Source organism: Lutra lutra, chromosome 4, assembly GCF_902655055.1.
Source record: "Lutra lutra chromosome 4, mLutLut1.2, whole genome shotgun sequence".
In the NCBI taxonomy this organism is placed as follows: domain Eukaryota; kingdom Metazoa; phylum Chordata; class Mammalia; order Carnivora; family Mustelidae; genus Lutra; species Lutra lutra.
This window is the reverse complement of record NC_062281.1, coordinates 39,707,552-39,851,730: the sequence shown is the minus strand read 5'-3', so window position 1 is coordinate 39,851,730 and position 144,179 is coordinate 39,707,552. Positions and strand designations below refer to the sequence as shown.

Here is a 144,179-nt window from a genome sequence, read left to right as displayed (position 1 = left end):
TTCTTTATCCATTCATCTGTTGATGGGCATCTAGGTTCTTTCCACAGTTTGGCTATTGAGGACATTGCTGCTATAAACATTCGGGTGCACGTGCCCCTTCGGATCACTACATTTGTATCTTTAGGGTAAATACCCAGTAGTGAGGTTGCTGGGGGTATCTCTATTTTCAACTTTTTGAGGAAGCTCCATGCTGTTTTCCAGAGTGGTTGCGCCAGCTTGCATTCCCACCAACAATGTAGGAGGGTTCCCCTTTCTCCGCATCCTCGCCAGCATCTGTCATTTCCTGACTTGTTAATTTTAGTCATTCTGACTGGTGTGAGGTGGTATCTCATTGTGGTTTTGATTTGTATTTCCCTGATGCCGAGTAATGTGGAGCACTTTTTCATGTGTCTGTTGGCCATCTGGATGTCTTCTTTGCAGAAATGTCTGTTTATTTCCTCTGCCCATTTCTTGATTGGAAAGAATTTATTTATTTTACTTAAATCCAATTAACGTATAATGTATAATTGGCTTCAGAGGTGAAGTTCAGTGATTCATCGGTCTTATAGAACACCCAGTGCTCACTATATCACGTGCCCTCCTTAATGTCCATCACCCAATGACCCCATCCCACCACCCTTCTCCCTTCCAGCAACCCTCAGTTTGCGTCCTATGCTTAAGAGTCTCTTACGGTTTGGTGATACTTTTCACATATACATTTTAAAGGCAAAAGACCAAAAGTTGATTGTCTCTATTCTCCTTCCTTGTTTTTCAAAGCCTGGAATGTGTGATAAGCTTTAAAGTTTGAAAGGAAGGGATTCATAAGATCTCTTCCACCACTTCCCTGTTTCCCTCACCTCCTGCATCTTGCCTCCTCCCGACCCCTACTGGCTCTCTTTCCTTCTTATTCTTTTTTTTTTTTTAAGAGAGAGAGAGTGCCAGTGAGCTGGGCAGGGGAAGGGGTGTGGCTGTGGAGGAGAGGAAGAGGAAGAAGGAGAGAAAGAATCTTAACCAGGCTCCATGCCCACCATGGAGCCCAATGCAAGGCTCGATCTCATGACCCTAAGATCCTGACCTGAGCCAAAATCAAGAATCAGATGCTTAACTGACTGAGCCACTCAGGTACTCCTCCTTTTTATTCTTAAGTGGCTGGTGTCCTGAGATTACCAAGTCGTCCTGTTTTCCCTTGACTTCTGTGGTTTTAGCATCAAAAATCCCACATCCCTGGGTGCCTGGGTGGCTCAGTGGGTTGGGCCTCTGCCTTCGGCTCAGGTCATGATCCCAGGACCCTGGGATCGAGCCCCGCATTGGGCTCTCCACTCCGTGGGGAGCCGGCTTCCCCCTCTCCCTCTGCCTGCCTCTCTGCCTACTTGTGCTCTCTATCTCTCTGTTGAATGAATAATAAAAATCTTTAAAAAAAAAAAATCCCACATCCCTTGACACCTTTTTCCTACAACCCAGTCCCAGGCAAACTGGGACAATTTGTCATCCTTCTAATAAGAATTCCCCTTTAGGCTGGGAACATTCTGAAGACAATGGAACACTTCGCTCACTTTCATGGTAGTTATTAGTGGAGTTATTAGTTGGAGGAGAATTTCCAAAGCCTTGATTTGAGTCTAGAAAGAAGAGCACAAATGTGCCAGATGAAGAAGGCAGGAAAAGGGCATTCTAAGAAGGAACATCATATACAAAGGCATGGAGTTCACTCCCTCTGAGTGAAATGGAAGGCCAAAGAGCAGCAGGAGGACAGAAGTAGGGAAACAGAGAGATTTCTAATTCTGGAGACAGATTTTTTTTTTTTTCAGTAACAAAATAGCAGATCACAGTCATATTCATCTACAGCTCACAGTTGCTGAAAAAGAACCCTTTTGCCTGCCAATTTAGATTAGCTGTGCTCTTGCTCCCATTCATTGCTGTGAATGATCAAGAGTTTGCAGAATTTCTGTTATTCCCAAAGGAGAATATGGTCTGGATCCAGTCCTACCTATTATACTCATCCTGTGAGTCCCTACTGTTAACACAGATACATAGGAAATCTGATGTGACTAAACCCCACCATGGGCTGCTTAACATAGCAAAAGGCTAATTTATTCTTGACCTACTACTTGCGTGTAAACATCTGACTCAGAGCATCTTGCCTTCTCTCCAGGGACTCAAGCAGCTAAGTCGATGAAACACCTGAATATTATGCAGCAGAACTTGGATCCGTTTCTTCTCTCTTCCAACTCTTTGCTCTAAACAGCTGTTTTCCCTGCGGAAGCCTGACTTCATCAGCAGAACAACAACAGAGCCATCTATATATAACTGTGTTCTTGACTATGAAACTTCAGCGCGTATGAAGTGTGCTCCTACTCACCATGGCTTCCATAACCATCCTGATAGTCAAGTAACGAACACAAGGGTTTCTTTGTGTTACCACAGTTCACCAAAATAACTACCTACCATCTGCCCCATAGTGAATCGAGCTGGTTTTATGCGGTGGGCACCATTGGTTGCCTACCAAACACCCATCCTCCCCTCTTTTTTCTACTAGAACCATAAAACCATAATTCTGCTCAGGTGTAACATAGCCAAGCGTCTCAGGGAAGGTGACAGCACCCCCACACCCACACCCTGCACACCCACACCCCCACTAGCAGCAATCTCACTGAGGGGGCTGCCTCTCCTTTGCAGTGATTGGCCAGTGATAGCTGAGGAGAAGCAAGTCAGCTAGGGACTGTCTCTATTCTCTTTTTTTTAAAGTTTTTATTTAAATTCCAGTTAGTTGGGGGCACCTGGGTGGCTCAGTGGGTTAAGCCTCTGCCTTCAGCTCAGGTCATGATCCCAGGGTCCTGGGATCAAGCCCCACATTGGGCTCTCTGCTCAGCAGGGAGCCTACTTCCCCCCATCTCTCTCTGCCTGCCTACTTGTGATCTCTGTCGGTCAAATAAATAAATAAAATCTTAAAAAAATAAATAAAAAATAAATAAATTCCAGTTAGTTAACTGGGTCTTAACAAAGAGCCACTGAAGGACTGTAGATTGCCCTTTTTAGAAGGCTCTGTGCAGCCATTTTGCTGACAGCTTGAAGCTGTGGCCAGTGCTGATAGTGGAGAGACAAAGATGGAAGGAACCAGACACCAGATAGTGAGTTTCTGGCCAGTGCTCTTACTCTTTTTTTTTTTTTAAGATTTTATTTATTTATTTGATAGACAGAGATTACAAGTAGGCAGAGAGGCAGGCAGAGAGAGAGGAGGAAGCAGGTTCCCCGCTGAGCAGAGAGCCCAATGCGGGGCTCGATCCCAGGACCCTGAGACCATGACCTGAGCTGAAGGCAGAGGCTTCAACCTACTGAGCCACCCAGGCACCCCCAGTGCTCTTATTCTAAAGTACACTACTCCTAGACGCTTTCATGATGGGTGATTTTTGGGGGTGTTGGTAGTAGGAGGCAAATGTCTTAGACATTTTTTCCTGGAATGAATTTTTCCCAGAAATTTTCACAGGATTCACTCCTTCACTCACTTAGGTTTCTGCTGAAATGTTACCGCTTCACAGAAACCACATTCCCTGAAAGAGAGACACCTGCCTCCCCGACATTCTCCATCTCCTTATTCTGCTCTTCTGATTCATGGCAAGACTGATGTCTTACACTGTTTTACACTTTTATTTGTTTAATATCACTCTTTCCCTGGAAAGAAACTGGAATTTCAGTTCCATGGAGGCGTTTTGTTCACTAAAAAGATCTTCAGTAAAAGAAGCTGGCACATACTAGGTACCCCCCGCCATATATTTGTTTAATAAGTCAGGCTTGAATCCTAAGGTCAAGAAATACTCAAATGGCAATATTATTTTTAGCCAAAAAGGAACTTAATCCATGGGCTTACCAGAAACTGAAAACAGGAATGTCATGGTCCTTGCTACAGGTGACCCTTGGTTTTGAAGATGATGCATCGCCCATCCCTGACACCTTTGTCTAGGATCCAGTCCTAGGCCACTGACACACTCAGAATCCAGCGACCCTGAAAAGACAGAAAGTGATCTAGGAAAACCAAAACTCACTACTTCTCGAAGTGAGTGGCTTTGGCCATATGTTGTCAGTTTGAAGAGCTTCCCTGACTCCTAGCCATCCTGCAGGGTAATTATAGCAACAAACGCAGTTACAAAGCAATAAAAGGGGGGTGCCTGGGTGGTTCAGTTGGTTAAGTCTCTGCCTTCAGCTCAGGTCATGATCTCAGGGTCCTGGGATAGAGCCCCGCATCGGGCTGTCTGCTCAGCAGGGAGCCTGCTTCCCTTCTTCTCTCTCTGCCTGCTTCTCTGCCTACTTGTGATCTCTGTCTGTCAAAAAAATAAATAAAACCTTTTTTAAAAAAAAGCAATAAAAGGCTCTATCGAGAGATCCAATTCCTTTAAGTCATTCATTCTCTTACTCATGTATCCCGTTCACTCAGAAAATTTCCATGGAGGAAATACAAGATACCAGACACTCCTAAACTAAAATCCTTTCTGGAATAAATAGTGTTTGCCTGGGAACCGAAAGAAAGTTATCCCCATTCTGCTGACTTATTTTTCCTACTGTGGGGAGAGAGACAGTGACGTTTATCAAACAGTCTCACCTCTACCTCCCAGCAAATGGTTTTATTTTAAGAATTGATCTATCTTGGGGCCAGAGCATCTAAGTTACCCGAGTTGTGGGGGTGAGGGTAGGGGACATTTAGGCTTATTTCAGAAATGCAACTCCATTCCCCTACTTTGGCAACATTTTCCCAGTTACAATTTAATCCTCAGAATCTTATAAGAACCTTCTAAGTGGTTTCTGTCACATCATGATATATTTGGGAAGATGATGTGAAAAGTTAAGAACTGGTGGCCTCCCAGATCATGCTTTTAGAAGACATATGAGGATTTAATGCACTGTAGCCATTCACTTAGGACCTAACAAGACACCAACCACGGATCCATGCATTTAGAAAGAGAACATTGATGACACCAGAGAAATTAAATGGTTAACTTTTGCAGTATTTTCTAAAGACCTTCAAGGAGGACTAATACTTTGAAAGATAAATGAGGGGAAAAAAAGAAGGATTTGCCTGTGCTAAAATTTTGGCAAAGAAACAACTAGGATCTATCTCTGAACTCATTCAACCAGCCCGTTCTGTCTCATCCTCACCAAGGACTTCCTATATCTCCTTGTCATCTTGACCTCTTTCCAAGTATCTGTAGGACTTCCCTTCTTTCCCCAAGTGGGCCTGTTGTCACTAGGAAGTTGTCAACATGATGCATTGGTTTCCTTGGGCTGTTGTAACAAATTACAGCAAACCGGATGGCTTAAAACAGCAGAAATTTATTCTCTCAAGTCTTAAAGACCAGAGTACGAAATGAAGGTGTCAGTAGGGCCGCGTTCTCTTTGGAGCCTTGAGGGGAGAATCCTTCCTTGCTTTTCTAGCTTCTGGGGATTGCCAGCAATCCTGGGCCTTCCTTGGCTCAGAGCTGCATCTCTCCCATTTCTTCCTGGTTTTCACATGGTCGTCCTTCCTCTGTGTATCTCTGTGTCCAAACCTCCTCCCCCTTGTGAGGACCAGTCTTTAAAGTTAGGCCCATTCCAGTCTAGTGTGTGGCCTCATCTTAACTTGACTACATCTGTGAAGACCCTATTTCCAAATAAGGTCACATTCACAGGTACCAGGGCTTAGGACTCCAACATATCATTTTGGAGAACACAGGTCAACCCACAAAAGTACCCCAAATCTGAATCTTTTAATCTGAGAAAATTCTACCAAATGGCATTATAACTTGAGCCAACACTTAGACTCTCTGCCCCCCCCACCGTGAAACTAGAAGAATTCCTGTTTTCCTCAAAAAACCTGTTGCAAATTATAATGAAACAATTTTCTTCCATCTTTCCCCCTTACTTCCTTCAATACTTCCTTCCTTTTCTTCCCCTTCCTTCTCTCCCTCCTTTTTCTTTCCTTCATTTCTTCCCTTCCTTACTCTTTATAAATACTTACGAGTACTTACCATGGGATACACCAATGTTGGTGCTATGGAAGATAGAAAGATAAAGTGAGATCCCCACATTCAAAAAATCTGGACTTCGTAGGGAGATTCAACTGTACATAAGAATCGTAATGTAAGTAATCGCTGTAACAAGTCATAGACACACTGATGTAAAAAATACGGAGAAACTAGATCAACTCCTGTTGGGGAGAATCAAGCAAAACGTAAGAGCTTGATCTTGAAAAATATCTAGGATTTGGATTTTCAGAGATCAGAAAAAGAATTTCCAGTCGAGCTGGGTGAGCAAAGCTCCAGAGACAAGAAAACACAGGGTGTACATACATTTCTCAGTGTGTCAAGGACCCTTCGTGTGTCATTGTAGCTACCAACACAATTCAGAAGTTTTCATGGAACAGAGATTGGAAGGAAAAGCACCAAAGAGCCAATTACCAGTGATAATCTCTGGGAGGCAAAAATTTCCTTTGTCCTTTTATACCTTTTTCTAATGTCCTTCAAGCTCATGAGTTATTTTTAATAAAGAAAAAATGTACTTTTTTCAAGAAAGATTTTCAGATCACATCAAAATAGTCATCAACAGAAAAAAAAAAATCATTCCAGATACAGAATAATTGACTGAGCCGACTTCAATGACTCAGCCATGGCAGGTAGGAGGAGAATGACCAGGAAAAGCAGTTGATCAATCACTTGGTCCCTGCAGACCCCGGCATTTCAGTCTGCACTTGAACGTAGAGTGAACTAGGGTTTTTCCTTTAGGTAAGCAATGTCTGCCCTCTGCTGGTAATTTAAAAGTTACCAAAGGCAAGCGTGTTCCTTTCCCATCTTTGTGAGACAAAGTGATACGAGATACGTAAAAATCATCATTTGGATCTCAGAGGCATTCATCTTGCACCTTTGGCCAGGTTTTCAACTGATTTAAGCATGCTTCCTCATTAGAGAGAAAAATCTACTTGTTCACTTCCCCTTTGGGGCCAGTAGCAAAGCCTGACTTCAGGATGACTCCAAAGCATCTTGTCCCCAAGTCAGAGGAATCAATTGGCGGGAAGGCGGGTTTGGTCCAGGCTGCAGGGTAGGTGAGAGCAGTCCCTGGACAGTGTCTAGAGGTGGGGTTTGCACAAAGTGCATGCCCTAAAGGAATCAGAGGCGTCTCCTAATTCAAGAGAGCAGATGGTGGTGTTTTTTTTCTGAATTAGGCTGAACTGAGTGATAACTTTAAACCACAGTTTCTCGGCTTCAGCGGTATATAAACTTTCCAGACTAATTCCTGGTTATGGGACTGTGCTGTGTGTCGTAGGATGCTTAGCAACCGTCCCTCGCCTCTGCCCACTAGATGCCAATAGCAACCCCGGGCAGATTGTGACAACCTAAATTATTTCTAGACATTGAAGTGTCCCCCAGGCACCCTGCAAAGAGAGGGAGCAAAGTTTTCCCCTGCTGAGAACAACTACCTCAGATTAGACCCAGCTTCTTTTCAAAACCTGGGCGTATGACCATCATTCATATTGCATATAAACAATAAGGATGGTGAGGACAAAGCATCCGGAATTCAAGAATGTCTGTGTCATCTTCGGCCCAGCCCCTTACCTCCTAGGACTGGGTTTTATCAATGTAATATACTGTTACCATCAACTTTTAATTTGCCGGACTGTTACTTGGTTTGCTAATAGAAACTCACTAAGTTAGGCTAGCTGGCCTGTAGTGAGGACAGCAGGACAGACAAGTCAGAACTTGACCTTACTGTGCCAAGCATAAAGCCCTAGACGGTGTGCTTCTGGGACCAAGTGAATGCGGACTCTTTGGAAAACAGCACTTTAAATAAGACCGAATAGAGGCCTACTACCCGATACACCTGGCTGAGATTTTTTAAAAAACTCTGAAAACTTTTTTTTCTTTTTCTTTTTTTCCCTTTTTCTTCCTTCCTTCCTTCCTTCCTTCCTTCCTTCCTTCCTTCCTTCCTTTCTTCCTTTCTTTCTCTCTTTTTCTTCCTTCCTTCCTACTTTCTTTCTTTCCTTCCTTCCTTCTTTCTTTCTTTGTAATGCATTTGACATCAAAATCTTTTTGGTGGTAAAACCTTCCGTGACATGAGTGAGGTTACTTATAATCTTCATTGGTCCTACTGAGTGTGAATATTCACATTTTTCTGCACAAATTTTAATGTGTTTGGTCAAGAAGTACTTCCCCAGACTGTGCTGGGGGCATTAAATTATATATGACATCACTTTACCTTTCTATACCCCAGAACAATCTGAAAGCCAAAATACATATGGCCCCAGGGAGTTTGGATAAGGGACTGTGGACCTTGTATACACAAATTAGCAGGGAAATAAGCAACACAGAAGCTAACAGTTTCCCACCAGAAGCATGAATTCTCATTTGTATCTTGTACTGTGCCCAGGAAAGCGTGAACTTCTCCTATGAGATCAATGGGGAAAGATGGCTGTGTGAGATTGCACATGGGGTATGGGAGTTTTGCCCCTGAATCAGCAGAAGTTGCCCCGTCCAGAAACACTGTGCACTATTTTCATCCATCATCCAGGGAGGGAAGGGACAAAGTCTTTTCTCCAATGGGCTCCTGGTCCAGAGGTAGCCCAGTGTCCCTCTGAGGCCACCCGCCACTCGAGTCTGTAAAAATCATCATTCAGATGATGCTGTTGTGCAACAACAACTCACCCCCTGCTGAAAATGGTGTTTGCCTCAGGTTCCGTGTAGCAGGGACTCACTTCAGCTCACCAAGGTGGCCAGCCCTGGAACATACTGTCTTCGTACCCTTCGCACCCAGCAACCTCCTCCTGCGTCCTTGGGACCTAGGCTCTCTCCAAGTGTGTGTGGGCATTGAAAGGGATGCTTTCATCTGTGGACCTTACTGTGTCACCTTACTGTTGATCAATGTGCAAAAGATTTTATAGGAGACACAGATTAATCTGCTCAGAAAAGAAGAAGAGAAATTTATGGTTAATTCAGGATTCAAAACCCCTAAAGGGCTTTCACTTTAAAAAAATGTTTAGTTGAGGGACACCTGGGTGGCTCAGTGGGTTAAAGCCTCTGCCTTCGGCTCAGGTCATGATCCCAGGGTCCTGGGATGGAGCCCCGCATCGGGCTCTCTGCTCAGCAGGGAGCCTGCTTTCCTTCTCTCTCTGCCTGCCTCTCTGTCTACTTGTAATCTCTGTCAAATAAATAAATAAAATCTTTTTTTTTTTTAAAGTGTTTAGTTGAGGAGCACCTGAGTGGCTCAGTCACTTAAGCTTCTGCCTTCAGCTCAGGTCATGATCCTGGGGTCCTGAGATGGAGCCCCAGGGCAGGCTCCCTGCTCCTCAGGGAGAAGCAGGCTGCTGAGCAGGGAGCCTGCTTCTGCCTCTTCCCCTCCCCTCTGCTTGTGCTGTCTCTCAAATAAATAAATAAAACCTTAAAAAAATTTTTTTGTTGTTTAGTTGAAACCAGAACTCACTCTCTCACTACCACCAGCTTCAATCTCTCAGTCTTCAAAAGACTCATTGCCTCCTTGACTCGTGCTTTCCACTCATTTATTTGAAAATATATGCTGAATCCCTATTGTGTGCTAAATGCTATGCGGGGTGATGGGAATACACATGCCTAAAACATGGCCCCTGCCTCAGAAAACTCACAGACCAAGAAGGGAGACATCCTTGGACAATGGGGTTAACCCCAAACACTTTGTGAACAAAAGTTATTTTTCATTTCCCCTGTTTGTGAACTAAAAGTGTGTGGTCAGCAGCCTAGGGCCTGCAGGCAGCTGCACAGGCTTATAAATAAAGTTTTACTGGAACATCACCACACCCCTTTGCTGATGAGGGGCTTGTCGCTGCTTGCTCACTAAAGCTGCAGATGGAGTTTGCTCTCAGCAGGCAACAGGCAGTGGATGACTCGCACAGCTTACACCATTGGCCATACGGCCCTTAAAGCAAATAGTTTCTCAATGCCTGACGTTGGGATAGGTGGAGGGTAGCCCGGAGGAAAGCTGTGAGAGGAGATAAAAGGCAATTCCTGGCTCAAGGCCCTGAGAAGCACAGCAAAATGGTGGTGTTTAAGTAGGCGTTTGGTTCAGCTGTGTTTCACAGAAAACCCGATTTTAGGCTTAAACAGAATAAAGGTTTCACTTCTCCCACATAAAAGAAGTCAAGAGCCTGACAGTCCAAGGCTGGCTTGATGGCTCCATGATCATCTGGGACCTGGTTTCCTTTTCCTTCCGCTCCGTGTCTTCCTTAGCGGGAGATTCCCTTCCTCCATGTTGTCTCATGATTCAGCATGGCTCCTGGAGCTCCAGCAAGTCCATCTAGGTCTCAGACAAACAAAGAGTAGGAAAAGGAGTCTACCCCCGTCTAATTCAACTCCGTATCCTTCCATTTCCAACTCACTGGCCGCCCGTAGCTACAAGGAGGATGGAAATGGAGTCTTCATAGTTTCCCCACTCAATCATCACAGAAAGGTATATAGAGGTTAACACGTTCGTAGCCTGAATGCAAGAGCAAAATGGACATTCTGAACAATGCTCACATAAGAAATAGGAAAATCCCTCCCCTCTTCTTGCTATTCATATATTTGTTCATTTCTCAAATATTCTTGAGCCTTTACTATGTGCTAGACATTGTGCTTGCTACCGAAGTCTTCTGGTTTTCTTCTCTTCTTTCTTTTTTTTATATTTGTCAAGGTTCTTTTTTATCTCAGAAAACACTGGGATAGATTTAAGGTATCCTCTAAAGCAGTAAATTTTTCCATGATTAATAGAGGTAGGTCATTTTCTTTCATGTAATATAAATGTGTAACTGCTACCAAATGATCGATGTCTTTAAATAGTATGTCTAAATCGTATGGGTGAAAGTGGCTTTGTGTTATTGTGAATATAAAGGGAATTTAAGGCTTATAAAAGCCCTCATATGCTGTAACTGTTTGTTTATGTTCTTCTCTCCCCCACTAGACTATCTACTCCTGACTGCAGGTGCTTACTAAATGTTTGATGAGGGAATGAAAGAATGATCTTTCAACCTTCTGGTTGAGGATTCTCTGCCTTTATAACTGAATTTAGTGACAGTTTCCTGTTCTCTTGAGACAGACAACAGAGATGCAGATAATACTTAGGTATGTGCAGGGTTTTACAATTTTTTAAGCCTCTCACATACATTAAAAAGTAATTTTAGGGCACCTGGGTGGCTTAGTGGGTTAAGCCTCTGCCTTCGACTCAGGTCATGATCCGGGAGTCCTAGGATCAAGGCCCGCATCGGGATCTCTGCTCAGCGGGGAGCCTGCTTCCCCCTCTCTCTCTGCCTGCTTCTCTGCCTACTTGTGATCTCTCTCTGTCTGTCAAACAAATAAATAAATAAAAATCTTTTTTTTTTTTAAGTAATTTTAAAGTTAGATCAATCCAAAAAATACACTTTGGTGTGTTAGGGAAGTCCCCCTTTTACACTGAGTGAAATTAGAAGAAACTGTCTCCTTCCTTCTAACTGTTCCACTAGATATTAGTCTTTAAATGCAGGGTTTGAAAGTATACATTTTGGGCGGTAGATTTAGCATCACTACCTGCTAAAACTGAAGAAAAATCAAGAGTTTAAACAGTGTCAAAGGAAATGCAAGTTGTGACTTAGTAAAATTTTGTTGAACATAAAATATGTGAAGCAGTAGAATGCTCTCCTAAAAGAGGGACAAAATCACTACAAAAACAGTGGTTCCAAAGTTATTTCACTTGTGAAGTGTGAGTTCCGTATTCCTGCAGAAACACCTGCAGGAAAAATTTTGGGCCACCTGAGGGTGCTCCACCAAAATCCAGAGGAACTGCCTCAATGAGCTCTCTAGAGATCACTCAGATTTTTTAAGACTACTGTGGGCCAGTCTCAAAGCTCTCATGGTTTTTTGCCCCAACCAATTCTCTGTAAATTGTGCTCCAGGGAAAAGCACTGTATCTTCAGCTCTAGATTTCCAGGTCAGATCACCATTTCTTACAGACAGAGTTGCGTGAGTTCAGTATGGCCTCAGACTGGAGTTCTATGTCAGCTATAATCTTTTTGCAGTAGTGGGACCTGTCCTATTCTTGCATCTGCTCATGAATATAGAAATTTACATATGGTTAATTTATGTTTTCCACTTCTCTTAAGTACACTGATGATGAATAAATCAGAACAATATGAGAATATATGAGGCTGTAGCATTTAATTTAGCAATTAATAATTAAGATTAAGAGAACTGTTGTCATTTAGAAACACCAGGATTAATTCTTTTAATTACCATCTGGATTTCTTTTAAATTATCTGATTTGTTTAATCCTTGTTTACTTTCATTTAAAGCCCTCACATTTCCCTAATTTAGCACACCAGATACTCAGCTAATCGCCTTAGTAGAAAACAAAGCAAAAAATGAAGGAATTTAGCCCTGGAAGTGGTCTAGTGGAAAAAGCATGGAGGGTGGGAGAGACCTACCTTTCAATCCACATTAGCCCCCCATTACCTGTAGGATCCCGGGCAAATCAGTTCCTGTCCTCCCTCAATTTCATTCCCTTCCTTTGTAAAATGAGAGAGTGTTGGAATGCAGCAGCAGATTTAACTTTTTATTTTTAAGGGAACCCATTCTTCTGTAATGAAGGAGAATATTCTATCGATATCCTGGCTCTGGAGAGATGGCAAATGGGTTCCATTTGGTTTCACCCAAGCTCTGGAGGTTCCCCTTCCTCACTGCACCCCCTCCTCAGGTCTCCAAAAACTTGTCCCCCAACAATCTTGGGGATTGGACTCATGCATGTGAGACAAGTGTTCTGATCTAAGTCGTCCACGTGGAGTAAGAGTCATGGGACCTGTCCCAGGTGTGCTCAGCTACCTGTTTCAGAAGCTAAATAGTGGACTAAGTGAGGGATTTATTTCTTTCATTTAACAAGAAAACTGAGTAGCAGGTAAGCCAGCCTGAGTGTGGCTGCCAAAGGACTGAGCTCTTACATCCCTGCTCTGCCATCCTTAGCAAGGAGTCAGAGTGTTTGGGGCATCTCCAGGCATCCTCTCTCCATTTCAGGCAGGAAGGAGAAGGAAGGAGAGGGCAAAGTGTTCATGCCAGCTGATTTTCTCCATTTTTATGAGTAAAGCAGTGGTTTTCCTCGAAGCCACATCCAGTGGAACATGGAAGCCTTTCATTCACATCTCATTGACCAGAAACTGTCCACATGACCTTGAAGGAAGCCTAGGAATTCTTTACGAACACGTGATCACCTGAACCAAACTGGAGATATAAAAGCAAGGGGAAAGAAGCAAATGGAAACTAAGGAGGCTACTAGCTATATGTGCCACAGGAATGAGAAGGTACTAGAACAGAGATGGAGGTTCTCGTGCTAGTCATTAGATGATACACAGATGGCTGTCTAAGAGGGAGTCTTCACCACACACCAAGAAATCCATTGCCAAACTCCTCCTTGTGGGGGACAGAGTGCTCACTCCAATGAATACTCGGCTTCCTCTGACATCCAACATAGGGGAGCCATTCATCAATGGCTTAGATGTTAGGGAGATTAGCAGGCTCTAGATGCTGACTCTGGTCCCTCACCCACACCCCACTGGCCTCCTTTCCTTTTCACTTCCCCCCTATCTTTCCCTCTCTCCCATCTCAGAGTCTTTCCCAAGACAGGAGCCTTTGCCTTTCCTCACTTCCCAAATCTCTATCCTACACACAGAAATTTGCCCCCCTCAGGAACCCAGGTTTTTGACATTTACAACCCAAGAAAGCCTTCCCATTTTTTGTCCCTCTGGGTCATCTTTCTCCTAAGGGACATAAAATGCCATGATCACTGAATGGGTCAAGGATCCAAGGTACAATGAAATATCAGAAACAAAAACAATTTAAATTTTAAAATATCATTCCTCTGCTCTTCTTGTGAAATCTTACCCCAAAACCCAAAGTGTAAAATGGATAAAAACTAGAGCTAATATGATTAAGGAGTGGATGGGACATGGGAGGGCCTCAAGGCCCTCCTCATGAGGCCTGAGAGAAGTCAGTCAAGGAAGTTTGAAATTTTACCAAATTGTAAAATCTCTTCCATCTTGAATGTTCCACAGCTCAATTTTAAAGAGCAAACTTTCAGTCTCTTTCCCCAGAACTTGGTAGTTCTGTGTGACAGATGGAGTAAACAATGATCTAGATGGATGTGGTTCCAGCCTTTCCTTTACCCTGACCCTACTTCTTGGCCCATTTCTGGCTTTCCAACTTCCCCAAGCGGGGATTTGTGATGAAGAATGAACATGGAAGAATGAGAAGCAAGAGATGACAGCTCAAAAAGTTAAACATAGAAATAATATATGACCCCCCCCCAAAAAAAGAAAGAAGAAATAATATATGAGCCAGCAAGTCCATACCTAGCAATATACCCAAAAGAATTGAAAAGAGATACTCAGATGCACTTGTACATTCATGTTCACAGCAACACTATTCACATTAGGTTATAAAAAATGTCCATCAACAGACAAATGGATAAACAAATTGTGGTGTAGACATACAATGGTATAGACATATAATTCAGGCATCAAAAGGAATAAAGTACTGATACATGCTGGATGAACCTTGTTTTCAAGGTTTCATGATCATTGGTAGAAACCAAACATGAAAGGTCACATATTGTGTGATATCATTGACGTGAAATGTCAGAGCCAGTGAATCCAATGATACAGAAAGCAGGTGGATCAGTGGTGGCCAGGGGCTGGGGGAAAGGAAAAGGGGGAGTGACTGCTTCATAGACACAGGCTTTTATGGTGGGGTGGGGAGGAAATGTTTTAGAACTAGAAGCCATGGCTGCATCACATTATGAAGTTATTAAATGCCACTAAGTTTTCTCTTTCGAGTGGTTAATTTTAGGTTTTGTAAACTTCACCTCAATTTTTTTAAAAGGAAAGAAGTAGCACCAGGGAGTATTCGCAGGGAGAGTGTTTGTGGGCAGTAGCTGACAGGAAGGAACACTTCTGGTGACTTATGTCCCCTCCCCTCCCCTAAGGGCCAAGGAGAGGACTCCAGCACTGTCGCAGTGAAGAACACAGGCTCTGGAACGAGGCTGCCTGCTTTTAAATCCCAGCCCTGTGATACACTCACCGTGACCCTGAGCTGTATCACTGTTTCCTCATCTGTAACAAGGAGACAATAATACCTAACTCCCAGGAGGTGTTAAAGGGGTGAATGAATTAATCCATATAGAGAACCTAGAAGGGTGTGGGCCACCACAAGCCTTATGTGAATATGACCCCATGTTCTTCATCATTTTGGACTGATGGACCTGCTCCTTTGGCCAGACCATTTCAGAAATGAGCCATGTCATGTTGTGCTTTCTATTCTGTGATTTTTTTCTTAAATGCAAACTGTAAATAACATCACCTTCCAAATAGCTGTTTAGATTCCTAGGGCTAAAGTAACAAAGTAGCACAATCAGGTTGGCTTAGAACAACAGAAATTGATTCTCTCAGAGTTCTGGAGGCTGGAAGTTAGAATCAAGGTGTCGGCAGGGCCGTGTTCCCTCCAAAGTCTCTAGGGAATGATCTTTTCTCACTTCTTGCAGCTTCTGGTAGTCCCAGGCATCCAGTCTCCACCTGCCTCTTCTTATGGCCAATTTCCTGTGTGTCTTCCCATAGACATCCCTCTCTATGTGAGTCTGTGTCCAAATTCTCCTCTTCTTATAAGGCCCTCAGTAGGGTGAGCCTTACTCTAGTATGACTTCATCTTAACTAATTATGTCTGCAATGACACTATCTCCAAATAAGGTCATTCTGATGTTCTGACAGTTAGAACTTCAATGTTTCTTGAGGTACACAATTCAACCCCTAACTCATCATTATTGCTCTTCTATTGTGATCATAAACTCCACTGCCACCCTTCTGTGATCCCTCCCAGGCCAGTGAGCTGCTGGAACAATCTTGAGGGAACAAAAAGCTTTCCTCCTGTGACATATCTTGCATTTGATACGCTGCCTTTTGTCCACTCTGTATAATAATTGGTCACATTTGATTCCTCCACTAGTCTATGAACTCCCTAAGTGTTGGGACTAGATCATATTCAACTCTGAAGAGTACTAGAAGAGCATGTAGTACTTGCATGGAGACTTCAACAGTTGAGGAAAGAAAGGAAGAAAGTAAAGCAGGAAAGCAAGATTCAAATGTCTAGGGCTCCGCAGCCTCCACCTGTGACTGACACCAGGCCCTCAGGTCTCCATTCTCTGTTCCACCTCTTGTTTCTCCCACATGGGCCCCCTTCTTTGCCTCCATCCAGGCTCTACTCTGAAATGTCAGGAGCTACTCCAACTGCAGGCTGGAGATAAGAATTCTCTGCGGTTCCTAAATGACATGAACCCTCTGACCACTAAACCAAATCTGCAATGGCCTTCGGGTCTCAGTACCCTCCCTGACAAGGCCAGGACATGGAGGACACTAACCCTTTCCATGATCACCAACAGTTCAGCCTAATGCCCACATAAATCATAGTTGCCAAGCTTTATGGAGAACTATGCCAGGTGATCATATTCCATTATGTTCTCCTCGAACAGGTCAGCTCATTGTAAACTCATAGTAATCCAATGTGGAAGAAACTATTGCTAACTCTACTTTACAGATGAGGAAACTGAGACTTCAAGAAGTTAAATAACTTGGCCACAGTGACTGTTAGTGTGGGGACCAGAATTTGACTCTAAGCAACCTAATGGAAGTTAAGACAAAAGTATCCCAAACGTGAAGTAGCTGCCTTTTCTGTATCATACTGGAACATGCTATAGACCCACGCCAGAATTCTCCTGTCCTCCAGGGTGTTGACCCTAATGACTTAGTCTTTACTTTTGATTAGGGTCTTCTTCAACTTCACAAGGGTGAATGTTAACTTGTCCCAAGCTGAGAGTGACTCGAATGATCCCTGGTCTGCAGCAATGCAAGGGGGTTCCTCTCCAGTGGAAAAGCTCACTCCAAATGTGACTGTTCTATTGTCTCCTAGGAGATTAGCCAGTTTCAAGCCAATGCAGCAATCTTCTTCCAGCATTCTTCTTCCAGCATTCTTGCTTTCAGTGACTAAAAATCCTCTCTTCTCCACTGTAATCCTTTGAACCAGGCTTACCATCCCTCCAGTTCCCTCATTAATGAGTTAATTAAATCTGTGATGTGTTCATTCAATACTAATATGAAAGTTCCATTTTTAATTTATTGAAATTTTTATCTGGCATACCAAAACCGATAAGCTTAACCACTAAACTAGAATGAATGAATGAATGAATGAGTTAAATTAGAAGATATATGTTGAACCTTAAAAAATTAAAAACAAATAATAATTTTAAAAATAAATTTTTTAAAAAGAGGATATATGTTGATGATGTTTACGAAGGGAGTACAAATCACAATGAGAATCCACCAGTCCCTGAAAGAGTAATGAGTAAACTGGTACAAGAGAGTATTGTTACTCTACATGCTAATTCCTTGCAAAAACCGAATCTAGCATAGAACCACAGACGCTGCCCCGGGATTCCTAGCTGTTGGTTGCTTTGGGAATTACGTGAAACTGAGAAAGACCTTTGAGACCAAGATTGGAACTTAACAAAGCCAGCCACTCCCCCAAGAGACTGAACTGGGTATCTCTCAAAGGGTGTAACCTCGGGACGCCTGGGTGGCTCAGTCGGTTAAGCGGCTGCCTTCAGCTCAGGTCACAATCCCAGCATCCTGGGATCGAGTCCCGCATCATTGGGCTCCTTGCTCCGCGGGGAGCCTGCTTCTCCCTCTGACTCTGCCTGCCACTCTGCCTGCCTGTACTCTATCTCTCTGACAAATAAATAAAATTAAAAAAAAAAAAAAAAGGGTGTAACCTCCTGGAGATTCTGGAAAGGGAAAACAATTAATGTTTTTACCAGTAGCCTGGCTCAGCAAAAACTAAGAACCCCAATTCAAAACTGCTAACAGAAGTTAATAAATGAAATAACTGCAATACGGTGCATGATGTTGTTGCTTGGAATATAGAAGGCGCTTAATAAACATTTAGCAAGTCAAAAATTTGATCCCCAATGTAGAGAAATCACTTCTGTGAAAAATAAAACCAAGTTGAACTAATTCCATTGAAGATATCTTTCAGAGCTATTAAAGTTATTTTCTTTATTTGGGGAAGGATTATGACACACATACTTAGTTCCAAGTCACTGCTAATAACTTGCTAATAGTGCTAATGGAGTTCTTAATTATATGGGAAAGACCATGAATGACCTATTTTTCAAGTGTTCAAAAATGGAAGGATACATTAAAAACCCATTGCATCTTCCTGTATTTCTTTTCTTGGGTGGTTATGGGTATTTATGGTTTCGATTTATGGAAGGATTCCACCAGTACACCTCTGGATAAGGGAGGCTCGAGGCAATTTATAGGGATGACATGATAAAATATCGATAGGCTTCCTGAAATGAGCCATGGATTAGGAACATGCTAATTGATTCAAGGCATTCTTCCAAGTGGTAGGGATACAGCAATAAGCAAAATGCACAACATGTCTTGTCATCTTGGAGTTCAGATGCCAGTAGGGAAAAACAAGACATGAAAAAATAAAACAGAAATATAACTTGGAAGACAGAGGGTGATGCATGCTATGGAGAAAAGTAGGGAAGAGGGAATTCCAGGTGGGAACTGGGGAAGGAGCTTGGGATTTAAAATAGGATGGTCAAGGATGGCCTCACCAAATGCGGTTAAGGACCTGAGAGAGAACATGATAACATATCGGGGGAAAGAGCATTCTAAGAAAATAGCAGGGACAACAAGCATCTCGAGACAGGAACATGCCTGGTGTGTCTGAGGGACAGTAAGGAAGTCCCTGGGGCAAACGGCCTGAGTGAGGCCAAAGTAGCAGGAGTTGGGGACTGAGTGGGAGGGTAGATTGGGTAGAGTTTGGGGTAGAGGACTGATCTGACCCACTGAGGTCTTCCCAGGATCACCTGGCCACTGGACGGAGAACAGATTGAAAGGGGTCAGGGAGAAACAGGAAAACGAATTAAGAGCTGCTGCCTTGTGGTTGGAAGCTACTCTTCCCAATACCTTCACCTCCAAAGCTCAGGCCACTTGAAAATGCATCCAGCCTGCCTTACAATGTCACCTTGCAGTGATCAGTTTTAATCCCTGCTGTGTGAGAAAATCAAAAAGGAGAGATGAGGAAATGGAGCTGGACATGAGAGTATAGTTTTCCAGGAAATAAGAAAAAAATACAATTGCAATCTGCTTTTTTGACAGGGAAATTGAGTGGACTTAACTCGTCTTAGGAAGAAAAAAAGCTAATGTTAGTAAGTTAAAAATAACAATGCAATACAGAGTGTGCTGGAATAATTAGCTTTGAAAAAGGGTTGCCCCAGTGATCTCATTACATTTCCTCAGATGACTTTCCCAAGCAGTGGCAGGTGAGTAATAGGAAACTGCTGGGTGGCCAGGCACTATGGTCTTCTTTTAAAAACCTATAATTTAATGTTGAAATAAATGGCAGAGCCCCAAAACATCAAGATCAATTAGACGATAGTTAAAGAAAATGACTAGTGTCCTGTAAACAGCTCTCCTGGGATGTACCATCACTCTGTCTTTTGCTATAAGTCAAGACTACGAGCCGCTGGTATCCTTGGACACCTGCCAAATGCATATGGGGGGGAGTTTCCTGTACACTAAAATTGTACAACACTGTTGAGATTATTTCTTTTTTTGCTGTTCAGTTTAGATGCAGAAGGTTTGTAGAGTGGTTTCCTGAACTGCACTTATGGAAGCCAAGACCCATGCTGGGAAGGCTAAAGCTTTGTTGCAGGTCAGTGCTTTTTCCACCCTGCCTGCTGACTTCTATGAACTGAAACAAAAACCAATTATTCAAACTCTTCAGATGCCTCAAGACCAGTTTTAATTTAGTTTTAGAATTATGGGCTGGCTTTATCCCTTGCTTGTTAGTGTCAGGTACAACCAAATTAAAAACATTGCCAAGCAATGGAAAGTTACTTAAATCCTTCTCTTATGACTGTTGCCTCTCTCCAACCATTATGATCATTTTCTGGCTGGCCACAAACATTTCTTTTTAAATGGAATTCCCCGTGGCTCATTTTGAGCTATTTTTCTAAACCCCCCCCCTTTATTGACCTCTATCCTTTTCTCTCATTCCCTTGGAAGGCTGAACCTCAATTCCACAAATACATTAGAAATAAAAACTGATCCCATTTGGAATGAGATCATGTCATTGAATTTATTCTCATATCCCATCATGACTTAAACAATTCTTGTTTGCTCTATAATATGATTAGAATTCAGATGTGTCCATCTTCAACTTCTTGGCAGTCATAGTGATCAGAAGGGAGCACTCAAGTTGTACTATTCCCTCCTCATCCCAGCTGATCTGAACTTTGGCCCTGCCTGTGTCTCAGGATAAACCATCCTGCCATCTCTTAGGAGGTGGGCTGAACACTACCCAGCTAGTGGCTACAAGGAGTCACCAAATAGGATACTCCTCCCTGCCCATAACATCATATAACTCAACATCTCAACCTCAACTGACACTTCAGTGTTACTCAAGAATCTTCCTAATGTGTCCATTCATTAATTCAACTTATTTTACTGAGCACCTACTATATACAAAGCATTGGGCCAGACACAAGAGAGTCAATGTCTACTGACAGTTCCATCTTCTGTTCCTCCTGCAGCTATTTCTAATCTAGGCTGTTCTCCTGGAGCCTCTAGCCGCAACACCTCACTCATTCCTTTTAGCACTGACCTAGCCAATTTTAGAGAAGGACTCCCTCAACTTTCCACACCATCCTGATCTCTAAATGCATATCAGTCCCTTATCTATCCTTCCTTCCCTTCTTCCCACCTCAGTGGAAAAGGTATGACATGGTTCCACCAGTTTCTATTTCCTTAGGGGTCTTGCTTCATCAACTTTCCCTTCTCTCATCTTCATTTTTTTTCTTATTTTATTTTTTTATTAACATATAATGTATTATTGGCTTCAGGGGTACAGGTCTGTGAATCATCAGTCTTACACATTTCACAGCACTTACCATAGCACATACCCTCCCCAGTGTCCATCACCCAGCCACCCTATCCCTCCCTTGACCCCCCAGCAACCCTCAGTTTGTTTCCTGAGATTAAGAGTCTCTTGCAGTTTGTCTCCCTCCCCAGCCCCATCTTGTTTCATTTTTTTCCCTCCCCACCCCACACACCACAGCCCTGCCTCTCAGATTCCTCATATCAGGGAGATCATATGATAATTGTCTTTCTCTGATTGACTTATTTTGCTTAGCATAATACCCTCTAGTTCCATCCATGTCGTTGCAAATAGCAAGATTTCATTTCTTTTGATGGCTGCATAGTATTCCGGTGTGTGTGTGTGTGTGTGTGTGTGTGTGTGTGTGTGTGTATCACATCTTCTTTATCCATTCATCTGTTGATGGACATCTAGGTTCTTTCCATAGTTTGGCTATTGTGGATATTCAGATCACTACATTTGTATCTTTAGGGTAAATATCCAGGAGTGCAATTGCTGGGTCATTAGGGTAGCTCTATTTTCAACTTTTTGAGGAATCTCCATGCTGTTTTCCAGAGTGACTGTACCAGCTTGCAATCCCACCAACAGTGTAGGAGGGTTCCCCTTTCTCCGCATCCTCGCCAAATCTGTTGTTTCATGACTTGTTAATTTTAGCCATTCTGACTGGTGTGTGGTGGTATCTCACTGTGGTTTTGATTTGTGTTTCCCTGATGCTGAGTGATGTGGAGCACTTTTTCATGTGTCTGTTGGCCATCTGGATGTCTTCTTTGCAGAAATGTCTGTCCATGTCCTCTGCCCATTTCTTGATTGGATTATTTGTTCTTTGGGTGTTGAGTTTGATAAGTTCTTTAGAGATTTTTGGATGCTAGCTCTTTATCTGATATGTCATTTGCTAATATCTTCTCCCATTCTGTCAGTTGTCTTTCGGTTTTGTTAACGGTTTCCTTTGCTGTGCAAAAGCTTTTGATCTTGGTGAAATCCTAATAGTTCACTTTTGCCTTTGTTTCCCTTGTCTTTGGCAATGTTTCTAGGAAGAAGTTGCTACAGCTGAGGTTGAAGAGGTTGCTGCCTGTGTTCTCCTCAAAGACTTTGATGGATTCCTGTCTCACATTGAGGTCTTTCATCCATTTTGAGTCTATTTTTGTGTGTGATGTAAGGAAATGGTCCAATTCCTTCCTTTCATTCTTCTGCATGTGGCTGTCCAATTTTCCCAACACTATTTGTTGAAGAGACTGTCTTTTTTCCATTGGACATTCTTTCCTGCTTAGTTGAAGATGAGTTGGCCATAGAGTTGAGGGTCCAGTTCTGGGCCCTCTATTCTGTTCCACTGATCTATGTGTCTGTTTTTGTGCCAGTACCATACTGTCTTGATGATTGTAATAGAGCTTAAAGTCTGGAATAGTGATGCCACCAACTTTGGTTTTCCTTTTCAACATTCCTCTGGCTATTTGGGGTCTTTTCTCATTCCATATAGATTTTAGGATTATTTGTTCCATTTCTTTGAAAAAACATCGATGGTATTTTGATAGGGATTGCATTAAATGTGTAGATTGCTTTAGGTAGCCTAAACATTTTCACAATATTTGTTGTACCAATCCATGAGCATGGAATGTTTTTCCATTTCTTTGTGTCTTCCTTAATTTCTTTCATGAGTACTTTATAGTTTTCTGAGTACAGATTCTTTGCCTCTTTGGTTAGGTTTATTCCTAGGTATCTTATGGTTTTGGGTGCAATTGTAAATGGGATTGACTCATTAATTTCTCTTTCTTCTGTCTTGCTGTTGGTGTATAGAAATGCAACTGATTTCTGTGCATTGATTTTATAATCCTGACACTTTACTGAATTCTTATATGAGTTCTAGCAGTTTTGGGGTGGAGTCTTCTGGGTTTTCTACATAAAGTATCATATCATATGCAAAGAGTGAGAGTTTGACTTCTTCTTTGTCAGTTCAGATGCCTTTTTTTTTTTTTTTTTTTGCTGTCTAATTGCTGAGGCTAGGACATCCAGTATTATGTTGAATAGCAGTGGTGATTAGTGGACATCCATGTGGTGTTCCTGACTTTAGGGGGAAAGCTCTCAGTTTTTCCCCATTCAGAATGATATTCGCTGTAGGTTTTTCATAGGTGGCTTTGATGATATTGAGGTATGTACCCTGTATCCCTAAATAAAGAGTTTTGATCAAGAAATGATATTGTACTTTGTCAAATGCTTTTTCAGCATCTACTGAGAGTATTATATGGTTCTTGTGTTTTCTTTTATTAATGTATTGTATCATATTGATTGACTTGCAGATGTCATACCAAACTTGGTCGTGGTGAATAATCCTTTTAATGTACTGTTGGATCCTATTGGCTAGTATTTTGGTGAGAATTTTTGCATCCATGTTCATCAAGGATATTGGTCTAGAATTCTCCTTTTTGATGAGGTCTTTGTCTAGTTTTAGGATCAAGGTAATGCTGGCCTCATAATATGAGTTGGGAAGTTTTCCTTCCATTTCTATTTTTTGGAACAGTTTCAGGACAATTGGAATTAATTCTTCTTTAAATATTTGGTAGAATTCCCCTGGGAAGCTGTCTGGCCGTGGGCTCTTGTTTTTTTGGGAGATTTTTGATGACTGCTTCAATCTCCTTACTGGTTATGGTTCTGTTCAGGTTTTCCATTTCTTTCTGGTTCATTTTTAGTAGTTTATATGTCTCTAGGAATGCATCCATTTCTTCCAGATTGTCAAATTTGCTGGTGTATAGTTGTTCATAATATGTTCTTGTAATCGTTTGTATTTCTTTGGTGTTGGTTGTGATCTCTCCTCTTTCATTCATGATTTTAATAATTTGGGTCCTTTCTTTTTTCTTTTTGATAAGTCTGGCCAGGGGTTTATCAATCTTATTAATTCTTTCAAAGAACCAGCTCCTAGTTTCATTGATTTGTTCTACTGTTCTTTTGGTTTCTATTTCATTGATTTTTGCTCTGATCTTTATCATTTCTCTTCTCCTGCTGGGTTTAGGTTTTCTTTGCTGTTCTTTCTCCAGCTCTTAGGTGTAGGGTTAGGTTGTGTACTTGAGATCTTGCTTGTTCCTTGAGAAAGGCTTGTATCGCTATATATTTTCCTCTTAGGACTGCCTTTGCTGTGTCACACAGATTTTGAACAGTTGTGTTTTTGTTTTCATATGTTTCCATGAATTCTATTAATTCTTCTTTAATTTCCTGGTTGACCCATTCATTCTTTAGTAGAATGCTGTTTAGCTTCCACGTATTTGAGTTCTTTCCAACTTTCCTCTTATGATTTGAGTTCTGGCTTCCAGAACATTGTGGTCTGAAAATATGCAGGGAATGATCCGAATCTTTTGGTACTGTTTGAGACCTGATTTGTGACCCAGGATGTGATCTATTCTGGAGACTGTTCATGTGCACTAGAGAAGAATACGCATTCTGTTGATTTGGGATGGAATGTTCTGAATATATCTGTGATGTCCATCTGGTCCAGTGTGTCATTTAAAGTCTTTATTTCCTTGTTGATCTTTTGCTTAGATGATCTGTCCATTTTGGTGAGAAGGATGTTAAAGTCCCCTACTATTATTGTACTATTGTTGATGTGTTTCTTTGATTTTGTTATTAATTGGTTTATGTAATTTGCTGCTCCCATGTTAGGGGCCTAGATATTTAAAATTGTTAGATCTTCTTGTTGGACAGACCCTTTAAGTATGATATGGCATCCTTCCTCATCTCTTATTATAGTTTTTGGCTTAAAATCTAATTTATCTGATATAAGAATTGCCACCCCAGGTTTCTTTTGATGTCCATTAGCATGGTAAAGTGTTCTCCAGCCCCTCACTTTAAATCTGGAGGTGTCTTTGGGTCTAAAATGGGTTTCTTACATACAGCATATTGATGGGTCTTGTTTATTTATCCATTATAATGCCCTGTGTCTTTTGATTGGGACATTTAACCCATTTACATTCAGGGTAACTATTGAAAGATATGAATTTAGTGCATTGTGTTCCCTGTAAGGTTGTAAGGTGACTGTTACTGTATATTGTCTCTGTTCCTTTTGAGTCTGTTACTTTCAGGCTCTCTCTTTGCTTAGAGGACCCTTTTCAACATTTCCTGTAGGGCTGGTTTGGTGTTTGCAAATTCCTTTAGTTTTTGTTTGTCCTGGAAGCTTTTTATCTCTCCTTCTATTTTCAATGACAGCCTAGCTGGAGATAATATTCTTGGCTGCATATTTTTCTCGTTTAGTGCTCTGAATATATCATGCCAGTCCTTTCTAGCCTGTCAGGTCTCTGTGGACAGGTCTACTGTCAATCTAATATTTCTATCATTGTATGTTACACACTTCCTGTCCCAAGCTGCTTTCAGGATTTTCTGTTTGTCACTGAGACTTGTAAGTTTTACTATTAGATGACAAGGTGTGGACCTATTTTTATTGATTTTGAGGGGGCTTCTCTGTGCTTCCTGGATTTTGATGCTTGTTCCCTTTCCAAATTAGGGAAATTCTCTACTATAATTTGCTCCAATATACCTTCTGCCCCTCTCTCTTTCTTCTTCTTCTGGGATCCCAATTATTCTAATATTGTTTCACCTTGTGTTATCACTTATTTCTCGAATTCTCCCCTCGTGGTCCAGTAGTTATTTGTCTCTCTTTTGCTCAGTTTCTTTATTCTCTGTCATTTGGTCTTCTATATCACTAATTCTCTCTTCTGTCTCATTTATCCTAGCAGTAAGAGTCTCTCTTTTTTTTTTTATTGCACCTCATTGATAGCTTTTTTTATTTCAACTTGTTTAGATTTTGGTTCTTTTGTTTCTCCAAAGAGAGATTTTATTTCTCCAGAAAGGGATTCTCTAGTATCATCCAGCTAGCACTTTGATAATCGTCATTCTGAACTCTAGTTCTGATGTATTACTGATTCCATATTGATTAGGTCCCTAACCACTGGTACTGCCTCTTATTCTTCTTTTCTGTGGTGAGTTTTTCCACCTTGTCATTTTATCCAGATAAGAATAGATAAATGAAAGAACAAAATACTAAAAGGGTAGCAATGACCCCAGAAAAAATATACACTAACCAAATCAAAAGAGACCTGAAACTGGGGGGGAAAGAAGGGGAGAGAAAAACATATACATATATATATATATATATTAGACTGGTAAATAGAACAAAGCCACACACTTGATTTTGGGTGTATTTTGGTCTGTTAGAAGAAACTACATCCCAAAATTTTAAAGAAAGAAAAAAAAAAAAAATATATATATATATATATATATATATATATATATACACACACACACAAAAATAAGGGTAAACATGATGAAGGGATGGAATATGACTGTAAAGATGAAAATTTAAAAAAAAAGGAATTGATAAGAAGTTGGTTGAAAAAAGGAAAAAAAAAGAGGAAAGAATGTGATCAGACTGGAGACTAGAACAAAGCCATGCACTAGATTTAGTGTATATTTTGATCTATTAGAAGAAATTGTATCCCAAATTTTTAAAGAAAAAAATACCTATATGTATACAAAAAATAATAAATACAATGAAGGAATAGAATATGACTATAACAATGAAAATTTTAAACGATTTTTAAAAAGGTGTTGATAAGATAAAATGTTTAAAAAACATTAAAATAGGAAAGAGGGAAAAATTTTAAAATAGAATACAAAAAAATAAAATTTAAAATATTTAACTCTGAGGGGCACCTGTGTGACTCAGTGGATTAAATCCTCTGCCTTCAGCTCTGGTCAGGATCCCGGGATCCTGGGATTAAGCCCCACATCGGGCTCTCTGCTCAGCAGGGAGCCTGCTCCCCCTCCTCCGACTGCCTCTCTGTCTACTTGTGATCTCTGTCTGTCAAATTAATAAATGAAATACTTTTAAAAAATTTAACTTTGAAAGACTAAAGATTCATAGGGGGAAAGCCATGAATTCTATATGCTGTATTCCCATAGCTCTAAAGTTCTGCATCTCATTGATCAGTAAACTTGGTCTTGGCTGGATGTTCTTGCTGATCTTCTGGGGAAGAGGCCTGTTGCAGTTATTCTCAAATGTCTGCCCAAGGTGGAACTGCACCGCCCTTGCTGGGGCCAGGCTAAGCAATCTGCTGGAGTTTGCTCTCAGTACCTTTTGTTCCCTGAACACTTTCTGTACAGTTTTGGAGGGTGGGAATGAAAATTGCAGCCTCCCAAGCTTCAGCCTGGAGGAGCCAAGAGCTCAGGGCCCCACTGCCCAGTGCACCCTCAGAGAAAAGCAGCCAATCCCTCCTGACTCCCTGTTCTCCAGCCATGCTCCCAGCTCACCTGGCCTGTGACCAAGCATTTCTCTCTCTGGTGCTCAGCCCCATTTGGAGCCTCCAAACCCAGCAGATTCCTGCTGCATGCTCCAGCGCTGTTCCTCCCAGAGAAGGAAGGAGAGCGTCTCCCCAGATCTGCCACCTATGGCGTCCCAGCTCAAAGAGCCGTGGCCCAACTGTGCCTCAGATCACAGTTTAAGGTAACCCTGAGCTGAGAGCGCACTTCTCAGCTCCATCTCTGCAGCCAGCTTCCCTGCTCCAATACCTGGCAGCTCTGCTGCACTCAGACACCCCCGATCCTTCTGTGACCCCACAGGACCTGAGACCACACTGTCCCACTGAGGGCTCCACTATCCCCCCACCCCACCCCACTTAGCCTCTGGGGCGATGTCCTTCAATGGAGCAGACTTCTAGACGTTCCAATTTTGTGCTCTGCTGCTCCACTGCTTATTGGGAGCCTGCCTCTCCCCGCGTGGTCTCTCTCCCCGTATATCGCCTCAGATTCACTTCTCCGCACTTCCTACCTTCCAGAAAGTGGTCGATTTTCTGTTCCTAGAATTGCTGCTCCTCTTCTCTTCAATCTCCTGTTGAGTTTGTAGGTGTTCAGAATGGTTTGATAACTACCTAGCTGAACTCCTGGGACCTGATGATATTTAGGTCTCCTCCTCCCCTGCCATCTTGCTCCTCCCCTTGCAGGTGTCTGTGGGTCTGTCCATAGGAATGTGGGCAGCAGGGGAGGGGGAGGGCATGTGGGGAGTGTAGGGGTGGCCTGCAGGAGCCAGGCAGCCCAGGCTAGATGGGGCAGGACCCAGGGGAGGGAGGAAAAGCAGCCAGAGGCCGGGGAGCAAAGGTAAGAAGAGCAGGAAAGGCACCGGGCAGGCAGCAGACCTCTCTTCTTCATCTTTATTCTCATCCTTGCTAGTGGTTCTTTGTCTCTGTCTCTCCACAGCCATGCCTCTAGAATGAGGAATCTACATATTCTATTATCACTTCATCATCTCAGCAACAACACTAACATCATTGGTTACCAAATATGAATATATGCCCTAGGTTCCTTCATATGTGATCAAAGACCTACTGTATATATTACCAAGACACCTCAAACCTCATATGCCTAAAACTGAACTCATGGACTTGTCTAGACTATAATAGAGTTTGGGTCCCACTTCCAGCACTTACCGGCCAAATGACTCTGAGCAAGTTACTGAGCCATTTTGTCTTTTCATTTACTTGCTCATGAGCCTCAAGAAGTTTGAAAAGTCTGAGATGTTATCTACTAACTTGCAAACAAGCAAGCTCATCTGCTTTCATTCCACGGATACTGGTAGAAGATACAAAAACCCTGGGTCAGAGATGAAGGACAGTTTATTACTGACAACAATCACAGTAGCCAGAGTATCAGCATATATTGCTCTGATCCCTGGAATCCTGTTTCCTACAGGGAGATGCAGAAAGGGCCAGATGGCATCCGCACATGCAGTTGGTTACAGGAAAGCAACTCTGAGTTTAGGGAAACTGCTTTTTGTTCCAAAGGGAGACGATACATCTCCCAAGGTCCTTTGCTTATATGTTCAATAAAATGCAGTGTATGTTGGTTATAGTAGCTAACCTACGAGGTGGTCATGAATATTGTGTTTAAAAAAAAAAAAAAGAAAGCTTTTAGGATAAGGCTAGGCACAGAGTAAGCCCTATTATTATTTCATAGCCCTATCTTGAAGTAGTGAAGTGGTTGAGGGTGTGCTTTTCCCCTCTGTAAGCCCATGCCAAGCACAATAGGTCCCATACAGTAGTCGTAAGATGTTTGCTAATATTGGCTGTCAGATAACTGAAGATCTTGAAATATCACGGGACTATTTTATTATTTTATTATTCAGGCTAGATTAAGTGCTGTGATGGTAGAAATCTTAAATACTGACTCATCTTAGGTTTAACAAGTAAATTATGATATTAATGCTAATTGTGGAAGCTGTCAAGTTAATGTGAGTTGTGTAGAACAAAATTCACCTAATATCTTGCTCCTTAGAGATTTAATAATGTCTAAAGGGTTGTTTTATGTTCCATGGAAACTACCGTTACTCCTTTAAATAAGGCGTAGGTTAATGGGCAACTTCAACACCAACAATAACAAAAGTGCATTTGCTCTTATCATTTGTTTGACCTACAGCACAGTGAATCTCTGAGGAATCCCCTCAGAGTTCACTGGCCATTGATTACATGAAAATTATCTAGTAAATAAAGATTTACTGGGTCTATTTTTGTGCCAAGCCCTACCGGAGGTGATAGGGATATCGTATGCAGAGAAAAAGGCCAACACCTTTCTAATCCTGGAGGATTCACATTCAGAAGGGAAAAGAAGCACCAAAAACTCAAACACAGTAATGTTGAAGGAGTTGATACCAATAAATAGCATTCTGAGCCAGTTAAGAAATAAGAAGAGCATCAGGATGTAGAGACCAAAATAACACTTTTAATACTGACACAACTGACACAGAGAGCTTGGCATTGGATGCAGGAGCCATGCGAACTTTCAATGCCCAGTGCCCCTGGAGACTTATCCACAGAAGTCACAGAAGTGCTGGGCGACCACAGGCAGAACTCCCCACACCATAAGCCCTTACTGTTTCTACAGGGCTGAACATGGGAATAAGTACTCTCAGCAGTCAGGCAGATCCCCAAAAGAGAAGGCAGTAGAAGGGTCCCTGTTACTCCTGTCCTGTTCCTCCTCAGATTTACTCCTCAGACAACTGCTTCCCATTTGTAGGGAGGAGAAAGGAGTGAAGCAAAAACCCAGGAGTGTTGGGGGAAATGGCTTCCACCTGAAAATCAGAAGAGCAGAGAAAAAGTGTTCCCCTTTAGCAATGAGTCAGATGCTTTTGGGAACAAGTAAAACTATGGAGAACATAACATAGGGCAATATAAGAAAGGGCAGTAGGGGAAGAACCTTCTTTACCTGGGATGTTCAGGGAAGGCCTCTCCAAGAACTGAGTTGGACTCAGCGAACTGGGAGGACATCTAAGCAGAGGGAGTGGCAAGAGCAAAGGCCCTGAGATAGGCATAAATTGGGTGGAACCAGGGACAGAAGGAAGGCCAGGGAGCGGCGCCTGGGTGGCTCAGTCATCTGAAGGTCTGACTCTTGGTTTCAGCTCAGGTCATGATCTCACGGTCCTGGGATCAAGCCCCAAGTTGGGCTCTGCACTCAGCTCAGAATCTGCTTGAGAATCTTGCTCTTCCCCTCTGCCATTCCCTCTGCTCACATGTGAGCTCTCTGGCTCTCAATAAGAGAAGAAAAGGGAAAGGAAGGGAAAAGGAAGGGAGAGGAGGAGAAAAGAAGAAAAAAGAAAAGAAAGCCAGTGAGTTCAGAGTTGTGAGGTAAGATGAATAATGAATAATGAATAATGCCTTCCGCCAGAGATGCCCATATCCTAATCCCTGGAATCTGTGGACATATTACCTTAATGGCAATAGGGACTTTGTAGGTGTGATTAATTGAAGGCTCTTGAACTAGGGAGAGTATCCTGAATGATCCAGCTGGGCCCAGTGTAATTACAGGAGTTCTTAGAAGAGGGAGGCAGAAGGGTGAGAGAGTCAGACAATGTAAAATGCTGCCACACTGCTCACTTTGAAGATGGAATCATGGCCCAAGGAATATAAATGGCCTCTGGAAACTAGACAAGGCAGAGAAACAGATTCTTACTTGGAGCTGCTTCCAGCAAGAACATGGCCCTTCCAGCACCTGGACTTTAGGACTTCTGACCTCCAGAACTGTAAAAGAATAGATGTGTATTGTTTGGGCCTCGAAACCTCATGGTAATTTGTTCCAGCAGCAACAGGAAACTAATACAGGCCACATGAACAAAAGCATTGTGTTAAGGGCCCAATTATGTACGCCCTTTTAGGTCAGAATAGAGCTGGCTTTTATTCTGGTTGCTGTGGGAAGTCTTAGGAATGTTAAGTAGAGGAATGATATTTTCTAGCTTATGTGCTGGCCACTGTGTACACAAAGATGGCAGGCCAGAAGACCAGTTGAGAGGGTGTTACAATAGTCTAGAGGTCTTGAACCAGGGTTGTGACATTGGAGAGCAAGAATGACTCTGAACAGACTGACTGAATTGTGAGGGAGAAAAAGAGAATCAAGCTGGCCTGCTTCCTGGCATGCACACCCACCTTAACTTCTTCAGGTTCCCCTCCTTCGGTCATGGACACCTCCTCCTGAGACGAGATCACTGGCCTGCCCAGCCACGCCTCATGGCTTTTGGTTTGCTTCTGAAAATGCTCAATAATGTTTCAATGTTGTTTCTAAAAATATTCTGTGGGAAAGTAGGTGTCCTTTTTAAGAAGTGTCATTTTACAAGCTGTAGATGAGTGGAGACAGCTCAAATATTAAGCGAAAGGCTCTCCTATGAAAACTTAGCAATATGTGAGAAGCTCGAGATGCAGTAGTGGCTGAGAACAGAAATGTTTCCCTCTTTTTAAAGAAAGTGGAAATTGAGTTCTTGTTGTTCAGGAAAATGAGCTTTTGTCATTGTCATAGTGAACGTGAGGTTCATTGTCTACTGTCTCCTTTTCTGCTTTAAAGAGATGTAGGAGAATCAGGGGGCAGGGAGTGCAGCAAACTTCCAAGGCAATAAGGAAGCTAGAAGGATAAACTGAGGCTCACCTTTAATTACCTGAGTAATGCCACATCCAGGTGGGAACGTGGGTGACTGGGAAAAGCAGAGGAGTCCCCAACTGGCCTGAGTCCCAGAAGTGTGAACCTTTCTCAGGAGGGCTCTGACTCCAAGATAAACCTTCAGAGTGAATAATAAAGATAAAAACTGGCTATGTTACCAGGTTTACTTGGAGTTGGGGTGCAGGGGGGGGCTTGCCTTCCAAGGAGATATTGCATTTTATTTTTTTATTTTTTTATTTAAATTAAATTAATATATAGTATATTATTAGTTTCAGAGTTACTTTAAATCAGAACTCCTAGATTAAAGACTGAACTCAACTATTAGGAAAATTACCCAATTGTACATAGGCATTTTCTGTTTTATGATGGATATATGATGTGTAAATAGAAGATCAGTAAGCATTTCTGCTTTCAGCCATGATGGATTAGGTTATACTCAACCAACTCTTTTACCAAAAACAACTAGAAAAGTTGGATAGAATTCACCATGCAGGGGCACCTGGGTGGTTCAGTCATTAATCATCTGCCTCAGGGCATGATCCTGGGGTCCGGGGATCCAGCCCTGCATCTGGCTTCCTGCTCAATGGGAAGCCTGCTCCTCCCTCTCCCACTCCCTCCACTTGTGTTCCCTCTCTCACTGTGAATCTCTCTGTCAAATAAATAAAATCTTAAAAAAAAAAAGAAAGAAAGAATTCACCACGCATTTGTTTTAAGGCATTCAAAAGCTTCCAAAACAGTCAGGAATTAAGAGCCCACAATCCTTAGTTTATGTTTCTTCTAGAGGCAGAATTGAAGAGAATGATTTGAGTCTAAGGAGGTGATTAGAGGAAACATTAGTAGAATAGTGGGGAAGTGAGACAAGGAAGGGAAGGCAGCCAAAAAAGAGCTCATTATAACACAATTTGCCATTGTGGTTACCCAAAGCCTGAGTCCACAGCAGAAATCTGGTCTACCTCATGTCTCCGAGATCTCTCACCCAAACAGCAAGAGCACTGGGGTATGTATACTCCAACTGGACTTTTTCAGGCCTCCATGACCATAATACCCACAGCAGACAACAATATTACAAGAAAGAAAAATTATAGACCAACCTTTCTTATGAACATAGACACCAAAATCCAAAACAAAATATTAGTAACCATATCTAGCTCTAAGAGGATAATATATCACATCCAAGTTAGGTTTATTCCAAGAATACAAGACTGGTTTATATTTGAAAACCAATCCATGTAATTCATCCCACAGAACAGAGTAAAGGAGAAAATTATATAACCATTTATAAAAAATGTTATTTAATATTCAGTTTGGATATTTATTAAACATATTTTTATTTTGTAAAAGTGCAAAGAGTGTGCAATACATATTAATTTCCATTCGGCTAATTACTTGGCTTATTTAAAATCTTATACTTAGGCCAAATAACCAGGGCAGAAGAGAGGCTTACAGTAATTATAAGATCATGTTTAAAGGGCCTGGAGGAACCTCTTAAATGGGCATAGCTATATCAAGAGTAATGATAATGATCATTAAAGAAAATATGTATATCTTATAAATCAGTGAGGAAAAACCAATTCTTCAGAGGTGGCAGGTTGGAAAAGATTGAGAGAAGGCAAGACTCAGGCCAGATGTAGGTACACTTTCAATATAGGTTAAAATAGTGCTGTATATACATGAAGTCAGATATAACTATAAAGGTCAGCATATAGAAGCATGAGCCAGAAGATAAACCAACATATCAGCCCAAAGACAGAGAGATGGCTACCTTAAGTATTGGTCCAAGTTAAGCCTTAGATGTGAATCTAGGGAGAGATAGGAAAGTGGAAAGTGAGTGGCTATTCCAGAAAAGCCAACTACATCAGTAGAAATTCAACAGGAATGAAGTGAGTCTAGAAGAACCCCAACTCTAGTTGGGTGTCTGCAGGTAAAGGGCCATTCAAGCAGCCAAGCCTCCAGGGAGAGGGCTAAGAGGCAGACACTGGTGCTGGAAAGATCCAGCATCTTCACACATTCAATGGTGTTTATTGAGGTCTGCCATGTTGCAAGCCTGTTCCTTTCCTTCAGTAAGGGCAACATCTAGTGGGGAGAGGCAGGCAAAGAAAAACAACAAATGTGACATAACAGGGTAAATGAAAAGTTAGAGCAATACGAAATATACTGAATGAACACAAAAAGAGGCACCCACAACAATATTGAGTTGCACCACCCAATATGGTAGCCATTAACCACATATGGCTACTTAAATTTATATTAATTAAAATTAACTAAAGTTTAAAATTCACTCCCTTAACCACATTTCCAGTGCTCTAAAGCCATATGTGGTTAATGGCTACCATATGAGACAGTATAAATACAGAATACTTCCACTGTTGCAGAATATTCTACTGGACAGCGCTAAGTTCTAAGAATTCAGAGAAGGTTCTAGTGTTCTTTTTAAGTGACTTATACTTAAGTATATTCCCAGCTAAAGGTTTAATATTTATATTTTTGGTTTATTGGACTTAAAGAGATCTAAGGTTCAAAGTGATGCTTTGGTCCCAAGATCTGTGTGAGGAATTCTGTAGATGTGAAATGCCACAGAATATAGAGAACCCAGAAGAAAAGAAGGTCACCACTAGGACCACTGAGGAGAAGGCCTTGCAAATGGGGGGAAGGTATGATTTACAAACCCTCGGAGTGTGCTTAGCTACTCCTCCCTCCACCCCCGGCACTGGGGGGTTTCTGATTACACTTTGGGGAGGGAGTCCCAGCAGAGGAGCAAGCTAATGCCAGAGCAAGAGGCCACACTGTTCTATGTCCTTCTCCAACAATTTCCAACCATAAGTCTATAGGAAGAGAGGAGGCCGATTGGTTTAGGGTTTGAATTATGTGGGTGAATGATGGAGGGGTCAGTGGGCAGAGGAACTGGTAGAGCAGTTCAGGGGAAGATGCATGAAATGGCCAGTAGTGAATGAAGCATCAAGTGTCAGAAAAGTGGAGAAGAGGGGGAGACAGAGGCTGAATGGGAGGGAGGCCATGGGAAAGAGAAAATGACAGAGGTTTTTTTTTGGGGGCGGGAGGGTAGAAAACCAAGGCTAAATATAGGAGCTGTTTCCAGCAACAAACAATTGAAGATATGACCCAGGGAGCAGGTGGCTACAAAGGACTAGAAGGGAAAGTCAGGGGAAGTTCAGGAGCAAGGCCAAGTTTGGGACAGGAAAGCTACAAGACCTCAAAATATCCCTGATTGTGCTGGGCTGCTTCTTTAGCAGGAGGAGTAAGCTCCATTTCAGTCTCCAGTGAGTAGGGCGGGTGGGCTCCAGCTGACCAGTGAGTGGGTCACTCTGGGAAGAAGAGGGAGGCTCATCTAGATACCTGAGCCTCAAAGGAAAACGTCCTTTTACATGACAACAGGGAAGGTGGAGTCAGGAGGAAGCCAGCAGTCCTCCCACCCCTCCCCCACCAGTGGTCCTCAGGTGGGAGACTGCTCAGGTGGGACTGCTCAGGGAGACTGCTCAGGTGGGAGACTGCTCAGGTGGCAGCCTCTTTGGGCACTGAACCAGATTTTCTGAGGACCAGGATTCAGAACAACAAGTCTGAAAACACATGAGATGTCGAGGAGTATGCAAACGACCTATTAAACCCTGTGAAGTGTGTGCCAGGAAGGAGGACCAGTGCGGGAGGACCCAGGGCTGAGCAGGCACAGAACAAGGAGATCCGGCAGGGAAGTCAAGAGAGCAGAGGTGCACCGCAGTGAGGGGAGGTGGTGGGTTTGGCTTTGATGGCGATAAAGGACCACAGAGAAGAGAGGCCCGGCTGCAAGTGATGGACAGGGCTGGGAATAGGACAAAAGCGACTGAAGCATCAGCCTGAAGCGCAAAATTTAAGGGGGTGCCCAAAACCCTCATTAACCAAAAATAAAATTTCAATGCAAATTTTTTAAATTTGAAATTTGAAATTTTTTTTTAATTTTTAGAAACGCCCCAGATCCAGATAGACTAAACGCAGACCAATAACAAAGAGGGTGGGCGGCTAACAAGAGAGGAACTCAACTGCTCAAAATCAGGGTTCCCAGCCTGGGTTACCTAGGACAGAAACATGCCCTCAAGATGGGGCCACCAGGGTCAGGGCCATGCCAACAGCAAGGTGACTTGATGCCGAGGTCAGGAGCTCAGGGCCTGAGAGTCCTTGTCCCGACTTCCCCAAGTGGCATCTGGATTCAGGTGACGCAGAGAAGCTGCGGCTCTGGGCGTGGGGCGAGAGCAGCCAGAGGCTCCTGGAGAGAAGAGAAGATTTGGGCTGACCTGACCTGACCTCCTTTGGGAAGCCACCACGTGCTCTGTTAAGACTGTCTCCATTGGGTTGGAATCTCAGAATCCAAGTGTTGCTGTCCCCATTTCATAAAATCACTCTGCAGTGCTGGCAGAGAATCCCATGAGGACTCAAGGACTCGCCACTTTCTCAAAGTTTGATGTTGGGCAGGTGACCGGATTTCAGATGCCTTTTCTGTCAAATGACATTGAGGATACCCATCGGGCCATCTGTTGTACCGGTGTCAGGATTGGCAGCATGTGATGTCCGTGAAAGAACCTGGCAAAAAGGAAGCTGCTCCGAAATTCCCAGAGGTCCTTATTTTTCTGTAAAGTCTATTTATATCTGTCCCTGCCTAAGTCAGCCCTCAAACTCACTCTGTCACTCATCCAGGAAGCAATTAAGAGCAGACCCTGTGCAAACAAAACCACACCAGCTGCTCTATTTGTTGGCTGATCTTTGGGTTTATAGAGGAAATGAGGAGTTTTGCAGCTCCGGGCCTCTGGTAGGAAATCCTTTCTCATTTCCCTCCCTTATTTCTTCAGTAGCTCCATGAGGAGCTGCCAGGCTGCGGGCAGATTCTATCTGGGGTACACAGCTATGTCTTTCAAAGATGGTAATAGAACAATCGAATGTCCCTTATGAGCTTTATTTATCTAAATTAATATTTACAAATCCAACTCCTCTTTACCAAAGAACTCAACAGATAATTTACTCATTTATTGAATCCAGAAGTTTGAACCCTATGAAATAACACCACGAAAGAGCCCCAAGGAGAAGAGGTGGAAGGGAATACTGTGTGGCATGAATTCATTTTTAACTGATTGTATACATTGCACGGTTTTTTTCCCACTGCCCTTCCATTCCTCATATTTGCTTGAGTCACAAGGAAAATACAAATCAGTTCTCATTTCTGAAGCTGCTTCTATTTTACCATATTGACATCCATTGACGGGCAACAAAATTCCTGTTCAACTGATAAAATCCCAACCAAAAAATTAAGAAATATGGTTGCCCTTTTTGCACCAAATAAAATGTATACCAGAGGTTGCTAATGTACAATGGTGATGAATGTTGGCTAACATTAACTGAGCACTTACTATGTCCCAAGCACTGTGCTAAGTGCTTTGCATGCTTTATTTTGTTTATTCAGTAGGGAAACACATTATAAAGATTTATTTGTTTATTTATTCATTCATTCATTTGACAGACAGAGATCACAAATAGGCAGAAAGGCAGGTAGAGAGAGGCAGTAGGGGGTGGGGGGAGCAGGTTCCCTGCTGAGCAGAGAGCCCGATGCGGTGCTCGATCCCAGGACCCTGAGATCATGACCTGAGCCGAAGGCAGAGGCTTTAACCCACTGAGCCATCCAGGAGCCCTGGAAACCCATTATAAGTACTATTATGACCTACATTTTACAGATGAGGACAAAGGCTGTAGGGACACCCAGTACCTTGTTGAGATGGTACAGGGAGACCCTCCCAGGCTTCTGGTGTTTCTGCCTTCGCCCCTGCCACCTGGTCCCCTGGACTTGAACCTACTTAAATGCAGGGACTGTGCTCCATTCACTGTTGTCCCTTGAAGTTTAACCCTGGCCTACCATAAAGGAGACACCCACCAAATAACTCCCTCCATTTTTCATGTCACTCAAGTTAAAAACCTTGGAATCCTCCTTTGTTCCTCTCTTCTTATCACATCCCACATCCCATCCATTATTAGCAAAATCCCATCAGTTTGACCTTTAAACATATGCAGAATCTGACTACTTCTTGCCCCTTCCTCCATCACCACCCTGCTCTGAGCCACCGTTGCCTCTCCTGAATGATGGCAACAGCCTCTGCCGGTCTCTGCACTTTCAGGCCTTGTCCTCCCACTGATCCTGTAAAAACTTGCAGCAGATGTTTTTATTAGCTACTCAAAACAGTCCAATAGCATCTTTTCTCAAAGGAAAAGCCCAGTGCCCAGAAGGACCCTCCAGGTTCCTATAACCAGTCTGTCATCTCCACTTCACACCTCTGCTCCAGCCACACTGGCCTCTTTGGTGTTTCTTAAACATGCCATGTGTGCTTCTGCCTCAGGACCTTTGCACTACTCCTTTGCCTGGCATATCCAGCTTCAAATGTCTGCACTGCTCACTCTCTAAACCTCATTCAAGCCTTTAACCAAATGTCACCTTCTCAGTAATGCCCTCCTTAGACTCGGTAGCAATTATTACAACCAGCCCACATCCTGCCTTTCCCAGAGCATTCTCTCTACTATTTCCCAAAATTTGTCATCACCATATGCTATATAATGTACTTTTAAATTTTGGTTATGTCTGTGCCTTCATTCCTCTAGAGTGTAAGCTCCAACAGGGCAAAAGCTTGTGTGTGTGTTTTTCATGGCAGTAATCCTGGCACAGAAGTAGGCACTCAGTAAAAACGTATGACATCGCTGAACAAATGAATAAAATGAATGAACGGATACTTTCCCAACTATACCCAATGTCTGATAGCACTTGGTGGCTGAGCCTACTCTCCAGCTAACAGGATCTGTCTTAAGAGCACCCCCCCCCACGCCCCAGGGGAATCAGGCTGCCTACTGGTCTCTGGTTCCCCGGCCTGATACTAAGCCCCAGAAGGAAGCAATGTCCCCTTGCTGAGAGTGGCTCCTCACAGAGGCGCTCAGAAGGAGGGCCCCAGCCCATCCCCCATGATCTCAGGACCTGGGTCTCCGGAGAGTCTTGGACATGCCGAAGTCTTGCCAAGAACATTCATGCTGTAGTGAGGGAAACCCTCAGCGCCTGCCTGCCCCCTTTGGTGTTCCATAATACTTCAAGGAAGCTCTTTTTTTTTTTAAGATTTTTATTTATTTATTTGACAGAGATCACAAGTAGGCAGAGACGCAGGCAGAGAGAGAGGGAGGAGGAAGCAGGCTCCCCGCTGAGCAGAGAGACCGATGCGGGGCTTTATCCCACAACACCGGGATCATGACCTGAGCAGAAGGCAGAGGCTTTAACCCACTGAGCAACCCAGGCGCCTCTCAAGGAAGCTCATTAAGTGGTCATTCCCTAGGTTAGATCTCTCCAGCAGAGAAATGTTATAATCCCCATTTATTAATAGAAAGTTTGATTGGCTTAGAATTATATAATCACAGAGTATTAAAAGTGGACCTTATAAATCAAGGGCTCTTAATCTTTATGTGTCCCGGAGCACTTTAGAAGTCTGATGACGCATAAAAACCCCTTCTGAGACTCGTGCTTTTAAAGGTATAATCGAAAAAAGCAGAATCAAAGGGAAACCTAGGACATTAGTATATAGCTATCAAGCTATTTCTAAAACTCGGTGACGGGTGTGAAACACTGTAAACGTAATTAACGCCACTAAATTGTACACTTAAAAATGGTTAAAAATGGCAACTTCTGTGTTCTATATTTTTAGCATGATAACAAAATACTGTGAATTCTGTGATGTAGTAATATGCATTAAATAACAAGATCTAGCCATGAGTCTCTTTACTATTATTTCAAAGCAGTAAAGGGGATAAGTGGTATTTGAAAATATCTACAATTCCCATCATGTGAAATGAAAATACCTGCGATTTCTGTTGATAAGAAAGCCACAGATAGGGGTGCCTGGGTGGCTCAGTGGGTTAACGCCTCTGCCTTAGGCTCAGGTCGTGATCCCAGGGTCCTGGGATCGAGCCCCACATCGGGCTCTCTACTCAGCAGGGAGCCTGCTTCCCCCTCTTTCTGTCTCTCTGCCTACCTCTCTGCCTACTTGTGATCTCTGTCTGTCAAATAAATAAATAAAATCTTTTAAAAAAAAAGAAAGAAAGTCACAGATACTGCAAACAAGATTGTGGTTTATTGCTTCTGTTTATAATTGAGGGAAATACTAAATTTCAGTTAGAGGTTAATGAAAAGAAAAACAGAATGAAAAATTCCTGTTGCATAGACCCTGTTGCTCTGCCTGTTCCCTTTCGAGATGAGAAGTCTACGATGAGAACCCTCAGAAGTTTAAGTCCCAGGCCCCCAACTCCAGACAGGACGCTTAGTGTCGCGGGGCAGCTCTGGATAGAGGAGGACCTTGAAGTCTCAAGTCATTTTGTTTACGTCCAGGAAGGAGTCAAGTAAGGGGACGTTAGCTGTCTCTCTGTGCCCCTAAGGACCACCCTCAAAAACCTCTCTGCGTATTGATTCCAGTACCAAAACCTAAGACATATTTTTCAGTCTTCGTATTTGAGTTTCCTCATGTGTAAACTGAGACCAGTAATCTGCGTTTACCACCCTGGGTTGTCGTGGGTGTTACATGAAACAGTACATTAAAGCTCCTCTCGGGGCACCTGGCATGCTGTTTAAGATGGATAAATCCGTATTAAATTCCCTCCTGGTACCTTGGCCCTCCGTTCTTTCTCATGCTAACAGGTAAGCTGTCCATTCAGCTAGGAGGGTTCAAGGTCTGGGATTCTGGTAGAGGCAACTGCCTACACTTAGCAATTATATTGTATTTCACTAGAGGCCTGCTTTTACTACCGTGGCCTGACCTCCATGGCCTCCCTCCCCATCAAAGGAGGGGCTGCCGCAAACTCTGGAAAGAATGCCTTTGGAGGGGCGCCTGGATGGCTCAGCTGGCTGAGTGTGGGGCTCTTGGTTTCAGCTAGGGTCATGATCTCAGGGTCCTGGGATTGAGCCCACATCCGGCTCCAGGATGAGCGTGGAGTCTGCCTCTCTCCCTCTCTTTCTGCCCCTCTCCCCACCCACGCATGCGCTCTCTCTGAAATAAATGAATTTTTTTTTAAAAATGTATTTGGATTCTCATGGCTTTTTTTGTCGGGGAAGACAGAGGAAAACCCGAGTTGGGTGAGGGTGGCCACTCACGACCCTCGCCCAAGGTGCACATCCTGGACAGATGATCTCTGTCATTCTGTCTTATTCTGCCGATCACTGCAGAAGGGCCAGGCAAATTAGACATGAGCCTGACTCTGGAAATACTCAGTGTATTAAGGTGAAACTTTTACTGAATTCACAGAAAAAAACAAAACTAAGCCGACTAGATAAATTATCTGTAAAGGGGGAGAGCAGTAGATACCGGAAGTGTGTCCATTTTGCACCTGTGAGATAAGTGAAGGAGGCTCTGATGGGGACCCCGTCACTCAGGTAGTGGGTGGAGCATTCAATGGGGACTTGGGGGCCCAACAGCACGAGGTAAGAGAGGGACGGAGCCCCCTTCTCTTCACAGTCTGCTCTTTCTTCCATCTGTGCCACTTCTGTCCTCCCACCTCCATCCTATTCCCGATCCAGGACCACTGAATCCTGTGGCAACCAGGGCAAAGTGAAAATGTGAGATCAGAAATTGTTCAACAAAAATTATTGAAAATGTTCAAGATGGCAAAAGCAGAGCACTGAACCAAGCGCAGGGCCTTCGTGAGACCCGTGGGACCAGGTGCCACTTCATGGGGTTCCCCATGCACACAGCGACCCCGTCTCTCCCTCTCTGCTGGTGCTTCATTTCTCATGCATCTGCCTCTCTCTTGGAGGTGACACTTCCCCCGATCTCCCCCATACAGACATTAAGACTCTAAACTCCAGGATGATTGGAGCTGCAGAAGACCCTAGAGGCCAGGCACTCCCGTTTTCCACACCAAGAAACCAAGGGGTTGGCTAAGGGATGACCACAGGGACATAAGGATTGCACCTTGTTTTTCTGCCCACCAGCCCCTTACTCCTCTCTTTCAGCAAGTTTTCTAATTAAACCCATCTAGGGGTTTTTTTTTTTTGTCTCACTGCACCAGACTACACAAAGAACTAAGGGAAAAGAAGACAAAGCCCAGAGATAAAAATAGTCTTAAACAATCAGCAAATTACCGTATTGAAACTATTTCCCCTTAAGGTAGAATCAGGAGTTGCATAGTCCAGGAGACATCACCTTGTAGAAACGGAGAGAGGAACGATTGAAAGAAAAAAAAAAAAAAAAAGCATGCAATTGCAATTCAGCTCTTGCAAAATTTTGCTTGGTCAACCGGTATTTGTCAGACACTGTTGGGTATGTTAATGATACAGCAATAAATAAGGCAAAGCTTCTGATCTTAAGGGCCCCTTGAGAAAGTCAGATTGTAGAACAGAACAACAAAAAAGTATTTTTTTAAGAAAGCAGGCTATTAAACTGCATATACCTGTGCCATTAATTTTGTTTTTAAAAATATTGCAATGAGGGGCGCCTGGGTGGCTCAGTGGGTTAAGCCGCTGCCTTCGGCTCAGGTCATGATCTCAGGGTCCTGGGATCGAGCCCCGAGTCGGGCTCTCTGCTCAGCAGGGAGCCTGCTTCCTCCTCTCTCTGCCTGCCTCTCTGCCTGCTTGTGATCTCTCTCTGTCAAATAAATAAATAAAATCTTAAAAAAAAAAATATTGCAATGAAATTCACCTAAGTCATCCCTAAAAAGTGATTTCGCTGGCTAATAAAATTATAGGTCCCTCTATTTTTCTCAGATTTTAATGTAATTTTCATTCTTTATTACATTTGTAATACATATTATATTTATGAGACAAAGTTTTTTTGTTTTAAACTTTCTTATTTACATCACTAACAAACCATTCTCTGATTTTTGGCCATACCTTTGTTTATTTATTTATTTTATTCATTCATTCATTTATATAATCGAGAAACATTATTATTTTCAAGCATACAACACAGTGATTCAACCTTCGTATACATTGCAAAATGATCACCTCAGTAAGTCTAGTTGCCATCTATCCCTGTGCAAAGTTAATACAATATTATTGACCATGTTCTCCCAGCTGCACGTTATATCCCCATGACTTGTTTTAAAACTGAAAGTTTGTACTTCTTGATCCCCTTCGTCCATTTTGCCCAGACACCCCAAAGGCCCCTCCTCTCTGGCAAACACCAATCTATTTCCTGTATTATGAGTCTGGTTTTGTTCTGTTTGATTTGTTTTTTAGATTCCACATATAAGTGAAATTGTATGTTAGTGAGACCAAAAAAATTAATGTTTATACCTTTTGACAATGTATAGAGAGTTTTTATGACCACATTCCCTAAAGAAGTGATCTTAAATATGAATAAATTTTGATAATTACAGTATTATTATAATAGTGGAAAATGGGCAACATTTGTTTAAAATCCTTCCTGGAGTGCTCCTGAATGATCTCAAAATGCAGCTGCTACAATTTAGAGATAGAACCACTAGGTGGCACTAGGGAATCTCTGACTTGTGAGTTCAACTCTAAGATTACTAGGCAAGTCTTCAGAGACCAGTGCTGGTGGAAGGGTCACTGAGAATCTTCCTCACAGTGAAGTCACAATGTTACTCCTCCCCGGCCCTGTAAAAAAACAAAAACAAAAACAAACAAAAATCCCACTTCTAGAAATAAATCATTTTTTTTAAAGATTTTATTTATTTGACAGAGAGAGAGATCACAAGTAGACAGAGAGGCAGGCAAAGAGAGAGGGGGGAAGCAGGCTCCCCGTTGAGCAGAGAGCCTGATGCGGGGCTCTGTCCCAGGACCCTGAGATCATGACCCGGGCTGAAGGCAGAGGCTTAAGCCACTGAGCCACCCAGGTGCCCTGAAATAAATCATTTTAAAAAGTAAATGAGCAAAGATGTATGTACACAGTAGCAAAAAAATGTGAAACAACCCAAAAGCCCATCTGAAGGGGGTTTGATTAATATTTTGATATTAATTAATATTTTGATATATGGGGGTTTGATTTGATTAATATCAAATGTATTAATGGTGAAGATCTGCATTGACATGGAGAGATGTTCATTATAGATCATTTTTAAATGAAAAGAAAGCAGACTGCAGAGCACTAATATGAATGATAATTTGTTATAAAAACACATCTAGAGGGGTGCCTGGGTGGCTCAGTTGGTTGGGCATCTGCCTTTGGCTGGGGTCATGCTCTTGTGGTCCTGGAATGGAGCCCCATTGGGTTCCCTGCTCAGTGGGGAGTCTGCTTCCTCTTCCTCTGTCCCTCCACCCCCACTCATGCTCTCTTGTTCTCTTTCTCAAATAAATACATAAATTATCTTTAAAAAAATTTTTTTAAATAGAAGCACATCTAGAGTCAGATGGTCTGGGGTCGAATCCCAGCTATTAGCTGTGTGATCCTGAGCAAGTTTCTCAACCTCCTGGACTTCATTTGTCAAGTGGGAATGATAGTACTACTCACTGAGTTTTTGTGAGGATTAAATTCAGCAGGACAGGGAAAGCCCTGAGAACAGGGCCTGGCATATACTAGCTCCTGGCAGGTGTTTGTGACTATAATGACAGTGGTCCCACTGCCTTTTTACATGTCCATTATATCTTTTTTTTTTTTTAAGATTTTATTTATTTATTTGACAGACAGAGATCACAAGTAGGCAGAGAGGTAGGCAGAGAGACAGAAAGAGGGGGAAGCAGGCTCCCTGCTGAGTAGAGAGCCCGATGTGGGGCTCGATTCCAGGACCCTGGGAACATGACCTGAGCCGAAGGCAGAGGCTTTAACCCACTGAGCCACCCAGGTGCCCCCATGTCCATTATATCTGCATGTGGACACAGGTATTTTCCAGAAGGATAAGTATCAAAATGTTACAATGGCTCTAATATCTGGGTAGTGAAATTACAGGTGATATTTTAATTAAAGCGCTCAGTAGCTTGGGGGAAAAATTCTGATTGTGGCTCTCTATGCTCAAATACAAGAGATCTCAAATGACAACCTCCCATACCATATTTCTAAAACAAACTGAAAGGTTTTTTAAATTTTTTTTCATTTAGTAACAAGTAAATCACTGTTTTAAAATAGATGCTACAGGGTCACCTGGGTGGCTCAGTGGGTTAAAACCTCTGCCTTCGGCTCAGGTCATGATCCCAGGGTCCGGAGATCAAGCCCCGAATCAGGCTCTCTGCTCGGCGGGAAGCCTGCTTCCCTTCCTTTCTCTCTGCCTGCCTCTCTGCCTACTTGTGATCTCTGTCTGTCAAATAAATAAATAAAATCTTTTAAAAAAATAAAATAGATGCTACAATGTAACCCTCTAAAAATTTCCCTTTCTTCTTTTACTAAAATTTGATTCCACCTTTCCTCTTATCAGAGCTTTTGTTGACAGTTTCTTCATACCCACTCTTTTTTTTTTTTAGATTTTTTTGGGAGGGGGGCGCCTGGGTGGCTCAGTGGGTTAAAGCCTCTGCCTTCGGCTCAGGTCATGATCCCAGGGTCCGGAGATCAAGCCCCTGGAATCAGGCTCTCTGCTCGGCGGGAAGCCTGCTTCCCTTCCTCTCTCTCTGCCTGCCTCTCTGCCTACTTGTGATCTCTGTCTGTCAAATAAATAAATAAAATCTTTAAAAAAAAAAAAAGTTGTTTTTTGTTTTTGTTTTTTTTAATTTGACAGACCAAGCTCACAAGTAGGCAGAGAGGCAGGCAGAGAGAGAGAAGAAGGGAAGCAGGGTCCTGGGATCATAACCTAAGCCCAAGGCAAAGGCTTTAACCCACTGAGCCACCCAGGCGCCCTATATACCTACTCTTAATTCTAGCTTGCCACTGTTGGGCCCTCCCTTCCAGCCAGGATGACTCCAGAACCAGCAGCTACACTTCTTTCTTCTCCGCACCCCTTCCAGCCCTCCAGCTGGGCTACGCAGGGTTCCTCCAGCTCTGTTCCTACTGCCTTTCTTCCTACCACAGGCCCCAAGCTACTCCTCATTTGAGAAGTCCCCTGATTAGGTTCCCGCCAGTCACACCATTTCTCCCCCCTTTTACCACCACTTCCCTTTTGGCTCCTTTTAGATAAAAAGAATAGCTCCTCCTCTTCCTCCTTTGCCCGCCCATTCTTCAAACCACCTTCTTTTTTTTTTTTTTTTTTTTTTTTTTTTTTTGGTCTCTTTGCCTAGTGTCCTCATCCCAAGGACGAAGCCCTTCTCAATCCCTTGCCCCTTAGGGTTTTTTCTTGGCAACCTTGCCAATTCCTTCAAAACCCAAGATGAAAATGTCAAAACCCGGACGTACATCAGAACATTTTGTTTGAAGAATTAAGAGCAAATTAAACTGCTTTCATAACCACAATTTGTGGTACTGGCTTTCATTGCACACCACTCCATTGTTAACGTAACACCTGATACTGGTGATTGAATTCGTTAGCGTCTTACCTCTAAGCCCACATCGTCTGTACTAAGAACAAATAAATGGCCTTCAGAGAGTAGCGTCTCCATCTGAACCTTTAGAAGTCAGCTCATTCTTAGCCGCAGAGAGAAGTCCAAACTGAAGTTGGCTCCCTCTGATGATTCGAAAGGGCCCACATTTTGCTGACACAGAATATGACGCAGCAGATGGTGATTCTGGCATAAGGCAATTGTCTGCCGTGGCTTTGTGATTAAAGTGACCGAGGGGCGCCTGGGTGGCTCAGTCAGTTAAGCTTCTCCCTTCAGCTCAGGTCATGATCCCAGGGCCCTGGGATCGAGCCCCACATCAGGCTCCCTGCTTGGTGGGGAGTCTGCTTCTCTCTCTGCCTCTTCCCCCCTCCCCTGGCTTGTGTGCGCTCTCTCTCTCTCTCTCAAGTAAATAAATAAAACCCTTAAAAATAAAATAAAATCTTTAAAAAAAAAAAAAAAAAGTGACCGGAAGCAACTACTAAACAATTTTTTTTATGTGACGCAAAAAGTGGCTACAAAATTTAATTAATAATCGGGGCGCCTGGGTGGCTCAGTGGGTTAAAGCCTCTGCCTTCGGCTCAGGTCATGATCCCAGGGTCCTGGGATCGAGCCCCGCATTGGGCTCTCTGCTCCTCAGGGAGCCTGCTTCCTCCTCTCTCTCTGCCTGCCTCTCTGCCTACTTCTGATCTCTCTCTGTGTCAAATAAATAAAATCTTTAAAAAAAATTTAATTAATAAAAATGTATATTGCAGGTCAGATTATGGTACAATTTTTTTTTAATATTTTATTTATTTATTTGACAGAGAGAGATCACAAGTAGACAGAGAGGCAGGCAGAGAGACAGAGAGAGGGGAGCAGGCTCCCTGCTGAGCAGAGAGCCCGATGCGGGACTCAATCCCAGGACCCTGAGATCATGACCTGAGCCGAAGGCAGAGGCTTAACCCACTGAGCCACCCAGGCGCCCTATGGTACAATTTTGTAAGAAGAAAATTCAGTAAATAACTTCTGATTATACTCTAATCAGCCTTAACAGTTGTGATTGGTTTTATAAAATGATTTCAGAATCAGCTCTTTTTTTTTTAGATTTTATTTATTTATTTGATAGACAGAGATCACAAGTAGGCAGAGAGGCAGGCAGAGAGAGAGGAGCAGAGAGCTGAGCAGAGAGCCTGATGCGGGGCTCAAACCCAATACCCTGGGATCCTGACCTGAGCTGAAGGCAGAGACTTTAACCAACTGAGCCACCCAGGTGCCCCTAAAATCAGCTTTATTGTGTTTCATGTTTAAATCAAAAATTTGTCTCAAGGGTCGAGGTTGCTTTCTCCTTAACTCAAAGCTCGCTGGGTGTATTCATTCATCAAACATCAGCTCAGAACTGATGGTCACTGGGGTGCCTAGGTGGCTCAGTGTGTCTTCGTTGGCCTTCAGCTCAGGTCATGCATGATCCCGGGGTCCTGGAATCAAGCCAAGATATCACATAGGGCTCCCTGCTTAGTGGAAAGCCTGCTTCTCTTTCTCCCACTCCCCCTGCTTGTGTTCCCTCTCGCTGGTCTCTCTGTCAAATAAATAAATAAAATATTTTTAAAATTAAAAAAAAAAAAAAAGAACGAATGACCAGCATAGTGGGGGGAGCAGGGCAGGGAGAGGGAAGAGGAGGCTACAAAAGCAGAAGACACAGTTTCCACTCTCAAGGACTTTATAATTTACTTAGAGAGCAAACTATACACATAAAATAACTCATGGAAAAATTTGAAAGCGACACAATTAAGTGTAACGATGTTGGGGAGGTTTTTTTTTTCCAAGACCTTTAAACGTGAGTCACCAGATAAAATACAAGACCCCCAGTAAAATTTGAATTTCACAAACAACAGATAATTTTTAGTTAAACATGGCCCATGCTAAAAAGAAGAGGAAAAGTCGTCTGTTATTTGTCTGAAATTCAAGTTAAGTGGGCATCCTTAACTTGATGCCCACTTGGGCAAGTCTGGCAACACTGAACCTGAGGTATGTGGGCTACAGAGAGGATCCTAACAGAGTGCAGTTGGTCAGATAAGCTTCCTACAGAATGTGAGTTTTTAGCCAACTGCTGACGGAAGCAGTGGATGGAAACAGAAGACATTCCAAATGTGGGAAGTGCGTGCTCATGGCACTGAATAGAGATGAGCAAGTAACTCCTGGTTAGGATGGTAACCAGATTAGCTTAGCAGAAAAGATAGTTTCAAGATGAACGAGAGGACTGAAAACCACTGGTGCGAGTGGGTCCATTCTTTTTTTTTTTTTAAAGACTTTATTTATTTGACAAACAGAGATCACAAGTAGGCAGAAAGGCAGGCAGAGAGGGAGGTGGGGGAAGCAGGCTCCCTGCTGAGCAGAGAGCCCGATGCGGGACTCGATCCCAGGACCCTGAGATCATGACCTGAGCTGAAGGCAGAGGCTTAAACCCACTGAGCCACCCAGGTGCCCCAAGTGGGTCCATTCTTAACTGGATTTCTTTCTATAAAGTTTGTTTAAAGAACAGTATTTATACTTCCAAATCAATGAGACTTTTATTTTTTTAAAGACTTTATTTGTTTACTGGACAGACAGAGATCACAAGTAGGCAGAGAGGCAAGCAGAAAGAGAGGAGGAAGCAGGCTCTCTGCTGATTAGAGAGCCCAATGCGGGGCTCGATCCCAGGACCCTGGGATCATGACCTGAGCCGAAGGCAGAGGCTTTAACCCACTAAGCCACCCAGGCGCCCTGACCTTTTTTTTTTAACAGGGGTGTTACAATTTGCATTTTGCAGTTACATATCTCAAAGATCAAAAATGTCTTTGAATTACATACATACATATAACATGTATATTACATATTGTATATACATATTGCATATATTTATATATATATATTTATATATATATGTGTATATATATATATATGGTCTGTTAAAACAAAACTCAATTGAGTAAATTTTAAAGATTAATGAACCACGAATCAGGCAGCATCCAATCTAGCAGATGGAAAGGCCCTCGAGGATTCTATACAAAACGAGAAAGACTTGTATGACCAGAAAGAAGCAACAAGGAATCTATACCAAGTGGAAAAAGCATGTGTGGTTCTTCAAGATTACTTTCCCTTAGGAAATGGCAGGGATTTATCTATTGGGCAGATTACCTAACTAGCACTGATCAGGCCATTCCTGAATGACTGGTTCAAGATTCCATTTCTGGGACAACCGAAACTATAATTAAGTCTCAGTTTGGTGACATGGAGCTTAGCATATATCATTCCATTTTGGACCTGTTTCCTTTTTTTAAACAGATCCCAGTGGCTTCCAAAAGTATGGTTTGGGGGTGGGGGGAGTTGTTGTGTGAGGGTTAGCAGGGTAGAGGGAGGAGAGGGATGAGTCCTAAAGAGATCTGTATAATAAAAAGAGCAAGCTAGGGAGTAGAAAGACTGGAGCCTGCAGTGTACTCATTGGTGTAGGGAAACAAGTCTGGGGAGAAGAGAAATATTGGAAAAAACCTCTTGTCCTTCCACTTTCAAACATAAATTTCTTGTACCTATCAATTCCTTTTCTAAAAATCTATTAAAAGCTCTAGAATGGGGGCACCTGGGTGGCTCAGTCAGTTAAGCATCTGCCTTCAGCTCAGGTCATGATCCCAAGGTTCTGGGATCAAGCCCCACATTGGGCTCCCTGCTCAACGGGAAGCCTGCTTCTCCCTCTCCCACTCCCCCTGCTTGTGTTCCCTCTCTCGCTGTGTCCTTCTGTCAAATAAATAAATAAAATCTTTGGGGGGAAAAAAAAAAAAAAACAAGCTCCAGAATGTATGGTTAAGTGAAGAAAGCAAAATTTAGAAAAGTTGTATACCATTCCGCAGCTTATATGAGAACAAAGGATACAAATAAATTTGCTTTTACTAAATAAATATATATGAATATATTTTCAAACAACAGAAGAACAACCACAAAGTAAAAATAACAATACCTACCTGGGGAAGTGGAAGACGAAATAAGGAGGAGAAGAAACAAACAGAAACTAGACTTCTTTTTTTTTTTTTTAAAGGTTTTTATTTATTTATGACAGAGAGGTAGCGAGAGAGGGAATACAAGCACAGGGGAGCTGGAGAGGGAGAAGCAGGCTCCCTGCTGAGCACGAAGCCCACATGGGGCTTGATCCCAGGACCCCGGGATCATGACCCCAGCCAAAGGCAGACGCTTTAACTGACTGAGTCACCCAGATGCCCCGAAACTAGACTTCTTAAGATGGACCTTGTTTGGTAGATTTAACTTTGGGATCGTGTAAATGTTTAAATAACTCATAAGGCAAAGCAATCCTTAAAATCAAAAAAATGAAAGGAAACAAATCAAAGTAAATGTGTATCCAGTTGGTGGCAAAACCACCGGAGAGAAGCCATTCTAAGTGACTTAAAAACAAGTGATTTCCTTGACATCCTCTGTGAGATACAGCCTCTGGATAAGGATGAAAGAAGCTAGTGAAAAACAAAAGAAAAACAAAAACAAAAAAACTAATAAGGAACTCTTTGAAATTTTGAAGTTTATACTGTTGGTATCTGAGACTGTCATGTGTATAACCTGGGATAAAGCAAATGAGTGATTTTCTAACTCCCTCATTCCCAGCGTTGTTGAAAAATGAGATACTTAGTATAGAAAGAAGGAAGAAAATGAATTTAATAGAAGAGGTTAAGTAAAAATCCTGTAGTCATGAATTTGAAAATGGTGCATTTTAGCTATAAAACCAAAATAAAAACTGTATTTCTTAGTTTTGTCTGATGGAATGTTCTAGAAACAATGGCCAAAAACGTAGCAATGAGCACTGTAGTGCCCAAGTTGTGATCTTGAAATACTAGATCAGGTAGTTGAAATACTACTTCCCTAAAAGAGATAAGGGGTTCTTATAAAGAACTAATTCTAGGGGCAGGAGAAATACAAGATGAGCTTGAACATCTTGTCATATCAGATGACAGAGAAGCTATCAAAGACTACAGAATCATATCAGAAGGACTCTAGAGACAATTTAAAGGGGCTCCCACTGACCAAAGATGAGCATCTATATGAACATACCATATAATTAATATTAATGATATAATTCATCAATATGAATTAGAACAGCAAAAAATTTAAATACATCAACTACATTTATTTCATAAGTTTATAAAGATAGTAAAGCAAAATTAAACTATTAATCACTATTGAAGGATATTAGTGAGAAACTTATTATTTGGAAAATTGATAAAGGGAGATAATCAAACATTTATCCTGCCTTTCCTATATAAACTGTACACTGTGTAATCAAATAGTAGTCCCGCTAAGAAATGAAGAGTGAATAACAGAATTAGAAGATCACCATTCTGCAACCCCGAATGAATTAATGGATCTAGGCATGCACTGTCAATGGCTGCTGACATTACGTAGAGAGACAACTAGACATCAGGTACCTCCAGATGGAAGGACGTGACCCGCAAAGGGGTCCTGCTGAAAACTCAAAGCTGCTTCGGAGAAAGATCCAGCTACCTGTTCCCAAGAACCATAGGAGATGAAGGAAAAATGCTACATAGTCTCAGTGAACGACTAGCAAAATTCAGATGACCATTTTTTCCCATATTGGCAAAAGGAAAAAAACAAAGGTAGAGTGAAAATAACTGGATTAAAAAGGATTTAAGACACATACTAATAATCACAATTATGGACTTTATTTGGATCTAGATTCAAACAAGTAAATGGATTTTTTAAAAATTGTGATCTTTATGAGAAAATTAGGAAATTGAACGGTGGTTTGATAGTTGACATTACCATATTTTCATTAAGTTTAATACGTGATGGTGGTATTATAGTTATTTAAAAACATGAGGCTTCTCTTTATCTTTTAGGTACATATACCAAGATATTTATGCTCAGAAGATACAAAATCTGAGATTTGCTTCAAATGAAATCTGGGGAGAGATGTAAGAAATAAAATTACTTCAGATTGGCCGTAAAGTGATCATCAGTGAAGCTGGGAAATGAGCACAGGAGGGGTTCATGCACTTTTCTCTCTGTATTTTTACATGTTTGAAATATTCTTTAATAAAAAGTTTTTTAAATCTATATTGCCCACCAATAAACAACTCTTATTTATTGAACACTTAATATGAGTTTTTTTATTTGACCCAGGGAACAACTTTGTGAGGTAGGTACTATTATTATCATGTCCATTTTAGAGATAAGGAAACTGAGGTAGAGAGGTTAACAAAGATATTGAAGATTCCACAGCCAAGACAAAGATTCAAATTCACCACATTCACCACCATCCTGTAAGTGGGTTTTCTGCTTCATAAAGGTGCTGAGTCCTGGGTCTGGGTTTACATGAACCGAAAACAGAGGCTGTCCTTGGGGACAGCTGATATCTGGGTATCAGTCATTAAAAAAAATGTTAAATCTCCGAAATACATAACCAGAGTCATTAGGGATAACAACAGCTTGTCTAAGCCATGTCAAGGAAAAATGCATCCCCACCTTTGTTTGTAATCAAAAGCCTATTTAAACCAATACATTATCCCCAGAAAAGTATTTACTGAGCTTTCAAGGAATGAAAAAGCAGGCATAACACTTATAGACAGGCATACTCCTTAAGGGAGTATGAATTTGAATATAAAAATCTGAATGATGGAGAGCAGTAGCCTGTCCCTTAGATCCCCCAGTGTCTGACGGTTGGTCCGTTTCCAGTAGCAATCAGAAGATGCCAGCTGGCCCACCTGGAAGACCATCTGGAGGACAGGGACGTGCTGGCCACACACTGCCCAGGCTGATCCCAGCCCTGGCTTGTCTGTTCATTTTTACAGGACCTGATGAACCGTGACATGAGGTTAAAGAGGAGCGACACCACTCCAACTCACCCACAACTTCAAAGAAATTTAAGGGTCTCATTGAGATAGTAAAGAGGACTTTTCAGCAACAGAATGAGTCCAACTTAGAGTGACTTATTACCAAGTTTTTAAAAATTCGCCTGGAGAGCATCCCTGGTCTAATTTAAGGCCAGTATTATCTTTTCCCCCCGAATGTAACTCAGGAATGCTATCTTTATCATTCTGCTTGTATCTAACAACCCAGACATTAAGTCTTTGACGTGAATATATAGCTTTGAGGTTGAGAACCATTATCTCCCCTAAACCTTCTGTCCTGGGAGGAAATCGCTTTTTATACAGCAAGAGACCAGCCTAATGCTTTACTCTTTTCTGAGAAACAATGATTTTTGTGAAGGATTCACAAGGATCCTTCAGACACCAAAGATAAAATACTTGATCATTTAAAAAAAAGGGGAGTTTTAAATCTTACGAGATCCGAGGGAGAAGTGAGTGTGGAATAGATTTTCAATAGCCTTTTCCCCATCTTGAAAGATATACAACCAGAGTTGTTTTATCACACTGTTACTGAATTTCCAGGCTGTCACATGGTAATAAGAGGTTTAAAAGAGAGAGAGAGAGTATAGAAAATTCAGAATCAATCACTGTTTAATGCAAATCCTCTGGTTAAAGAATAAAAACCTTAGGGGGGAAAAAAAACCCACATAGATTCTCTTATAAGAGGCACCTGGGTGGCTCAGTCGTTAAGCATCTGCTTTCGGCTGGGTCATGATCCTAGGTTCCTGGGATCGAGCCCCCCGCATTGGGCTCCCTGCTCCACGGGAATCCTGGCTTCTCCCTCTCCCACTCCCCCTACTTGTGTTCCCTCTTTCACTCCTCTTATGTCTCTCGCTGTCAAATAAATAAATTAAATCTTTAAAAAAAATACAAAACAAACCTAAATTAAAAATGAAAAAAATTTTTTTAAATATATTCTCTTATAATACCCAAAAGGGTTTTAAAAAGAAAGAACAATAAAAATTGAGATAATATGGAGTAATATAAATGTAGGTAAATTAGGAAATCTAAAATTGTTGCAGTAGATTTTCCATTTTAATCATTTTTTCCACTACAGAGAATATGTCAGTACCCTGTATGCAGTCCGAGGAATAATAGCTGTTGGAATGCTCGAAGGAAAAAAACAAAATTCATAGATACTGAGAACAGGCTGGTGCTTGTCAGAGGTGAGGGGTGGATGGTGGACAAAATGGGTGAAGAGAGTCAAAAGGTACAAACTTCCGGTTATAAAATAAGTCCTAGGGATGTAATATACAGCATGGTGACTACAGCTAATAATACTGTATTGCATATTTGAAAGTTTCTGAGAGAGTAAATCTTAAAAGTTCTCATCACAAGAAAAAATATCGTAACTGTGTGGTGTGGGATGTGAACTGGGCTTACAGTGGTAATCATTTTGCAATACGTACAAATGCCGAGTCATTATGTTGTCACCTGAAACTAACATAACATTATGGCAATTGTACGTCATGAAGGAAAAGACTAAAAATGCATAAAAGTAACACGGTGATGGAAACAGTCCACAATAGGGATAAGCATGCAGGGCATCAATAAACGTTTAAGTGACATTCCTGATCCTTTCCCTCTTTGATGAGTGGAAAAGAACCCTGGGAAACATGAAGGCTGCTGAGGAGGGGCAGTAGGTCAACCTCAAAGGGCTAGAGTTGGCCCTTTGTTTATTACCTCACCTGGACTAATAGATGTTATGAGGGTGTTTTTGGTGCCGATAGCCGTTCACGCTTACACCATGGCTTGAGATAACACTGTGACAATGTTGTACAACATGCGCCTTTATTTATTAACGTAATCCATAATAAAAGAGTTTTGTCTCAGAAGATCTGTGAAGTACCAAGAGGGTTATTTATGTTATGTAGTTATGACGAATTACCACCTCACTAAAATGTATGTGCCCAGATTTTTGTTACATTTTTCTCACATTACGTTGTAATTATTTGTATACCTGTTGGCTTCACCAAGAGAAGAGATGCTATTTTATGTTTCTCTATGTGACACACAGAAGTACCTACACAGAGATGGGACTTGAAAAAAGGGTCTTGGGATAATGGGGAAATGTACATTATATCCTTTTTGTGAGATGCTCAGACCCTCACTCCAGCTTGACTCCCCTTTCTGTAGCTCCAATGGTCCTCTATTCCCCTGTTCACAGTAATCTGTCGCGCCTGGCAAACAACTCAAGACGAATGTCCAAGAGGCTTTCCGAACTGCCCTCCTTTACTCAGTACTTTGATAGCTGCCATCCACCAGATTCACTGTTTCCTGATCCGTAGCTTTTCTAAAGCAGGTATAGTCCATCCGGTGGTGTACTGGGAAATTGTTAACAGCCAGTTCTCAGGGCAGGAAAGGAGGGGAGAGACCTGATGTGTAGCATTTGCCAATTTCTGTGGTGTAAATACTCTCACTGTGGCTGATTTCAAGCCACCAATGTGACTTCACTGAGCTCAGAGTTGAGAAGAGATGTACATAATGGGCTCTCACCACCAACTTCAGCTCACCGTTGGTTTTAGGACTCATCAATAGGCCACCGTCATCAGCATGACCTTGGTGTTGGACAGAGCTGGAATCTCTCCCCAGCTCTAGCACTGGGTGACTTTGGACAACTTATTTAACCTCTCTAAGCTTCCACTTCTTTTTCCATAAGCTGGAGAGAATAACAGTAGCTACCTTGTTGTTCTTGAGTGTTGGAAAGTAGGTAATGTGTATAAAGTGCTCACCATAGTGACTAGCACATAGTAGGTGCTTGTATATCACAGACTAGTGTATTAGCTACTGGAGTGTCTGGGTGGTTCTGTCAGTTAAGGGTCAGACTCCTGTTTTGGCTCAGGTCATGATCTCAGTGTGGTGAGATCAAGCCCCGAGTTGGGCTCTGCTGGGTGTGGATCTGCTTAAGATTCTCTCCCTCCCTGTACCCCTCCCCCCCTCCAAAAAAAATTATTAGCTACTATCATCATCATCTTTGTTAATCTCCCTTCAGTGTCACCATTCAATGTTTGGGTAGATGATCAGCACAGCACCTTTCCCACCCACTCCTCCTGCCAGTTGTCCCAGGCAACCCCTTACCTACCTGGCTTATTGTACAATAAACGGCCTCGGCATCAGCATACCAAAATCCTGTTCTATCTTTGTTATTCCACTTCAGACTAGTGGGAGATGGGTCTGAAATAGTTGCCATTGAGAATGAAAAGAACCAATTTTCTTCAGTAACAGGGAAAGAGAAAGGGAGCCTGTATTTGTTGAAGATGTACTTTGACTCCCATGCCATGTTTTAGTTTCAAGTCAATGGATGAGAACACTAAGGCTCAAAGAGATTAAGGAACCTGCCCAAGGTCACATAGCTAGTGATACAAAGCTAGCATTCTCTGCATTATACCATGTGTTAACCTCGTCAAGAATGCCCAGGTGGTAGGATGACAGACCCATGTACTGGCTAGCTGAGATTAAATTTAGTCTGCATGTAACTCAATTATATTGGCCTATAGAAGGATTCTTTTTCTCGGGTACCAGGAAGTCCAGAAGGAGGCGGATCATTCATTCATTCCGTATATTTTGCTTGCATCTCATTCCATATATTCCATTCTGATTCTCTGGATCATTTGCAGCTGGGGGTCTCCAGGTCACGAGGCCATCCCTGGTTGCAAAGAATCCAGAAAATTATGTCTCTCCAACTGGACACAGTCATGCTCTAACACCGCTGAGTCTTCACAATGAAGCCAAGAGGAGAGACTCAACATGAAATAAGCAAGCAAGATCGTGACCTCCAGGGAGCCTCAGAGCAGCCCCGTTTTTCATGGTTGCAAGGGGAAAGCAGAAGTCTCGGGGAATCTTCAAATGGAAAGAACTTTGAGATCATGGATCTAGTCTGATTTCCTGCCTAATGAAGGAGCCACGTCTACAACTTCCCTCACAAATGGTCATCCAGCTTCTGTGAACACAGACAACGTAAGCAGTGTCCAGATGCTTCACTCTTACACGCACAGAAACTGGGCCAGGAGCCCTAGCAACAAATTGCCTAGAGAACTATGGTCAAGAGCCAGAAATGAAAAATGTAAAAAACAACGCACGGTCCAAGCGGACAACGAAGGTGAATATTATGACCTAGGTGAGAAAGTGTAGAGCTGAGTGAGTCCCAATCATGCAGTAAAAAGATTTCCATCTTCCTAAATCAGATGATTAAAAAGTTGAAAAAAATTAAGGAAGGATGAAATCTAAAAGTTGTACGGGGGGACACATGATGAAAGACATTGACCTCCCCCCACCATTGACACAGGTGACAGTCAGCTGTGAGAGGAAGTTCAGCAAGTTAACCTGTGGCTGTGGTAGAATCATCCTGGTGTGTAGCACTCAGGTCCTGACCTGATTCTCTAACTCATTATTATCCAACACAGTGGTTTTCAAAATGTGGTCCAGGGACTCCTGGGAGCATCTCAGACCCTTTCAACAGTCAACCTATTTTCATACTAATACTAACAAATTATTGGCCTTTTTCTTTCCCATTCTCTCACTAATATAAGGTGGAATTTGCCAGGAAGGGATCTGCAACATTGTAAAATAATACCATCTTAATTTTTTTTTCTTTTTTTTTTTTTTTTAAAGTGTTTGCTGTTGGGTTTTCGTTTGGCTGGTTGTGTGTCCATCTTAATTTTTTAAAGTTTCTTTTGTTTTAGAGAAAATAAGGTTTTCTCCCATAAAAATGTATTATTTATGTTAAAATGTAATGGGTTTAATATTGTTATTTTTAAATGAATCAATGAAAATATTTTTTAAATTTCTCAGATTTAACTTCTGTTACAGTAAATGTCAATTGGTATAAGGGCATTAGCAAAAGCTTTCTGTGGTTCTCCATAATTTTTAGAAGTATAAAAGGATCCCTGACACCAGTAAATTTGAGAACCACTGATCTTAATGCATAATCCAATTACGGGTTGAGGGTTGAGAACCAGTAACCCCAGCCCAAATGAGGTGGTAAATCTGCTCAGGGGATAAGTGACCATAACACAAAGACGTTAAAATAAGAACAAGGATGGTAAAGTAACCAAATCCATTATTATTTTGTGTGAAGTTTGGGAATAAGTTTTATAAACCCAAGAAAATCTTTGTGTGCTTAAATTTAAGGTGTTTGAAACGTTTAGGAAAATCTGACATATTACCTATAGAACCCTATGATTTATTGAAATTTTCATTTTTTTCCCTTATTTTAGAATGGGTAACTGCATTTGATTACATTCGTAAACAGTATTGAAACACTTAAGATATCCTACATTTAGAAATCTGTATGTCTTAGTCCATTCAGGCTGCTAACCCAAAAATACCATGCACTGCATAGCGCAGAGACAGCAAAATGTATTTCTCGCGGTTCTAGAGGCTGGGAAGTCCAGGATCAAGTCACCAGCAAATTCAGCATCCGGTGAAAGCCCACTTCCTGCTCATAGATAGCTATCTTGTTGCTGTGTCCTCACATGAAGAGGTAAGGGGTCTCTCTCTCTAGCCTCTTTCATTAAAGCACCCATCCCAAGGGGTGCCTGGGTGGCTCAGTGGGTTAAAGCACCCATCCCATTCATTCAATCCCATTCACCTAATCAGTTAACAAAGGCCCAACTAATACCATCACCTTGGGATTTAGGATTCAACATAATGAGTTATGGGGGGGATACAAATAATCATTCCATAGCACGTGTATTAATTTAAATGTGTTTAGATTTACAAGAGTTGCTTAAATGCCTAAAAGATTTTGCTTGATATAAAACTAACAAAGGAAAATGCCCCGCATTTGGGCTGTTTGAGATATTCACGTGTATATACAATGGTCTATCAATTCCAAGATGCACATTTTTTTTCTCATTCTGACAAATCTGCAACCTGAGTGCGTCTTACAGTCAGTGGGATAAGATACTGTCAGCAGTGTTTTCCCTTCCATGGCAGAACATAAAATAATGGTGTATCTTACGACTGATGGCATCTTAGATTTGATGCTAGGATATTAGCTTAAAACGTTCAAGGAAACTCAATAAACTAGTTTTATTTAGGGGAGTTTAATCTGTTGAATTTATTAATTAATGGAACATTGATTTTAAAAGCAAACGAAAACAATTTTTCTTAATCTTTACAAAAATTCACAAGATTTATTAATAAAATAACAAGTTAGACATGGGGACTTAAGAAAAACAAATACTTCCTATTTATAATTCTAATTAACTGGACGTTAATTCCATACAACAAATGTGGGCGGTCCTTTCCATGCACAATACCACTGTCAGATAATAAAAATATGTATATTGGTCTCTGCCTCCCAGTTCCTGGCACAGACCTCCTAAAACCCTTGTAATTTCCTATGTGATAAAAGCACTAGGAGCACCTCTTGTGATATTTGGTCCCTGACTCCAGTTCCTGACACAGAGTTCCTGAAATCCTTGTAAATTCCTAAGCAATAAGAACACTAGGAGCATCTTTTGTTCTAATGAGGTGACCCTGGCTGGCTCCTGGATAGGGGCTGGTCACCAGAAAGACCAAGCCATGATTAGAAGCTTGAAATTTTCAGCTCTACTCCCCTACACACACTTCTCTAGTGAGAGGAGAAGGGCTGGAAATGGAGTTAATGACTGACGATGTTTCACTGATGGGGCCTCAATATATCACAAAAGTATGGGATTCAGCGAGCTTCTAGATTGGTGAACAAATCCATGTGCCAGGAGGGTGACACGCTCTAACTCCACAAGGACAGAATCCCCTGTGCTCAGGACCCTCCCAGACTTCGCCTGATGTGTTTCGGCATCTGGCTATTCATCTCCATCCATCATATTCCTTAATAAACTGGTAAATGGTAAGTTAAGCATTTCCCTGAGCTCTGTGAACTCCTCTAGCAAATAGTCAAATCCAAGAAGGAGAAAGAGATCATGGAAACCTCCAATTTGTACCACATCCAGCAGAAGTTATGGGTGACTTGGGGACTATGTGAAGTGGGGAGCAGCAGTGGGACTAAACTGTGGGAGCCAATGCTATTTCCAGGAAAATAGTGCCAGAATTAAATTAAATTGCGGGACACCTAGCTGGTGTTATAGAGAATTGCTTGATGGGAGAAAGCCCCCACACATTGGTCATCAGAGTGTCAGAAGTAAAGTACTATGTGTGAGTAGTAAAGGAAACACAGAGGAAAAGGGACTGTTTTTTTTTTTCCAGTACAACTGCCCTTGGGGACAACCAAACACCACAAAATACAACAAACTCAAAGGACATCACAGGACGGCCTGCAGACTGAGAGTAAGAGTCTCCATCCAAAAGGTTAAAAATATCTACCTTTGGCTTTATATTTACCTGAAATATTATAGCAGCGAGCAATTTACCTTTCTCAGTACTGAACTTCGAAGTCAGTCCACGGGTTAATTGTGATCAGCTTTACACAATTTTTTTATGAACTTTTTTCCATGACAAAAATATTCTGTGCAAGGAGTCCATCTGCCCCAGGTAATTTGTCGTGGTACTTTCAGAGGTTGTCCTAAGAGAATTGTCATTGTGAGCACTGCAAAGACAGAGGACAGTCATCTTACTAGAGGATACACTCTGACACTGGTAGTACCTGCCAAAATGATCAGTGTGGAAGTGAGTACACCTTGTGGAAAGTGTGTAAAACCCTCCACTTGTCCATGGTTCATGTTACCTACCATTCAAGTAATAGAGCTTGATTCCTTCCCCATGCCCGTATTCGATCATGAAACAAACTTCATTCTCCCCTTCCTGTGGCCTAACTGTATGATGGTGGCCATGAGAACGGGAGGGGAGAAGGTGGGTGCGAGCCCTTCCCATGAGCCTACCCCCATTCTCATGGCCACCCCCATACAGCCCAGCCTTTGTTCTCTCCTGCGGAAGAGGGAAATATTGGCAAATTCAAAACCTAACTGTGAGAGGCATCTCTCTCTTGATTATTGCAGGATTTCATTTAAATAAAAGTCTGATTTTGCCTTTCTTTTTTTTTTTTAAGATTTTGTTTATTTATTTGACAGGCAGAAATCACAAGTAGGCAGAGAGGCAGGCAGAGAGAGAGGAAGGGAAGAAGGCTCCCTGCTGAGCAGTGAGCCCAATGGGGGGCTCGATCCCAGGACTTTCGGATCCCAGGACTTTAAGCCTGAGCTGAAGGCAGAGGCTTAACCCACTGAGCCACCCAGGCACCCCTAGTTTTGCCTTTCTAAGCTAGCATCTTTTGTCAGCAGCAAATTGTTGAAAAACAAATGCGGTCGGTGTAGGTGGAAACAGTAATTTCCGAATTCTGCAGTTCTTGTTGCCCAGCCGCATCGCTGGTCTCCTGCCGGAGTACTAGTCCTTCCAACCAATGCCCAATCAGACGCCCTTCCTCTAACCATCAGAGTAGACCCTGGGGACTGTTTTTCTTAGAATGACCCGCTCAGCCTCTAAGGCCAGTGTCAGAACCTCCCACAGTGCCTTCCCAGCAAATCAGCTGTTTCTTCTGGCTCTGTTTCAGTCCCAGTCTGTACTCTATTTAAAGGGCTGAAAGTTAAAACGGACCTAAAGAAGTAGCTAGCAGGTGACAGCAGCTAAGCCCCTGAGGCTTTAAATAGAAGAAGGCACCGCCTCCGGAGAAGCTTCCCAGGAGTGTACCTCCGTGGTCAAAGGGATCTTTCAGGAAAGTCACTCTATTAATCACTGATGACTGCGTGGGAGTCCATGCCTGGTGGCAGCCAAATTAAGCAAACAGTGGGCAGCCCTGCCTCTGTTTGCCAGGAGACAGATTTCGATCATTATCACCTATGGGAAAATGCCATTTGTTATGCCGGAGGAAAATGCATTGCTTTTCAAAACAAATGAGAGGAGTGTATCTACTGATTAATCATTACTTCGTCTCACCCTAGGAATTGAAGTTCTGATACTAGGATTCTTCACAAGAGACCTTAGTTCCTCAAGAGTCGTCCAAAGGCAAAGCCAGACAAACCCCTAGCAGTGTGAAATAAGTTGAAAACTAAGGGGGTTGACTGTCAAGCTCACCACCACCTAAAAGCATGCAGACTTAAAAATATTTTAAAACCCTGAACTGGCCTTGCAAACCCCAAACACAGAGGCACGCAAATCTGGCTCACATAGGCTGCCTTGCCTTGCCAGCTCTTAGGTTAGCAAAGAGATTATAAAAATCATCAAAGCCTTGGAAATGCTGCTGCTGGTTTGCTGGTTGGTTTTGTTTGTTTTGTTTTAGTGTGTATGTGTGTGTGTGTGTGTGTTTAACTATGTGGCTTAATTTTTTTTTTTTAAGATTTTATTTATTTATTTGACAGAAGTCACAAGTAGGCAGAGAGGCAGGCAGAGAGAGGGGGGAAGCAGGCTCCCCGCCAAGCAGAGAGCCTGATGCGGGGCTCGATCCCAGGACCCCGGGATCATGACCTGAGCTGAAGGCAGAGGTTTTAACCCACTGAGCCACCCAGGCACCCCTGTGGTTTAATTTTAGATAGCATGAACTGACTCTGGGCTATGAAAGATGAAGTGATACAATTTTGTTATTCCTCCTACCTACACGTTTCCTGCTCCATTTTTCGTTGCTTATATTTTTACTTTGCTAGGTTATAAACCATCATATTGTGTTCTATAATTGGGATACTCATAGTTATTTAATCTTTGTTCTTTTTTAAAAATAGATTCAGGGCTCATTTCTGATTCTTTTACCACTCCTAAATTCTTGATCTTCATTCATTTCTTTGGCAGAATTTTAAGGTCAAATGTGTTTTTGCTTTTTGGGGTTTTTTTCCCCGCATGAAAGGCTCTCAGGTTTTGTATCTCTTATACACCAGATTCTAAACACTACTTTCCCTGTGTTTTCATATTTGAGAAAGCCTGCTTGATGACTTTATAACTAAACAAATTTTGACTGGGTCACACTTTCTCTCCTCAGAAGTTTGTAATAATTGTTCCATTGTGTTCTGGCTTTGAATTTTGCTGAAAAATCTGAGGCAACCCTAATTTTCCTCCTTATAGGTGACTTACTTTTTCTTCCTGAACAACTAAAGATTTCTTTTCTTATCCTTTAATTTCAATAACATAGCCAAAATATGTCTGCATGTTTATTGCACTGTATCAATTTTTCTAGCATGGGGACTGCCCTTATAGCTAAAGATTTAGTTTGTTAATTTCAGGGAAAGTTTCTTTTATTACATATCCAACTACTTTTCCTGTTCCATTTGTTGTCTATGTTGACTGATCTTTGTTCTCCATACTGACTGCCTCTACATGTTTTAATTTCTTTGTCCCTTTTTCTCGGCATTAAGCTGATTATTACAAGCATTTCCTCCATTCCACTAATTTTATTTCCAACCACTGTCTCTCTTGTTCCTTGCGCTTTCTAAATAATTTACTAGATCTGTAATGGTGCTCTTTGGAGTCGCAACTACTTTTCTTAGCTCTGAAATTTCCTTGTTCATTTTATTCTGTTTTTTTATTATCTCATTTTAGGGCCTGAGTTTTATAGAACAGTCTCATAAAGCTATTCTGTGCCTTAAAGCTCTCTCAGGGAATCTTGTTTGCTTGGAGAAGCTACATTTTTATTATTTTAAAACCCATTCTCCCCTTTAAAACATCGGCCTTTTTGTACCATATTCTTTCTTTCTTGTTCTCATTTTTCTTTTCCTCCTCCTATTTCTCCATCTTGTCCTAAGGGGTTTTGCTTATCGCCATGCCATTTCTTCTCATTTTTCATTAGATAGCTCTGTCCTGACTTCTTATTTAGTCTGATATAGTGCTTCCACTTTATCTAGGACCAGTCTGTCTGCCCCATTTGGAACTAATTCAGTGTGTTGGAGACGCTTTCAATCTGGTTATCCACAGAGGGCACCATGGGAGGCATGTGAGTGAGGACAGGCCCACAGTAGGTCAGGGGAACCTCTGATTTCCCTTTTGAAGTCCAGTGAAGCAACTTGCCTCAGTGCCCACCCCAGCCAGCTGTGGGGATACCCCTCTCATTCATCCTAGCCCTCCCCCCACCCCCACTCAGGGACCTGGAAGATCAGAAGCCCTTGCCTTTTTTATTTATTTATTTATTTGACAGACAGAGATCACAAGTAGGCAAAGAAGCAAGCAGAGAGAAGGGAAAGCAGGCTCCCTGCTGAACAGAGAGACTGATGCGGGGCTTGATCCCAGAACCCTGGGATTATGACCTGAGCCGAAGGCAGGGGCTTTAACCCACTGAGCCACCCAGACTCCCCCAGAAGCCCTTCCTGCCTCCTGCCAGGTCCCCCTAGGGAGAAGTAGAGTCAGCTGCACAACTAAGGTAGCCACAGCTCCCTGCTCACTCCCTCAGACTGCTTCTGTCCAAAGTGAATGACATTAATAAAAATGATCAGAGTTCTCAATATTCTCCTGGTGAGTGGGTGTGAAGAAAGGGGCGACAGCAAAACTTCTGTTACTTTCCTTAGCCATCACTTTTTGAAGTTTATGATGTAAAGTTGTTCTTTGTTCATTCATGAATTGTTGCCCTTTTTTTTTTTCACTGCTTCTGTTCATTTCATTAGATCTGAAGGAAGATTATTCAGGCTTTGTTTTGCCATTTGTATTCAGAGGTCACTTTGCCTTTTCGATTTTCCAATCTTATGAACTTATAATAATAGGCATATAGAAAATATCTGAAGAAATATGGCTGCTCTGCTCCATAATTTGTTAAAAAGTAAAAGTTGTTGGGGTGCCTGGGTGGCTCGTGGGTTAAGCCTCTGCCTTTGGCTCAGGTCATGGTCTCGAGGTCCTGGGATCAAACCCTACATCAGGCTCTCTGCTCAGCAGGGAGGCGCCTTCCCCCTCTCTCTCTCTGCCTGCCTCTCTGCTCACTTGTGATCTCTCTCTCTCTCTCTCTCTCTCTGTCTAATAAATAAATAATTTTTTTTTAAAGTTAAAATTGTTAATGGGACTATTTATTATTCTTGGGTAGTTAAACATTCCTCAAAACTGCTAGTCCATGAGAGTGAAGAAGCCTAGTCTTCAGCTTCCAAATCCTAGAGCCACACATGCCTGTGTTCAGAATCTCAACTCAACCACTCACCACCAGTTGTAGGATATTAAGCAAGTTCCCTGACGCCTATAGATCTCAGGATCTTCATCTGTAAAAAGGGGATGATAATGGGGGTGCCTGGGTGGCTCAGTGGGTTAAAGCCTCTGCCTTCGGCTCAGGTCATGATCCCAGGGTTCTGGGATCGAGCCCCGCATCAGGCTCTCTGCTCGGTAGGGAGCCTGCTTCCTCCTCTCTCTCTGCCTGCTTCTCTGCCTACTTGTGATCTCTGTCAAATAAATAAATAAAATCTTAAAAAAAAAGGGGGGGGTGATGATAATAATACCTACCTCATGAATTGTGAGGATGAAACGAAATCACGTACAGTAAGTGTTTATTACAGTGCCTGACCCTGAACCCATCAACTTTCCAAACTATGTGTGCGGCTTCCCTTATCCATGATGGGGACCAGGCAATAGGAATTTTTAGAATTGAAAATAACTTTAAAGGTTATCTTATCCAAACCTCTAATATCAGAGAAGATAAATTAAGAACATGAGAAATTACATCAGAAATAATATGATACCTATTTCTCAATACACTAATACTAGGTTTAGACCCTTGGTCATTGGTCATAGACGCTGACATGACTGTTCTGATCATGGGGAAGGTGTATCTCTCATTGTAAGTTATTAACGAGGGATCCGGTTGATCAAAACACAACAAAATCATTTCGTCAGGACCTGTGGCAACAGCCTAGGGCCTGTGACTCAGGCTGTGGTGCGGTTTCCCTTGTTGACAGTCTCTCTTCCATTATCGAAGGAACGATCTTTAATCCCATAAAGGCTTATAAAAATATCTATACATGAAGAAATGTAGTTATTTTTAACTTGTTTGACTTAGATGAAGAGACATAATATCATTAAAGATCTGTACTATTCCTAAGATACAGACCACGTAGAGACACACTAAGCTCATAGTAAGAAAAAATTTAACCCAAATTCATAATTCATCATAACATATCTATTTAAAGATCACAGTATTGAAAATGCAGTGGCACGACTAGCTAAAAAAATGTATGAATCTTTGGAGGAAAAAATATTCCACTTACTAAACCACAGTGAATTGGACAATCGTAATAATGTATGTTGCTTCCAATCCAGACATTCTAAGCCTAGAAGAAGTCAGAGCAGGAGCAGCCTTGGAAGATATGTTTCCCTGGATGAAATGTGTGTGCCACTCCTACTTTTCTGGTCCATAGTCACAAGGTACCCACCTCTGGACAAAGCAATTCCCAGACCCTGCCCTCCTTAGCTTGTCCCCTTCCCCTCAAACAGCCCCTGCCCAGTCAGACTGTAGAGTCGCAGACATACTTATTTAAACTTCTCTTACTCCCAATGTGGCCACTATTTAATCAGATAAACAGGTCAGTTATGAATGATTATGAACTGAAGAAAACTAGAGATGCAACATCCACTCCCTGGCCCTCCCAGAAATATAACGGACTGTGGTTTTCAGAGACGATGTCTTCACTACTATTGCTTAACCTGAAGGATTGCTTTCAGTGGTAGAGAATTCATGCCACTAGAGCCAGAAGGAAGCTAAGGCATCTCCTATTTGTTAGAGACTTTAAGGGCTGTGGTAGACTACCAAATGAAGTGTGAAATGGCTGGGGGACACTTGGAGGACTCCTCAAAGAACCCCATGCAGATGGTTATTTAGGCCTAGTCTGGTATGGAACACCTCAAGCCATTGTGGCTCTGGTGTCAAACAAGATGGCCACCTGGGTCATTCCCTCACCACAGGCTAAGGTTCCGAGGCTCTCAAATGGACCAGAGCAGAAAAGTATCATGTGACTCTTCTCCCTACGAAGGTGGGACCACTGACCTTTCCTGTGATCTTTTTCTCCAGGCCACTGGAGCCCAGGCTGGGGCATTGGCATGCCACGCTTCCTGACGCTTCACTTGTTCTCAGGCTCAGCTCCTCTTCACTTCCCCAGGCAGGCCCACAATGCCCTTGTAAACAAATTACTAGAAAACACTGCTTCCCTCCAGAGCAGCTCTGGTTAAGATGGACCCTGATGATGCCTGATGACCAAGTCTTCCTTGTACACAAACTCAAAAGCATTAAGGCTCAATAGAGAAGCTTCATCTAGAAGGTCTTGACACCCACCACATTACACTCCTGACTGAAAACTTGGATGCTCAAGGCATCTAGCTTTCTCAGTAACATTGGTTCTACCATAAAACTTCCGAACATAGTATCAGCCAGAAATGTTCATGCAGATATGTTGCTCTTAGTTTTCATGCAAAGTGTGTTACTCTAAATAAATTCAGAGGCCAAATTTTTAAAAGTCAAACAATAAACTTGCAAATTATAAGGAGAGCTTCCACTGCTGAGACCCACAAGTTTTATAACATAGTTATTTATACTACATCTTTTAGACTTGGTTTTTGACAACATATTTTCAACATTTTTCTAATGATGCATACCTTTACCCCGGTTTTTTTCTCCACAATTGAATCCACAGCCAGCCAGCTTAATCCAATGAGCATTTATTTGAGACTGAAGGGTTGCAAAGGTTGGCATGTCACAGCCGTCTTCCCATACTCCCTTAAGAGACAGAATCCCAAGTTTTGGCTGGGCCTATTTCCCACCATCCCTTGAAGCTAAGTGTGGTTATATGACTTATTTCTGACCAATAGAATGTGAGCAGAAGTGACAATTTCTGAGTTGTGCTCCTTAAATGGAAAATGTGTCTTTTTATTCTATCTCTTCTTCTGCTATCCTAGTGTCTGGGCATGGTGGGAAGCCACCTAAGAACAAGCAGATGGAGCTAATATTTAAGGGACATTGCAGGATGGAATCAGTATTATGTGAGAAATCAGACTATTAAATGAAAATAAACTTCTATATTGTTTAAATCTCTGTGGGTCCTTGTTAAAGCAGATTAATCTGTATCCTAATTGAAACACCCTACAATTTCAATTTCAATTATATTACATTCAGAATATTATTCAACTATATGGAATGTTATATATTGAATATTGAATGAATATATTCGATCGAATATATTGAATATTATTCAATTATATTACATTTAGAATTTTTAGTTTTGGTGACTCGTTATTCTTTCACGTTCACTAGTGGTTGAAAGTAAGACAAAGAGCAATGAAACATTCAGAGAATTACACCAAGTTCTGTACAAAGAAGGCTGATAACTTTGCTAAAATTGATGGACATTGACATCATGTAATAGTTCAAAATGGTCATTTTATTGGCTGATTATAAAAGTTCATATCCAGGGCGCCAGAGTGGCTCAGTGGACTAAGCGACTGCCTTCGGCTTAGGCCATGATCGCGGAGTCCCAGGATCGAGTCCCATTCCCGCATCGGGCTCCCAACACAGTGGGGAGTCTGCTTCTTCCTCTGACCTTCTCCCCTCTCGTGCTCTCTCTTACTCTCTCTTTCAAATAAATAAATAAAATCTTTTTTAAAAGTCCATATCTAGGGAACAAACCCTATTCTAAAAGTTATGCACAGTGCTGTTTATTCATGAAGGCAATGAACACAGGCTGGTAGGGGAGTGCACCGACACGTTTTACTTTTGGTGCAATTAGGGCAAAAGCTAGAAGAATGTGTTTCGATTATTCAAGATAAACAATTTCCTGTTGCTAAATCCTCTTAGCCCATGTAAACAAATTACTCTAATTCTACATTTAACAACCTGTTGAGTTTCAGTTGTGAAGTTGGCTAGGATTCCTTGGTTCAGAAGAGGTAACAGGCGTGTTCAAAAAGTTTCTGATGTAAACCGAGGCTGTTGTAACTACCAGAAATTTCAGAAAGTAGATAGCTATTTGATGCAAATTTCTACTCTCAAATAACTCAGCTATGGAATTAGGTGAGAAAGAAGGTTATGAGTCATTTCTATTAGAATTATGCAGACAAGGAAGGAAGCAGTCAGGAAAAGAGGAATCATCTTAAAATAAAGAGCACTCAGGACTAGAAATTTTATTTCACTGTGATGCCCAGTATGACTATAATTCCTATTTCTATTGTGGCTATCACAAATAAAAGGCAGTAAAGGAAGAAGTAGTATTAATAAAAAGAGAAGAAATGTGTGTTTCCAGTCTTTCCGATTCTCTTTGGGCTACCAAAATGGGGTGAGAGTGCTAAGTCAGAAAATAGAAGCCATAAATGTTGCTGGAAGAGAAAGGAATCACATGGCCTTCAGGGAAACCTTAGGGGACATCTGGGAGAAGCTAGGAGAACTTTCAGTTTCATAAACCATGTGCAAGTCCTAAGAGGCAGCTCGTTTCAAAATGAGGATTCATAATAATAAAGTCTCTCAATGTCTCTATTTTCAGTAATCGAATAATCATCACCACGTCACTTAATCACAGGATGTCAGTCATCTATGAGTCTTTCCTCCCTTTTATCCCATCTTCTTACTGTCACTGCTTATTGTCACTCGTTGTCATCCTTTCACTTAATTTCCACCAGCACTAAGTTCTGGCACTGGGTACCAGACCACTGAAACAGCCTCCCTTCCACCCTACTCTCTAGTCACTATGTCCATTAATTCATTACGGAACATTTCTACTAACAGGGACTGCTGTAAATGCTAAGGGTATCACAGTACACAAGTCAAACATTCTTCCAGCCCTCGTGGGGCTTATGTTCTAGCAAAGGAAGACAGCAAATCAATTTTATGATACCTTGTCCTCCAAGACTCTTTAGAACAATCCCAGATCTTTTGTGTAATGGACTGAATGTTTTATCCCCCGCCCCCCCACCCCATTCCAATTCATATTTTGAAGCTCTAACCCCCAGTGTGACTGCATTTGGAGCTAGGGCCTTTAAGGAGGTAACTGAGGTTAAATGAGGTCATAAGGGTGACCGGGATTCTGTAGAACTGGTGGGTTTATTAAAAGAGGAAGGCGACGCCTAGCTGGCTCAGTTGGTAGAGTGTGCAACTCTTGATCTCAGGGTAGTGAGTTGAAACCCCAAGTTGAGCATAGAGCTTACATTAAATGAATGAATGAATGAATGAATAAAATAAAGAATAAAAAGAGGAAGAGATCAGAGCTCTCTCTCCCTCCATTCACACAGAGACAAAAGGTCATGTAAAGACACAAGAAAAAGGCAGCCATCTACAAGCCAAGGAGAGAGGCCTCAAGACAAACCAGCCATGCCGGCACCTTGATCATAGACTTCCAGTCACCAGAACTGTGAGGAAATCAATTTCTGTTGTTTAAGCCACCCAGCCCGTGGTATTCTTTTATGGCAGCCTGAGCTGACAAAAAACATCCTGTTACTCTTGTTCCCACCACACAGGCACTGCTCTCAAATGCCAGTCCTCAGCTCCAGTTACGTAAAATTCTCCCAAGACACCCCATTTTTCTATCCTAAACCTTTGTTCATGTAACTCCTCATCATCACTCTACCCGACTTTTTTAATAAAGACTTCCTTATTTCTTAAGGCACAATTGTAGGCCAAACTCATTAATCTCTCTCTTGGTTCTTCCTGCCAGTGACTGAAGTCTATTTGGAAGAAGCCATAACTCAAGCACTAATAGGAATTTCTTACTCTAAATGCAGACAAAAAGAACATAGGGAACTAAAGAACCTGTAAAGGGCAGGAATCATAAAGTAATTGCCTCCTTGGGAAATTTGCATATGTCCATCCCTTTCACAAACATAGATTTCATTCAATGCCAATAGAAGAGTTAGAGGCTGATAACTGGCCAAACTAGATACAGCCATGAAGTAGTATTTTAAAGTAATTAGGTATTCCCTCTTATAGCATTTTGTTTTTATTTTTCCAAGAAAAAAATGTCATAACATATTTATCTGAAAAAGATTTGTTATTTATCAAAAGTATTTTTTTGGGGCGCCTGGGTGGCTAAGTGGGTTAAAGCCTCTGCCTTCGGCTCGGGTCATGATCCCAGGGTCCTGGGATTGAGCCCTGCATCAGGCTCTCTGCTCGACAGGGAGCCTGCTTCCCTTCCTCTCTCTCTGTCTGCCTCTCTGCCTACTTGTGATCTCTGTCCGTCAAATAAATAAATAAAATCTTTTTTAAAAAATTAAAAAATAAAGTATCCTTTTTTTAGTGAGGACAATAGATTGGTACTGAAGTGGTTGAAGTTGTCACATAATGTTCACAACAGGACTCCTCAGGATTAGGGGTCACGAGATGGACAAAAGGAATTTCTCCAAACAGCAACCATACTTCATATTTGCAATTCACCTCCACCATATTCTAAGCTTGAACAAAACGCACAAACACATACACACACTGGCTTCAAATAAGTCATCAAATTGAGGACTTATTAGATGTAGTTAAGACCACGTTGGAGTAATAAACTTACTAACCGCCCAAGTTTTTTGTTTTTTGGGTTTTGGGGTTTTCTTAGATTACAATATCCGTTCCTTTGTGAGCTTCTGAGTATCTGAGATTCCTAATTTACATAAACACTTTGGTCTTTCCCAGCAAGCGCACCTGCGCCTTTCCTTTCTGCTCAGCTACCGGAATAGCTACTCCTTTTTAAGGACACAAGGTCTTAAAGGAGGTTTGAAGTATTATTTTCTTTCTCTCTTCCAGCAGAGGCTACTTATCACCTTCTAAAGAAGTTTTCCTTTAGGTAATAAACGTCTCATAGGTTCAGAAATAAATCTTGAAATTTAACTGGAACTTTAGCAGCCACTGGCTATATTAATAAATGACATGGCCAGGCATATCTTCAAATTTAGTACTGGCATTATTCAGCAAAGTGGGCCTCAATGAAATATAATACTTAAATAAATATTATAACTCTTAGGAAGCATTTCCCAAGAAGGCATTTTAAATTTAAATTACACTGCCTAATATATATTACCCGAAAATGATTATCTTTTGGGGAGAAATTTTTCTATGCATCAATAATAAGCTTCTTTCCAATTTTTAAAAGGCAAATGAAAACTTCTTTTAAGAAGAAGGAGGAAGGGACGCCTGGGTGGCTCAGTTGGTTGAGCGGCTGCCTTCGGCTCAGGTCATGATCCCAGCGTCCTGGGATCCAGTCCCACATCGGGCTCCTTGCTTAGCAGGGAGCCTGCTTCTCCCTCTGCCTCTGCCTGCCATTCTGTCTGCCTGTGCTCACTCTTGCTCTCTCTCTGACAAATAAATAAAATCTTTAAAAAAAAAAAAAAAAGAAGAAGAAGGAGGAAAAAAGGTTGGCTTCTCTGAACAGGTTCCTTCAGGGACCCCACTCACGTGTGAAGCCCAAAGGTGTACCATATAAAATAGTTCCCACTGCTTCAACTCTATCTGGTAGAGAGACAATGAATGATTTTGTGTGATTCAGAGTGTGTGTCCATTCTTAGTCACGGTTCAGATTTTAAAAACTCAATGGCTTCTCTGAGCATATAGACATAGCTATGCCATTCTGGCTGTATAATTTTTGACGTTGTTTATATGATGTGATGCACCATCATTCTGTAGGTTAAGCTTCAACAAAGCAAAAAAAAAAAAAGAACTTATTTTATTCTGATTAAAAGGATAATGTATGTTTGTATAAAATATTCAAACAATTCTAAAGATTATATAGAAAAAAGTAAGAACAGGGCACTTGGATGGGTCAGCTGGTTAACTGTCTGCCTTCAGCTCACATCATGATCCCAGAGGACCAGGATTCCAGTCCCACATCAGGCTCCCTGCCAGACCAGGAGTCCTCTTCTCCCTCTCTCTCTGCCCCTCCCCCTGCTCCTTGTCTCTCTCTCTTTCACTCACTCTTTCTCTCAAATAAATAAAATCTTTTAAAAAGGGGCGGGGGGAGAAACACCTAAAAACTCTAGTTCCTAAATATGACTGTTATAAACTATTATAAAGATTTTGGGGGAAAATATTTCCAGATGTCTTTCTATTCATGTATACACATACACACATTCTAAAATATTAATGACCTAATAGTAAGCATGCTATCTTGTAACCTGATTTTTTTCACTTAGCAGTGTGGCTTTCCACGTGAGTGGATAATTGATATGCATAGATATATGTCATATTCTTTAATGGCTGCACAATATTCCTATCCTTGTATATGTCACAATGTATTCAAATAATCCCTCTTTGGTTTTTTTTCTAATTTTTTGAGAGAATAAACTACAAGGTAATGACTCTGATTTCACTCTTATGTATCCTTCCAATTATTTCTTTCAGACAATTTCCTAGCAATGAAGTTTGCTGGATCAAAAATATCCACCTTTTGAGCTTTTGATTTTTCTTAAATCTATATTGCCGAATTGCCTTCAGGAACGTTGTACTCTTACCAACACTGTGTGAGAATATTTGTTCCCCTGCAGCCTTGCAAACACTGAGTTTTGTCCATCTTGTCCAACTTTGGCAATACAGTAAGTGTATTTGTTCTATTTCTGTGTAACAAACTACCATAAACTTAACAACTTAAAACACATACATTATCTCTCAGGGTCTGTGAACTGGGAGTTTGGTCACAGTTTCACTGGGTCTGCTAAGTTCCCTCACAATTTTCGCTGCAATCAAGGCATGGACCAGGGCTAGGATCTCATCTGAGTCTTATCTGGGGTCTTATCATTCTGATAAGGAAAGATTTGCTTCTAACTTCACTGTTAGAAGTTGTGGTTGTTGGCAGGATTCAGATCCTTTTGGGTTGTTGGACTGAGGGCTGCGGTTTGCAGCTGACTATTGGCCAGAAGCTGCCCTCATTTCCTTGCCACTCATGTCACTCCAGCATGGCAAATTGCTTCATCAAAACCATCAAAGGAGTAAGTCAGCTAGCTAGATGGAACTCAGAATCTTTTGTAATCTGATCACAGAAATGATATTTCATTGGGGTGCCTGGGTGGCTCAGTGGGTTAAGCGTCAGACTCATGATTTTGGCTCAGGTCATGATCTCAGGGTTGTGAGATTGAGCCCCTAGTCAGGCTCCATGCTGGGTGTGGAGCTTGCTTAAGATTCTTTTCTCCATCTCCCTCTCCTTCTCCTCTATGAAAGAAAGAAAGAAAGAAAGAAAGAAAGAAAGAAAGAAAGAAAGAAAGAAAGAAAGATGACATTTCCTCAATGTTGAGGTAGTCTACTGGTTCTTAGAAGCAAGTGATTTAAGGAGATGGAATTATACAAAGCCATAAATACCAGAAGGCAGAGATCGTTAGGAACCATCTTAGAAGATGCCCACCCCAGTCCACCCTCTGGTCCCCGATGATTCACATCACTTCCACATGCACAATACATCATCTTCCCCGAAGAGTTTCATTCCATTATAGCATCTGCTCAAGGAAGAGAATCTCATCATCTAAATCAGGTCCAGCTACAGACGAACTCCTCAGCTGCAGTTCTGTTAGGTATATCTCCTGGAACACGATTGTTTTTAGTTCGGGGAGACTGTGAGAGAAGTTGTTTTCCTCCTAGGCACCTAATGTACAATGATGTGACAGCCACAGAAAAACAGGCATGGGCATTCCCAATCAGTGTGGGGAAAATGGCAGGTACAAAGACAGCCGCGGTCCAGAGCACTCAGAAATACATCTCAGCAAATGCTGTACATTTTTTGAGGAGGCTTCAAGGTCTAATTCTCTGGGGTTCTTGGCTCCACCCTCTAGATTCTTGGTTCCGTATTCTGAATCTCTGTTTCTTTTCATAAAGGGTAGTAAAAGTTTGCAGTATACATATTTTTCTCACCCTGCCTCCTGCCAATAGAATTTTGGAAGCCCAGCACCTTCTTTTCATTTTGTACTCCTCTGTCCCAGTCAGTCCAAAGTGGCAGTGTTTTGGGTGATGTGATTTTCTTATAAACTTGGTGGGTCAAGTATGAATTTCACTGGGGTTGAGTCCATTGGACAAAAGCCAATCCAAAATCTCTTCTGGGTAAGACCTCCTCCACTTTGGGCCCCTATTGATTTTACTGAGGAAAAAATGCCCTTAAACTCCCTAAAAGGCCTGTGGGTTAATTGAGAGGTTTCCTATAGCCTATCTTTAATCTCTCTCAAAGCTCCTTTGTGTAACTGAATAGTCTTATCCTTTGATCTTTCTGAGATTTTAACAAAAGATTGTATAGTCACACTCTCAGCTTTTTCTCTATGCCACTTTCCCAGTCAGGGCTCAGAAGCCATTCCTCTGCGTTAGCGTCTTTTTCCATCTGAAGAGGCTGAAATTTTTCAAAATCATCAAGTCCTGGCTTTTTTTTGTTTCACAGTTTTTCTCTTATTTCTCTCCTCTTGCGTTTTACTGTAAATATTAAAAAGAAACCCAGTGGCACCTTCAACGCTTTTCTTGGAAATTTTTCACGACTATATATCAAAGTTTATTCCTTAGCAACATTTAGCTAACTTTTCTACCATTACAAAACAAAGATGCCCCTTCCTCCAAAGATGTCCATTCCAGAAACACGCCCCTCATTTCCTTTTAAGCCTCACTGGCCTTATCTTTGAAGTCCCTATTTCTTCTCACAAACTGGCCAATGCATTTGAGCTTTCTCTTTCATGCTCCTCATAATTTTTCCAGCTTCTGACCATTACTTGGTTTCAAAGCCACTCCCACATTTTCAGGTATTTATTTCAAGGGTACTCCTCTACCAGGTACCCAAATACCACAATTAGTTATCTATGGCTATAAAACAACATTACCACAAATTTAATAACTTAAAACAATACCCATATATTATCTCACTGTTCCTGCAAAGTCAGGAATATGAATGCAGCTTAATTGGCTACTCTGCCTTGGTGCCCTTAGACTGGTATTGGTCAGGACTGGAGTCTAACCTGATGCTCAACCAGGGAAGATTCTGATTCCAGATTCATGTGGTTGTTGGCAGGATTTAGTTCTTTCTGGTTCTTCAGACTGAGAGTCTTGCTTGCTTTCTTGGGGGCTGCTGGGAGGAGGCCAAACTTAGTTTCTTGCCCCCTGGGAAGAGCTTCCTCAGAGAAGCTTACTTCACCAAATAAGGAAGCAAAGAGAAAACAGTATCTTCTAGCAAAATGGCAGCTACATCTTATGTGATATAATCATCCTTTGCCATATTCTATTGGTTAGAAGTAAATCACAGGTTTCTTCCATGTTCAAGGGGAAGAGATTACACAGATATGAATACCAGAAGTCAAGATGACTGGGGGGGGGGGCATTCCAATTTTTTGTCTTTCATCCACAAAATATTGATGCCTTCAATTGGGGATGTATCTACATTTGCCTTGTGTATAAATGGCTATTGGGTTTTTATTCACATTAACATGAGTATGGGGGCACCTGGTGGTCCAGTTAAGTGTCTTACTCCTGATTTCAGCTCAGGTGATGATCTCAAGGTGGTGAGATCCAGCCCCCATTGTGCTCCATGCTGTGTATGAATCTAGCTTAAGATTCTCTCTTGCCCTCTCCCTCTGCCCCCAGACCCCTACCCCCGCCACCCACATGCATGCCCACATGCTCTTGATCTCTGTCTCTCAAAATAAACAAAGAAAACCATGAGTATCAACTATTCTTTTAAATATGTCCTGAACATTGACTATGTGCTAGGCATTATACTAGGTACAGGTTGAAGTTCAACGATGAGCAAATCCGGACACAGTTCCTGTTCTCATGGAAATTAGTCAGAGAGAGAGAAAAAATATTTCTATGAATAAATGTGAAATTACAATTTTGACACATGCTATGAAAATTTGTGGTACTTTGAAAATATGCAACATGAGGAAGTGACCTGATCTGGTGATTAGGCACAGCCTGTGGGAGGATGTGTCATTTGAGGTGCAAAGAATGAACAGGAATTAACCAGGGAAAGCCCTAAGGAAGAACAAATATAAAGGGCTTGTAAGAGCAGAAAGCATCAAGTGATTGAGGAATGAAAAGTGTGACTAGAGCAAAGAAACAAAGAGTTACCTTCAAATTCTCATCTGTCCTTTGGACTCTACACCTATATATTCATCTGCTTATTTGAAATTCAGCTGGATATTTTATACTCCTCAAATCAATGCATATAAAACCACGCTACTGATTTTGGCTTGCCAAGCTTAGTTCTTTCCCAGTATTCTCTAGTTCAGTGAATGGCACCGCCATCTGTCCAGCTGGAAGTAAGAAACCTAGGAGTCATTCTTGACAATTCTATCTTCCTCAACATCTCACCAAAATCTTAAGGACTTTATCACTAGTTACAGCAGAGTTCACCATAATCCAGATATACCATATTTTCTCATGTCCCAAGCCTTTACTTTCTCTGGTCTCCATGCTTAGAAATTCGTCTCCACGCTTAGAAATTCGTCTCCACCCCCTCCCTTCTCTTCTTAGCAACATCCTACTCATTCTTCAAGACTTAACCTAAACATACCACATTGACGCTCCGCTACATCATGCAGAAATAATCTCTCCCTCCTTGATGATACCAAACACTGTATATACCTCATCATCCCTGTTATAGGTTGAGTTCTCTGGGAAGCAGGCTTTAAGATAGATCAGCATAAAAGAAGTGCTCTTGGAAACAATGTCTGTGGAAGGGAGAGAAGGAAGTAGGGCTGGGCAGAGGAAAAACTGAGCTGTCACGCGGTGCTAGCAATTCTCAACCAAGCCTACATGGTGCCCTGAGGCCGAGATGGTCCTTTAAAATTGTCCCACATTAGGGTAAGTAGGCTAGGCTATTGAGTGACAGGATATGGGCTATCCCTGGAAGGAGACATGACCTTGGCTGAGGAGCTTTTCCTCGTTAATCACCCCAAAAGTCTGACACCTAATGGATATCTTCTGCTAATACTCTCAGAGTACAGAGTGGGGGAATAAGTCTCTCATTATTGAAGTGGCATCTAGGAGATGCCTTACAGCTTCCAGTCTAATCCCCATGCTGAAATCAACTTACTATAGCAATACTCTCTTGTATTAAAGATATTTAATAAAGGGACCATCATATTCACTAGGTTCTGAGATTTCTGAGGACAGTACGTATTTCAGAGTTATGATTTCATGGAAGTACAGTGAAGAAATGATTAAAGAAATGGTTAAAGAAATGACCAAAGGAGACTGATTAACCAAAACATGAGAGCCTAGTTGATGAAACCAAATGCCAATTCCTTCCTTCACACCAAGATTTCCCAACCACTTTTTATCACCCCTTTAAGTGCCTTTTTAATATTTTTCCCTAATCACCACCTATGAAATTTTAGTGCCATGAGTATATTGCATATCTGTGCATCTAGTATATTTTATCTGTATGTTATACATTTTTAAAAGTGTTTTTTGCCCTGAGAACCAGTAATTTTCTTTATTTTATTTTATTTCACAGAGATAACAAGTAGGCAGAGAGGCAGGCAGAGAGAGGGGGGTGGGAAACAGGCTCCCTGCTGAGCAGAGAACCCAAAGCGGGGCTTGATCCCAGGACCCAGAGATCATGACCTGAGCTAAAGGCAGAGGCTTAACTCACTGAGCCACCCAGGCGCCCCAAGAACCAGTAATTTTCATCCCCACGGGAGCAACATTGGTCCGTTAAGAATGCATGATTTAGATCAATAAATGTAACTGTTAAGAGGATCAGAGTAGGCTGATGGGTGGCTCAGTGGGTTAAGTCACTACCTTCCGCCCAGGTCATGATCTCAGGGTCCTGGGATCAAGCCCCGTGCTCTCAGCGGGGAGCCTACTTCTCCCTCTCTCTCTCTGCCTGCCTCTCTGCCTACTTGTGACTTCTGTTAAATAAATAAAATCTTTAAAAAAAAGAAAAGAGGATCAAAGTACTTAAGTCCGCTCTTCAACCCATTCTCTGTTATGTAGTAGAGTCTACATGAGAGGCCACATGGATGTGCCATGCTGAGCATGGAATCAGTGCAAAGGGGGTTAAGTGACCTTAGCAGCTCCTTGTTGAGCTAAGATAGTCTGAGACCCTTTTCCCCATTCTAAGATGATAGTGACCCAAGAGTTGAGTTGTCAAGGGAGCCTCCATTATTCTGTGCAAACTATTGCCTTAGTCATTTATATTTAATTACAAGGTATTTCTGACATATAAACAGTAGAAATAATATGAGACTCCTGTACCCATAATCTAGTTTGAGATAAAGCATTATAGATACATTTGTAGCCTCCTCCCCTCCTGTATACATCACTCCAGTCTCATTTCTCTCTCTCTCCCCTTAGGAATAACCACTATCCTGAATTTGGTGTTCATTATTCCCCTGCATCGTTTTACATTTTTATTTATAAACCTGCTTTTTAAACTTTATATACATGATATCAGAATGTAAATTTCCTTTGCCATGTTTATTGTGGCATGGCATCCCACTGAGCGAATCTTTGGCTTTTGTTATCACATTCAGTCTTCTCTGCTTCCCTGGGCCACTCCATTCATGCCCAAACCAGTTTTTACCTTCATACAGATTCTTAGCATATCCTCTGATCTTTTAAAGAGACTTAGAAATATCCTGGCCCTTTCAGCAACACATTTATAAATTATTTTTCAGTTTAGGATACTTCTGTAGATAATTTCATTATTTACTAATTCTTACTGATTTATTCTGAGGATGATCCTTTCCTGATCATAGTTCCAAAGTCTTCGCACACTCAACTGTAGTTTCCTGCTTTACCGTAAAATCACCCTTCTAGGCATACGATCCCGTGGCCCAGGAGTTTATAATGGTAATAGTCTATATATATATTTTTAAGATTTTTATTTATTTGACAGACCAAGATCACAAGTAGGCAGAGCAGCAGGCAGAGAGAGAGGGGGAAGCAGGCTCCCCGCTGAGCAGAGAGCTGGACCCTGGGCTCATGACCTGAGCTGAAGGCAGAGGCTTTAACCCACTGAGCCACCCAGGCACTCCGGTAATAGTCTATATTTTGAAGACCCAAGTCTATGTCTTTCTTTCATCAGCCCTCAAAGATAAGTTACTTGAGTGGAAGCTTCCTATACTGTTATGGACTGAAGGTTTGTGTCCTCCCTTCAAATTCATATGTTGAAGCCTAACCCCCAATGTGACCGTAATTGGAGATAGGGCTTTTAAAGAAATAATTTAAGGTTAAATGAAGTTATAGCGTAGGGCTCTGATCTGATTAGTATCCTTATGAGACAGGAGAGAGTTCACCTCTTGGGACATAGCAGGAAGGTGACCATCTGCAAGCCAGAAAGAGTCCTTACCAGAAACTGACCATGACAACACCTTGATCCTGGATTTCCAGCCTCCAGAATTGTGAGAAAACAAATCTTTTGTTTTGGCTCCCTAGTCTATGGAATTTTATTATGGCAGCCTGAGCAGACAAACACGCATTCTAATCCCAAGAACCAATCACACAGGATACTGAAAAAGAGAGGCAGCCAAGGGGTCACAGCAATGGGAAGACTGCGTTCTACTCTTGAGCTTGGCCATTCTGACTCTAGGGTATGACAACCCTCTGAAGCCTCCTTTTTCCCTTCTATGAAATGAGAGACTTAAGAAGAACTTTTTCGGGTCCCTTAAAACTTCCTAATTAAAAGGGTTAGATTACACATTGTGGGCTATGACTCAGGCAATTGCACTGCCAGGATTCTATCCTTAAGAAGTAATTATGGAGGGGGGCCTGGGTGGCTCAGCGGGTAAAAGCCTCTGCCTTCGGCTCAGGTCATGATCCCAGGGTCCTGGGATCAAACCCCACATTGGGATCTCTGCTTAGCAGGGAACCTGCTTCCTCCTCTCTCTCTCTGCCTGCCTCTCTGCCTACTTAAAAAAAATAATAATAATAATTATGGATAGTCACAAAGATTTAGTTATAAGCATGTTCATGCCAAAACTGCAATCAATAGGAAAAAAAAACTAAAAGACAATAAACCCTGTAATCTAACTATCCAACAATAATGTTAAATTACAGTAGAACCAGACAATAGAATAAGTGAATATTTATTATGCAAACCTATAGAAACTGCCTTTGTTAATAAACATCAAGGATAGGGACACCTGGGTGGCTCATTCAGTTAAGCATCTGACACTTGATCTCAGCTCAGGTCTTGATCTCAGGGTTGTGAGTTCAAGCCCTGAACAGGGCTCCATACTGGGCATGGAGCCTACTTTAAAAAAATAATAATAAACAGCAAGGATATAGTATTGAGAAACCTTGTTTTTTAAAATCATAGATTGGCAAAAAAATTGTTAGATATCCCCTCAGTGGGGTGCCTGGGTGGCTCGGTCAGTTAAATGTCTGCCTTTGGCTCAGGTCATCATCCTGGGGTCCTAGGATGAAGCCCCATGTGGGGCTCCCTGCTCAGTAGGGAGCCTGCTTCTCTCTCTCCCCCTACCCCTCTCACACTTGTGTTCTCTCAAATAAATAAAGTCTTAACAAAAGAAAAAAAGAAACCCCTTCAGTAAGCATGGAACATCCTACTTTTATAAGAATCTGAGCCATGCAGATCACTTTTTAAAAACTTCTCTGAACTGCTTTTTTGAGGTGTAGCAATTTAAACTACAATATTTAAAGTATACAACTTGATAAGTTTTCACATACATACATACCCATAAAACCAACACAACAATGAAGATAATGAACCTATCCATAACTCCCTGAAGTTTCCTGGTACCCCTTGGTAATTCCTCCCTCCCATGTTTTGCTCTCACCCCCTTTCCCCAAGTAACTCTAGATTTACTGTCACTATAGTTTGCATTTCCTAGTTTTATATAAATGGAATCATACTGTATGCACTTTTTTTTTTTTCTTTTTTGGCCTGGCTACTTTCACTCAGCATAATTATGTTGACATTTGTCTATGTTATTGCATGTGTTTATAATTCATTCCTTTTTCTTTCTGAGTGGTATTCCGTTGTATGAGTCACTTTGACACCTAGAAAAAGCAGTCTTTAGTTCCAACCCACATGTTTCAGGTAAGAGTTTTCAGAAACATTTCACACTTACCTTAATCTTGCCATTTCTGAGGAATTAGGGTTCTGCATCTACTTGGGCCAGGCCTGGTAACTCCTTACACAGTGTGCCTGCTTTGCTTAGAGTCTTTCAAAGCATTGCTTCGCTTAAGCTTTACCTACACATTAATAAACCCAACTTTGTGGTACCACAGGTGTGTTCCTGGTTTTAAATGGACTTTATCAATGGACATTAATGTTTATGACCACATTAAGTGCAAAACGGTAAATAGCATATGACCTTATTTGTTTTTAAAATATAAATACTTGGGGGGGACGCCTGGGTGGCTCAGGGGGTTGAGCCTCTGCTTCGGCTCAGGTTATGATCTCAGGGTCCTGGCATCTGGCTCTCTGATCAGCGGGGAGCCTGCTTCCCCCCTCTCTCTGCCTGCCTCTCTGCTTACTTGTGATCTCTCTCTGTCAAATAAATAAAATCTTTAAATAAATAAATACATATATAAATACTTGGATGATTATATAGTTATATATGAAAAATGGTATTTGTATTATAAATACACTTTACTATACTTTTAAGGTTTTCTAAAAGGCATTTTAGGGACAGTCAGGGAAAAAAAGGTGAAATTATTTTACATAATCAATATTTGCTAGGCTGCCAAAGGAACAGACACATTGTGTTACTACTCCTGTATCATAGTTTAATTCATAAATCCATAGGTGTTACCCTAGAATGGGCAGTTGAACTTTTTAAAATAGTAATCATTTTTCCTGTCTCTGGAAACAAAATGTTAAATGTGAGATTAAAAATCTAATTTCTTCTTTTTTTTTAAGATTTTTTTATTTATTTATCTGACAGAGATCACAGGTAGTCAGAGGCGGCAGGCAGAGAGAGTGGAAGGGAAGCAGGCTCCCTGCTGAGCAGAGAGCCTGATTCAGGGCTCCATCCCAGGACCCTGGGATCATGACCCCAGCAGAAGGCAGAGGCCTGAACCCACTGAGCCACCCAGGTGCCCCATAAAAATCTAATTTCATAAATACAAATGGAATTTGGAAACTTTTAGGGCTAAAGAAGATCCTAATGTCATCATCAAGTTTTTGGCCTTTTAACTTACATTGTCTTTAATTATAAGTCTATATAAAGCTTAGCAAGAGTAGTAGTTCGGGGACGCCTGGGTGGCTCAGTTGGTTAAGCAGCTGCCTTCGGCTCAGGTCATGATCCCAGCGTCCTGGGATCGAGTCCCACATCGGGCTCCTTGCTTGGCAGGGAGCCTGCTTCTCCCTCTGCCTCTGCCTGCCACTCTGTCTGCCTGTGCTCACTCTCGTTTCTCTCTCTATGACAAATAAATAAATAAAATCTTAAAAAAAAAAAAAAGAGTAGTAGTTCGTTTTTACTATTTATTTACAAAACTCCCTTCCACCCACTAATCACAACATGCATTACAACACTTCTGAAAGTAGGTCAAAATACTCCTTAATACATTTTGGGCATTAGGTGCTTATTCATCTTACCCTCTTTTCAAGTCTTTGAGAAAATCTGTACAATTGACCCTTGGAAAACACTCGTCTCAACTGCCTGGGTCCACCTACACGTGAATTTCTTTCAGTAAACACGGTACAGTACCCTAAATGTATTTTCCTTAAGATTTTTTTAAACATTTTTTCTCTAGTTTACAGTAAGAATATAATACACAATACATATACAAAAATATGTTAGATGACTGTTCTTGTTCTTGGTAAGACTTCCAGTCAACAATAGACTATTAAAGTTTTAAGGAAGTCAAAAGTTACATTCCACTGTCCAGGAGACAGTGCCCCTATCCCCTGAGTTATTCAAGAGTCAACAGTATTTAGTCCACTTAAGACACTTGTTTACACGCTAATTATTATTTAATGATTAAACAGCTTCCTTACAGCAACGTGGAAAGAAACCCTAAGGCACCCCGCAAACATCACCTTTGTAATCAAAATCCGAAAGGGCAATTCATTTCTTCCTAACTCTACCCAGAAATGGTCAACACAGATTCTAAAAATATAATTTTTTCAAACTCCTTTTGTGGTCTTGAATGAAAGCTTAAAATAAAACAAGGACGCGTAAACACAGTCCAATGTGCTTCTCTTGTTATTTCTCATTAAAGCTACAAATTAGTAGGAAAATAGTGCCGCCCACGGGCTTCCCAAGTTTTGAATTCTGGGGAACACCCAGAGCAGGAGTGAATGAGCGAAATTGATGCGAACCGCCCCAGCCAGGCCAGCGAATGATAGGCACGCAGCATGCTGGTTGGCCCTGAAGAGAAAAAGCCAGTTTGTGAATGAAACCTAGGGCTTGGGAGAGGAACGTCCGGCTTCATACTCGGTTAAGTCCACTCTGGAAGAACCTAGCCGTGAGACCCAGGGAGAAAATGCTAACTTCACCTACACCACTCCCAGAAAAAGAATGGAGAAAACCTACACCTACTAGGCGACTTTGACCTAAACACCCGCCCGACCCGCTTTTACGCTCTTCACCCTCTCCCCTCTCGCCCCCCCACCCCCGACTTCCTCGAAAGCCCCTCCCCTGGACTCAGCCAAAGCGCCACGTCTCCTAACGCCCAAGCACTAGCTACCCCGCGGAGGCTTCCTGCTGTTAACCCCTCCCAGACTCCCGCCCCGGGTCTGCGATCCCCAGGCTCCGAGCCTCCCCTAGGCCACGACGGGTCACCGCCAACTGCAGGAGCCGCGCCCTCGACCCCACCGCTCCCGCCCCGCCGCGCCCCGCCCGGGCCCACGTGACACCCACGTCCCGCCCATAGCGCCCACGTGACCCGCGGCCATCCCCGCGCGCGGCGTGGATCGCGGCCGGAGCCGCCATTGTTCCGCCGAGGGACGACAGCGGGGCCTGGCACTGGCGCCGAGACGCCGCTTAGCGGCCGCCACTGGAGACACTCCCTCCCGCCGCCCCCCTCCTCTTGGCGGCGGCGGAGCGAGGCTGACTAGGGGAACCTGGGAGCCCCCTCTCCTGGCGGCGGCAGCTGCCGATCCCCGGCTCCGGCGCGAGGGGCGGCCGCGATGCGCTCAGCCTGAGGCAGTCCGGCCCGGCCCTTCTTTGCCTCCCCTGACTCTTGTACAGCGTCCGTGCGCCCCGGCGTCATCCTGCGAGTCTCGCTGACGGAGGGAAGATGGCTGCACAGAGCTGGCAGGACGAGCTGGCCCGGCAGGCCGAGGAAGGCTCGGCTCGGCTGCGGGAAATGCTTTCGGTTGGCCTAGGCTTTCTGCGCACCGAGCTGGGCCTCGACCTGGGGCTGGAGCCGAAGCGGTACCCGGGTTGGGTGATTCTGGTGGGCACCGGCGCGCTGGGGCTGCTGCTGCTCGTCCTGCTCTGCTACGGCTGGGCCGCGGCTTGCGCCGGCGCCCGGAAAAAGCGGAGGAGCCCGCCCCGCAAGCGGGAGGAGGCGGCGGCAGTGCCGGCCTCGGCCCCTGACGATCTAGCCCTGTTGAAGAATCTCAGGAGCGAGGAACAGAAGAAGAAGAACCGGAAGAAATTGCCCGAGAAGCCCAAAGTGAGTAGGGGTGGAGCGGCGGTAGACTAGGGGCCAGGGGCCGGCGTGGAAAGCCTGGAGAGAGCGGGAGGCCGACCCCGGCCGAGCCCCAGCCGCCCAGCCGGGAGTGGAAAAGGAAAGAGTGAGGTTAGTCCAGAGGTGGGACTCTGATCTCTCTAGCTAGAGGAGGTGATCGGTGGACACGTTACTGCGGAATCGTGGAGACTGGGGAAGTGTAGGACGGGTGGGGAAGACCAGCTTCGAGGAAGGAAGTTAGACGGCGTGGGGTACGTTTAAAATTGAAGCGCCCAGAGGTCAAGCAGCTTTCGGGGACCTGGACCGCCGGAATTACATACCAGCCCTTCTCGAGGCCTAACCGGGTAGGCTGCGTGTGTGGAGAGTAATGGGACCTTAAGGTGGTGTTGGGAAGTTGTGGAAAGACTGCGCCTGGAAGACAGCGTCAAGTCACATGGAGACGGTAGCCAGTGGAGGAAATACGATGACCTAAAAAATCTGGGGTTTACGGAGGATTAAAAGTACCCAGGTCTAGACGCGCTTCCATTTTAGTTAGACTGTTTAAGGGAAATGGTTGCCCACTCCTGTTCTTGTGAATGTGGCCGATGGAGGCAAGGCAGGAGGGAGTCGGTTGCAGTATATATTATACTTTGGGGTACATGGCCCCATGAGAGAGAGCTCAGGCACATTCAGCGGTGTGAAACCGCATTCAGGTTTTGAAGTAGAGTAAAAGGGGATGACAGAGCAGAATGGTGCAGTCTGAAAGAGAGATTTAGGCACCCATTTACCGGACCACGTGTGGAAATGAGAGCATCACATCCATTTTATCATGCCTTTCTCTTTTTTTTTTTAATTGCCGTTTCCCCATGATAATCTTTTATAGTTTTGTTTTTTTAAAACATAGTTGAGCAGAGTTTGGAGGGTGTGCAGAATTAGAAACCGCTCTTAGCCCATTTTTGTATACACTGAATTAAGTTCTTTGCCTTTCAGTACAATATATGTAACCAAGGCCATACTTTGTGAAATGCACTGTGGTCTGTGTTGGGGAGTGGAAGGTACCCACACAGGAGTTGGAATCAATCCTGGAGACTAGTGTAGGAGACGGATTCATAAGTCATGCCTGTAGTACGTAGACAGGTGCTGTAGGAGCGCAAGTGGTGTTAATGGGGTCTAGAATGTGGGAGACCAGTTCTGTTGAAGGGATTGGAAGAAGTGGGATTTGAGTTCAAACTAAAGCAGTGAGAGTATTGTTGGTACCAGTACAAAGAATAAGTCAGTATTGGAGAAGTGACAGGTCATAGTGCATTATTAGACCTAGGTAAATGATCACACTTTGTCTGCTGATTAAGAGGATGTAAGATACATACAAAATCTGGGCAAGGTACAACTTTGTCAGTATGAAGTCTGCCTTAAGTTAGAAGAGGAAATAGAACTGAGGAACATATGTAATTAAATTTGTTGAGCACATCAAAGGTTACCAGAAAGTAATGTTTGGTGGACACAGAGAACTTGGCTCCAAAATAAGCAAAGAAGGTGATCTTGAAAAAAAACGCATACATTAGTAAGCCTAAACCCTGTGTGGATGAAGCAGGTTGTGAACATTGCAAAGCCCTGTTTGGGATGTCTAGAATTTCAGATAGACTTGAGTGCAGAGACAGGTGCCCCGGGATCCCATCCGAAGTGCATCATAACATTCAGATGACCTGTCTGAAGAAGGAACAGGCTTCTGTGAAACTTGTCCTGTGAAAAAGACTCCTCAAACTTAGGACTTAATACTTCTCTTTTTCATTTTAGTTAAGGAATGGGGAAGTGAGTGAATAAATAAATCTAATATTAATCTTTGGGGAGTGGAGAATGGGACAACTGATCAAATGGTTGGATGTTAATTGGGTGAGAAAATATCTTTGCCTACTTCATGGTTTAGAGGTTTGTGAGAAGCTTGTCAACATTAACAAAATTCTAGTTTTCAAACTTTTTTCGACTGCAGCTTACAGTAAGAAACACATTTTACATTGTAGTACCTGTCTCCACCCTCCCCCTAACACACATACCAAACCATTCTGTTTTTCTTTAATGATATTTGTGACCCATCATATTGGCTTCACATTTCATTGCAAGGTATGACCCACAGAAAATTACTGCTCTAAGGGATTGAAAAGTGAAAGTATCCATTTGTGCAGTACTCAAATGCTTTGCACTGTGCTAAGTATTTACTTGGAGAAAAGCAGCATACTGCTTGCAAATCGAAGGCAGTAAAAAGGAATACAGTATTCATATGTCTCATTGTGAAGGGGATACAAAAGTAAAAGCTCAGTTACTTACTCCCCAGGGAGCTTTTTAGTCCAGTTGTGGAAAAAGATACACTAAAAAATAAAAAAAAAGAAAGAAAAAATTAACAGTGCAGACCCATTATGGGCCCAGGATGCTGTGAATGGATTTATCATATAATCTGGCTTTGAATGTGAGTAGGAGCAAGGTGGTGGAAGAGGCTAAAGCAACAGAAAAGGCCCATTAGAGGAGGACTTAACTCTGTCAGCCTGGCAGGAATGGGGACTAAACTTAAGTAAGGCATTTAACCTTGCTCTGTTTAGCTTGTCTTGTGTATAAATTGAGAATCTTGAGTTAAAATTCTGCAGAATTCCTCAAAATGTTATCTCTGACTACTTGGAATAGAGTTACTTAGAATGTTTATTAAAATTTATGCATTCCTGAGCACCAGAACAGATCTTATCAATTCAAGATCTCTGGAACTGAGTCCAGGGAATCTGCATTTTTAACGTGCTGCCTTGGTAAAATCCTTGCTGTTAGTTTAAAAATCACTCATTGGTGTAGGATCATAAGATCCACAGAGTAGGAGAGGTTTCTAAATGGAATCGTGTTTAATCTTATAATCTGTCTCTTCATTACTACATCATTCTGATACACACTTCAGGATATACCTTACTCTGATCCAACTAAACTACTCTGGGTTTGTTAAAGGATATTACATATTTACTTAAATATTTTATGTTCATCATTTTATCCAATTATTTTTAGTTCTCTCTGAAGCCATTCCAAATTTTGCAAGTCAAGTTTTTAAAATTTGTTTCTAATAACTGATTTTCATCTGTAGAATAGGTGTTATTTAGCTCTTTAATATCTCCTATAAGGACTTTTTGACATTTTTATATCACTTTGGTTTTTGTCCCCTAATAATGTCCTGGCATAGGTTTTTTAAGGTATGAATGCAGTTTATTGCCCTATTTAAAGTGGAGGGAGTGGCACTTTTCTCTGGGCTTATTTCTTGAGATTTTTGGAAATTATTGTTATGTATATTCCATAACATGTAGTACAATGCGAGTATTAAATAGGCACTCAGTAAATGTTTTTAACTTGACTTATTCTGAGCAGTGCTTTAGATAGATGTGAGATCTCAGATAACTGGTCTTTAACAATCATTGTTTTGAATTTTAACTGGAAGCCTATAACCCAGGATCAACTTCAATAAAAATTCATTTCAGTGAAAAGGTTATTTTTATATTAGCGTAGGATTTCTCATAAAGATTTGCCGTAGTGCAGTCGTTGATATCAGTAAGCTCAGTGAATAGTGTTTTGTCTTGTTTGCTGCTGTATAACCTTGCATGGTGCTTGACACTCAATAAATAATTACGGAATGCATGAAGTAGTAAGATGTCCTGCCAGTGTATTTATACAACTCATTCCCATTCTTTATGCCTGGTAAACAGCCATCTGAGCCATCTTTTTATTTTTACAGTGGATGATGGCTGTGTTTGCTTCTTCAGACTGAAATTTTGTGAGGTCCATCATTCTACAGCCAATAAATCATTCTAATAGTATGCCGTGTCTTTTGTAGTTCTTACTTCTGTTCCAGTTTCATTGCCATTGCCCTACTTTTGGACTTCATTACCTTTTGCTTCGACTATACTAACCGCATCCTAACTGGTTTTCCTGCTTCCTGTCTCTTTGTTGCCTTTCCTTTCTACCCACTCCTACTAGTTAAATCTTTTAAAGCCTAGCTCTGATCATGACTTTCATGTTCCCACCTTGTCAGTTGTTTCCCCATCACATGTTGAGTAAAATCCAGTCTATGACGTGGCCATGAAGTAACCCCATCTTAGATTTATCTCTTAACCATTATTCCAAATGATTACCATTAGCTAGACTGCAGTATCTCTTTATTCATACTATTTTGTTCCATTAGAAAGTCTTTCTTTCTGTATCTGTACGGTTTCAGCTCTCCTTCAAGGAAGGCCCAGCTGTGGTTCTCTCTCCGCTATAAAGCCTTCTCTAGCTCCCCAGGTAGAGTTAATCTCTTTTTTATATTTCTATTTTGTATTTTATGATGATATCTAAAGACAACAGAGCATTGCCTAGGAATGTACCTGTAGGGCAACTGAGATTTTTTTCCCAGCTCTGTGCAACATCCATGAGTGATCAGGGAAGCAAAATTGATTTTGGGATTAGAAATTAATTTTAGTGAGTAGGTGAACTTGCCAATATGGAATCCCTGAATAATGGGGATCAACTTTGTACTGGTCTGTATCTGTAATTGGACCCTTCCTTTCACCTCCTCATATCTAGGTGTCTGCTTGACTTCTCCAGTCGGAAATCTGGCATTTGTCTCAAATTTTAACATCTCCAAAAGAATTCATGATTCCTTGCTTTCTCCCGGTCTTCCCCATTTCTATAAATGGTAAATCTCTGCCACCCATTCAGTTATTCAAGTCCCAAATCTAAGAATCATTCTCGATTCTTCCCTTTCTCTCACCTTGTATCTTCCCTACTTTATGTCTAATCTTTGAGCAAATACCATCCACTTTATCTCCTAAAATGTGTATTCAGTCTAACTACTCTCAGTTCTGTTGTCTGGCTCCTTAGCTCACTTTTGTAGCAGTAGCTTCTACAGGCTGCCTCCAGTCCTAAAGCCAGCACTTATCTAAAACCAACACTTCAGGGGCTTTTGCATTTTAAACCTCAACTTCTTTCATATGTGGCCCAGCACCTGCGTTTCTTTCTAAGTTGATTTTGAGTTAATTTTCTCTCATTATTACCTCTAGCTATAGTGATCTTTTTTCAGTTCCTCAAATTCCTTCACAACCCAGTGCCTGTACGTGAACTATTATTAACACTTCTGTAGTAATCTTTTCCCCCACTATTCTAATCAGCCCGTAGATCTTACCTTAAAACTAACCTTCCTAGATAATCATTTTCTGATCACCCTATTTGACATAGGCATCCCGTTCTATTTTCTGTCTCAATTTTTGATATGTGGGTATTTTTTTAATTGTTTAAGTATCACAGTTTGTATATTATTTACTTACCCAGTAATTTTGGGGGGGGGGATCCTCTGCCTCCAGTAGGGGATAGCCTCGCTGGCCTCGAAATGCAGTGGCAAACAGTGCCCAGCACATGTAAGAGCCTTTAATAATTATTTGTTGAACTGAATTCTGAACAGAGTAACTATAATGATATCTCACAGTTTAATTGGATAGTTTATTTGGCTAAATAAATTAATCTTTTAAGATACTCTAACAGAATTACTTTTTTTAATTTTTTTTTAAGATTTTATTTATTTCTTTGGCAGAGACAGATCACAAGTAGGCAGAGAGACAGGCAGAGAGAAGAGGAAGCAGACTCCCTGCCGAGCAGAGAGCCTGATGTGGGGCTCGATTCCAGGACCCTGAGATCATGACCTGAGCCGAAGGCAGAGACTTTAACCCACTGAGCCACCCAGGCGCCCCAACTTTTTTTTATTTTTAAGTAGTGGTTTTGCTATATCAACCCCCAGGTATTAGTAAAGGTAAATTATATCACTTGCCACCTACATTATAGGATTTTCTTTTTACCTCTGTTCACTAGTCCCCTTAGTTCTAAATACTAAAAGAATAGTCATTTGAAAATGAGTAAATAAAAATTATCATTCAATGAAAAAAATCTCGAGTCATAGTTAAAACAAATATTCCCTATTGTACAGAAAAGGAATCTTGAGATTCATAAAGATTAAATAACTTATTTCGAGGTGATCGAGCAAAGGAGTTTCAAAGGCTGAACAGTATCCTGATCGTTAGTCTACAAACTCAACTGTTATTTCTGCTGTACCTCTCAGGTTTTCCTAGCATGTTTGCATTCAGAGAACAAATCCAGTTTTCCCAGTGAATTACAACTCTGTGTATTTCTTTTAAAATTTACTTTTAGAATCAGAAGTTTATACAGAAAATTTTAACGACTTTTACCGAAGTTCCAGAATTTTGGCTCCATTTGCTTAGTTGTATGACAGGGCTTTTTCATCTTGTCATTTTATCCTGCCAGAGGCCTAGTAGAAAAGACCTTTAATAGTTCTGCTTATCTTAGATACCGAGAGCAGCAATAAACCCTCTGAACACTTGGGGTTTCTTTTGCATTTGGGCATTACTGATTAATGCCGTACTTCTCAAGTTCATGAAAGCTTTGACAGTATCTTTAAATTATTATTATTCAGGCAAACTCAAGAACTCTAAGTGAGAAATTGGTGTTACTTGACCAGTTTTAAAGTTTACTTTTTTCTCTCCAGCTATGCTAGTCATTTTCAAACTGTGCCACAGAATGCCGGTATTCCAGAGGGCATCCAGCAAGCTCTGAGAAAGTACATGGCTGTGTGCTGTATCATGTATAGTTCTTACCTGAGCACCCATCAGAAGTCAAACCTCAGAAACTAGTAATACTGGATTGAATTCTTCAGAAATCCTCTTAGTATAATTTGGCCAGGTGACAGGTATGGAGAGTCATCTCTCCTATGAAAGTAGCTCTGAGCATCCCTTCTGCAGTCAACAGGTAATCTGAAATCCCTGAAAAGAGTTGAGTCTTTGGCTAGCTGCTTAGAAGGCAAAAAGAATCTTTACCACTAAAGGAAATATCTCAGGATATATAAACTCTCAGTTATTAAGAGTTTAAAATTGGAGTTGAATTTATTTATTTATTTTAAAGATTTTATTTATTTGACAGAGATCACAAGTAGGCAGAGGGGCAGGCAGAGAGAGAGAGAGAAGAGGAAGCATGCTCCCTGCCAAGCAGAGAGCCCGATGCGGGACTCGATCCCAGGACCCTGAGACCATGACCTGAGCCGAAGGCAGAGGCTTAACCCACTGAGCCACCCAGGTGCCCTGGAGTTGAATTTAAAAATAATTTCGTAAGTGACTATGACTTGAAGCTGTAGTTTATTGTGTATTTAGTGTATGTGATTGATATATTCACATTAGGCCGAGGAAAGACACAAAATTCGTGCTTTCAAATAAATGACAAGGAATTGTTCTATCATGAATTTCTGTCAGAACTCTTCAGACTAAAACTGACTGAGGCAAGGTCTTGTTCATCAGATAAGTTGATGTGTATAAAGCATCTGGCAAGGTACTTGGCACATGGCACATACTTGGAAATTACCAGTTATTGTCAGGCGATATTATAGTCTAATCTATCAGCTAAAGATGATGCACCTTGAATTTCTCTAACATCTTGCCTTTTATCTTCTTTAGGAAGGGTGTAATATATACACTTACGCTTCTTGTATGTTCAGTATAACTTTAAGCCAAGAAAATTGAAATTCCAGTGAAGTAGTAACTTCTCTAGGGTGACACGCATTTGAGAATTGAACTCTGGTTTCAGCTTGCCTTCAAAACCCATACTGTTTGCCTTTAACAGGTGGGGTTAGAGGGGGAGGGAGAAGGAGGTAGAGTATACCTTTTGTCTTGTGTTTTAACATGTGATGTTACCTTCTTCCTTTGCGAGGTTCTGAGCTGCTTGAAGGCGGCAATTGGACCTCACTTACCTTTGTTTCAAGGTTTTAAGGGCTCCGCAGATTACTCTACTGTGTTCACTTACTGGATGTTGAGTGAATGAAATAAGTGAATATGATACAATTTTCTTCTCTTAGAAAATGCTGAAACTATAAGCAGTTTTTTGGTTTTTTTTAAAGATAATATTACATTGCTGTCTCTAGAGCAAGTCTGGACTATTTCTGACCTCTGAGAGGATACATTTACTTATCATTTGTATTCTGTTAACTTCCCAAAAGAATTTGTGTCTGGAGTACTGAGCACGTGTACTGTTTGTTGGCCCTCTTAACCACCAAGACCTAACATTTATTTTGAGCTCGCTGGTTTGAAAAGTGACCTGAATGCTAGAACATGGGGATGGGGATTTGAGCCATCATAGCCGTGTTCTCTCCTTTATTGTCATTTTAATAAGAAACTTGTATAAGACGGGGCGCCTGGGTGGCTCAGTGGGTTAAGCTGCTGCCTTCGGCTCGGGTCATGATCTCAGGGTCCTGGGATCGAGTCCCGCATCGGGCTCTTTGCTCAGTAGGGAGCCTGCTTCCCTCTCTCCCTCTCCGCCTGCCTCTTTGTCTACTTGTGATCTCTCTCTGTCAAATAAATAAATAAAATCTTTAAAAAAAAAAAAAAAAAAGAAAGAAAGAAACTTGTATAAGACAAGTACATACTTTTTTTTTTAAATATTACAGATGATGAAATCCAGTGTTAAGTCAAGGAAAATGCTTATAACCACAAGGAGTAAATGCAGAAGTCAAGTCTTGATCCCAGTTTTGTCCAGTTCCAAAGCCCATGGTCTTTTCATATTCTCTCTTTTTTTTTTTTTTTTTTTTTTTTTTTTTTTTTTGTAGTTGGTAGACTGCCCTTCTAGTTTCTAAACTTAAGGCGTTTCCAAGTAATGTGAAGTCATGGTTTTTATATTTTATATCTGGAAATAAAATTTACATAGCTAAGTGAAAATGGGATTCTAAATGATTTCATTTTAAAAGTCAGATGTTAAACTACATATATGCTTATCTTAGAGGTAGATTCTTTTGCAATTTAGAATCAGTTCCACAAATATGTGCAGGCTGCTCAAATGGAGTAGATATCTGTTCAGCATATCTTCTTATTCTGAACTTCAACACGCCTGGAGGGCAAATTCCTTTCATTTGTCCTTGTTCCTGAGGTCCCTAGCCCAGTGCCTAGTACTTAAGTACTTAATAAATGTTTATGGAATTGTATGGACTTAATAATTTGAAGGTTGACTGACATGAAGAATTTTCTTTCCTTTAAATCAGACATTATTAAATAAGAGACCCTATTCATCTATGTGTCCCCCTTCTGCATTTTATTTTCTTGTCAGCTAGGTATTTTCATTCTGGTTTATCACCACCCTTCCCAACACACACACACACACACACACACACACACACAATGTTCTTTTTGAAAGAATCTGGCGTGGGAGTTGGGGAATATATAATAATAAGGCAGACACAGCGATGCCTACACGGAATTTATCCGTATAAGAAATGATTATGTCATTCTTCTGTTACTGGTTGATTTTCATCAGATTTGGAGGATGTTCTTGTCTAATTTAAAATATAGATTGTATGCTATATATGAAATTAACCTTGGTTGGCCCTGGAAGGAACCCTCAGAGTGTTCTAGAAAATTTTATACTAGCATGCAATAAAAGGCCCATGTAGTTGCTAATCTGTGGAAACACACCATATATATTAAGGCTTCGTGATGAAAGAAGATAATACTTTTGTGTAAAAACCAGATTGGCAGTCAGGTTGTATTTAAAGTGTTGGTTTGCAGTTAGTTACTTTTCATGTGAGCAGATTTACATGATATGCTTCCGTTACTGGATTTGCTGATTTAAATACGGTTAATGAGTTACTGGATTTGCTGATTTAAATACGGTTAATGATTTTCCAGGATGTGGCCTTTGAGGACAGATTAGTGTTTCTGATGGGTAGAAGAGGCATAGCCACCATAGTGTATCCTTTTCTCCTGCTGCCCAAGAGCTCTTTGACTTTGTTCTTGGGAAAGGAGGCTTATTGTTTCATAATATCAGGCATTTTGGGGGAGTTGTTGCTCCTGGTAGTAGCAAGAGCTATTTAAAGCCCGAGGGTTAGTGTAACATTGGGAAATCTGCATAGACAGAGGAACAGCTACAGTCACAGCCATTGCTTAAGTTTATTCTGTTGCAAAGAAGGAAGTAAAATTGGCACAGGTCTGCCTTGTGGGACCAACCTCTCTGCGTGGTGGTCATTTCAGAGTCTGTGAAATGGAAACTGTGTTCTCTTTTTAAGTCACTGACACAGGACTTCAGACTTCCGACTTCCTAGTTGATTAAGAAAAAAGGTTGTTTCATCTTTCATTTGGGAAGCTGTATCAACAATGTTTGCAGTTGGTCTCAAAGCAATTGCATTGAACTTTTTAGGTATTTTTAACCACTTAATTTCTCACCTTTTAGTAGATAATAGATAAGCTAAAATGAGTTAGTGTAGTCATTTACATGAGTAAAATGGAAGTGCTGTCTGAGTGACTATGATGGAAAGTTTCCTGGAGGGATTAGTTAAGTGAAGTGTTGAGAAATGTAAGCTTGCGAGCTGCCTGTTAGAGGTGGGAAACTGGAGTTGGAGCTGCAAGATGGCTCAGGTGGCCTAAGGCTTGTATAGAAAGGTAAAGCCAACCATGGGAAATCAGAAAAGGTCTGGCTAAAGAGGATAGTATGAACTAAGAACTAGCATATGAGAATTGACAAGTAAGACGGTGATATTAGAAAGTAGAATTAAACAGTTTTATATTCCTGTTTTTTTTTTTTTTTTAAGATTTTATTTGACAGACAGAAATCACAAGTAGGCAGAGAGAGGAGAGGGGAAGCAGGCTCCCTGCTAAGCAGAGAGCCCGATGGACCCTGTGATCATGACCTGAGCTGAAGACAGAAGCTTTAACCCACTGAGCCACCCAGGTGCCCCTATTCCTGTTGTTGTTATGGCTCTAAGTCCAAATTCCTTTCAGGGTTTTCTTACCTTTCTCTTTGTAGTACCCCTGCCCCTCCACCCCAAACATACACATATACATACACAGGAAGGCAGATTAGAGGAAGCAGCAGGAAAGTGACAAAACAGCACAGGAGAAAGAAAACTGAATGAAGAATGAGGAGACCTGGTTTTGGGATCTGACTTCAATAAGTTGCTTAAGAACCAGCTGATTAAATTGGGATTAATTGGAAATTTCATCAGCTAAAAGACAGCTTTTGTTTTGGTTTTTCTGCCATAAATCTTTGGGAAGCCTACAAATTGGGTTTTAGAATATTAATGGTCTCTTTCTCTAACTGTATGTCCCTGATAATTTTGAACAAACTCAGGGAAAGTCAAGTTGTAGAAAATTAAATATTCATATTGTTTTCTTGAGTTTGGCTCGGCTATAGTGAGTAATCTGGTTGGTGGAAGTCTGTTCTGTAAGAATGGGAAATAAGGCAACTGAAACGAATGTATATTGATTTACTAACTCACTGTGTTGGAATATGAGGAGACTAGCCAAGTAAAAAGAAGTAGTAGGATCCATGAAGAATAGGTTAGAATACAGATGCCTGGACCCCATTCTAAATATATTTCTGGTGATAGAGCTCAGAAGTGTTTTTTGGGGAGGTAGGTGGGGTTTAACCCCCAAAATGAGTGACTCTAATTAAAAGCCAGATTTGGAATTCACAGACTTAATCTTACTCATGGGCACCTCTAAGAACTATCATTATTTTAGAGGAGTGTCAAAGCTGAGGTAGCCTTTCTTAAGCTGTAGCAGTGGACTGGTAAATTTCTTAACCCCAGAACAGTAGATCCATTAGATAATTACAGTAATTAGAATTACAAGGGGTTTTAGAGATAATCTAATACAGAGGCCAACAAACTATGGTCCATGGACCAGATCTGGTCCTCTACCTGTGTTTTGTAAATAAAGCTTTATTGGAACACAGCCAAACTCATTCATTTATTCATCTATGTCCGCCTTTGTACTACAGTAGCAGAGTTTTGTAATTGCAGCAGAGACAGTATGGCCCACAAAGCCTAAAATATTTCCTGTCCCTTTACTGACAAAGTGTGCCAAATTTTGAGTAGATCAGATCTGTCATTCTATATATGTAGAGATAAGATTCAAAGACAATGACTGAAACATTCGGAGATGATGTAACTAATTGGCAGAGTGCAAATACGGTTTAGTCCCCTGTTTTCCTGCTTTCAGTCCATTATTTTTTGTTAGACAGAAAATATATTGTGGTACAGAGTTTTGTTTGTAGGTTCATTATTAATTATATTATGAAACACAGTTACTCTGAATAGTAGGCCAGGTCTTAGATAACATGGCTATACAGAAACCTTTTAGATTTGGGTCAGGGTGGAATTTGATTGTAGTATATTCTGTTTCCTGAGTATAAATCTTTGGTTTGACCTATCAAGTAGTTTGATAACAAAATTCTTTCTGTTGCCTGTGCAGCCTAATGGACGGACTGTTGAAGTGGCTGACGAGGAAGTTGTCCGAACCCCTCGAAGTATTACAACAAAGCAGCCCTTAGAGACAGATAAGAAAAATGAAAAGGTAAGCTTGGGAACATATGAAACTATATGCAAAGCTCTTAATAAGGAGAGTAACATATAAAAATGATGATTTTTTGTTTCACAAAAGTGTACGTATACTCCCCATTTAAGGACAACTGAAAATCTGAATTTGTCATAGCAGATAGGTGGTGCAGGTCTAAGTAAGTTGTTTTATTTTTTTACTTTTAAAAGGAAGGATATCACCAAGTATTTTAAATATGCTGTGGCATTATTAAATTCATTTTGCCAAAATAATTTACTCATGAGTTGAACATCTTTTATGAGTAAGATTCCAGGTATGTAACATCCCTCTTATTTGAAAACCGAATTGTGTTATCTTTGTTAACAGTGCACTTCTAACATGAAGAGCTTACCAAAATGTTCTGTGGTGTTAAGGGTTGAAACAAATTTCTGTTCTGATGGAGATATAATTCTTATTAGGCAGTTTGACTTTGTTTAACAAAAGAGAATGTTCTATATTCATTGTTATTATAATTATTAAAAGGTTTAGATGTGCACTCTTAAGTTTTCAAATAAGACAACCTATCATACCCCATAAATGGTACATTCCTGGGATTTTATTCAGTTTTCAGTGTTAGAACTGACCCAGTTTTTATTTGACTCAGTTTAGTTTGCAAGTAGGCAAAATGTAAAAAACTGTTAACAGTGGGTTGTTCTGCTATGGGAGAGGAACTTTGGTTTAAGTCCTTTTGGTATATTAATTACTTGCCCACCCCCTTCCCCTTTTAAAACCCTACACATGCATAACTCCTTTTCAAGAAAAGACAAAAACAAAAAATAACCAGAGGTAGGTAAATGGTTTCTAGGAATTAGCATGCAACATTCCAGTCCTCCAGAATAGTAGTATGAAATGGTTGCTATAGTTTCTTAATGCTTGCAGTTTCAAAATGTCTAAAAAACTGGCAAGATCAATTATCCCCTTTAACCCAATACAATTGGTCTAGGGCCACGCTAGCTGCAGGTAGGATGGCTCAAAATGAAGGATAGTTGTAGAAAAGAGTTAAATTTATGCCTGATTTTGCCTTTGGCCGAAAAATAAATAGTTTAAGTGACTTATATTAGCAAAAAGGATACAATTTCAGGATTGTGAATTTACAGAATGAGTAGTTCATATGTCTAATATGGATTTATACTTCTTCCATCTAAAGTTTCTTTATTTCTGGGTTTTCTCTCTACTACATTTTATGCTTGTTCTTGCTTCTAGTTCCTGAATTATCCTGAAAAATTTGTAGTTAGAATGATAGATGAACGATCATCCATTTCTGATTGATGAATCAAATATAGACTGGGTGTATGAGGATGTAAAAGTACAGTTTAGAGTTTATAATCATTCTGAAATTAGTGATAGAAAATAATTATAGTAATGGATGTTTGTTAAGTATCTTTAATATTGCAGGCACTATGCAAGGTGAGGTATGTGTGTGAGTATAATGACATGTATCTAGTAGAGACAAGTTACTGAGTAACCACTGGGTGTACTTTTAAGACTTACAGAAAATTTATATGCTACTTCATGCTCACAAGAGCACTGAGGAGGTGGTATTATACCTATCTTACAAATAAGAAACCTGAGGCATAACTTACCAAAGCTACTAAAAATAGTTCTGTCCTCCACCCATCTGACTTCAAAGTCTGTGCTTTTTACGGCTCTGTATGATTTCTGATCCTTTCATAAACTCTGCAAGGCTGATAAGGGCTCTGAGGTATAGAGGGATTTTACAATTTCACTCATTTCATAGTTTGTGAAGTAGGATTTGAATCCAGCTCATTCTGGTGCCAAAGCCCGTGCACTTGTGAATCACTTGACGGTACCGCCTCCTTTCAGTTGCTGTTGCTTTTTTCAGGACAGAGCTTCTGCCTTTGGTTTGCTGCCTTTTTGATTTGACTTTTTGCACAGTAGTAAATGCCGCAACTCATGGCTAGTGTTTCTTTTTGCCATCTGCATCTTGGAATTTATGCTTTTTAACTTGTTTCAGTCCAAGAGACCTCATTTCAGTTAATTTTTTATGCTCTTGCACTGTGTATGTTTTTGTGTGTTTTAAATATATTTTTTAAGACTTTCTATTTTTTTGTAAGAGGCTTGTTGTAGATCTACTTATAAACCTTTATACACATTGTTGTGTATTTGTTTTCCTCTCAGAGCCATATCTTGGGCAATTTGAGAGGTACAGTTTGCCTGTAGAATAATTGCCCTCTCAGCTGTGATATTGAATATCTTGCCCTGTCACTTGAGTAAACCTCACAGAGAAAAACATTGCTAAAAACCATATATGACAAGAGTTACAGACCTTGGGTCTATAAAGCAAGTTAAAGTACAATAGTTTTCTAGGTCTTTATTCGGCTGTGAAAGTCAGTGCTTCATTGATACTGGTCGCTAGCAGAATCCATATAGGACCATTAGCTAGGCTGAATGCATTGTGCTACTAGATGCTGAAGGGAATAAGAAGAATGGAAGACGTACTTACCCCTCAGAGAGATTGCAGTCTAGTTAGGAAATGCAAGCACAAGAGAAGATAGCAGGTAACAAGTCTCTGAGTGCCAGATATTCAGAGGAATAAGATTATCCTATTTGGGAGGCAGCTAGAAAAGATTGACTTAATAGGACTTTCGAGGTTGGGGGTGGTATATCAGTAACTGGAAGTGAGGAGGCCTTTTCTGGCAGGTGAGAGGAACAAATGAACACAATCACACACTTCAGCTGGAGCAAAAGAACATATTCAGACATACTCAATGGAAAGCCCTAGACAAGTTTGACTGGTCAGGATGGCTGGGGGTATGATAAAAATAGATGTGTTAAGCTGGCAGCAGCATTTGTGAAAACAAATCAGGCTTGCATCAGTGATTATGAGGGTCTGAATTAAGATAGAAGGTTAAAGATTGTCAGTAAGAGAGACAATAGAAACAAAAATGTGTGAAATTTGGTCACCGTCAGGTTGTTCAGGACAAAGTCAGTGGGGTCCTGCTGAAATAGTAGTGTCACTCATAAGTAATAATAAGCTCTTGCATTTTATGATGCTACAATAATACAAATATTTGCACATCTCTTAACCCTGTTGAATAACTCTTGGTTGGGGATGGAGGAGAATATAATCATTTCTTCAAATCCGGCTCATTAAAGAGTTCAGTGGATTGCCCAGCAATACATAAACATATGTATATTACATATGTATATTACAATACATAAACAATGATCCCTCAATTTTGTGCAGGCAACATTTCTCAAAGTGTGGTTTATGGACCCCTGGGTATCAGGGACCTTTTGTTGGGTCCTGGAAGACAAAACTCTGTCAAATAAATTAAAAAAAAAAAAAATTTTTTTTTTTTAAAAGAAAAAGAATGCTAGTTTCACTTGAGTATCCTTAAGCTGTAAAAATGATCAATATTAGTTTTATTAAATCTTGACTTTTGCACACATGCTTTTTAATTATTTTATATGATGAAATGAGAAGTATACATACAGTGTGCTGTGTAGTGAAGAACAAAGGTTGTCCTGAGGAAAAACACGCATACAATTGAGCTGCAATCTGGACTAGTCACTTCATCCATTTTAACTTGAAGGAAGAGCTGATAGAGAGGCCATGGTGATTTAGACTTGGGTATTGGCAGACATTTTCTCAAAAACAGTCAAGATGATCCTGTCACTTCAAGGAAAACTACATTTATTATTTATTGCAAATGATACAATGATTTATTTCCAAGTGAAAACTAGAAATTTGGAAAAGTTGTATCTGCCACCATGAGCTTGACAGCATCCCAGTGCCTAAAGACTTTCTGATGAGATCAGTTGTGAAGTTAACAAATGTGATTTTTTTTTTTAAAGATTTTATTTATTTATTTGACAGACAGAAATCACAAGTAGGCAGAGAGGCAGGCAGAGAGAGAGAGAGGGAAGCAGGCTCCCCGCTGAGCAGAGAGCCCGATGCGGGGCTCGATCCCAGGACCCTGGGATCATGACCTGAGCTGAAGGCAGAGGCTTTAACCTACTGAGCCACCCAGGCGCCCCAACAAATGTGATTTTTAAGAATACTGTATATAATGGAATATTTTAACATTTTAGAAGATGTGTGTAACTCACTGAACCCGTATTTTCCAAATGACCAACGTTTGCATGTTACAAAGCAAGTGTAAAAGATTCATTCAAAGTGCAAGATAGACCAATAGAGTATGGGAAAGCTCATTGATACAGATTTCATGTTGCAACAGTTTTTAAGAAACTACCACTTGAGAAGTTTTGGCGTAACATTTTTTCCTTCCTCTGCTTCAAGCTCCTCACGACTTCCCATTGCTCTTACTCCGCAGCCTTGAACATAACCTAAAGGCCCTGCCCGTCTCTCATCCTACTCCTGAGCCTCCCTAAGCCCACACACGTTGGTTTTTTGTCTCTTTTTTGTTAAACAGCTTTATTCTGGATATACCGTAAAATTTATTTTTTTGAAAGTGTAAGATTTCAGTGTTTCTGCAGAGTTGTACAGCTCTCACCATGTAGTTTTTGAACTTCTTCCTCTTCCCAAAAAGAAATCTTCTGCTCAGTACCAGTCATGCCTCATTTTCCCCTCTTTTCCCCTTAGCTCCAGCCCCTGTCGACCACAGATCTTTGGTGTAATAGCAAAGAAGAATGCAATTATCTGAAAAAACTCAAGACAATCCTTCTTTTTCCAATTACATTTCTATGTGTATGTAGCCAGATTGTCTTCATATGCTTCAAATTGTGTATCCCACAGTAAAATTAAATGCAAAAGCAGGTATGCAGTCTGTCTTTTATGAAGCCAGACACTAAAGATACTTACAAAATGTAAAGCATACCACTCTTCTCACTAAAATGTTTTTGCTATTGTTCGTATAGGTGTAATTATACAATATGTAATTATTATTGTTTTGAAATAATATATATCCAAATAATATCTCACTTTTAATTTATAATATGGTAGATATCAGTAGGTATAATCCACATAATCAAAGGCTCTTTGACATCCTCAGTCTGTTTTAAGAGTATCCTATATCCAAGACGTTTGAGAACCACTACTCTAGGAGTGATCAATGTTTAGAACCAAAGGCAAACTTGTTCCAAGGCATCATAGATTTTAAACAAGTGTAGGTATAGCAGCTCTTAGCAAAACAGAGAACACCAGCATGCCCAGTGAGCTTACATACATTTGTGTTTTACCTTCCATAATACATCTTAGAAACTAATTTAAAACCAGGGATTGGCAAAACATGACCTATTTGCCATGTCTAGCTCTCTGCCTATTTTTGAAAGTTTATTGGAACATGCACCCATATTTATTTACTTATTTATTGTCTATGGCTGCTTTTGTACTCCCAGCAGCAAAGTTTAGTGGTTGTAACAGAGGCCTTATAGTCTGCAGAGCCTAAAATGTTTATTCCCTGACTTTTTTTTTTACTGAAACCCTGTTTTAAACTCCTAATATAGTCTTTTGGGTTCATTAAAATGTTTCGTTATCTGGAATGCTTTGAGTCTGATTGTATAGGTCTTGGACTCTTGACCTTTCAGGCTCCTTGGGCCACAAAATCTATAGCTTCGAGTCTTGGGTTCCCATCCAAGGAATTAGTTTTCAGTGTCCCCTTTAAGGTGACCACAGTATTTTCTGTAAAAGAGGGAATATCTTACCAGAGAAACCTCACTTCTCCTACTAAACTCTGACAAATAGCAGAAATTTTTTGTCTAAACTCTGACGAATAGCAGAAATGAGATCAGAACCAGGACTTTCACACTAGCCCATCATTCTTTCATGATGCTCTAGTTGTATGAAGCAAGAGGGGATTGAAATACAGTAAAATAATGAATTTGGTTTTTTGGATTTTGTTTGTTTTTTAAAGATTTTATTTATTTATTTGACAGACAAAGGTCACAAGTAGGCAGAGACCCTGGGATCATGACCCAGGCAGAGGCTTTAACCCACTGAGCCACCCAGGTGCCCCAGTGAATTTGTTTTAAACGTAATAAGATTGTTGTGAAAACGGGGTCTCCAAGTGGAATTAATTTATTAGGCTATTGGAAATATGAGGCCCACATCTGGGAAAGAGTTTGGTATAGATAAAAGAGTTAAGAAAGACTTCTTGTAATTTTCTTTTTAAGTTTCTGGGTTGATAGCCATACAACTTGTGTGGTGTGCCATAATTCATAAGCTCACACTAAACATATTTAAATAATTTAATGGCTTGGATGATGGAATCAAGTGTACAGATATAATAGCCCAGAGGTTTTATTCTGGGGACAGTGAAAGTTGGGCAGACAGGGCCATAAGTAATCCAGTCTACTTTGAGGCTCTTCCATTGATTAACCAACTAGTAATTGAATACCTTTTGTTTGCAAGGTACATTATTCTAGGCACTAGGTATATAACGGTCAATAGAACAGGATAAAATGGGGCAAGGGGACAGTTAAAAACAAGCAAATAGGGATGCCTGGGTGGCTCAGTTGGTTGGACGACTGCCTTTGGCTCAGGTCATGATCCCGGAATTCCGGGATCGAGTCCCACATCAGGCTCCCAGCTCCATGGGGAGTCTGCTTCTCCCTCTGACCTTCTCCTAGCTCATGCTCTCTCTCACTGTCTCTCTCTCAAATAAATAAATAAAATCTTTTAAATAAATAAATAAATAAAAAATAAAAACAAGCAAATATATTATTTCATGCCAGATGGTGATAAGTGCTGTGAAAGAAGATATAACTAATCAGGGTAAGGAGAAAGAGGTAAAATGTAAGTGTGGGCACTTCCCTGCACCTGCATTCCTGTTTCTTCCTTGCATTCAGGAAAATGCATCAGAATAGTAGTGAGTAAAATAGTCTTGGCTCTAGTTTAAATTACACTGTCTCTGCCACCACCACCACCACCACCAGGAAAGGGGGAACATCAGTTGCAATTCTCTCCACTTTTAAAAAGGTTTGTGACACTTTCTGCAATTAATCTCATCCTTATATTGTGTCACCAAGTTAGATTAAGAATTGCTGGTATAGGGGCACCTGAGTGGTTCAGTGGGTTAAAGCCTTTGTCTTCAGCTCAGGTCATGATCCCAGGGTCCTGGGATCGAGCCCGAATCTGGCTCTCTGCTCGGTGGGGAGCCTGCTTCCCCCTCTCTCTCTACCTGCTGCTCTGCCTACTTGTGATCTCTGTCAAATAAATAAATAAAATCTTTAAAAAAAAGAAAAAAGAATTGCTGGTATAGAAAAATGTAAGTAATAAGCTCTTGGGACCATCCACTTTGCCATTTAACCATGCCCAGCTTATTTATATGTTTGAGACAACTGAGAAAAATAAATAGTGCTAAACACGGAGCGATGTAAAATAGGGACTTGCCATATTTGCTTAGGCAGAAAGTGGATGAAACTGATCTGAAGCAGTAGTTTTCAGATTTTTCAAGTGGCAGTCGTTTGAAGTTTTCAAAACAAATTTCACCAACTAAGAGATATTTTAATTTTGTCAGGTATGTACATTTTTAAAAACACTGTCACCGGGGCGCCTGGGTGGCTCAGCGGGTTAAAGCCTCTGCCTTCGGCTCAGGTCATGATTTCAGAGTATTGGGATCGAGCCCCGCATTGGGCTCTCTGCTCTGTCTGTCAAATAAATAATAAATAAAATCTTAAAAAAAAAAAAAAGTTCCATCAGTTTATGTTGTAGAGATGTTAGAAAAATCACACCCTTTAAAAAATAAATAAATAAAAAATAAAACCACTGTCACCATTACCACCACCACCACCCCCCGCCGCAAAAAAATAAAGGCAGTTTTGACCCGGTGGAAAGAGAAAAAACAAAAATCTCAGAAAGCAGAATAGTTTTTGCCATGAATTAGTGGAAAAGCTTTTTTTTTTTTTTTTTTTTTTAAGATTTTATTTATTTATTTGACAGAGACACAGGGAGAGAGGGAACACAAGCAAGGGGAGTGGGAGAAGGAGAAGTAGGCTTCCCGGTGAGCAGGAAGCCAGATGCGGGGCTGGACCCCAGGATCCTGGAATCATGACCTGAGCTGAAGGCAGACACTTAACGACTGAGCCACCCAGCCACCCCGAATTAGTGGAAAATCTTACATACTAGCCACTCGTCTACAGACAAAAGCATCATAGTATCCACTTATAACCTTTAGGAAATACTCAGCTTTTCTCTTTTTCAGGCTTCATTTCCTTTATCAGTCCTGACTTTGTCAACTGTGGCTTTAGATAATTATAGGGCTTTTATGTTATGTTATGTTATATCAGTTCACCAAAATTTTAAGGACCAGTATTTTCCAGACAATTAAGAAATTGAGTAAGGATTACATTTAGAATCTGGCTTCCTACCTTGGTGTAAAGAATTAATTGCAAAATAAAGTATCTTATAAGTTAAAATTTGTACAGTATCTCTCTTAATAATAGTTTTTGTCTCCATACAAATATTAAATTAGACTCCCTAAGTTGAGTTGAACACTCCTCTGCTTTTTTTTTTTTTTTAAATACTTCACAATTCCTTAAACAAAATCTGCTAAGAAGCAGTTAGCCATTTCAGTAGATCTTCTTTTGCTGCCAACATATACCTTTTGCTGCTCTAATAAGTTTTATCACTTACTTGGGGTGTTGTACTAAAAATATTCGTCCATGTCAGGAAGGTAAAGGTAAAGGATGAGCTTATTTATGGAAGTCATTTTTTTTTGTCTTTTTTTTTATAAGCAGCCTGTAATTTTTTGGTATTTTAAGTTCTGTGAATTCAGAAGCATATTACTTGTAGTCCTAGAACTACTTCAACATGTGCTTTTTAATACCACTGTCTCCAAAGTGAAGTACACAGGAAAAGTCATTGGGATAAAGGAAGAAAATATTAGACTTTCTATTTCTACTTAGTTTTTTATTAAAACAAATTAAGCTTTATTTGTATCAATATATGGCTAGTCATTGGCATCCTCATTTGGAATATTTTAGAGGGTAGTAAGATGCTACATGGGCCAGATCCTGAGAACGGGAAGCTGCAATGGAAAGACTGCCCACATTGGTTCTTTTCTCATAACATATTTTGACAGATTGCAGTTGATAGGTGCTCAACTCTGTGGGTTTCTTGATTGTGTTACCCAGCTTAAACTAGACTAACCTTCAGTGAACAGGCTGCAAAGAAGCTACAGATTGTAGTTGATGATAATGCAAATAAACAATTAGATAAAATGGGCACTGCTATTCCTACTAAGACCTCTGTCAACCACATCATCATGAGGTTAAGATGATTTAATCAGACCTGATAAGAAATTGGTCACAAAAAATTGAAATCATCAAGGAAGATTTTTGAAATAGAAACCTTGACCAATTATACTGTGACTTGAGATTTTAGCTAATTATATTCTGAAACTGTCTCAATCAGCAGGATATCTAAGCATTCCAAATGTGAAGATTGGCCTCTGCAGTTTTATTTATTTATTTTTAAGATTTATTTGTTTGTTTATTTGTCAGAGCAAGCAAGCACAAGCAGGCAGAGTGGCAGGCAGAGGCAGCGGAAGAAGCAGGCTCCCTGCTGAACAAGGGGCCCAGTGCGGGACTCGATCCCAGGACACTGGGATCATGACCTGAGCTGAAGTCAGCCGCTTAACTGACTGAGCCAGTCTGCAGTTTTTTAAAAAGATGATTGTTTATTCGGTACCCAGTAGGACAGAATTTTACTAAATATAGTTAGGAATGCTTAGAAGCCACTCTTGAGATTTCTGATTTAAAGGGGGAAAGACGTATGTGGGGTAACACTTGTTCTTTCTGCCATGGTAAAATTCGTAGAAAACAGTATGACAGTCAACCAGAACACATTCTTTCATCAGCATATACTGTTGGGTGCAGCGTAAAAATGTTGCTGATGAATTAAGTAAATCAGTAGCAGAGCAAATTGCAAATTGGAAAAATGTACAGATGATTCTGACATTACACTTGGGGAACTTGGTATTTTCTATTTCAATAATGAAATGCATAAAGAACTACTTCTCTGAGCAACTGAAGATTAAAAAAAAATACCTACAAAGATACATTCTCAAGAAAGGATGACTTAATTTAATTTTTTGGTGTGGAAAACTGAATAAAAGCCACTGATGGAGAGCTCACATGAACTGAAATTTAATTTAAAAAATAAAATTTGGGGAGTAGGGAGATGAAGTTTTAGTTGTAGCACCATGCATGAAATTCATTCACTACCTTATTTCTAGAAATCTATGGTGACAAAAGAGGTATAAAGCCAGACTATAAACTGGAAAATGAGGCCTTTAACTTATAGTAAGGGCAAGGTGGGAATCATCCTTTATTCTACAAAGAAGAGATTAATTGATTATATATGTCAAAATACTTTTATAAAGCTGACCAACTTAAAAAGTGAGCCACACATTTTTCTTTTACTAAAATTCAAGTGTTTCGAACATGTTGACCTTTTTGATAATGACAGATGGCAGATCTTTTGGGGGAAAAAGGAGATCTTTTGGGGAAAAATTTGTAGTTAACCTGTCCCATCAGTGTTAAGAAAACTTCATTTTCTTAAAGGAAAAAGGAGATCTTTGGGGGAAAAATTTGTAGTTAACCTGTCCCGTCAGTGTTAAGAAAACTTTAATGTGTCAGAAAGTAGCTGACTTTTTTTTTTTTTTTTTAAGAAATTCATGCAATGAAGGGTATTCTGAGAAGTTTACATCATTGTGTGATTTTGTTATTAAAATTGTCTATTACTTGTGAAAATTATCATATCTGCATAATTTAACAGCTCAGGAGCAGTTTCTAACAGAAAAATAGCATGGCAGCCCAGGTTCTGGAGCATGCTTATCAAATTCCAACTCTGACGCTTAATAATTATGTTATCTTGGGGTTGGCTAGTTAACCACTCAGTGCCTCCCTTTTCTCATCTGTAAAGTGGGAATAATAGCATCTGCCTCATAGAGGTTTTTTTTTTTTTTTAAAGATTCAATACTTATTTTTATTTTATTTTATTTTATTTATTTATTTGACAGAGAGAGATCACAAGTAGGCAGAGAGGCAGGCAGAGAGAGAGAGGAGGAAGCAGACTCCCTGCTGAGCAGAGAGACCGATGGCGGGGCTTGATTCCAGGACCCTGAGATCATGACCTGAGCTGAAGTCAGAGACTTAACCCACTGAGCCACCCAGGCGCCCCTTATAGAGTTATTTTGAGACTTAACTGGGTTAATTAAAAAGATCTGTAACAACCACTTTTTTTTTTTTTAAGTTTAAGTGTTTTTAGTGAATCCATTTGTTAAAAATGCCAGAATAAAGTAGAACCATCAGATTCAATTGCAGGAACAACTGGTGCTTAGGAAGATTAAATTTTACTAGTTAAAATTCCACAAAAATATTTGCCTACGTAAAAGATGAGGTGGAAGAATTAATGGCATGTTTTAGAAAGCATGGCCTTCATTTAAATGGATCTCTGTACCTTTGTCAGGTTTGAGGTTTAAGGTATTAAATGCATGAATTTAAAGATTATTAAAAAATAATGAAGCGGGGGCACTTCATAAGTTAGTTAAAATTAACTAACTTAACTTTAGTTAGTTCCTGTAGGTCTGTACTGTCCAATGTAGTAACTACTTTCATGGATGGCTATTTAGCACTCTTTGTTATGCTGTCTTACCAATAGTTTTTTATATTAATTACATTTTGAAATAGTATTTTGAAAGTGTTGATTTACATATGTTAAAATTAATGTTACCTATTTCTTTTAGCTTTTTAACCTGTGTGCTAGAAAATTTTAAATTACAAGCATGACTTGCAGTATATTTCTATTGGACAGTGCTGCTATAGACCAGGGGTTGGCAAACTCTGGCCCCCGAAATCCAGCCAGGTACCTATTTTTGTAAATAAAATTTTGTTGGAACACAGTTGTACCTATTCAATTATATATTGTATATGGCTACTTCTGTGCTATAGCAGCAGAGTTCCTCAATTGCTACATGTAGAAATTGTCTATGTCTATGCTACATGTAGAAATCAGTCTATGCCTTGCATAGACTAAAATATTTACTGTTTGATCCTTTATAGAAAAAGTTTGCTGACCCCTACTTTAGGCTATAATTAACAAGTGCTCCATGTATTGTGATTACTTAAGAGTGGCTGTGAGAGGGGCGCCTGGGTGGCTCAGTGGGTTAAGCCGCTGCCTTCGGCTCAGGTCGTGATCTCAGGGTCCTGGGATCGAGTCCCTCATCGGGCTCTCTGCTCAGCAGGGAGCCTGCTTCCCTCTCTCTCTCTCTCTGCCTGCCTCTCTACCTACTTGTGGTTTCTCTCTGTCAAATAAATAAATAAAATCTTAAAAAAAAAAAAAAAGAAAAAAAGAGTGGCTGTGAGAGACAGACCGGAAGATGACTGCTGGTGATTACAGGTGGGAAGAAGGTAGTGGAGAGTGACTAATAATAGGTACCAGGTTTCTTTTTCGGGATGATGAAAGCATTCTGGAATTAGATAATGATAATAATTGTACAACCTCAAATATACTAAAAACCACTAAATTGTATGCTTAAGGAGGATAAATACAGTATGTAGATGATATCTCAATTTTTATAAAGTGGATATGAGCCTGGTTTGCTGGGTGTAATAAAGCAGTACCCGAGATGTGTTACATGTTCATGAGACCATGCCAAGAAACAGGTACAAATCAACTATGGGAAATAAAAAACATGGTTTTGAATAGTTTATTATATACCCCTGTTGTCAAAGAATTTTTAATTACTGTTAAGAGCTGTCATTTATTGCTTCGTCAGACTATCATTTACTGCTTTACCCATGAAAAAGACTTACTATCTAGATACAATCTTTTTTTGGTGGTAAACTTAACTTCCAGATAGTGTACAATAATACATATATGTAGCCAGTCTCAACAAATAGTTAAATGAGTGAATGCAAATTATAAATAAAGTCACTATTTCATGAATGTTAGTATTCTTCTCGAAGCACTAATCTAAGTATAGAAATCATGGCTTTATAAAGTTTTAATGAGCTCTCGAGAGGAGAAAATATTAGCAGAAGGGAATTGGAAGGCTATTTCAAAATATCTGTATCTTGTGTGTAAAGGTATTTTCTCTAATGAATTACTAACCATCTACCACATGCAAATCCTAGGTATTTTCACATTGCTCTGAAACCGACAAGATACTATCTGCTTTGTACAGTTGACTCACTAATTTGCTATACAATAGGGTATTCCAACAATGTGCTTTATGAAATCCAAAAACCAATAATCAGTGCATCATTTTCTTTCTAAACATTAACAGTAGGTCTTTATTTTATTGTTCTGAACATATTGTATTATAGTACCTTATTTATAATGTAAGTTAGGGCAGCATGTATCTAAGGGCACAGACTTTGGAGCCAGATAGACCTATTTCCTAATTTGACGCTACCATTTACTAACTCTTAATGTGACCCTAGACAGCCTATTTAATATTTAACAGCTCTAAGTCTCCATTTCCTCATCTCTAAAATGGGAATAATACCTTCTGTAGTGAGTTTTTTTAGGGAATGAAGAAAATGAGTGCGAAGTACTTAGCATAGAGTAACCACTCAATAAATGGTAACCTCATATTATTATTGCCATTTAATGTTAAGTTTTTTAACCAAATATTAAATTTTTTGGTTGTCAGCATCATACATTTCATTATGTATCTTACTGACTCCTACCTTTTCAAAAACATAATGAAGTATTAAGTAACATTCTATTTTACTTTCAGTCAAAGAAAAATAAGAAGAAATCAAAGTCAGATGCTAAAGCAGTGCAAAACAGTTCACGCCATGATGGAAAGGAAGTTGATGAAGGTACTTGAGCAAGTGAAAGGACTATAGAAAAATTTTTAATCCTTTTTTACCATGGTACATTATATAAGAGCTGCATTTGTATCGCTTAATCTTGTATCTAGCTTTTCTCTTAATAATTACAGATTTTAATGTACAGATCTGTGACATTGTTAGAAAACACTACTTTTTTTTTTTTTTTTAAATCTAAATTACTTAAGAATCTAATAGTGCTTTTCCTGAAGGGAACCACCTTGAGATTTAAGGTCTAGCTCAGTGTCTTGGGTAGTTATTTTGTCTTTGTTTCTTTGATTTGGACCTTTCCCCCCTCTTGTTTTTAAATACACTATCCCTAGGAAGCCCTTTATTGTCATCACCAAATAAACCCACTTATTAGTAATTATTTATAACACTCTCCGTTCTCTCCAGCAGGATAAAAAGACATACAGAATGACTTACATTTCTCATTTTTCCTAAATCATAGATGACAGTTGATAAAAATTACCAGAATAAATAATAATGGCAGTTAGTTGCCTGAACAACATATTGGGACTAGAATAAATTCTTAGGATAAATTAATATAATCAGTACTCTGGGGTTTTAGTTTACTCTCTAAATTTATCATGATATCTTATGTGCCCTGCCCCATTTCCCCCCTCAAAACTACAACTTTTTGTCTTCCCCTTTACTGAATAACACTTTTTTTTCTGGGGCTATGTCAGGAGCCTGGGAAACTAAAATTAGTCACAGAGAGAAACGACAGCAGCGTAAACGTGATAAGGTGCAGACTGATTCTGGTTCATTGGATTCAACTATCCCTGGGATAGAAAATACCATCACAGTTACCACCGAGCAACTTACAACTGCATCATTTCCTGTTGGTTCCAAGAAGAATAAAGGTATATTGGTGGAACATAAGAGTCATACATCAAATCCAGCTCCTTTTAATCAGATGTACAAAATATCATTCTGTCAAAATTTGACTATTTTGAACTGCTTACATCACTGTGCTGATATACCCTTCTTCGTGAGAGCACTGTGGACCACATACTGGTTTACCTGATAACTAGCAGTGTTACTTGTTCCGTACTCCCCAATGAATGGCCTGCTGAATTAAAATTGCCTTTCTGCCTTGAGTCACATGAGAAAATGATGTTGCCTTTTTTTTCTTGTGTGCGTTGCTTCGCCCCAGCTCTCTTACATCTCCGTTTCTTTTAGTGGACAAGACATTTATTAAATAAAATTATTTGTCACCAATCCTGCATGTTGGATGCTTTCATTCCAAGATGAAGCAAGCATGTTCTGGATAGTGCAGGCTCTATCTGGACTTCTTATCACCCTGACTTTTTGAGAATGCCATAGGTGTTTGATAAAGCTGGACTGGAACTTCAGAGGTTGTTGAGCTAATGTTCTTCCCAAGTATTTTAAGTGCTCACACTGTGTAATACTGATGGCTTCTTAGCTAAAGCTCTTTACATTGCCATCTGCAGAGTATACTGTTCAACTTGGGCATTGACTTTTCTTCCTTCACCTTTTTATTAATTGCCTCCTCACCCCGCATTTGTCTCCAGGCCACTCTCGTAGCCTTGTTATCTTTTCCTTTTTTGCTTGAAGACTTGCTGGAATTTATTGCTTTGATATAGCAATGACTTCTGTTTATGCTTTTTCCACTGTTAAACATATTAGCCATGCTTTAGTGCTTCTTTCTGTTGGTGACCCTTTTTCACTGTCTTGTGCATGCCTTCCTTGCTAGGACAATCCTGTGTTGTGCTGGTTTTTTGATAACGTTGTAATCATTAAATGCTTTTTAGTGTCAGAGAAATGGGATCTTTGTTACAATATGTTTTCATACCCCTTGCCATACCCCTTGCCGTATTTCCTAAGTCCCGGTCCCAAATACTGGCAGCATTCTTGTTAAGCTGGATGTGTTTGCTTCCAGGATTATTGAAAAGGCAGCTGGCATTGTTGAGAGGTGGCAAAGTTGAATCCAATTACAAAACCCCAGTTCTCCAGTTCCTATTTAAAAGAATCTCATAAACATTACAGAACAGCAGACTCCATATATATACTTGAATGATTTTCCAGGTCCTATATTGCCATTTTAGTTGACTAAGAATATGGTAACTACAGAACTCAGTTCCTTAAGGACATGTCAAGTATGTTGTGAGTAACACTCTCTTCCAATATAAGAATTTAGTACTTGAAGAAATAATTTCTTAAAAATAATAAGTGAAAATAAATTTATATGTTAACTCCTAATTTAATGTGCATAGTGGCCTATTTAGTATTAAATAAATTTTATTTCTATTTCAACCAGGTGATTCTCATCTAAATGTTCAAGTTAGCAACTTTAAGTCTGGAAAAGGAGATTCTACACTTCAGGGTGAGAGAAATTACATGTAACTTAAATTGAAGGCCCATCAGAATAGAAACTTATATACATGTCTCTTTCCTCACATGAATGATACAGAAGGAAAAAAAGGCTTAGAAATGATTTTTAATTACTAAAGTAACATAATCACAATCCAGAGATTTTGGAAAATGGATAATAAGAAAAATCATTCCCACTTCTAACAGTCTTTGGTATGTTCTAGTTGTTTCTCCCTCTCCCCATATGTAAAAACATTTTTTTAGTAATAGTTTATATGCGATTTTTATTCTTGCTTGCATTGTGTAAGCCAGAAGAGAAAAGAAAGTTTTGGGGTGGGGGAGGACTTGGTTTCAATATAGGCATTTATGGGATAAAATATTTTACCCCTGTTTATTAAGAAAAAGAAATCTTAAACCTATAATTGTTCAAATTGCATCCTTAACAATATCAAATATTTTGCAATAAATGGACTACAGTCTGAAGTTATACCATGCTTCACAATTAGAAAATACATTTTATTTACTCATTTATGGTAAAGATTGAATTAAGTAGAGTGGTATACCTTACCTAAAAACTAAAAGTGTGGTAGTAAAATATAAACTCGGAAATGAAAAAGCACCTTCTTGTTTCAGGCTTGTTTTAATCCCGTCAGCTTCCTTTCATTCCCATGGTTCTCAATCCTGGCTACACATTATAGTCATCTAGGAAGCTTTGAAAAACGATACACACACATACATATGTGGTACCAGCATACAAATACTCTGATTTTATTTTATTTTATTTTTATTTTCTTAAATAATCTCTGTGCCCAACATGGGTCTTGAACTCACAACCCCAAGATTAAGAGTTACATGCTCTACCGACTTGAGCCAGCCAAGCACCCTTAGAGCTCTGATTGTAATTAGTCTGGGCTGAGGCTCCAGTGTCTACTTTTAAGAAGTTTTTCAGTTGATTTTAATGTGCAGCCAGGTTTCAGAATCACTGCCTTATACTTCGTGTGTGTGTGTGTATACGTGTGTGTATAAATATTTAAGAAAAGAACATGTAACTAAGGAGAAGTGTTCATATTTTTAGTGGGTGAGTATTCTGAGTACAGCAGAATATGTGCTGTTTTCCTGTTTGCTCTTTTGTACTTTCTTTGAGCAAGTCATTCTGCTGTTGAAAGCATCAGTAATATATAAAGTTCAAGCCTACTCTTAGTTTTTAAAATAGAAGTCATTCTTGGTGGTCATGTCACTTTTAAGAGTTTTCATTTTTATTTTTAAAGCTCAAGCTGTTTAGAGGACAGTAGGGGATAAAAGGAGTGATAAATATAAACCAGGCAATCAGAGAAATTTGAAAATATCCCCATTTTATCAGTTTTTAACCTTCTTTTCTTTTCTTTAAGTTTCTTCAGGATTGAACGAAAACCTCACTGTAAATGGAGGAGGCTGGAATGAAAAGTCTGTGAAACTCTCCTCACAGATCAGTGCAGGTGAGGAGAAGTGGAACTCTGTTTCGTCTGCCTCTGCAGGCAAGAGGAAAAGTGAGCCGTCTGCCTGGGGCCAAGACACTGCAGATGCTAATGCAAATGGAAAAGACTGGGGAAGGAGTTGGAGTGACCGTTCAATATTTTCTGGCATTGGTAAGAAGTGTTGGAAAATTTTAAGTTCATTTACAGTTGCTTCTTTCTGGTACATTTTGAATTTTTGAGGAATGAAAAAAAAACCCATGAGTATAAAATAGGAGTAAAGCTATACAGAACTAATAGTAATAACTAACTCATTCAAATTCTTCACATAGAGCAAAGTGGGAACTAAAAAAGTCAGTAGTAGCTTTACTTTACTTGGTGTTCTGACATACTTTTTATCTGATTATCATCCGATTATCAGTATAGCTAAGGGGTGTAATTGTGTGTTTTTGGTGATGTTATAAATGTAATGTGTGAGCAGACTTTTTAATTAATTTCAACAGTTCTTCTGTTGAGTTTAAATAAGAATAATAAAAGTAGTTTACAGCATCCACTTTTTACTGTTTCACAGTCTGCGAAATGCCTATTTATAATTAATTTTTCCTCGTTGGTTTTAAAGATACAGACAGTAATTGAGAAGCTTATTCTTGTTGAAAGCCATCAAATAATAAGCAACTTAAATTCCAGTGTGTGTGTGTGTGTGTGTGTGTGTGTGTTTTATAGAAAAGTCCATGTTTAATATGGAAAACCACTTAAAGAGAAGGAAAACCCCACTGTTCTCACACCACCCAATGACAACCACTGTTTTTTTATTTTTTGATGGTCTTTTTTTACCTGTGTAGTTTTTTGGGTTTTGTTTTGTTTTGTTTTGTTTTACATAATCTAAAATGGATATGCAATTTTATGTCCCCCCCCCCCACACACACACACTTAATATAGTAACATAAACATTTTCCTATTTGTATTTTTATTTGAAAGCCCTATAATATATTGTATAAGCATAGCATATAAATTATTCAACTATTCCCATATTATCAAAAAATTTTTTTCTGTTTTTTAACCATTGTAAATAACATTGAATTGACTATATTTTGGGTTATTTCTTTAGCATAGAGTCTTGGGAGTAATGTTACTGGGTTTAAGGGACTATAAACATACAGTGCTCTATGACATGTTGTCAAAGTATTTTCTAAGAGAGTAGTTCTAATTTAGCATCAATTTAGTGATGCTAAATTGTCAGTGTCAATATGAGTACCGTTTATCATGTGCTGACCAAGACTGGGTATTCTTATTTAAAAAATCTTTTCTAACTTGATACAAAATACATAAATTGTTCTGATTAACTTTTTAAAATCAGTAATGAGGTTGAATATTTTTCGCAACTTTCTCGATCATTTCTATTTTATGAATTGTCTATTCATGTTCTTCGCCCATTTGTCTAACGGCCTCTTGTTTGTTGTTTTTTTTTTTTTTAATCAAGTTGTAATTCCTTGTACATTAAATGTACACTTGTTTTCTGTTGTGCTTGTTGCCAATATTTTTGTTTTAGTTCTTTTATTTGGGAGAGCAATAGACACTACAGAGTTTTTAGTGGTTAAGTGGAAAAAAACTTTCTTCTAGCGTTATTTGCTTTTCCCGTCACTTTTAAGTCTAAGAAGACTCATGTTGACTATTGTCCCCAAAAAGCCAACTCTAGATCTACTGACAATTATTTTTAAGCTTGTTCTTCCTTGGAATGTCCAGAAATTGTGTAGAAATACCAAAATTTGTTTGGAAGAAGACAGTCCCTAATTCCCAGCCTCATTTTCCATAGTGAAGAAAGCAGAAATGTCTGTGCTTTAAGGTACCCTTTCATATTTAACAAAAGATCATCAGATTTTTATCAAGTAATGTTAAAAACTATGGCCTTTTCAGATATTTGCAATTTACTTATAAAAGCTATGTAGCATTTTGCTAATTAGGACATAAATTAGATGGTATTTGCTTAGTGGTTGCTACAGATAAAATTAAGCAATAGGTTAGAGTTCCTGCCTGGGTGGATTTGTACCTTTGTTGAAATTGAAAGGGAACTATATTAAATTGGGTTTATAGTGAATCTCTAAGAAAAGACTGGTGTGACTGGTCTCATGGATATATATATTGCTTAAAATACTCATTTATGTAAGTAAAAAAGATCTTGAAAATGTTGAGGAAATAGTATAATATAGTGGAATGAGTGTGGACTAGTAGAAATTGACCTATTTGGAATGAATCCCTGTTTTCCCACATAATAACTTTTATGGAAATCAGGCTTAGTTTTTTAACCTGTATGAACCTCCTATTTTAATAGTTGTGAGGATTGGCTATAATGAATGTCAAGCACCAAGTGCAGTTCCGGGCTCCAAGTAGTAGCATAATTATGGTAAATAATAAGGTAGCTTGCTAAAGTGGAGAAAGACATAGGCTTTGGAAATCAGCTTAAGTTCCAGTCATGGGTCAGCTGTTTTTTTGGCTGTCAGAAAGTCCCTTAACTACTCTGAAATTGTGCCTAGCAGGCTTACACTAAGGATTAGTGTTTGGTATGAAGAGCTTGGCCTATAATAGACATCCAGTAAATAGAAGCTATTGCTGTATTGTCCTAATTTCTAAGGTTATCTTTAAATATTATTATCACAGTTTAAATCTGTACGTATCTTTCAACTTTTCTTTTGCAAATTGAAGGTTCCAAGTGACGTTCTTTATTTTAACAGCTGCTTGGTCTAGTGTGGATAGGGGAATGAATACCTCTGAACAGAATTCTTCTTTTGCATCTCTCACACTTAACTCTGCTGTTTCTGGTATGTGAAAACAGTCTTTCATTTAGTTAACAAAAGAATTTCTGTTTAAATTCTTTTTAGCTCATGCTATTTGAAAAATAGTCAAGTACTGCTATCAACATAAATAATATATAAAGTAGCAGAGGCCTTAATAAAAGGGAAGAAAAGAAGACCTGAATTCTTAACTATAGGTGGCTTGGTTCCTTTCTCTTGTGAAGATAGTTAGATTCTGTGGCCTGACATAACTGACAGTTCCTTGGCACACAGACAAATACAGATAGAAGGCCTTCCCTTCGGGCTCATGATACTTTCCTGTTACTAGCGTATTTCTGCCATACTTCTGCTTGCAATTTCTGTTTGCCTTTACTCATCATCAGTTTATACGTAAGCCTTTTAGGTTATATAGACCCTCACATAATAACTCTACTTAGAGTATCTGTTGATTTAGAAAATATAGTGTTACTAATAAACTGTTACCATTTCAGCATTACTTAAATGGAGGTGCCTTTTATTAATCATAAAGAAGTCCAATGTACTTAACAAATACTACATAAATGTGGGAGGTGTTTAGCTTGTAACCTTTTGTTCACTGTGGAATTCATAGACCCAGTTTACTAATTAGGTAGCTCCACAGTGTCTGGAGTCACTAGAATGAGAGGTCAGCAGACTTTTTCTCTAAGGGCACAGTAATAAGTATTTTAGGCTTTGTGGGCCCTGCTGTCTCTGCGGAACTACTTAGTTCTGATACTATAGCTGGAAGGCAGCCAGAGAGAATACATGAACAGATGGCTGTGTCTGGTTTTGAAATACTATTCTTTTGATTTTTTTTAAAGTCATTTGTAAATATAAAAACTGATCTTGGCTCATGGGTCACACAAAAAGGGAGTGTTTGCATTTGGCCTGTGGGTCATAGTTTGCCAACCCTTGCTCTCATAGACTACATTTCAGTTCCAGAGATAGGAATTAATTGCCTTTCATTTGATGACTTGGCACAGCACAGATGCTCTTCTCTTCATATATTCAGGGAAAGAGAAAGCAGCATGGGCAATAGTGTTACTGTGGTGCTTATAGGCAGCTAATATGCTAATAATACATGAGTTTATAGGGTTATTCTATTTGTTTAAATTTATATTAAAAAATATGTAACTATTTTAAGTGTGTAACAAGCCATTATATTAGTGGAAGGCTGGTAAGATCATCTTTAACCAGGTGAAAACGTGTAAGTTAGGAAGGACTTTTATAAGAGGGGATAATTATATATAAGTCTTTTATGTTAACAGGTTTTCTTAACCATTTCTTTGTATCAGTGGCTCTGAATCCAAAGTGAGTATCAGAGTCTCCCAAGGATTCTAGTACATGTGGGAATTCTGATTCAGAAGGTCTGGGGTATAGGTATCCCTGATGGAGAATCCCTGCTTTTATGTTTGCATTCTAAAATGAATTTATAGCTGTAGAACAAGGATTTTTGACCTGGTACCCATGAATTTCTGTGCCCCCAAAATTATCTGCAAAATTTTGTGTGAGTTCTGGACAGTAGTCCATCACAGCTTTGATCAGATTCTAAAGACTGTGTGACCCCATTCTCACCCCACCTCCTCTCCAAAAATGAAGACAGAAGGAACTTAGAAGATACTTAGAAGATAATAGTCTCTTCTCTTTAAGTGCACCTGAACTTAACTTGATCTCTAAACCACCAGCTTCCCTTCCCTCTATCACCTCTTTAGATAGTCATGTTTCTTTAACTTTTTCTTAGGCAGAACGTTCCCGAAAACCTAGGTATTTTCTAGCTCTCTCTTTTAAGGTTCTCTCAGGTTATAGGCATATCCTGAAACAGTCAGGATTTCTTTTATGCTTTTTTATTTTTCATTAAGAACAAAAGTAAAAGAACTTTTTTTCACCTTGAAATTTGTAGATTATCAGTTTAAAATAGGTATTATAAAAGACAAAATCTAGTGGATTGATACTAAGGACAATATATACTGTCCAACCACTTAATTCAATCAAGTGATTATCATGCTTAATCTGAAATTACCCTCAATTCTACTTTTCCTTAACTCTTTTTCTAATGTCTGAATTTTTCCTTTTAGGGGAAAAAAAATAATTTAAACTCCGTGTGCAAAGTATAGAACTATTGTTATGAAGCATCATTAGAAAATTCCATTTTTAATTTTATTGCATTCGTTTTCATTTAAGGGTCTACTGCTGAGCCAGTTTCTCATTCTACCACTTCTGATTATCAGTGGGATGTTAGCCGTAATCAACCCTATATCGATGATGAATGGTCTGGGTTAAGTATGTCCTTTTAAAATTATGTTTTTGTTTTTGTTTTTTCAGAATTTTCTTTCTAGCACCCTAAATTCATGCTTTATGTTTTAATTTTAATCCTAATTTTCACCTCTTAGGCCATAGTAATATAATTTAATACTAAATGTGTATACTACTTGTAAACTGATGATTGAATATCTGTAGAATTTAAATTTATACTTTTTGTGATTGAGGCAATATTTAAACATGATGTTTTCTTATAGTTGCTCTGTAGTTTTTATTTTAAATTTTTTTGTTTTAAATGAATGTTCTGTTTCTCCTCTTAGTTTTAGTCTAATAGAATGAATATAATATATAGGAATGGCTTTCAGTTTGTGAGATACGCAAGTTTCGTATTATAAAATCATTTTCTTAGCCTGATTCCCACTGGAAGCTTAGGAAGGTTAAAGACAAGAGTTAGTTTAAAAAAAAAAAAAAAAAGAGGAAGAGAAAAGAATATGGTTTCTATGTTCAGAAAACTTACGCCATCTTCACCTAAAAAAAAAAAAAAAAAGAAAATAAGATTTTTTTCCCCTGCAACTTCAAACCTCAAAATGTACTCCTTTCTCAGAATTTTTACAGCCATCCTTTTATTTATTTAGCATTTATTTGTTACCTTGTGGACTTCTCCACTATTTGGCCAGTGCGGGGGGGGAAATTCTTGAAGAATATCTTGTGTTTCTTCAAGTAGAGTTGAAATGAAACTCTCAAAAACTAGGAACTTCCCATTACTCCTGGAGCCTCGGTACCTAGTGCAGTGCTTTATAAAACAGAGGCGTTCAGTGGTAATAATAAGAAAAGCAAATAGCTGACTGTACCAGGCACTGATCTAAGTCTTGTGCATTTTATTAGCTTATTTTAATGCTTACAGCAGTTCCACAAGATATCTGTTTTTTCCCCACACTTTCCAGATGAAGAAACTGAGGCAAAGGAAACTTACCTAACCCACACACAGCTAGCTAAGTGGAGGAAATGGTATCAGACTTGGGTAGTCTTGACACCAGAGTTCATGCTCTTAAAATCACCACATGGTCCAGCCTTAGTGATGATTGTAATCACGGAGGTAAACTTGCAATGCAGTACAAAAAAGTAGTCTGTAGACTACTTAGTCTCTATACATTCACTAAGGCACAATTCTTGCAGATTAAAGGAAGTGGGGTGGAAAGGGTAGATGAGGCCATAAAAAGCCTTGAATTGCTGGCTAAAGATTAGGGAAGTGGGGTTAGCATGCTACCTGGGAAGGTATTTCCTACTTCTAGTCCTTAATTTAATACATAGTACCTTGTATGGCTTGGACTTCAGCACTTACCTTGGAATCTGGATAATTGAGCTGTAAGATGGAGCAAATAATCTGTCCTATCTACTTCTGTAGATCGTTGTGAGGTTTTAATGTGGTAATGAATGAACATGAAAGCTTTTTGCAAATTATACAGTACCATGTAAGTCCCTAAGGTATTACAGGATGTGAAGATAACGATTTTGGGGAAAAAAAGTCTCTGTACTTTGAGAAGAATGATCAGCTCTGTGCAGAATAGAATTGAAGAGCGGTTATAGGAATGCTAGAGAAGAGCAGCAAGGCAACTAGGGGCTGAGGCGGAGGACATCCAAGCCATCAGGGCTCTAGGTTTCCCTGCCTGCACAGAGTAACTCCACTTTTATCCATTTTAGAGTTCTTATGACATGGAAAACACAACTGGCTGCTAAGATAAAAGACTGAAGAAAAAGCATGTATCCACAGGACACTATTGCAAGTTAAAAGTATCAGAAACACCATCTTTCAGTGGTTAGGCTGTTGGAAGTCTTTTAAGTCCAGAGTCTCTCTTTAACCTCATTTTTCTCTGTGAATTTTATTTTTTGTGGCTTTAATGTGGTTAATTTGATACTCCATGAACTTAATTATTCCTTCTAAATTTACAAGATGCGTGACTCGGTATTTGAGATAACTAATCCACAGAGTATGTATATGTGTGTGTGTGAATGTACACACATACGCTAGCTTTACATTTAATAGTGTGATCTGATTAAAATACTGACCGTCTGGTTTGAGGCATAAACATCATTACCTGACAAAAAGGCATTGAATTTACCCAAATGCTTGAATATAAAGTTAAGATTCTAAACTACAGAAGATCACATTTTTTTTAATTCATTTTTTAAGATTTTATTTATTTGACGGAGAGATAGAGAGCACAAGTAAGCAGAGCGGCAGGCAGAGGGAGAGGGAGAAGCAGGCTCTCCACCGAGCAGGGAGCCCAACGTAGGGCTTGATCCCAGGATCCTGGGATCATGACTTGAGCCAAAGGCAGCTGCTTAACCAACTAAACCACCCAGGTGCCCCAAGATAACAGTTTTTTAAAGAGAATGTTGATCTTATTAGTTGTCTTGATCTTTGTAAAGGAACAACATCATCATAACCCCTGTAACAAGTCCGATTTTGATAGGATTTTGTTTTTGTTGGCACACCAGAGCGAATGAATTTGCTGCAGCATAGTTAAGGGGTTGAGAGCAAGAGTTTGAGGACCAACTGCTTGGGTTTGAATACTTAGCCTTTACCCTTAGGTACGTAGCGTGGTCATTGTATGCTTCAGTTTCATCATTTGTAAAAAGAATAGTTCTTCTCCCATAGCTGTGAGAGAATTAAATGATAAAGTATATATATAGCACCTAGAACACTGCCTGATTATACAGTAAATGTTCAGTCAGTGCTATGTTGCTATTGATATTCTTCTGGGGCAACATTTGTCTACTCAGTGGAGTTAATTAGTATTGTCTGTTTGAACACTAGAGTCTTTCTAACATAATTGTTTTGTTGAATTAAAGTTAATACTAAAATAAGTTCTGACCAAAAACGACTGACAGCCATTTTTTTAACTGAGATAAAATAAATGATTAGCTATGAGATGCTTAAACCTAAAACATTATTCAAGCAAATTAAATAGATAAGTCCCTTACCATTTTGAAAAGACACTAATACAGCTATTTGAAAAGATATCTGCAAACCAGTGGGAGAATTTTGAGAAATGAGAAGTTACTCTGTTTATAAATGGAGAAAACTATCCAGTGAATTAAACTATACTGCATAGTTTCCTTAAAGGAAAGTTTATTAGCATATTAGGCCTGTGAATCTTAAGAATTATGTGTTTAGAAGTCTCCTGGTGACAACTTTTATGTTTAGGTGATCTCTTGATTTATAAAGTAGTTTTATTTGATCCCAATTAATACAAAAACAAACGAACAAACCTGAAATCAATAAACCTGGAGAAAAATCACTGTAAACCTTTATAAAGCCAATAGAGATTTGTGCTTCTCTTAATGTTCTTATAGAAGTTAAACCAGGGGCACCTGGGTGGCTCAGTGGGTTAAGCCTCTGCCTTCAGCTCAGGTCATGATCTCAGGGTCCTGGGATCGAGCCCCGCATCGGGCTCTCTGCTCAGCGGTGAGCCTGCTTCTCCCTCTCTCTGCCTGCCTCTCTGCCTACTTGTGATCTCTCTCTCTCTCTGTCAAATAAATGAATAAAATCTTTAAAAAAAAAAAAAAAAGAAGTTAAACCATAGGTTGCTGTCATTCCCCAACCTTTTTGGTTATCTAATCCTTTAAAAAAGTAATGTTATGAAATATTTACTAGATATTTACCTGTTATCCCTCCACACCACCATATTTATTAAGAAAATAGTTTTATGTTAGTATATTGCCCACCCACTTATCTAAACTTTTTTTCTTATAAAAGAAAATAAAGTGTCGTTTCTGGCCAGCGGTCTTAGAGACCTGGCTTATGGAGAGCAGTTTTCCAAATCTGCATTTCTTATTTGTAAGGTTTAAACAAAACCTGTGACATTCAGGTCTCCTAACAGTATTCTTAATGAATGCTTACTGTAAGATGAGCAGTTGGTTCCAGATGTCTACTAGATGACTCTATACTTGTAAAAATGATTTCTGTGGTACGACACATCAAAGGTATCTTACTGAGAGATTTATTGGGGTTGTAAGAAATAAATTTTTAGGGGTGCCTGGGTGGCTCAGTCAAGCTTCTGCCTTTGGCTTGAATCATGATCCTAGGGTTCTAGGATTGAGCCCCACATTGGGCTCCCTGCTCTGCGGGAAACCTGCTTCTCCCTCTTCCACTCCCCCTGCTGTGTTCCCTCTCTCACTATGTCTTTCTCTGTCAAATAAATAAATGAAATCTTTAAGAAAAAAAAAAAGAATGAAAGAAAAAGAAATTCTTAGTTGTGTATGCCTGGTAGCTTAGAAACTGGCTTTTTCTTGTTAATGTCATCAGTGCTACATAAACGCAGCACCTACCGTTCATTGAGCGCGTACTGCATTGCTAAAGCACTGCTTTAGGTGTATCTAGTATAATCTTCTCAGCCATCCTGTAGAGTTAGTGTATAACCTACTAAGATAATGAAATTTGACCCATGTCACATAGTTACAAAGTGGTAGATCAATATTCAGATATAGATCTGGTCAACTCCAAGGTCCATGCTCTTAATCCCTGTGTTAATACTGTGTAGTGCTGCCTGTGCATTCCTGCTCATGGTGGTAGAATTAGGAAGGGACTTCCTTTATTGTAACATACTTCATGGTTGTCATCACTTGTTCCATGTTTTTCCTCCACTAGACTATCAATTCTTATGTTTTCAGTCTCTCTCTGTCCTCTACTGGTTTAGCCCCTCTTCTCCCTTTCTATACCCCTGTGACAGAAAGTCTCACTCTGTATGTAAATGTGTCATGTACTTACCTATCTTCATCTCTGAATAGATAAGACCAGGAGCTCCATGTTGGGGGCGGGGGTTGGTGAGGGAGTATATTGTACTAATTTTTTTATGTCTAGTACCTACCCAGCTCAAGTTCTAGTATATATTAAGTGCTTAATAAGGTGAAATTTCTGTAATTCCACTATTAAGATATATCTCTTGTTACTATATTATTTTCTTCAGTCTCATATAAATTTGGGATCATGTTTTAAAGACAATTTTGTCTATTTTTTTTTCTGTGAGGATTTTCCCAGGTCATTATATTCTTCCAAAACATAGGTTTTTAAAGCCTTCATGAGGCTCATAACACCTCCTGTTTAAATAAAAATATTAGAGTTCACATGAAAAAATAAGAATAGCAAAGAAAATAAGAATCAGGCAGATGTCATTCAAGTTACTAAAATGGAATACAGAGTTACATAAGGCACACCATCCCAAGAATATATCAGTGAAATAAGATAGAAATTCCAGAAACAGACTGAAGTGTATGTGAAAGAACTCAGTAGTTAATAAAAGTAGCATTTGACATTAATGGGAAAAGCTTGGATTTTTCAAAAAAGCAGTGCTGGAATTACTTGTTCTCCATTTAGAAATAGAGCTTAACTCCTATCATCTTTAAACCTCTGGAAATGAAACCTGGCTGTAAGTAGTCATTGCAGAAGTAGATATGGAAGCATTTCTGAAATCCAGGGAGAGGAGAGAAGAATTGACTTTGAGAGCTGCTTAACCAGGATAAAACCAAAGACTGTTTTACCCTTTATAGAATAAGCAAGTGATAGCTTCCCAAAGGAGGTAAAATTCTTTGCCTTCTAGAGTGAAAGAAAGGAATTTAAAAGTCTGGAATAAAAATTTATTCTTGAGGGTAAATGATAGAAGCCCTGAATGTGATTTGAATATTTTGGAATTATCAAAATAGCATTGAGTAATCTGGAAAATGTAAGAAGGTACAGATTAAATATTAAAGTAAGAAGGGATTACAGCCATTAGAAGTCATAAAGTAACTATTTCGAAAAAAAATAGGAAATTTTTAGAAATAGAAATTACATATTCTGTCATGACTTGATGAATTTGAAGAAGAACCTAATCTTAAAAAGCTCCTAAGGAGGGGAGGAGGTGTAGGGTAAAAGGACAGATGGGGGGCATAATTTTGGCACCGCTGTCAAAGATTTACTGATATGTACCCTAAAACATAAATCAAATACAAAAATGGAATGACCAAAGGGAAAAAATGACCAGGAACCAGACCAAGTTAGAGATAAACAGTACAAAGAGACCAAACTCAGGAGGTTGATCACAAAGGAATTAGGCAGAGTGAAATTAAATGGGTAATTCTTAAGTTTCCTAGAGTTTCTTAGGAATTCCATTTGATTAGCCATATGATGTGCCTAGCACAAGTGGGGCAAAGGTTTTTACCATCATATTATTGGGTTTTCTTCTAGCTCTTAAAATGTGCTTGGGAGAAGGAAGGAAGAACAATAGTTTAAAATTATAGCTTAGTTCAACATAAGGAATCTTAGTTTTTGCATTTTAGTTTTTGGCAGAAATGATAGATACCTAATTCACACTGTTAAATTTTAGATGGTCTGTCTTCTGCTGATCCCAGCTCTGATTGGAATGCACCAGCAGAAGAGTGGGGAAATTGGGTAGATGAAGAAAGAGCTTCACTTCTAAAGTCCCAGGAACCAATTCCTGATGATCAAAAAGTGAGTAAAGGCATTGGCGAGTATGTCTATTTCTCTGTGCACCCAACTATATTATAATTATTAGGGGTTACATTCTGTATTATAAATACATTCAGTGGTAGAATTGTTTCCGAGCCATTCTGATTTTATTTGCTTCAATCCTTATGCCTGCATGCCTTCTTTCTATCACTGTTTTCTTCTTTCCACAAATTACCGAGGTTTCTGATATGTGGAAAGCACTATTAGGCACTGATAAGAAAACACAGTTCCTCTCCTCATCAGAATTAATAATACATGATATTATAATATATCAACTCTTAGTGTGTTTAGAGAAGAACAGATTGGTGGCCAATGAAAGATTTAGGAAGGCTTCATAGCAGCAGACAAGACTGAGAACACCATGAAAAAGCCATCAAGGCAGGAAAATAGTAAATCATTTAGTGGAGAGGTAAATAATACACATGTGTGGAATCAGTTGATGAAAGGTACGTTCCTTCTAGACTATACATTCCTTAAAGAAAGGGACGGTGAAGTTTTTATTTTTGAGCTTTAGCAACATGCTTGGCACTCAATAAATAAAAGGAATGATACATACCTTGCTACATTTTTGTAAAATTCTGTAAGTGATAACGTGTCGACAGCTTTTAAACTAGGAATAACCTAATTATCAGTAGGGTTAGGAAAATCTGGCTGGATGCAGTGGAAAGAAACCTTGGGAAGCTGTTTTGTACTATTTTGGTGTAAGTGTTAAAGAGGCAATTACATGAATCGGGTAGGAGATAATGAACTAAATTGATAGCTTTGAAAAATAAGTGAAAGTGGTGTTTACTAGAGATCAGCAAAAAAACTGCTGATCAGACTGCGACTGGTTGGCTATAGGAATAAGGGTGAATAGTCAAAGAGTCTCTGAAGATACTAGGGCCATTAGTATTCAACAACTACTAATTGAACATCTGCCATGAATCAGGTATTGGTTAGTTGAGAAACATAAATAAGACACAGTTACTGCCTTCAAGAGCCTACAGTCTGGCTAGGGGGGAGAGGAAGGAGACCAGCACATCAGCAGGTAAAAATCCTGTTACAGTAGGTCTTGAGGGTTAGGTAATCACTTGGGAGTTTTAGCAAAAGCATAACTAGAGGTAAAAGCAAAATGTGAAACAAAGAATAGTCAGAAATTGAACTAGAGAGGGAGGCAGGGACCAGATGATAGAAGTTCTTGAATGTCATATTTAAAACCATGGATTTTATCCTATAAGTAATGAAAGGATTTTAAGCTAGAGTGTTTTTTTCTACATGGGTTACACTGGCAGCCCATGTAGAAAAAGGAGTGGAGGCATATGTGAGAAAAGGCAGGAGGACCAGTATAGAGGTTGCTTAGTAGTCCATGGCAGTAGTGGTAAGAATGGTACACGGAAAACAGAACAGACTTGAAAATACATTGAAACAAAATCCACAGAACGTATGATTAGAATTGAATGTCATCAAAATCTCTTTAAAATGAAGTCATCAAAATGACTTCCAGGATTTTAGCTTGGATAACTGGGAAGGTGGAAGTAGTCCTCCCAACAGAAAATATACAGGAGCAAAGGCTAGTTAATTGGGGGAAGGGTAGTTGGTTCCATTTAGGGTATGTTAAATGCAGAGCGTTTTGTTGAAATGCGTAAGAGAAGTCGGTTTTGTGCCAGGTTAAAGCTCAGGGAAAAGATCTGTTGGGACATTATCAGTATCTGGTTATTAAACACTGTGAGAGTAAGTGAAATATTTAGGAAGAATCTGTGTACTTGAGAGAGCTGTGGGATGAGCATAGGGATCTGGGAAACTCCCAACATTTAAGGAGAAAAAAACCTATGAAAGAGACTGAGAGAAGAGAGTTCTGGGTCACAGAGGCTGAGACTCTTGCTCCCTGGTAATTAAGAGCAGTTTTATTAGAAATCTTGAACCAAAAACCATATTGCAGTAAGCTGAGTAAATGGTTAGAAAAGCATAGTAACAATTATAAGGTTTTTCTAAAGTAAGTTTGGATAGAAATGGAGGAGAGGTAGTGGATGAGAGCACACTGTAGTATCAGGAAGGGTTTTGTTGGGAGTGTTTGTGTGGTTTGGTGTGGTTTGGTTTTAATGATTTTATTTATTTATTTGACAGATCATAAGTAGGCAGAGAGGCAGGCAGGCAGAGAGAGAGGAAAGCAGGCTCCCTGCTGAGCAGAGAGCCCAATGTGGGGCTTGATCCCAGCACCCTGGGATCATGACCTGAGCCAAAGGCAGAGGCTTTAACCCACTGAGCCACCCAGGCACCCGGTGTTTTAATGATAGAGATTTTAGTGCAGGGTCGGTAGACTTTTTATTAAAGTTCCATCCAGTAGTGCAAAAGCAACCATAGACAATATGGAAATGACCTTTATTTGCAAAAACTGGCATCAGGCCAGAATTTGTAGTTTGTCAACCCCTGCTTTAACTTACTTGTAGACACAGAGGGAAAGGATCTAGAATCAAGTAAAGGTTAAACATAAATGGGAGATTTGGTTAATAGAGTAAGATCCTGGCAGTAGAGGTGGGGGAAACTTGGACATGAGTGGATTGGCCTTTAGTATAAGAGAATGGTAGTACCTCTGATCTTTAGAGACCAGAGAAAGGAAGAGGTAGAAATGGGATTTATTGGGGCGCCTTGGTGGCTCGGTGGGTTAAAGCCCCTGCTTTTGGCTCAGGTCATGATCCCAGGGTCCTGGGATCGAGCCCCACATTGGGCTCTCTGCTCAGCAGGGAGCCTGCTTCTTCCTCTCTCTCTGCCTGCCTCTCTGCCTACTTGTGATCTCTATCTGTAAAATAAATAAATAAAATCTTTTAAAAAACACTTAAAAAAAAGAAATGGGATTTATTACTAAGGGTGTAAATAAGTGTAGAGAGGGATGTGGTAGGTAATATGAAGGTTGAGGGGGTTAGGGAGAGAGAGAGATGAGTGGGTAGATCATGGAGGGTTTTTAGAGCAGTTAAACTTCTCTGTATAGACACTGTAATGATGAATGCATGTCATTATACGTTTTTCCCAAAGATGTAGAATGTACAACACCAAGAGTGAACCCTAGGGTAAACTCCAGAGGCTTTGAGTGATAATCGTGTGTCAGTGTAGACTCATCAGTTGTAACAAATGTACCACTCTGGGGAGGGATAGTGATAGTGGGAGAAGCTGTGCTTGTGTGTGTAGGAAGTATATGGAAATCTCTGCCTTCTGCTCAGTTTTGCCATGAACCTAAACTTGCTCTAGAAAAAAAGTCTCTTAGGAAAGAAAAGCTTCCTGGTACAGTATCTTAACACACAGTAATCATTCTGATATTTGTTGAATGTTTAGTGAATGTGCAACCAAAAATCTGTTTCTCTAATTAAAACTTCCTTATGCCCAATCATCAGAATTACAGAGTAGAATCAGTGAATGGAGTAAAGACTGTTACATATCTTTGCAGTTCTTTTTCTGAGAAGATATTCAGAGATCGTCTTTCATTTTTCTTAGCAAAAATGGGGCACCATCTAAATGCCCATCAGTAAAGGAATGGAGAAATAAAATGGGATAGGTTTGTACAGTCGCATATTAGATGTTAAAAATCAATTAAATAAGTTACATTAATATCAACATGAATAGAATCTCAAAAACGTGGAATGATGGACAGGTTTACAGAGAGGTGTACAGTATGATACCATTTATATATTTTGTATGTGTGAACACAAGAATTTATAAAAAGAAACTTGAGTGGATGGACACAAAAGTTTATGGTAATGGTTTATTTCTAGGGGAGATGGTGTGGAAATGGGAATTGGGAAGGGGTGCAAAGGAATTTTAAGTTTATCAGTAATGTTTAATAATCTAAAATATATGTGGCAAGGGGCACCTGGGTGGCTCAGTGGGTTAAAGCCTCTGCCTTCAACTTGGGTCATGGTCTTAGGGTCCTGGGATCGAGCCCCGCATCGGGCTCTCTGCTCAGCAGGGAGCCTGCTTCCCCCTCTCTCTCTGCCTGCCTCTGTGCCTACTTGTGATCTCTGTCTGTCAAAAAAATAAATAAAATCTTTAAAATAAAATAAAATATATGTGGCAAAATGTCTGTTCTATTGTGTGAGTTAAAATATGGTGTGGAGTTGATTTCAGCCTTCTTCCCCATGAGCAAAAATAGTGTTTTGCCATAAGGAACTACATTTCTCTTACAGTTGGATGTTAATTGGCTGAGAAACAGACTGACCAGAGTCCTTGTGACCTGAATATTCCTTATAGGATGCATTTTTTCACATGGTATTTTAATCACTATGAGCTTATGGTGAAACTTCTGTGGAAGTTTCTCCACAACTGGCAACCAACTTGTACTAAACATCTCTTAGCTAAGTTTGTATAAGATTTTGTTTTTCCATCTGCTAGTAATTTCTGTGAACTATTTGGTGGTTCACAAGACCTCCAAAGTCATCCTAATGACTATGCTGCTGAGCAGAGAAATTGTAGTTACCCCATTATTTCGTCCTAGAAGGATAGGCTGGGAATCTTGGCTGTCATCTGTACAGAAGAAACAAAAAAACATTTTTTTCATAGAAAAGTCCAACTATTTGTTATGTGTAAAGGGCTGTCATCAATACTAATTAAACTGGTCTAATTCACTGCTTTTGTCATACGGCATGTTACTTTCAGTGACTTTCCATCTCAAGTTCAATTTTTTTTTAAATTAAGCCTTTTATTTTGAAGTAACTGTAGAGTGACAGGCACTTGTGAAAAATGATACAGAGAGATCCCCTGTGCTCTTTATCCAGTGTCCCCCAGTTGGTAACATCTTGAAGAACTTCAGTACAGTATTAGAACTAGGATATTGACATTAATGCAATCAAGGTACAGAAAACATTCCCATCCTGCAAGGACCCCTCATGTTGCCCTTTTTTATAGCCACCCTTTCTTTCCTCCTGTCGCCAACCCCCTGGTAACCCCTGGCAACCAGTAATCTGTTTCCATCTGTATAATTTTATCATTTCAGGAATGTTCTATGAATAGAATAATACAGCATGTAACCTTTTCATACTGTTATTTTTTTCACTCAGCATAATTTTCTAGACACTCATCTAGACTGTGGTGTGCATCATGAGTTGGTTCTTTTTTACTTTTTTACTACTTCTTTTTTACTTCGTGATGGGATACGCCTCGTTTAACCATTCTGTTGAAGGACATCAGGATTGTTCTTAGCTTGGGGCTATTGTGAATAAAGCTGCTGTATACTTTTGTGTACACGTTTTGGTGTGAACATAAGTGTTCATTTTTCTGGGATAAGTAGCTAGGAGTACAGTCCCTGGGTTGTGTAATAGCTGCATATTTAGTGTATTTAAAAACTGCCAAACTGTTTCCTAGAGTGGTTGTATCCCTTCACATTCCTGTTTACAACGAATGTGTGATCCTATTTCTCTGAATCCTTGCCAGCAGTTGCTTGTCACTGTTTTTTATTTGAGGTGTTGATAGGTGTGTAGTGAACTCATTGTGATTTTAATTTGCATTTCGCTAATGCCTGATGAGGTTGAACCACCATCTTTCCATGTGCTCCTTTGCCACCTGTCTGTCCTCTTTTCATGAAATGTCTGTTCATATCTTTTACACATTTTCTAATTGGATTGTTTGTTTACTTTTGAGTTTTGAGTGTTCTTTAGGTAGTCTTAGACACAAGTCCTTCGTTGGATATATGGTTTGCAAATATTTTCTCCCATTTGGTAGCTTGTCATTCTCTTAACAGGGTTAAATTCAGTTTTATTGCAAATAGTTCTGCATTAAACTCTGAAATAAAACAGTCACTTATCCAATGAGTTTTAAAAAACCAAGTCTTGCACAGCTCTCTAATTTACTGTGCAGGGAGGGATGAAAGATGTAAGGGAAAAAAGTGGTCTATCATAGACAATAGGAGAATGAAGTTCCATCTACTTTGTTCTTTTTAAATATGTAATTTTAAATTCATTTTATCATTTTATCATTAGATTCATAAGAATTATACAGTACTCATTCTTACTTAGCGTTTGGGAGATAAAGACTGAGCCTAATGAATGAAATTATGCCATAATTTGTGAATAATGAAAACTAAACCAATTGGTTCACTTGAGTACTTTCGCTTTTAACATCAGGTTTCAGATGATGATAAAGAAAAGGGAGAGGGAGCTCTTCCAACTGGGAAATCTAAAAAGAAAAAAAAGAAAAAGAAGAAGCAAGGCGAAGATAACTCTCCTGCACAGGTACAGTATCAAAACGACAGATGTCATTCGCTAAGCACCTACTGCTCAAATGTAAAAAGGTAATACGTAGATACTAAGACTGTGTAGATGAAAGACACAATATAGGAGATAGGTTTACTTACGTAGCATTCAAAAAGTCACAGAATGTTTTAAAGATTTTTTTTTGTATCCTATTGTAATAATAACCGTATTGCTCTAAAAAAATCATACCAAAGGTGTAAACCCAAAAGTAATAAATTAAATTAGATGCATTTTGGTTTATATTAAGGTGAAATGGAAAAAAGGTACAATATTTCTCACATACAGAAATGCCTTTTGAAAAACAAATTTAGCAAGTTAGAATTTTAGCCCAATACAGCCATGTGGGTCACAAGTGGAGTGTCACTTACTCTAAGTTTGCTCTCCATTTTTAGCATCTTAGAATCTTCTGCTTGTTTGGCTTCTGACAGAAACTTTCAACGTATGTTACTCCTCCATTTTCCTTCTTTTTTTTTTTTTTCATGGCTCTTTCCTATTGGGAAATTTTTTTAATTACAGTATAGATGGAAACAAAGCTATTTTAATTGGAAATACTAGATGACTAGAAGTATGCATGGGTTTCTCTTTGAAAGCAGCATCACCATTACATTACAAATTAGGAAAATCTTATTCCTTACCTATAGCCATGTGGCTAGTTGTTTTTATTCCTTTAAATGTAGGAGATAGCCAGAGTTCCTAGAGGACAGCCTACAGAGTAATTTTCCTATTTATTGTTCTCTTCAGGAAAAGTTGCTGCATAAGACTTTTTTTTTTTTAAAGATTTTATTTATTTATTTGACAGAGAGAGATCACAAGTAGACAGAGAGGCAGGCAGAGAGAGAGAGGGAAGCAGGCTTCTTGCTGAGCAGAGAGCCCGATGCGGGACTTGATCCCAGGACCCTGAGATCATGACCTGAGCCGAAGGCAGCGGCATAACCCTCTGAGCCACCCAGGCGCCCCTGCATAAGACTTTTTAAAGAAATACACATTGCATTCATTTTTTGTTGAATAATGAATTAGTGACACTAATCCATTTTCAGTACTAGTTGTTTCTCACGGTAATCGTTGGGTGTTAAGGTTAACGTAACTGAGACCAATGGATGTGAAAATCTAAAACTATGTATGTAATAAGGGCGCTTGTTAGGGGAGCTAGCTGATGAGAACTGTTGACAGTTGTCTTTTGTTGGTCGTACTGTCTGAGCTCTGTTTAGCCAAACTCTTCCTGGACTTCTGTGACTTGAATTACAGCCTTTACTAAGACTACTTTCTGGTTTGTGGATTAGGTGAGTTCCTTTTAAAAGCAATTTTGTGAGATAGATGTCATCTATATATTTCAACTTACTGGCAAAGGTCATTAACTTGTGAAAGTTCTTTCAGTATTCTTATACTCCTTTTAAAAATGTTTGATATGTTTTTAAAAATAACGGTGAGGGGGCACGTGGGTGGATCAGTCATTAAGTGTCTGCCTTTGGTTTAGGTCATAATCCCAAGGTCCTGGGATCAAGCCCCACATCAGGCTCCCTGCTTTGCGGGGGGGGCCCACTTCTCCCTCTGCCACTCCCCCTGCTTGTGTTCCCTCTCTCACTGTGTCTCTCTCTGTCTAAATAAAATAATAAAACCTTAAAAAAAAAAATAACAGTGAGTATGGGGCACCTGGGTGGCACAGCTGGTTAAGCATCTGACTCTTGGTTTTGGCTTCTGTCATAATCTCAGGTCATGAGATTGAGCTCCGCATCCGGCTCTCTGCCAAGTCTGCTTGGAAACTCTCATCCTCTCCCCTTCCCTCCCTCTCCCTCTCTCAAATCAATAAATCTTTTAAATAAATAAATAACAGTAGATATACAGGCTTTGGAGTCAGATCTCCATTCAAATTTCAGTTTTGTCGGGCGCCTGGGTGGCTCAGTGGGTTAAGCCGCTGCCTTCGGCTCAGGTCATGATCTCGGAGTCCTGGGATCGAGTCCCGCATCGGGCTCTCTGCTCAGCGGGGAGCCTGCTTCCTCCTGTCTCTCTGCCTGCCTCTCTGCCTGCTTGTGATCTCTCTCTGTCAAATAAATAAATAAAAAAAAAAAAAATCTTAAAAAAAAAAAAAAAATTTCAGTTTTGTCATTTACTAGTTGTTTTTATTCATTTGTTTTTCTTTGCACAAGTGGCTTAACTGTGGAGGTTGCTTAGAGAATTAAATGAGACATCATGAAATTCTGTTGTCAGGTTCATAGAACATAGTATCCTATCTGTAATACATTTGGGAATTTGTTCTTTTTATTTTTTATTTTACTTTTTTTAAGATTGTATTTATTTATTTGACAGAGAGAGAGTGATCACAGATAGGCAGAGAGGTAGGCGGGGGGGGGGGGGGGGGGGGGGTTGGCAAGCAGGCTCCCCGCTGAGCAGAGAGCCCAATGCGGGCCTAGAAACCAGGACTCTGAGATCATGACCCGAGCCGAAGGCAGATGCTTAACCCACTGAGCCCCCAGGCGCCGGGGAATTTGTCTTTTTAGTTGAGGATGCATGGTTGGTGGGCGTCTTTACTGTTCAAGTATAGCTTAGTTTAAAACTAACTGATGTCCTCACATTAATTTTGTACAGATTGCAGATCTTACATACGTGCTTCCAGAGCTATTCATTCCATTTAAATTCACAATAAAATTTCCGTTACTGTTTAAACCCACTAGCATCCTGAACAAGTTTTATAAGCTACCAGTACTGGCTAAAGACTTTCAAGCTCATCCTAGCCAGTTGTTCATGTGTGTGTGTTGACTAAAGAACGATACAACAAGCAATGATGGTCCTGTTTAATATATTGTAGTTCATATTTGTTTCACATACCTAAGCATGTAACATGCTTTATAATTGCTTTGTTGAAACTTTTTATTTTAAGTCCGAAGGCCTTGGGACACCTGGGTGGCTCAGTAGGTTAAGCATCTGGCTGCAGCTCAGGTCATGATCCCAGGGTCCTGGGATGGGAGCCTGCTTCTCCCTCTCCTTCTGCCGCTCCCCCTGCTTGTGTTCTCTGTGTGTGTCTCTCTCTCTCTCTCCCTCGCTCTCTCTCTCGGTGTTAAATAAATAAGTAAAATCTTCTAAAAAATAAAGTCTGAAGGCCTAAGAATGGAAATGGTAAAGCTTGGATAGGACCTTAGAAATTATCTAGGCACATTTTATTTTATAGTTGAGGGAAGAAATTAAGGTTCAGGGAACTGAAATGATTTGTCCTTGACAGTACACAGCTAGGCTACAGCAGCCCAGAACTGAAATGTACTTTCTGCTATGTCAGCCTCATTTATCTACAGATTATACTTATGTACAAATATTTTGTTCCTTGAAGAAGTCATTAAGTGAAATGTTATTTCTAAAGTCTTAGTTCAAGTATCACCTAATTCACTGTATATTTTGTCTAAAAGAAAAAAATTCTGGTTTATTTTGTTTGAGTTGGTTTAGTAAATTAGAATGGTTTACATTTGGGGATGGGAGTGTATTGGTTTTTAATTCCCAACTGATTTAAGTCCCTGGGGAGAGCAGGGATGATCACTGTTGTTCCAGATGTGCCTGTATATTTTAAGTCTTTAAATGATTGTTGTTATATGCTCTGTTAAATTGTTTGGACAGTTACTGAAGTGAAATCAGTTTCTTGAAATATCTTCTGCATATTAATACTACAAACCAAATCAATTTTTAATTAGTAAAAAAGAGTGATTTATATTATATAATAGACTACTTTTCTCCGTAGGACACAGAATTAGAAAAAGAGATTAGAGAAGAGCTTCCAGTGAATACCTCTAAAGTCCGTCCAAAACAGGAAAAAACTTTTTCTTTGAAGACCATAAGCACTAGTGATCCAGCTGAAGCACTCATCAAAAATAGCCAGGTGATTTTTTGGTATTTAAGGAATAAAATTTTGATGAGAATTGTGCCCTAACTCCTTTATTTTATCAGAGCACTAAGTGCTAAGCATTGCTAATCGCTAATAAAGTGCTGAGCATTTTAAATACACTAATTTAACCCTCATAACAACCCCATGAGAAAAGTAAGATCTATCATATAAATGAGGTTGGAGAACTTAAATAACTTGTCCCAAGCTGCGTAACTATCAGTGGTGAAACCAGACCTACTAGACTGTATTTTCTCTTATTAAATACCTAAACATACAGGGGATAGACTGCTTAGAGAAAATGTCACTGGTTGCATTTTCCTGAAATCCAGCCTCTCAAGTGTAACATTTGTTTAAAATTTGATGACAGGTTCTTGAAATATGTGCCATTGGTAAAAAATCTTGATGTGTCAGGAAGGACCATTTTACAAAAGGTCTAGGCCAGTGATACATAGTTCTTTAAAATCTAATTTCCAAAAAGGTAAATTGCACAGAAATCTATGAAATCCTGCTAGAGTTACATGGTTCATTTATATGCTCATTCAAAAAAATGTAGAGAACCCACTACATGCCACACAGTAATTGAGGTTTTGAGGATGTATCAGAGATCAAAGCAGATGAAAACAGTCTCTGCGTTTGTGGAGTGCACATATTTAATGAAACAGCTTCAGACCGGCATCTGAGTTACAGGAGCGTCTGGCTGACTCAGTTGGTAAACCATATGACTCTTGATCTCGGGATTGTGAGTTCAAGCCCCACGGGGTGTGTGGAGCTTACTTAAAAATAAAATCTCAAGGGACGCCTAGGTGGCTCAGTTGGTTGAGCAGCTGCCTTCGGCTCGGGTCATGGTCCCAGCGTCCTGGGATCGAGTCCCACATCGGGCTCCTTGCTCAGCGGGGAGCCTGCTTCTCCCTCTGCCTCTGCCTGCCTGTGCTCGCTTTCTCGCTCTCCCTCTCTCTGACAAATAAATAAATAAATAATCTTTAAAAATAATAATAATAAATAAAATAAAATCTCAAAAAAAATAATAAAAAGAACCTGAGTTACTAAATGAAGTAATTAGTAACAGTCTTGTGCTAAAATAAAATCTTAACCATACTTCCTATTTGTTTTTTATGCTTTTAATTCCCTAAGAGAAGAGTTCCCTTTTGAGATGTAAGGATGTGGTCTCAGTACATGCATAGGTTTAATTGTAGGGCTACAAAGGGTCATTTGACATTTTGATGTTTTATTTATCAAAGTAAGTCGTTTTCAGAAGCCGTTTTGTAAAGACTGTTTTGAGTCCTTCTGTGATTTAACATAGATTAAGTGAAAGAATAGAGGGGAGAATACTGGAAATAAATACTAAAACTTTGGGGTATGAAATAAATATAGAGAGCACTAAGAAAGCTGAACGGAGCGAGACACATGGAGCTTCGGGGTACCTGAAATAGAAGGAAGGAATCCTTGTAATTACCTGCGTGCACACAGCTTCCTCCTCTCAGTTCCTTTTCCATCGAGCTTTCTTACACCCAGAGAGCCTGAAGGAACAAAGGGCAAGAGAAACATCACTTACCCTTGTTTACATACTCAATCATGATGATAAGTAAGGCTAAGGATGAATTGATCTCCTCTTCTGTTACTACCTCAAGGCACTCCAAAGACTAGAGTTTCCATCCTTACCTCTCCTGACCGTGCATTCCCGGCCTCATGGAGGCCTTTCTGAAAGCTTCCAGGTTGGAGAGGAGAAGCAGGGCATAAGAGTCTAGGCCCTCCGCAGTATGATTTCACTACCAGACTAGATAAAACTCTGAAAATCTGGACCCAAGTTTTACTGCTTCCTTTAATGGTAGTAGCCATAGTTTTGTCTGAGACCATCACTTTCCATGGGTAGGAAATGGAAGCAGTTGCTGCCCTGTTTGAGTTTGCCTTTCCTTTCTAAAAGCAGAGAAGGAAGCATCATCTACTGGTAGTTCAGAAATTAGCTTTTTTTCTTTTTGTCTTCCACATGAAAAAGTTTTGAGGAATTAAGAGTTGGTAAGAAGTGCACAAAACATTGAATCACTAAAATATATAAAATCGTTCTATTTGTAATGAAAAAGAAAAATGTAAAGGTTCATTCCTGTTTGAGATTCTGTAAACATTTTTAATTTTACACTTTCATCCATTTTTATCGCAACTTAACATTGATGGCTAATGTAGTAAAGATTTATTTGTTTATGCCACTAGAGGGCAGGCACGAGTTGTAGTGCTTCCGCTGGTGAATTATTTGGGAACCGTTTAGTGTTTACTTGTTCCTGTGATGTTTAATTTTATTTGAAACTTTTTACAAAAGAACTGAAGATAATATTATTCCAAAATAGCCTATCAAGACTCTTCCAACTGCTATTCCTACCGAGCCATCTGTTATTTTATCAAAAAGTGATTCTGACAAGAGCTCTTCCCAAGTGCCACCGATACTACAAGAGACAGATAAATCCAAGTCAAATACTAAGCAAAATAGTGTGCCTCCTTCACAGAGTAAGTAATCCTCACTTCTGGTTCTTTTGTATGTTTTTGTACTGTTTGTAAGCCTTAATATCTTAGAAGTCTGAAATATTTAGATTTTTGATCTTAGAAGTCTGATCGATTAGTATTCCGTCCTCCTTTGGCAAAGGCTAGATTCCCTTGAACGTTATGGACCTCAGCTGTGAGGGCCAGGAGACTGAAATCACTCTAAGCAAGAGGGGGGTGGCCAGGGACGGAGATGGCAGAGGATTTGCTAGATCCTTTGTCCATCTGGTCCCTTCCTTTCCCCCATGCGCATGTTCTTGGGACTGTGAATGGTTCTGTGCCCTTTTTTCCCCTCCTTTTCCCCCTTCAGCTACCTGCAGTGTCCATTTTGCCCACTTTTCGTTTTTATTACTTAGATTGAGCCATATTAATGATGGGTTTTTTAGATCAAAACCAGTGAGATATCTTCCATGTGATGAACCAGTAGAATACACTGGGATTCAAAGGAAAAGAGGATGGCAGCCATAGAGTAACCCTACGAAACATGTCTCTGGAACTTGAAAACTTAAACATAAAGGTTGAAGCATTCTTAGTGGATTTCAAAGCACGTTTTCATTGATGCTGCTTTTGTATTTTTGAGACATAATAGTATTTACTACTGTTTTTTCTTTGTTTTTGTCCCTTTAGCCAAGTCTGAAACTAGCTGGGAATCTCCCAAACAAATAAAAAAGAAGAAAAAAGCCAGACGGGAAACGTGAATATATTTTTCCTGAATTGGACATGTGTTTGCAAACACTGTCTGGAAGATTATGCTGTTTATGCAATAATTTGTGAACATGTACAGAGTTTTATATAAATTTAAACCAATTTTTAAAACAAAACTGTGAACACAACCACCGTAAAAATGGAATCAAGGAAAGTTAATTTATGAAATTCAGAGGTCAGCAGAATATACTCCAGTGCTGGAAGACACTTGGGGAAAGTCTTTTCAATTGAACAAGAACGATCTTAATTTAAAAATCCTATCCTGGTTTTACAGCAGTGCCCTGTTTACAACAGCTTGTGCCCTGTCTCATCTGCAGCTGAGGAATAAAGGATTCTGATTAGAGAGAGGGCTGCCTGCGAGTGCGTAGGCAGCATCTGCGATCTTATGCACGGAACTTAAACCATTTGAATCTGTTTTATGCTTAAAGTGCTTTGATCAAGTGCATAATCTGCCATATCTTTACATGTATGTTGGTAGCGGTTTGTATTAAAGGAATCACAAGTGCAAATAAAAGGTCATTTATCATTTGTTAACTAAACTCATGGTTTAGTTTACAATTTTTAAAAAGTTCTTAATTAAAACATTGAACATGCAGTTGATGCTTGTATGGCTTATGAAGTTATTTTTGATAGTCTTACATTACTTGAATTGCTCAAAGTTCAGTATATTTTAAATTAAGAAAGGTAAACTATATGTATTTGTTTTATACTTTGAAGGTTCAGATTCACAAATAACGCTCTTGTTTAGAATTTGGAAACTTTCAGGCCAAGTCCAACTTAACATTTCTCCCTTTCCCTAGCAGTTTCTTTTTTCCAGGGTCAACTCTTCTCTTCATTGCTAATACTTCTTCAACTTTAAAAATGAAACCTTTCACAAATTAGTCATACAGACAGAACTTTGAGTATATGATGGAGAATGAAAAACTAGAGTCAGACAGCTTTAATTGACATTGTCAAGACCTCCAGTTATCAGGAATACATTTTTTTACTGCCTTAACCTATAGTGCGTAGAATATGCATCAATTTCTTGAGGGGGATTCGTGTTTTTATAAGAATTTTCATGTAATTATTGCAATCGTGGTCAAATAAGGAACGTTTTCTGCTTGAAACTATTGATTTAAATGACGTGTGAGATGTTTCACCATTTTCAGGCACTGTGTAATTCTATTGTAATAAACTGGCAGGTATCTTTGTAACTATAAATAGTGCATGCTCAGCCATGTACACTGTAAATAGCCTTTACCAAACGTGTTTGACAAGGACCATAATTAACATCACTTAGTGAATTGTGATAAAGAAAAAAAGCCATGATTGATTTGATGTGATTGGCTTGTTTTTACGTGGCGCCAAGAATGAAACTGTTGAACAGCTGTAACCAATGGTACTGATCTGTCCATCCAATCTTGTCTTTATTAGATCTGATTGTGGTTTGATAGTATTGCATCGTCACACTAGGAAAGCTGAAGAAACACAATGGTTTTAGTAACTGCTGAAGACTGGCCTTATTAACGGACAGCTTTCCTAACAAGCGATTAGTAACTTCTATCAGGTGGTACCATCTGTTTCAGGAACAGGGCAGTATGTTTACATGTCAGAAGTCTTGTTTCATTCTATGAGATTTCTAAATTGATTTGTTTAAATAAATTCAGCAAACGGATAGCATTGTGTTTATTTGCTTCAATATTGGGGTAAATAAGCTCAACTGCCAGGAATTCATTTCTTCAGATGACTTTATTCTGTGAGCTTTACGTAGATACTTCCTAACTAGATCCAAGGATTCCTGAAGTTGCCAGCACTTTGTAAAGGTGTCCCAGAGGAGAATTTGAGAAGGAGTCTGTATAATTTTAGAATGTGCCAAAAGATCTATGCTCAGAAAAATCAGTTGAACTCTCTCAACTCTACCTCACCATTTCTTTGTCTTAGAATTTTGTTGGCTGTGTCAAACGTTGGACTTCATTTCTTTGGCTTCGTACCTCCCCGACAGCCACCTACAGCCGGTGTTAGAGACACTGTCTTGTGAGGAGAGAGCTGGTGTGGAGATGGAGAAGGGCGTGGCCAAACGGGTGCATCCATGTGGAGATGCCGCTGGCTCTCCTCTCCTGCTCCAGAGCGAGGACATGAATTTTATGTTTTAAGAGATGGCAGCTATGAGTGATAAAAGGAATTTTCTTTCAGGTGCATGAGATGAAAACTCTTGCACAATTAAAGTATCATTGTTCATTGCTCTTTACCTGTTCCAGATCTTTATATGGCATTAAATCAGTTTCTGGGTCTGAACACAGGAACTGTTCTCCATTGTCCACTTCAAAAGGCACCAAAATGAAGGTAACGATTCAGGGAGGAGGGGGAGAGGGAGGAGCCTATTGTCCTTTGGTGACTTACATTAGATGCTCCCCACGCCTGTCAGTAGGGAGGTAACTGATCCCTTCAGGCTGTCAGGCCTGAAGGGGAACCTTGTACTGATTAGCAAACAAGGCCTCCTCAGAGAACCTGCTAAGAAATCTCCCTAATCCTGACCTGTCTCCGCATGCTTACTGAAAATCCTTCCCTATTCTGGAGTGGGGGTTTAGGATTTCCCTGGACTAGAATCCTACCTATCTGTACCCCAGACTGAGCAAAACAATAGTTGAGAGAGTCCAAAAAAAAAAAAAAAAAAAAGTGTTGAAATAAAATGTCGTTAATGTAATTTACCATGTTTACTTTGTGCATGCATTTTGGGGGTGGGGGAAGCAGTGGAAATAATTTATCCAAATCTAATGGTATTTCACGAGCTAATCCAGTTTGTATTTGGGTTAAAAATAATTGAAGGGCAATATTTAACTACAGAGTTTAGTTTTTCTTAATTAAAAACAGTCTTCTATTAATGTGTGAAATATCTTTCAAAATTGAGAATTTAGGTGTAAGATGTCTAAGAGATGTCTTAAGACTTCTGTAAACTCATTGCACAAACTGGAATTACTTTCCAAAAGACTTAGGGAATGCAAATATGTTATTTGTAAAATGCATTGAGTATTGTAAATAAAAAAAATCATTTCTGTTTTGTTTAAATTACTCGTTATAGTTCTCTTATGGGAAGGGACTTCAGTCATTTTGCATCTTAAGCTAGTCTAAAGGCAATTAGTTTGTGATGTTCTTGATGCTTCTTTCGAAAACCATAGATGCATTTGCAGGCTTTACCAGTGGGAAGTCTTTTGGAGTTCAGCACCTCGTACAATAGCCATTTGTGACGCATGATGTTCTCCGTGGGAACCTGCTTCCACTTGACGTCATCTTAGCAGCGGACAGAACCGCCACCAGGTGCAGTGTTTAACTTGCATCAGCTTTTTAGGTTAAAGAAATGAGACTCAAATCTGGCACTATTTATTAGTGTCCCCAAACAGTAGTGACTTAAACAAGATAGAAGTTTTATTTCTTGTGCGGGTAAAAGTCGGGAAGGTGGTCTGGGGCTGCTCCAGTACCGCAGGGTCGGGAATCCAGGTCCTCTGGACCACCGTCCTCCCTCCCCACGCTCAACACACGGCTTCTATGCCGAGGTTGCAGACAGCTAGCTGCTCAGTGGGAAATCTGTTGGCATTTCTGGCCCCTGCCTCTAAGAACACTTCTCAACTCAAACTTAGTCACGTGATCTTACTAACTATAAAGAGAACAGGAAATCATAGTCTTTATTCTGGCTGTCGTGGGCCAGTGAGTCCTGAAACCAGGATTCGGTCTGGAGGAAGCAGTGGGGCGGACAGTGAGCCCAGCTGGCGGTCCCCTTCACAGGGTTGGACGTTCGCTTCGTTTACTCTGC

The 144,179-nt window shown here is 40.2% G+C and overlaps 1 protein-coding gene across 6 annotated transcripts; it reads left to right on the top strand.

The window, feature by feature from the left end:
- The first annotated feature begins 84,739 nt into the window (after window positions 1-84,739).
- On the top strand, window positions 84,740-143,437 carry MTDH (metadherin). Of its 6 annotated transcripts, XM_047724280.1 has the most exons (13): window positions 84,748-85,545; window positions 97,827-97,928; window positions 111,620-111,704; window positions 112,403-112,579; window positions 113,998-114,063; window positions 115,439-115,675; window positions 118,231-118,317; window positions 120,490-120,588; window positions 126,933-127,057; window positions 133,162-133,269; window positions 137,012-137,149; window positions 139,495-139,651; window positions 140,312-143,437. In XM_047724280.1, exons 1-13 carry the CDS (start codon window positions 85,165-85,167, stop codon window positions 140,380-140,382), a joined length of 1,833 nt encoding a protein of 610 aa, XP_047580236.1. In that variant the 5' UTR covers window positions 84,748-85,164; the 3' UTR covers window positions 140,383-143,437. The 6 variants fall into 6 exon arrangements, with proteins under 6 accessions (XP_047580237.1, XP_047580242.1, XP_047580236.1 ...); XM_047724281.1 differs by lacking the exon at window positions 113,998-114,063 and having other exon boundaries at window positions 84,740-85,545; XM_047724282.1 differs by lacking the exon at window positions 118,231-118,317 and having other exon boundaries at window positions 84,760-85,545.
- Window positions 143,438-144,179: the final 742 nt, after the last annotated feature.

What these genes read in the sequence shown, in the direction of transcription:
- MTDH (XM_047724280.1), top strand. Translation starts at nt 85,165, where the DNA reads ATGGCTGCACAGAGCTGGCAGGACGAGCTGGCCCGGCAGGCCGAGGAA. An exon ending in CAGATAAGAAAAATGAAAAG is followed by an intron (nt 97,929 to 111,619) that starts GTAAGCTTGGGA and finishes TTTTACTTTCAG; the next exon opens with TCAAAGAAAAATAAGAAGAA. An exon ending in AGGAGATTCTACACTTCAGG is followed by an intron (nt 114,064 to 115,438) that starts GTGAGAGAAATT and finishes CTTTTCTTTAAG; the next exon opens with TTTCTTCAGGATTGAACGAA.